The sequence below is a fragment of the Corvus moneduloides genome, chromosome 9 (assembly GCF_009650955.1).
Source record: "Corvus moneduloides isolate bCorMon1 chromosome 9, bCorMon1.pri, whole genome shotgun sequence".
NCBI lineage: Eukaryota > Metazoa > Chordata > Aves > Passeriformes > Corvidae > Corvus > Corvus moneduloides.
Genome location: NC_045484.1, coordinates 18,789,820 through 18,933,998, shown reverse-complemented (window position 1 = coordinate 18,933,998; position 144,179 = coordinate 18,789,820).

Sequence of the window (144,179 nt, the reverse complement as noted above, 5' to 3'; positions counted from 1 at the left end):
ATCTGTGATACTTTTTTGCCTTATTTCCAATTCAGCTACTGAAAATTTCATATATGATATATTTGTTTGTTGAAGCAAAATGCAACTCTGAGAAGGCTTCAATCCACAGAACCATGTAACAGAATAGGAAAAATGTTCATTGCAGTCCTTAGTAGACACCTTCATCTAAAAATCACCAAAAGATTATAGACGACAGTGTGAAGCTTTGCAGTTGTTTTTTCTTGTCTTTTTTTTTGTGTGTGTGACAGAATAAGAGGAATCTTGCAAAATCAGCAAAAAAATTAACTTTTACTGGGCAAGGCCATTTTTTTGTACCATAGAAAGAAATAATTTCATACTATTATGTTTGATTTTTTTTCTTTTAATGATGCAGTAAAAATATTTACTTTTTAATACACAGAGATGAAAAAAAGGATTTTTTTTTTGTAATATATATAAAAGGCTATTAAAAATGGGTAAGTTTATTGTAGCTTAAAGTCTTTGCTGCCACTTAATGGATCTTGCACAATATATTTAATATTTTTGCTGTGCTGGGAAAACAGAATAAATATTAATTTTTTCCACCAATTAATTTGCTCAACAGTCAGCTTCTACTAAATGTGCTTTTGCACAGGTTTATCACACCATGGCTAATGAAACGGCACCCTTGGTAACCTATACAGAGAAAATGTGTGAGTGATGATGTAAGTTTTCTCTGAGGTTTTTTTGGAGTGAAAGTTAAAAATATCTGTGGTATCCCATCTCCAAGGTACAGAGGGACTATAAAGGTTTCTCAGCTGGAAGGACAAAACAGAGCTCAAGCCAAGTTAGAAACTAGCAGAGAGATTAAATCACTGTTCAGATGCAAATGAAAAGAATTTTATTTTTCATATCTCCAAACATGCCACAGCTAAATGCCTGATACATGAAGAATAGTCTGAGTAGAAGACACATGTGCTCCTTTTATAGAGCTGACACATATCCCAAGCAGGAACTTCTTACAAAAGTTTGTAGTACTATCACATAGTGTACTACAAATTGTATTGTCCATATTTATATATGGTGTTTTATGTAACAGCTCAATTTAGCTTCTAGCAATGTTTTCCATGCCTCTAGATTCTGTTCAGACCTTCTGTTTAAAACCATTGTCATCTGCCTTCCCTGCCCTTCCTACTCATACTTCCCAAATCTCCTATACTCAGTCACCATGTTTCATGGGCACCTCTCCTTATCTTTCTCCTAATTTCTTAACACTACTCTTCTATCTCTCTCGTGTGTGTGTGTATATATATACATATATACATATATATAGACACAAATATTTCAAAGGATTTTTCTTAAAGCATCTATAAGTTTGCCTTTTTAACATCAAAAATGTTGGACTGCCTTATAAACATATTTAGTATCACTAATCAATTTTTTTCATTTCCTCTTGAGCTTGTATATACTCTTTTTTCTTGAGGTATTTTTTTTTTTTACTACAAAGTTCTTTGCAAGAGGTTTGCAGAACACCCAGGCATGGTAATAATGCTCACAATGCACAAAAAAAAGCAGACATTCAAAAGCATTTTTATATTTGCGACCATACCTTGAAAGTATCAAGATTGTCAGAAAAATGCATTCCATTGACAGGAGCAATGATCAATCAATTCTAAACCAGGTAATTTTCCCAGCTGGAGAATGAGGGAGTCTGAATATTATTTAGATACAATATGCTTGATCTGGTATAAAAGATCAGCACTTACAAATATTACAAAAAATAGTGTATTGAACATTATCAGTAAGGCTATCTAGATGTTATGATCATGACTTTTACAGAATTTTTGTGACTCTCCATCAGTAAGAAGCCTACCCTCACAACCCACAAGTAGGGAACCTTCTATTTTACAGAAGCATAAAAATATTATAGCATCAAGAAAGCCTATGCTGGAGCTAACAAAAAAAACCCCAGAATTCCTGAGTCCTTGCCTCTTGTCCAATAAAAAGACTGGTATGAATCATTCTGCTGTAGGGCTATCATCAGAGAAGCACTGAAGGCCAGAATCAAATAAAGAGTAGTATAAACCTGAATTCAACATTACCGTATACTGAAATGTTTGCTATCTTTCCTGAGGTACACACATAAAAATCCAAAATCCAGATTTTTAATGAGATTAAAAGCTAAATTTTACATTATACATTTTTTATATACTTCGATGAACTACTGAGCTGGTGTGTTCTACACCTGAGAATTCTAATTGGCATTCTTCCATTATGTTCTTTAGTCTATGCTTTGATTAAAAAAAAAAAAAAAGAGATACAGTATGAAAATTTGGAGTGCTGTTCAGAATGGAAGGACACTAAAAATTCTTCAGTCTTTTAAGTGAACCCCTTCACTAAAATTGACTTCATCTCCACTCCACTTCATCTCCACTTTATCTCTCATTTCTGCAATACAAATACTTCTTTAGAGAAATGTTTTCATGTTTGGCCAAGAGAAGAAAATAAGACCAAATTTTTTCTATTTTGTCAAAGTCAGGAAGTCAATGCCACTGTCCAAACAACCTGAAGGACAAGAACTAATGAATGCACTTCAGAGTACATAGCTGCAGAGAGAATGTACAGACAAAGAGGGGTAATCACACTCTCATATAACTAAGTGCAGATTCCTTTTGAAAAAGTAATTATATATTTTTATATCAAGAGACAGTCATGCTGTGATAACCTTCTGCTATTACTGATCATTGTTTTTACAGGAAAAACAAACTAGGAGGCAAAAATCAGATCTTTGTGAAAGATTTTGTTAGAATCCTTCCTATTTGTTTATTGCACCCCGGTACTTTCACATTTGATTATAAAAACTTGCACATATAGAAACATGACAATTATTTCTTAGAGAATGAGGTAGCAAGATTTTTTTGTAGCTTGGCACAATACCTATCCCATCTTATTAAAGGCATAATAGACTTTTATAAAACCTGAAAAGCAAGCAAACAAATGATAGTTTGGATGGCTAAGGGGTGAGATGAACCTCACTGCCTGTGTCTAAAGTGCATCTACCAAATTCTGTGAGTCAGAAGTCTGACTCATTTCTGGTCAGCAGCTGCACAGTGAGCTGGGTGTGTAACAAGGCATCCTTGTGCCTTGTACACTTGCATTTCCTTTGGAAGAAAACTTGGGCTCACTGGTATGGACAAGCAGAGTGCCAGGGCAGCACTGACTCCTCTAGAGCTCACCTGTTTCAAGATATGGAAACAGTCAAAGAAATCATTCTATGCTTATTTTAGCACAGCCAAATGGATTCTTTTCCTAAACACAAATGCTGTGCATTATGTATATTGCATCAGAGTGATTGCAATATCACAATCCTATTGAAATAGATTATCTCTAGTGGAAAAGCAATGAACTAAATTTAGCCTTTTAATACTGTGGTATACAAATCCTAGCCAGGGAAAAATGACCTACTGAAAAGGTGGTTTTACAGGATGTGTTGTGCCCTCTGTAATTTTTTTAGGAACTTTTGAAATTAATTAAATGAATAATTACTTGCATGTAGTGCAATAGTCCACATACAACATATATGTGAAATAGGAAGTTTTTATCCTCTAGTTTAGATGGTGACTAATTATGCACAGATTCACTAAAAAACCAACTCCTTTCATAGGCAGAACCTGTCACCATACGCACAACCCATTGAAAAGAAGAAACCCTACTATATCCTAGACTTCAGTCCCTGTCCTCCCAACTGCTTTATGTCCTTGGGAGTTGTTGGGGTTTTTTTTCTTGGGGTTTTTTTTTTTTATAATTATTAGAGACCAAATTTTTCATTACATTCTCCAACTTTCTTCTTCCTGAGTACAAACATCGTGTGCACACGCAAACCTGAACCCAGAAGGAAGCCTTTATAAAAATTTGCCTTCTGGTGTTTAAACAGTTAGATACTGAAACTTCACTTTGTCTCTTAATACAAGAAAACACTAAAGGGCATGACTTCAAACATTAAGAACTAGATACTCATGATTTTCTTTTCCTCAATAGTTCCAATTACCTCATTAATATTTTCTTTTCATGCTACAGAGAATATACTTTGGAACATCTGTTTGTTGAGCTGGGTATCACTGAATCACAATTGGCTACTAATAGCTGCAACAAAGAAAATTATGGGAAGATTGTTTCTAAAGCACAAATGTTTTCAGTTGCTGTTTTCCAGCAGTGAATATGCTTTTAGAAAAAAGAAATAAACATTAAGAAGGGAAGCACTGTGGTCTCCCCGCTGTCAGTATCACATATTCCATGAATGGGAGTATCATTTTGCTACTGTGTAGCTAAACAACTGCTTAAGTGATCGATAAAGACCATTATCTTAAATCATAGCATGAATTCCCAATATCATGCATAAAATCAATAAAACATACAAAGAAAAGGACTGAAATTTTCCACTAAAACATAGCCTGCTGCTTTGGAAAATAATATTTAGTAGGTTGGGGTTTTTTTGTTTTACTAATTATGAGCTCAGTGGCAGTTTATTCTGCAGTAAATCTGCTGGTGTGAGATTAAACCTGTTATTGAACAGAGTTTTGAATCTACTGCAAGGCACTCATCACTGCTGGAGAGTGAACATTGCTGTTATCTCATTTAAAAGTTGGCCAGCAAAGCAGCCCATTTGTTTAAAATGCAATTAAGCTGGTGTCTTGAAGAGAAATTAGCAAGGAGTACTTCATTCTGGAGGCATAAGAGGTCTGTCCATAGACACATTAATCCTGTGATTTGGGACATCACTACAATTTGGGACTGTGTTCCGAAAGGATGTGCAGTACACACAAGCACAAAAAAGGAAAGGTGTTCATTTTGATGGGTCAGTTTTTTTCACAAGCTCCTAAAATCTTCTTCACTAATTCATGCATCTTGCATGTGCTTGCTACATGGAAAAAAAATATTATTTTCTATTGCTGCCAAATTGAAATTATTGAGCATTTAGCAGATCACAGATCACTAGATTAGGTTAAAGAGAAAGTTGAAGCCTATTCTTTAGAAACCTACAGTAGGATTATTTCAGTCACGGCCAATATCCCACTGCTATTTGATTTCTAAGATATTGATCTATATTATATGTTAAAAACTAATTAATTATCTCAGGTAGCAAAAAGCTAGAAATAAAAAAATAAACTCAAAAATGTTCTGTTTATCTGCTGCTCTTCAGAAAGCAAACTGGGATATAAAGGCTCAGTATACTCTTTTGAAATAAAAAATATTTTAGAAGTCTGCAAAGTGGAATAGTGAAGGACACATTCTTCTCTGGCATAACTTGAGCAAAGTCAAATGTCAAGTTCAGTCTGTACAGAAGTCAGCTGCGTTATAGCAAGGCAGCTTTTTTTTTTCTACTGACCTGTGTAACATGAGAGGACAGCCCCCCTTTGAAGAACAAGAAAACAAAGGCAGGTGCACTTTCAAATGCTGTGTGTCTAAATGTACACACAATTCTTGCACCGAAACATAGAAGTATCCACCTCTGGGTTCACACTACAGGGTCTGTCTCTATATACTTGGATGTTCCTGTGATTTTATAGGAAATATATAGTAATCTAGAAAAATAATGAAGTACGAAAAATGTTTGGACGTCATTTTTCTCACCTTGTCAATCATGGTAAAGCAAAAAGCATTTTTGGCCAGAATATATTCAAAGGTTACCCTAACTTCTGTTCTTTGTTTTACTGGAAACATCGGGGCCATTCCAAATCCAGGACTGTAGCATAAGATCAGTATTTTAATCACTCTGCTCTTCCCCCAGTTCAAACAGGGTTTGAAGAGAAGGGGTTCTGTATGCTGTGAGATTCATGTCAGCTCCTAATGATACTTGCATCCTCCTCAGACAAAAAAAGGAACTCTGCTGGTCAGGGTCTGCATTTGGTTTTTGTTCTCTGCATTGCTCCATAGGCTTAATGAGCGACAAGGACCTGAGCATGGCTGCATGTTTATTTTTATACTGCTTTGGTTTCACAATCTCCTACAAAAAATTCATATAGTATTTTCAGTAAGGTAACAGCAGTGGGATACTGCTAGCAGAATCCAGTTAACATTTGCTGCTACTGTGGATAGAAATTATTTTTTAAATTGACAGTTCAAAATAAACTCAGTGATCTAGTACTAGTTTCTGATACCCCTCTGCGATCTGGCTTCCGGAAAAGTTGATGAAGACACTGGATCAGCAGTTTTGTTGATCATTGCCATTCTCTCCCTCATGGCCATAGAGCTTAAATATGAGCACAGCAACATCTGAAGCACAGCAGACCCTTATAACATGTGCAAACTGTCCTGAGCAGTGCTTTTCAAATAAGTGCTGATTGGCAAATACCCAACACCAACAAAGCAGCAGTGTGCTACTGGGATTTAAGCAATCTTTCCACAAAATCAGATGTCTGAAAGAAATGAATATCAAAACATAGGCTTTAGCTGTCTCATGATTTTGTCCTGCTGCTTCTGAACTCAATGAGACTGAGGAACAAGCCCTGAGAGAGAAGGAGCACCAACACACTTCGAAAGGACTCCACTGTACTTCTACTCACTTCTGACCATCATTACAAACTAACACTGGACTGTAAGCTGTCTGAATTTTTAAAACTCCAGATTTTCTTGTACTTAGAAGAGCTCCTGTTGGGACACTTCAAAGATTTCAAAAGGTATGAGAGACTGTGGAGAAGGCTATACCCTTTCTGTGTAGCCTGCATGGAAGCCACTCAGCACAAGGCAGATCTGTGGTTTTAAACGCTAGATTTAAATTCGACTTACAAGCAAAAAATTAGCCTGTAGTGGGAGTGAGAAAAGATGTGGAATCAAAGCCTCGCCTCGGAAGACAACTGTTTTGTCTCTGCCAAGGGCGCTTTCAGCCCCAGCTGCATTTAGTTCAAAGACAAAAGAGTCCACAGCTGGGGCTCAAATTGAAAATGATACTTTCAAATGACACTGGAGGCTTTAGGTCCCCAAGGTTTTTATTCATTTAGATGAATAAATAAATAATAACAAAACAGAAAAGAAAAAATATTTTAGTCTTTTTCCTTCTACTTTTTCCTTGGACATACTAATTCAGCTGGTCTGAAATAGCAAGCAAGTTCCAGCAGCATCTATACAGGCTGGAACCTTCATTAGTTAATCAGATCATTCCCATTTTTGTATTCCATAATACAATGCTTTTACTGATTTCTTTAAAACTTTCATTTTGGACACAATTAATGTAATCACACTTCCAGCAATTTGGAGATGATTTCTTGCTAGCAAACTGCTACGTACAGTGATGTACTTCCTATTTCTGGCTTGATTCTCAAACAGCCAACAGAAATGGGAGTTTGAAGTTAATTTCTTTTTAATTATCTTTTCTTTCTTTCTAATTATCCTTTGATCACAGATAAGAGGAACAAATTACAAGAGTTTTTTCATTATCCTCAAAAGCTGATGATGTCTGCACGTCTAGTATAACATATTGGTGATGCTTATTGTTTCTGCAAGATGTCTTAACAACATTTTGGAAGGAAAGTATGTATGCTACACTAGTACAATATAACTCTTAAAAAAGCACACAACTACCAAGATCATGAAGCAAACTACATCCATGAAATGACTGACTGATTTTTTGATTAGATACAAGTCCAAAAAAAAGTATCTTCAGCCCTTGATGCCCCATACAAACAAGCTTAATGTGAAAGACAAAGTTAAATATTCTAAAGTTGCTCTGGAGAAAGCAGAGACATTCTTATCTAAATCCTCTAGCTCCAAGTTTATGACAGAGTAAGTCACCACCTCACCAGAATAGCACATTCCTATGGTATTTTTCTAGATTTTGTCCAGCCTCTTTAACATGCCGAGCAATTTGGCATCTACTTCTGCCTTCGGGAGACCATTTCACAATCTAATAGATCTCATTGTCAGGAAATTTTTCTGCACTGCCAAGTCGTTCCCAAGAGTGCCACTTTTATTTAAGGGAGGGGAACTGATTCTGGCAATGGTGTAGTCTCTCCTCTGATATTTTGAGTTAGTGGGTGCAAGTAGCCAAACACCATCTGGTACCCAGCTGGTACAGTATATTTAGAGGCACCTAAAATCTTTCCAACCCTCCCTGGCTCATCTTTGCTTTTGGAATCAGCTTCTTAATCATTTTTAATCATTATATTGTTTTGCTATCTGGAAAATTCCTTTATATGTATACAATTATTGGAAGGAAGAATTTAATTATAGTTCAGAGACTATTATTATGAACAAAGCAGTGAGGCAGGTTTTTTTCTCTCCACTTCAGTTTAATTATCTTTAACAAGTTTTAATTGTGTATCTTTTTTCAGTTTACAGCATACAAAGTGTCTCATGAGATGAACAAATCTACGAAAGTGGGGCAAGGTTAGTGTCCACATTTGTACATAAACATGAGCAGCAGTAGATCTTTTATGATATTTGCAATAAAACATGAAAAGGGGATTCTATATGGCAGCTTTAGCAGATAAATACTTTTAAATATTCAGAAGGCATGTTTCAAAGACATGCTTTTGAACGTGACTCTACACTGTAAATCATTTTTGTTCTAATTAGACTTAAGAAAAAGGAAGACAAGTTAAAGTGATATCTTTTAAATGTACAAGATGGTTAATGTCTGCCTTATTATAAGTCCAAAGGTAGTCCTTCCCAGAGCACAGCCCTTATTTAATATTTTTCTCAAGACTCACTACAGTGAAAAACGTGTTTAGTCTGTGGCACACTCCTGCAACATAAAAAAATGACCTATTCTTCATGACCTGATTCTAAATCCCAAAGAAGTCAATGGTACTGACATTAGACCCCAATGCATAGCTAAATATTTTACAGTATCATAATAAAAATTGCAGTAGGAGACGGGCTAGAGAGGGAATCTGATGCAAATCTTCAGTAAACTCATTGGAGCGACATATCATGTGAAAGTAAATGAGTGCTCTGTGCATTTGCTGTTTAAGTCACTGTGAGTTTTGCCTCAGAATTAGATAAAGGATGTGGGGCATCCTCAGCTGGCTTCACCAATTCAGGCAGAAAGGCAAAATCTCTCATAGGAAAAATAATTTGTCTGTTTCAGAGAATACAGCAAATATGGTCTCCATCATCTTCAAGATGCGAAATGAATATGCAAAATTAAGATCAGTCACTACTGGGAAGAAAGCTTATTTCCCCATATGAAATCATCTAACATGAAAAAGGGAAGCATACAAGGAAAATAAGACCTCATCTTTTGCAGCACACATATCTTCACTGAAGAAAGTAAGTTCCAATGACTGGGAGTAAGCAAATACAATTCTCCACAAAACTGTCTCTGTAAAGAACATTTAAAGCAAATAGTTCCATCCCATCTGTCAAACTAGCACTCAATTAAAAAAAAAAACCACACAAAACAAAACAAAAAACTGATTAAAAGAGAAATAATAATTTTTATCACTTTTCAACATTCAAATATGAAGTCCTTTTTCTGCCCTAACCAAGTAATAATCCTTAACATGCAAGCTTTTCCCTTTGGAAGAACTTCCAGTGACCATATTTGTACCTGTTGTCTGCTATAATAGAAGAAATCTAAAGGATTTGATAGACTTGTTAGATGAAAACAATACTTCTGAGAGAGTCATGGGAATTATCTACTGATTGTCCTTCAAATATTTCATCTACAGCAGAAGAGACTGATTCTAAATGACAGCACCTATTGCCCTGGCTTTCTACAGCATCGGCTTTTCTAGTGGCTGCTTCCTGACCCATTTCTGTTAAGAACAGAGACTACCTGAGGATTTATTCACTTTCTCCTCTCTGTTCATTTTGCAGCCTCAAATCTGTCATTTAATAGGAATGTTTACTGTGTCATTCACCATGGTCAAAAACAAAAGAAAAGGGAGGCCAACATTTGAAATAATACACAGCCCTTCAATCCATAAGGCTTTCTATTAAATGCTCCATATGAAAGAAACTATTATTTGAAAGCAAGAATTTCTGATACATCAAACATTTCAACCATACCAAATGTCTCAGTCAATCAAATCAATCAATCTAATTAATAAATAAAATTCCTTGTGTCTGTCACAAAAGTGACAGTAGAAAAGAAGTGGGAAAGAAAACAGCATTTGGGGACTGGATTTACATATTTCTAACTGATTTTTTCAGCTGGTACAAATAATTTTGGTTTTGCAAGAATAAAGCCAAATATAATAATTAAAAATGCCTTGATTCTGTTTATTAATTTTCCAAAGAATATAGGCCAAAACTGTTCTGACTGGGAGGAGAGCACAGAACAATAAAACAAATGAACTCCTACGGAAATAAGTTGGGTATTAGTTGAGTAAGACATTTTCTGTCTATTCTTCATAAAGATTATTTGGGTTTGTAGCAGAAAGGGTTGTTCTACAGAAAGAGACCATAATGAATATGATTCATCATTTAATGAATGCCTAATCCTTAGCCTTTAATACTCCATACCATCATCTACATACTAGACAGATGTTATTTATAGTGCCAAGCAGAGAGACTAAATATCTGCTTACAGGAAAGCAGTTCATCAAGCCTTCAAAGAAGCAGTCAAGTGCCATAGCATCATAGCTGTCCTGCTTCTTCTTGAGAAACTATTTCTTTATGTTGACAATATTTAACTTGTGGTTCCAGGTGACACTTCTTAGGCACAGAAGTTGAACTTTCTAATTGGTACTTACCTCATCTTTGGAAGGGTTTGAGAAGCTAATCCTAGAATTTCCTCTGCTATTTAGGCACTAAATATGCACATATTAAATATCTAATTTCACTGACCAACATCTTCTTTTCAGTAATGAAGAAAATTTATCTGTAGACCTTAGCACCATCAAAATAAGGTCTGATTTAGTCAGCTATAAGTCATGTGGTTGAGCATTTCAGTTTCTTTCTGAGAGCCCAGCAGGGAAACTACACATTTACATCACAAACTTTTTTTCAAGTTGGGCTTATCTCTGTTTTTCTCCTTCACTGTCTGTGCATGAGCTTTAGCATGAATAATAATAGAAGGATGTTAACTCCAGTTTCCATTTTTTCAGCATCATGGCAGCAGTCACTTAAAACAGTAGAGTGGTCTGAGTCTGGCAATCAGCACCATCTGCATTGATCCATAGGAAAGATTGCATGCTCAGCATGGCTGGTGTTAACACCTGAAATCCACTTCCATGCGTGAATCTCACAGAATTCTAGGAACACTGGTAATTTCATATTTGCAATTTGTGTTTCATAAAGCAATTTACTCTGATATGAAACTTGCACTTTTTCTAAAGATACTGTGTCTGAATTGTCTCTCTATAATGGCATTCCAGGCACAATCAGCAATCCATGCATAGTGCTACTTTCTGAGCCTGACAGATAGACATTATTCATCCTTGCTTAATCAGGAAGACCCATACATTCAATAAATATTCTGAAAAGAATGTTTTCCAAAGCAACCAACACTACTTTGCTTTAATCTGCAACAGATCTATATTGAAAGACCTACGTGAATGTAATGTGTGTGAAAACCAACAGCTTGCTTACTTACCAAATTCTCAAATATAAAGCTCTTGGAATATACACACATGACAAATCAGTAATAGTCTTACTCTTGTTTTCCTGCACAACATCTACTAATAGCAGTGTATGTTAGAATCTAGTACAAGCCAGATGCATAAACTTAAGAAACTTAATGCACATCACCTGAAATTCTGTCTATACTTGAAAATTAGGAGCTACTCTGCATTAGCAGTTTTTATTGATCCAGTAGATTCTGAGTCAGACGATGTGGAGAATTTTCCATTTACATTCACAATCCCTGGCCCAGAAAAATGGATTCAGGCTGTACTCATTTCATATTCAGCATCTAATTGATGAGTTTCTATTTGATCATTCTTTCACTCTAGCAAATAATTGTACTCTATTTTTTCTTAGAATGTATGCAGGAAGGATTGAGTCCACAAAAACTATTTAAGCATCATAACCTTAAAAATTGTTGGTAACTTGAGAGCTAATTATAAAAACAGACTGAGAATCCAGAAAATATCAGAGACAACCTAGAAAGAGTGTTTCAAACCCCACAAAGACACTGAAATAAGGTGACAACAAATATGGAAAAGTGAGTATGGCTCTTCTCAAGGAATTAAACCATTAACTCCAGATCATCAAGTGACGACTCAACTCATCATTTGCAGCGATAAATATGTGAGTGGCATATAGATAGGTTGCAGCAAGTTTCCTCTCACAAATATGGAAGAGGGAAGGGAATAAAAAAACAAAAGAAAAGAAACAAAACAACCATACTGTCCCTCCTTTGATACTTTGAAACATAGTGTTTCAAACAATTCCTGGGAGATCTAGAATAAAATCCCTTTCACACCACACTTGAAGGAAGTACTTGAATTCAGGACTGCAGCTTCACAATGAGCAAAATAGCTCAATACTAAGGACTTCCAGGTAAGTTGTTGCTAATAAAAGTCCTTGTCCAGCTGGGACAAAGCAGGGTCCTGGAGTCCTGCATGTCACCAATGTAGTGCCTATAGTTTGCAAAGGATACAGGAGAGGCCTCCTCTTGGAATTTTGTGTTCTACAAGCTTTAAATTAATCAAGCCCAGAGGCAGAACAAGCAAAGGAATGCATCCTCTCCCAGCAACACCTGGGAGCAAGGGAAAAGCCAGCTGGCACCCTCAGGACACAGGGAGTTACGGCCACCAGCAGAAACAAGCACAACATTTAGCTGCAGCTTTAGGCTTGAAGTGGCAATGACACAACCAATTTAAGCAAAATTGAGATGTGTGAATATTTTTGAATTCAACCCCTAAAGATAAAGAGAGTAGTAGTATTTTTTTTTTTCATGAAGTGGGGGTTTTTGTGTGTATCGGGTATCTGTGTCCAGGTGCGCACAGCTCAGCGCGGGAGCGCAGCGAGGAGAGGCCAGTCCCACAACGCACCGGAGTGCGCAGGGCTAAGGCAGCACCTCCAGCAAAATGTGTGTGAAAAAGGGCAAAGGACTGCACAGAGAGAGAGGGATGAAGTGTGACAAAGCCCTGTGAGCTCCCAGAGAGGATGGGGAGGGATGAAGCCACAGGCAGCCAAGCATGGACTACCCTGCAGCTCATGAAGGCCATGCAGTGGAGCAGGTTTTCATCTGCAGCCTTGGTCACACCAGCATGATCCATGAGCTTTTCCAATTTATTTTGTCTCCATGCTGTTGAGGAGAGAAAGTGAGAGTGGCTGGCTGGGTGCCTGGCAGCCAACCAAGATTAACCCACCACAGTTTGTAAGAAAGATCTGATTTTTGCTGCACTGGGATTACCTGCATTGGTTATGAGTCTAATACTTTCTATAGCTGTATAATCATATAAAAGTGAAAATTCTGACTGCTGGTGGTGTTTTTCGTCTCTATATCCAGACTATAACCTTTAATTTTACTTTTTCAAACTATCACACATCTCTATATATATTTTTGTCCTTGCATAATATTTATAAGATGACTATTACAACATTCTTTAATGATACTGGCAAGTCTCTATCTCAATGGCAGATTGCAGTCCTTTATTTTTCTTTTTTTTTTTTTTTTTTTTGCTTTAATACAAAACCTAATTAAAATGGCAATATTCCAGTGGCTTCTCTACCAGGAAAATAAAATGACATCTGTACGGGATAAATATATTGGAATATATTGGGGTTGGGATTCTTGATATGTTTTCATTTTTTTTTTTTTTTCTAGATATGTAAAGAAAATATTCTGTTGTACTTGCCCAACCTAGAGTTTTTGAGTTTCAATTCTAGAATCTCTGTCCCTCACAAGAGGCCTGAGGTTACTTTTGTTAAGAGTGAATCTTGCCTTCAAGAGAACATGAGAAGAGAATTTTCCACAAAGCAGTGAAGGCATTTAGCATGAAGGCACTTTCAGAAGATAAAAAACAGAAACATTCATATTTAAGCTAATTCAGCTTTCTTCTCAGGGAATTTTTAAAGGATTGTGAATAATACAGAAGAGAAAAAGAAAACTATTTTCATGCTTTATTTTGTAGTTGACTGACAAATATGTCACATTTGAGAGTTTACTTCTGATTCAAAAGCGTTAAGGGTGGACAAAGCCTGTTGCAGCTTCAAGCAAACATGATGGTTTCATGAAATCTTTGAGCTCCCTCAGACAGCCCATGGACACTGCACTGTTTATCTCAATTCTCTGCTTTTGTACTCCTGTACCTTTGTATAGTGTCTGTGCTTTAAGATCTCACAAAGATTTATTCAATTTTATATCAGAAAAAAATGCTATGTTTTTTGGCAGAAAAATGAGAATAAAGAGTTACTGGGGGAAGGTTCCTAGTTGGCAATACCTCGTTCTAAGAGCTTTTACTCAAAAGGCAGGATCAGAGCTTGTTTCTCTCCAGGTTACAGCTTTCATCTGTCCCCAAGCACAAAATTAACAGTTAGAAAAACTTGAGAATGGTACTCAAAACAGCACTGGGAAAGGAGCCCTTCTACACTGCATGTACTGGTGCCCTGAGCTAGGTAGATGCCAAACTGACATGCAGCTAATGTCCTTTTATTTAGCATAGCTGTATTTCTTTTCTTTTGGGTGATGTAGCCCATCTGGAAGCTGTCCCATGAGAATGAGAAATCTTGTAATTCATTCTTTCAATTGTTGAAAGCTGAGCTAATAATCTTAATATATCAATATACTCAACTATCTTTACCTGATACTTAAAGTTACCTGATGGCTTTGAAAGCCTATTTTAATTAAGAACCAGATGATGCTTTGAAAATTTCAGGTCAAGTCAGTTTCCTGAAAGTAGGTTAAATACCAAGCAGTAGTAATGGAAAGTACAAATGACAGTGTCAGTAAGTCCTCAGCTTTAGCCCCAACCAGACACAAGCAAACAAGACACCTACAAAATGTAACAGGAGGAAAAAAGTCTTAATGATTCTAAATCATAGTGGGCCTGCCTCCAAAGCAAGGGAAATTAGGCAGAAGACAGAGACCTATAAACACATAAGAAACAGAAATGTCTCACTGAAATCAGTGGCAAAACTCCTGGGAATAGCTAACCAGATCTTATACTTAGCAAGCTGAAGAAGTAGAAAAATTTCATCAGGATAGGAGAACCCAACTGGAGATAGAATTGCTACTGTTTCTTTGTTATGGACTTTTTTTAACATCAAATTTTTGCAGGAAATAAAAACATCAAAAATTCAGCAAATTTTACATGAATGATTACTTTTTTATCTGTGAATATGAAAAGTTTCACAATTTCATGGCAGAGTTTGTCATTTCAAGACAAACACAGGTTACTATTTGGTTTAAAGCATTATTATTTCACAGTGTAGTTTCACTCCTTCTTTCCCATCCATCAACAGAGAACCGAAAATCTTATTGATTCATTCTGCATGTATCCATGAATTTAATATTCTTTTGCTCTAGCTTTTAATCAGCGGCAGGAAAGTCTCATCTCTCCCTAGAAAACAAGGCAACATTTTCATCTTCAAAACCCCGGAGAATTTAAATAATTTTTTTTTATAAAATTGAGAAGTAGAGAGAGATTCTCTCTGGACTGATTCTTTCTCCTATTTTTACACCTGCATTATCCTCCTGGATTATCCTGATGTCAGCTGCTTCTGCACAGAAAACACTGGTATAAGCACACCACTGACAGAACTCTTTTGTTTTTCAAGCCATGCTCACCCACTTCACAGTTGACGCTGCACCATCAGCAGTAGTTTAGTACAGATATCAGAAAGTACTTCATTACTAGGCTTTTGCAACAAGGGCACCCTTATACTGTGGCAAAAGAGGTGTAGGATAGGAAAAAAAAAATAAATAGCTGAGTAGTGTAGAGGGAGCAGTGACGACGATTCCTACCACTGTTTGCAGAGAAGTCTGCAGCTGAATGAGTAATGCCAGGGCTCAGAGGCCTCTTGTGGCACCATATTCCTCTTAACATGAGCATGGAACCATTGGAATAGTTAAACTTTGTTTACCTGGTCAAACTAATGGAATATTTCATCTGTTAGGATTGTTAAGGATTACAGTGAAATTGTCCCTTTAACATGCAGTTGAAAGTCTATTTCAGAACACAGGAAAAAGTCTTCTGTAAGCAGTGTATTATTTGAAAATAATGAGAAGACAGCTGGTGTTTGCAGAGGTCAAAGATATTAATGAAAATACCTAAAATTTTAGCCAAAACACTAGGTATTGCAGCAAGGAGAAACTGTAGAAAAAGGAATAACATGCTGAAAAAAGAGTCCTGTGGGGCACAAATAGAAGATCTGACATTTTCTGACAGTTTAGATAAATCCATTGTAATGAGAAAAGAAAGATTCTGTATGAAATCAATTCTTTTTGCAATACTTATCCTTGGATGTTCTGAAGAACCATTTCACATCTCAAAGATGACATCCTTTTCTTTAGGGCCTAATCCAAAAACCGTTTAAGTTAGTGGGCTGAAAAAGACTCGGCTCAACTCGGAATGATAGCATCTGCCATAAGATTTGTTTCACATCTTTACAGCTTCAAATGCATCACAGACATATCTCCAGGAAGGGAAGAGGGAGGAGGCACATGTCCAACTGCCCCCAAATCTTTGTTCAGCTTTTCCACTGTTTGAAATCTTTCCCATATTTTTTTATGGTGGTAAAAAATGATCCATCCTATCACAGGACTCCACAAAAAAGGAAGAACACATATTGTTTTTGCAATGTGCAGTCCGCATTAGTATATTTACATTATAATTCTTTTTAAGTTAATTAAAACATTTGATCTAAAGTGTGTAAATAAAATAGAAGATACAATGGAAACACATATAAACATGTCACATTAAAGGGCTTCCTTGAAAACGAATAGACTGGAGAAAAAGGAATCATGATGCATATGGAAAAAGATAAAAAGAGCAGAAAGTAAAAACTAAAATACCCAAGCCAAGACTCCTACACAAACAAATATACTGTGGTGGAAGAGAATGTGAAGTTCTACATTTAGAGCTTTCTGAACCATTTTACTTTGTATATTTAAACAATGAGGAAACAGGAAGCTTCCTCCACAGAACAGTCTGGATGGCAATTTGCTCCACTGAGAGGTAGAAAGAGGGACAGTTGTGACAGTTTTACATATGGTTCTGTTACCAGACTGAAGTCCAACAAATCAGAAGTGCATTTGTGAAAGAACTCATGAAAAGACCCCAGGAAGATTAACCAGGAATTCAGATACTATTAGGAGCAAATGTAGGAAAATAAATTGCTCCTGGTTTTGAGATTTTAATTTAAGTAAAATTCAAAATACCCTCTCCCTTACTCAATGTCAAAACACAGTGCTGAAGCTGGTGCTGATTAAACTGTGGAATCCTTTGCCAAAGCAGTATGTCAGATGTCCCATAGCTTAAGATAACAGAAACTTGGAAAAAAACTCTTAGGGAACTGCTGTAGGAAATAGGCTGGAGGACAGCCAAAATGACCTACAAATCTTTAGTATTACTGATCCAAGGAAGGAAAAGAAAGATAAAGAAGAATAAACAGTGCTCTCCCTTCCTTCTTTCCCTTGGATGGGCAGCAGTATCTGCAATGCTGCAATCACCACGTCTTTCCTCGTCCCACCCTGTTACTGCACCACGTGTGTGCTCCAGTGACCTCCACGGACAAAAGCAAACTTCTCATTTCCTTCAGCTGAGTGGGAATCAGGCCCAAGGGAAAAAGCTGAAGAACAAATCTCAACCCCTATACCTTACTGATTAGGCATGTCTTTGTACACTTCAAATATAGCAGACTCTTCAGAACAGTTTTGCTTTTAAACAGCTGATGGCATGGGAGAGGAGTACATGGTGTAGATCGGGTCTTTACGTAACCCTGTGTTCCTTGATTAGTTGTCAAAATTCTTTATATTCTCTGTAAGGAGAGAGGTGGCATGAGCACAACTTTCTTTTGAGAAACTACTGTAGGAAGCAAGTCTGCCTACTACTTTGTGTAATAACTTGGTGATTAAAGTTCTTTCTCAGCAAATTGGAAATCGAGATTCAATTCTTTTTTCTGCTTTACCATATTCAGGATCACACCTTCTATTTCTCAAGTGACATACATTATGACACAGGCTGCTAGATAACAGGGCGTAAGAAATATCTTTTGATAAAGCTGCATCATTGTACTAAGAGAAGAAACTGAGATTATTTGGGTTGTAGATTAAGGATAGAAAGAGGAAGATTTTAAATTCAAACCGGTTAAGACAAATGCTTATATTCAAGGGATGAATGAGAATCCTAATTTCCAACCCTTATATTTAGGACTACTTGTTAATTTGATTCAACAACCAGTTAACCACTGAGATAATAAAAGAAAATTTAGAGAGATACTTGTATTATTTTGCACTATTTTTGTCATGTTTGTTTTCTACCTTTACTAAGTCACTTGCCAATTTTCCTGCATCTGTGGTATTCCACTTTTGTTGTAATGATTCTGAAGTGAAGCAGTAGATGATTTTAAAAGGGCAGAATGTTTAATATCTAAGGCTACTCCTGGAATGCATTTTGTTGGTAGGCAGTGAAGACATACATTCAAACAAGAAAAGCTTCAAAAATCAGCCTTCATTCCTGTCTTTACCTCTGCACTGAGTGAAATGCATACACCATATTGAAAATAAATACACATACTCCATTTCCCTTTCTGTTTTCTCTGCTTCTAGTATAAATTATGAATACAACTACCAAAATCACTTTGTTCAGTAACAGTTTGAGGAAAGAATCCATGTTTTGGAATGTTTCTTACATACCCCTCTCTATAACTTGCCTGGTTGACAAAATTCCTCAAGAAAACTCCTTAAGACTATACCAGTGTATGACACTTCAACTTTTTCTTTTCTTCCTTACTTTATGTTCAAGTACAAGTTTGGTTTTTTTTGGCTTAAACTGGTTTACATTTCATGGGCATTCATTTTTCTATAAGTGTATGAATGTTTCTTAATAACTAATAGTTTTAAACTAGCTAAAATGCCCAAACATACACAGAATTTACTCATGAAAATTTGATGTCAATTTTTTCATATTTCCTGCAATCTGTACATATTTTGTCTAATTATATTTGGAAGTACATCTGCTTGGACACCTGCAGAATTACTGCAAGCTGTCATTTTCATTCTTGAAACATTATTTAAATTTTAAATTTGGCATCTGTCAAAAACAAACAAAAAATACTATTGGAAATTATAATACAGCAGCTAAAATTTGCCAAATTTTACTGAATCCCACAGAATGACAGACAATGCCCTCAGACTGGATCTTTATGTCAGCACTATGGAGCAGAATAAAAATCACCGTGAAGTGATACATTTCTAGTAAGATATATTTTATTCTGATTAAGTCCCTACAAAACTGATTGGATGAGATAACTTGAAAGCACTGACAATATGTTTCTTCCCCTTAAAGTAATGTCGAAAACTTTCACGTTGGTCCCAGTAATATGAGTCTCAGTAACAGGCCCTGTTTGACAGACTAGGACACAGAAAGCTGTCAACCTACGAGTAGCCTGAAGATGATTGTTAAGGGGATTTGGTATTTCGTGTATTTTGCCTAATAGGGGAGCCTGTGCTCAGCATTTCCTGAAGCAAAAGAAGACAGATGAAATCTCTGGGCACTTCATTGCTGCTGTCTCTCAAAGATTTCCTGTCAAAATGGGCCTATAAGGGAAGAAAGGTTTTCAATAACATTTTTTTTTTACCTGGCAGGATTTCCAGTCTTGCTATGAAAGAGTTTGAAGGCGCTGTCTTTGTGAAAACATTGCTGCCAAACTACCATATCTAGTTGTGTTTAAAAATAAAAAAGCAGTGTGACTCACATTACCATAGTGTGTACTACAAACCCGGGTTTGATTGACATTCTATCCATATTTTATACAGTGCTTTTTTTCTTCCGTCAAATGGAGCAAGTGACCTTGATGTTACTGTGCTTTGCAACTTAAACAGGGAAAGCATATTTGTTGTCAACTTCTTTAGGGATACAATTTTCAACAGAGTACGTAGGGAAAAGGAACATAACTCCTATTATTAATAATAGGAGTTATTCATGTAACTTCTTGTTCATCTCATTGAGACTTCACACTTTTATGTCAGCCTTCTTAGAAGGTTGCTATGTAAATTTTAGCTGCCCAGAATTAAAAGGAACAAAGAAAATTACCATTCTTTTTGGCATCAATTCTAAATAAAAAATGTCGCACATGTCTGAAAATACTAGAATTCCCCAAGGAATTTAATCTTGGGTGTCACAGCGCCACACCCAAGTGAATGAGCTGCAGTAAAAACAGCTACACATACATAGCCACTGCAACCATAAAAACCAAGTGCTTTCCCCTACCTCATCATTAAAAATGAGCAAACAAATACTCATTTTCAAAACTACCTCAAATTCTAGAGATTGTTTTGAGAAAAAGAAGACAATGTCCAAAATTATCAAATCATACAAAACCTGCAGCTTAAGAATAAAAAATACTGCTGTCTACTGAAGGCAAGTAATGTAGCAGGATTGAGACAGGGAACTTCGCTGTTCCTCTGTTGAACAGCCTCACCTCTTTTGAGTTTGTTTTTGTGGTGCTTTTCTTGCAAGGAAGAGGCTACTTAACCTGATCTCATGTGAGCTTTCCTCTTAGAAGTGGAGCAGGAAATTTGGATTTTGTAGGTCTGAGGTGTTAAATTAACTTGATTTATTACAGACTCGATGGAGGATTTTACTTTGTGGCCCGAGAACCCCCTGCTGTCTGAGAAAACTCAAGTGATGCACATTAACTCTGTCTAAACAGACTGTGGAGGATAATTTAATTTGCTGCAGAATGATTTGCTCCAACAGGGGTCTTGAACAAGGAAAAGGGGATGTGAAGCTTGCTGTCTGTTATTGGTAAAGACAAGTTATGTGATTGGAAAATTGATAAAAAATTACTGTATTTTTTTTTTAAAAGAGGAAACATTTGTCAAATGGTGATGATGGATACTTTTTCCAGGAAATGGGATCAGCAGATATTACAGAAAAAAAAGGATGAAGGGGAGAGGATGCAGCACTTAAAGCAAGAGCTGAAACAAAGAAAATGCAGTGGACCTGGGAAGAACAGCCTTTTGAAGCTGATGGCTCTCAGAAGGCTAAGGAAGATTTTCAGGGTCAGACGGGTGTATTTGCATGGTCAGAGTTACAGAGAGAAATGACTTTGAAAGATTGGGGAGGACTCAAGGTCTGCAGCAACAAATGCATGACCAAACTGATCGGCAAACTGAACATGAAACTTCAGCAGAGGTAGGCACACATTACTTGGCACAGGCCTGGCAGACAGTGGTCCTGCAAAGTACATCATGCTACACACTAATGACTGGAAAAAGCAAAGCTGAGAAGATCTGCATAGTTCTGAGTCCAAAAAGGAGATCAACTTGCCATCACTACATCAGGAGATGGGATATATTAGATGGAGTAAGTCAGATGTACAGTTGAAGGTAATTATCTCCAGGACACAGCAAAGAAAGCAGATGCTTTTCTGCAGCCTCAGCCAAACACTTAGGCAGATCCCTTAGCATAGTTTATCCATAGCTCAGTGGACCTGTTATTGCAATGCTCTGCCTTGGCAGGAAATCTGGGATTCATATTTCTCAAAGTAAGACTGTTTTGGAGGCTACTGCATGAAGTATGTTTAAATGCACTCTCCAAGCATACATGTGAGAATATAACCTTTTTATCTAACTACTATATAATATTCCAATAGCCCATTACATTTTGATTGACAGTAGGGCCAGATCTGAGCTGGACAGGTACCCATAGCTGCAAGAGGCCATTGAGCCATACAGGAAATGCGGAAGTACAGGAGGAGCTGTTAGGTCTCCTTCATTTCCCCCACCAATCCATGTTTTGACAGGTATCTGTATTTCTGGGGCCAAGAACTCAGTTACAAGGGGTTTTCTTGCAGTAACTTTTCATCAAGCGAACCTCCTGCAATTAATCTACACATGATCCCAGTCCCATGGGAAAAAAAAAAAAAAAAAAAAAAAAAAAAAAAAAAAAAAAAAAAAAAGTGGTTCACCAGGCTGGAAAGACAGAGAAAAGGAAAACATCTCTGGCAGTATGGTTCGGTCTTTACCAATCTTTCAGCTTTGAAACTTAAAAAAAAGATGTAAAATCAGGCTTTTTCTTAACAGACTGCCAGAATTCCACACAATGATACTCTTGAAAGAATTGATGCCCTGGACGTAGACAGGCTTCTCTCACTGTGACTTGGCATAGGCATGGAGTTAAAACTCATTTAGGCCAGAAGAGATTAATTCCACTTACGCTAACTTTGTCCAGATCCCAGTGGTGAGATGCTGAACAGTGTTTGATGAGCTACGGAAGTAGCTGCGAGATCATGTCACAAGGCAGGTTTTGTTTGGTTGGGTTTTTTCTCCTTGCATAACATGATTCAAAGTAAAGCAGAATATTCAAGGAGAGAAAAAAAAACCAAAAAAAAAAAGATAGTCCCCCCATCCCTCTTCTCCACAGTCCAATTTAGGACTCTGGATTCCCAGAGGACAAGAGTTACCACTGGACCTTCAGCTGAAGACCAGACCCTTCTACAGTATCGCCGCTTCAGCAGGACCCCTCCATCTGGACTGCTACCACCTCCCTGACTAACAGGTTGTCAGGTTGTATCCTGTGTCAGTGTTCTTGTATCATTGCATTTATTTTAATTTTCCTATTAAATTATAATTCTGACTGGTGATCTCCCACTGGTTTGTTTTCAAACTTGTACAATGCCCCTGTTTAAAAAACAAACAAACAAAGCTAAATGAAAGAAACCATTGCACCTCATAACATTTTTAATACACAATTCTATATGGAAGCACAGGGTCTACTGTGACTCACTGTTGCAGTGGGGATACTGCAACATGCATATATCAAACCAGGAGTCCCGTGGAAAGGAAATATATATGGACAGACAGATTCTTGCTAGATGTTTCAGAGAGATGTTTATTTCTCCAGCCGCATGGCCGGAGCTCTGCCGAGGAACTGTTCCAGTCACGGGACCAAGGGTCCTTCTGCCCGCGCAGGGGAACACAAACCAACCCATGGGAACGAGGCTGAGCAGGGGCAGGGAAGCCCCGTGTCTGTGCCCTCAGGGCCCCTCTCCCAGGGCTACACGGCGGGGGAGGGACCCCAACACCTCACCCGTTTTATTTTAATAAAAGGAGAATGAGAACAACTGGATAAACATAACAAGAACCGTTTCAAGACAAAACAAGCCACCCTCCTGAGTCTTTAAATGTCCAAACAGATTCTCTGGAACATCTTAGGGCTGACAGAAGGGAGACAGAATTCTCTGAGCATGCTTTGTGGGGAAACTGAGGCAGGAGAGGGTTTAACTTCTTCCCTCCCCCTTTTCATCCCCCACTCGGCATTGGAAAGGGATTTTTGGGGAAACAATTGGCAAAAGCATGGTTTTGTGAGGGAAACCATGGATGAAAAAACGGATTGGGAATACACTGGGGGTAATAGGACATAGGGTAAAAGGGAAAGGTGGGATTAGGAAAGGGAAACTGTAGGGGGGGCTTACAATGGAGATACTGTCTAACATGACTACGATTTTTAGCATATATACTGCCTTTTACAGGAACACCATCAGGCCCAGTGACCTGCAATGCTTGTAACCCTTTTCTACCTCGTGTAATTTTGAATTCCACGACTTCTCCATCTCCCAAGCTTGGGATGCATTTTTCAGGGTTATTCTTTTTAATAGCAGTTCTATGCACGAATATGCCTTGCTGGTTGTCACACCTTGTTATAAAACCATAATTTTGCTTAACATTATACCATTTTACTATCCCTAAGGTCTTAGTTACTATGATCTTTTCCTTTTTCCAAGTGGCTGCTGTTTTCTGTCTCGCTGCGTCTTTGCTCTCTCCTTCAGTCGCTCCCGTGTTGGAATTGTCGGGGCTGCTGGTGCCTGCGCGCTCTTCCCGGGGTCGCGTTCGGGGCTGCGCGGGCCGGGCCGGGCCGCGCCGCTCAGTTCTCCGTGCGTCGCCTCCTCTGGTCGCAGCTTCGCTGCCGCTGCCGGGCGCTGCATCCACGTCTCGGCCGGGCCCCCGAGCGATGACCCCCCCACGCCCTGCTCCAGCGCGTGTTTCGGCTGGGCGCGGCTCCGTTCCACCGCCATTGCCGCCCGCCGCCGCCCGCGCGCCTCCCCTCTCGGCCGGGCGTTCCCGGGGCTCGCTCCACCACGCGCTGCACAGGACCGGGCAGGCACCGCCGGGTCCCGCCGCTCCTCGCTCCGCCACCGACGCTGCGGCTCGCTTGGCTCCGCCCGCACGCGGGAACTGCCTCGCTGCTGCTCGCAGAGCGCTCGGCGCACGTGGCCTGGGCCGCACGGTCCCTGCGCCAGGCTTCCCTTCGCCAGGACACAGCTGACATTGCTCAGCAGTCTCGGTAACTAAATAATATTCACGAAAATATTCTTCCATCGGCATATATTTTGACTCCAGTATTAACTGTGTCCAAACGGTTTTCCAAAAGCCCTTGGTAATAATTAAATCCCAAGAAACATAGAAAAAGTTCTTAAACAACCATGCCAGGAAGTGTTTCAGTTCTTTTTGAGCTTGAATCAAGCTAAAATTTACAAATTGTTGTTCAAGAATCATTTTAAGTTTAAGATAAATGTCCATATGCGGCTCTGAGAGCCAAGAGTCTTCCCACGGTTCCTCCATAGTTTAGATACGGAATAGCAAAGCAAAACCAAGAAGAGGAATCCAAAGTTTCCAGGGTTTACTCACACAAATCAGTCGCTTAGGGATCGGGGATCGTTCTGCTCACAAATCTCCACCATTTGTTGCAGTGGGGATACTGCAACACGCATATATCAAACCAGGAGTCCCGTGGAAAGGAAATATATATGGACAGACAGATTCTTGCTAGATGTTTCAGAGATGTTTATTTCTCCAGCCGCATGGCCGGAGCTCTGCCGAGGAACTGTTCCAGTCACGGGACCAAGGGTCCTTCTGCCCGCGCAGGGAACACAAACCAACCCATGGGAACAAGGCTGAGCAGGGGCAGGGAAGCCCCGTGTCTGTGCCCTCAGGGCCCCTCTCCCAGGGCTACACGGCAGGGGAGGGACCCCAACAACTCACTTTTAAAAACAACATTAGATTATTTGCCAAATCCAGGTGATGCAGTATAATTCGTTTCTAAAAACATCTCCAGGAAAGACACACACAAGCCTTTTGAGGATTCCCTGCCCCCATTTATCATGAGTAGAAACCTGTGAATCACAACAATAAATTCCACCATCCCAGAAAATGGCATTATCCTATACTACTATCACAATTTAATACTTTTCTCATTACCAGGATTCTTCTTTCAGCAGCTATTCCTAACTCCCTTTATTTTCAATGCAATATAGTTTCACATATAACTCTCCCTTCTCCACATCATCTTGCAATATAGAGCAGCTGACTAGAACCAATCTTATAATTAAAAATTTCCATGCCAGCACCTGCTGAGATCTGCAACACTTGCTAGTGCAGGGAATGGAGAAACAGAGGAAATACAAGTTGGGCTGTTACAAGCAGCCTATATTTTGTAACATCTGAAGATGTAAGTACATTATTCTTTTCAATTATGTACACTGCTAAAAATTTTCATGTAGAGAGTCATTAAATTTGTATCCATTTAGACACTCCATTAAATTTTCAGACCACTCTTTAGGTTTAAGATTTTACCTTTTATAAATTACAAGCAAAACAATAACTGGATGGAACATGAATTTCTGAATAGTAAGAGTACAAGATCATCCAGGGCCAAACATCACATCAGATACGTGAACACCGGACAGGAGGTGATTTTCACAGTGGTGTAGAAGCATTTTTGTCAGGTTTTGCAACCCTCTGATGGGGCCTCATTTAGAGAATAAGGTGCCAGGTAGGATCAGATAAACAACACTTCTATTCAGCATTTAGGAATTTCATGAAAATCTGACTACACACAGGTTTTCAAAAGGACTCTGATATTTTAAGTTTAGAAAGTCCACAGTTCAAACAACTTACTCTCTAAATGCAAGAGAAGATAAAAGAGTAAGACTGTAAATCACAAGGGAACAGTAATGTTCAAATATGCAGAAATCTGTTCTGCATGCAATGATTGCAAATTTGGTCATTTTCCTAGGGAGCAATATGCCAAACTTTGCAAACATAATACTTTGCCTTCTTTATTTCTGTAGACTCTTAAGCACTTTGATGGTCTTTCTATATTGTTTTTATATAATTTCCAAGTAGCATTCTTGTTCTGGCTTTGTTTTCCTTTCTTCTTTATTTTTGTACTAACATCTCTGAGAATCCATTTGTTGAATTTGTGGTGCTAAAAACACTGAGGCTGCTTTTAGAATAAAGCCAAACTCCAAACAAATAAAGCGGAATGTGGCACTGGCAGCTTTTTAAGCAGAATTTTTAAAAGCTCTAAAAATTTTAAAAAGAAGGAACCAACCAACTACTTCCTCTTAAACAGAAAAAGTGCAATTTCAGAAGATAGGTAGGTCGAAATGCTTAACCCACTCAATTTTCCCCCCATCTTCTCTTTCTACCACATTTATTTTCTCCCACTTGAATCTATGTTTGACTGCTGAGTAAGGCCCAGGTAGTCAAACACAGTTATTAAAGGCCTTTCTAGAAAGAAATAAACAAGCTGTTTTCAGCTTTTACATAAAATATGGTTCTATAAATAGTAAATATCAGGAAGTAGAATAAACAACTAGAAAAATATTTGTTTGTCTTCACTATTAAGTCAAACAGCTATTCTTGCTAAGTTCTACGAGAACCATCTCCTCACACTCACAACTTCAGTGTGGTCAGATAACAAAAAAAAAAAAATTTTGGGGGCTCACTCCCAGGCCTCACTCTTTAGCCTCTAAAGCCACCTACTGAATGTAATATTCTCAAAGCACTGCACTCAGTTGATTAAAGGCATGTTTGCTGTGATGTAAACATCACAGCATCACCAAAGTGTCAACATCGTCAAACGTTAATTTTGGAATTATTTTAACACAGTCTGACTACACTACAGTTCATCAGGATATTTGAACTAAAACATCCTTGCTAATTTGTGCATATATACTACAAATTAATGAAGTAATACACTGCAGGATCTGCTGCCCTTTTTTATACCATAAGCATAAACCACACATTGTTTTCCATGTGAAGGTAAGCCATTACTCAATTACACCCAAATTTCAACATCTATTTTTTGAAAAAGTGAAACATCTAAGTCTGTTACAGAAACTAATAAAATGGTCTCACTAAGTTTCTCAAGACAATAATGAATCATAAGCACCAGATTTCTCAAAGCTTTACTGTGAACAGCATGGGAGACAAACAGGGCCAGACTTATACTTTGACATCAGAGTACAGAACACCAGGGATGACAAGGTGAAGCAACCCTCAGAATGAGCTGGCAGCAATTACAGCCCCATTAGATATCATAAATTTTCCACTCAACTCCAGTACCTTGGTGGAAATTAAAATAAAATCAGAGGGACAATCCCAGTTCCAGCACTGCTGGGAGCTACAAAGCCCTACAAAGAGCTATTGGAGTGTAACAGACTTAGGTCTATAGCACACTTTGGGTTGGAAGGGACACTCAAACGTTATCCAACCCCCTGCCCTAAGCAGGGATATATTCAACAAGTTCAGTTGCCCCCAGAGCCCTGTCCAACCTGACCTTGAATGTTTCCAGAGATGTGGTATCCGCTGCCTTTCCTGGCAGCCAGTTCCAATGTTTTACCACTCTCATTGTAAAAAACTTCATCCTTATATCTAATCTAAATTGACACTCTTTTAGTTTAAACCATTATCCCCTATCCACAACAGGCCCTCCCATCTTTCTCATAGGGCCCCTTCAAGTACTGAAATGCCACAGTAAGGTCTCCCTGGAGCCTTCTCTTCTCCAGGCTGAATAACCCCATCTCTCAGCCTCGTAGGAGAGGTGCTGCATCCCTTTAATCACCTTTGTGGCTCTCCTCAGGACCTGATCCAACAGGTCACTGCCCTTGCTCTCCTGAAGAACCCAGACCTGGAAGCTGTACTGGCTGTCAATGCTGCTTTTGATGTGGACCAGAATACACATGCAGAGTAAAGGAATGCTCCTCCATTTGCATGATTTTCCTGTCCCCAGTAAATTGTCAGATTTTTTCCTATTTTCACATATCGGATGCATATCAATATCTGATGTAACTATATAGATACTAAGGTTCTTTAAATATTGTATGAATAGACTGATGTTAAAAGAAATTGGAAAAAAAACCAACTAGGACATCTGCTCTGGGAAAGACTGAAATATGAGCTCATCTTTCCACAGACACCAGAGATTACGTGGGACAAAAAGGACATTACACATGCCCTAATTTCAGGGAAATCTTCAGTTTGAGTTGTGCCCTGCAAGTCTTCACAGAATCCCATCACTAGACACAGAGCTACAGCACACCAGGTTTCATTAGTTTCATTGCTTGCAAACTACGTTTTTATTTTAATAAAACATGAACAACTGAAAACAGAAGCCTGCCTACCAGGTGGGATTTTTTGTTCGGTTGGTTGGTTGATTTACTTGAAGTGTTTTAGATAAAGCCATAATATTAAGCAGTAATTTTGCCTGTGTTTTAAATCACACTATCAGCAGTGAAATTACAGATGAGAGAGGTAGCTAAAATCACTGCTGATGCAGAATGAGTTGAGCCTGCTATCCCTACCCAAGCCTGGTGAAGGCTGCTGCCACCTTAATCAAATTCTTCAGGTTATTCTGAAGAATTTTCAGGATTCTTACATTCAATACTGCAAAAGTGAGTTTCCTGCTTAATGCTATAAAGCAACACTGAATAAATACAAATAGTTTAATCTTTCTCTGCAGTCATATCCTCCCACAGTGGTAATTAGGAAAATGCTACATTGCATGTCCTGAATAGTGAATGTAGCTGATTGTTAATCATTATATTTACATAGTTTATATGAAAAATATTTAAATTCATGAATGCTCCAACTTTTCTTTGCCATAACATTAATACCTGAACAGCATCTGAATGTATAATAGTGTATTTGTAGGTTATTGATTCTTCCGCAATATCCTTGTAAGAAAACTGTTAGACAACGAACTTCTGGGTGTAGGGAGCATTTGGGATTAAAAAGAGAATATTTTTTGGATAAAAGTCACATATGTGTGGAGGGAGAGAGGGGAAAGATACACATCCCAAGCTGACATGAGAAAGTGCTCACATAAACAAAGGGTAAATTGTAATATATTAAAAGAAAATTTGGGGAAGTGCCTTTTATAAAATCCTTTTTTTTTTGCAGAGGTAATTGTGAATAATCTTTCATCTATGTTTAAGATCCATGAAATAATGATTTCCACTAAACCACAGTGATAAAAAGGTTTATATGAAGCATGCAATTTCATTTTGGCAAGAATAACTGTCTTGTATTTGTTTTACAGAGAATAGACAAAACAAAAACGCATCACATATTTTGAGAACATAAAAAAATAAAAACACTTTTAACAAGTAGCTCTTTAGAAATTTGACTAGGAAGCAGTGTATGCTCACTGGCAATACCTCTGATAAGATTTGTAAAATTATAGAATGAATGCACAGAGTATTATTAAAACATATTTTAAAACCTGACCTGGGAGGAAGAGCAACTGTTATTCCATTAAAAAAGTTTTATAAACCAGAGCATTATTTCTGGAAACCCTCAACTTATTTTCTGGGTGCTCAGTCTAGGCCACCATGGACTGAATTTTCAGAAAGTGAGTATTTACACCTCTTAAAATCTAGTTTCACTTAGAAGTCAAAATCTAGAGCATCTCAACTGAAAATACTAGTCTTTTCCTAAATAAAACAGAAAAAAAAAAAAAAAGTGAGATACAAAAATGACATTCATATGAATTTATTAGTTTTTCTCTCTTCCTTAATTTTTGTTCACTTTCTGTATTGTCCAACCAAGAGGGAACTTTGTTTTTAAAAGCATCAAAGGAAACCATTACTCACATTACCCTATTACACGTCTTCACATTTAGATCATGTAGATACAAACCAATGCCCATTTGATCTGTGCATTCAAATTTGGACATGTTCTAAGCGTTCTTATATATACACTTATCCAGTCAAATACATGCAGAAATGAAAGCAACAGTGTCCACTTGTAATACAGTCTTAAGAAGTGCTTCATTCAGGTACACTGCAACTTCATGAACAATAGCTTGAAATAACCTTAGCCTCCCCGTAGGTATAACTATTTGCAGTTTTCTGTAGCTCTTAATCTGTATTCAGTCCACATCCCAAGAAGGATTATCAATAATCTATGATGTACTTTATACACATTTACTTGCTAAATACATTAAATGCATCAATTCATGACCAAGGTACCCATGAAGAGTTATTTCTTGACAAGAAGTAGAATAGTGGTAATGCTTGGGGAGTGATTAGATTATTAGTAAAGTATTTAAAACTCACAAGTGCAGTGAGTGAACTGACCCCTTGAATGATTTAAAAGCTAATTTTTTGATACTTTCAGTACTTAAACAGTGAGGTCACTAGAACTAAAATAGAAGATTTGAAACTACTTCAACATATAGACATGTTGTGCCATAATATTTCCTAGAAGAGCACATGAAAATTCAGTGTCTCAAGCAAAATCAATTACTTTTTAGTTCAAGATCCTCAGTCACTGAAACAGGATATTATTTTGTGTCCTGAACAATATCTTGTTCCAGTTTCTAAGGAAACCAGCAGCAAAAACTAAGTTTACAGTGCTGAATCCTCCAGAAATTGACTACAATGTTACTCTCTAGGGTATTATTACCAAATGCTATTTGCATTTAAATTTCTATAACCCTTAAGCAACTGGATTGTTTGTTTATATGCGCAGTTAGCATCTACCAGGTATCTAGGTGTTATTCTTCACCTCTCTGTATGGGTCAACAACCTATTGGCATTTAATGACTTAAAAAGCTACATTTCAAATAAGGAACACCATTTGGGAACTTTCATTTTAGAAACTTCTTTTTGCCACCCTCAGTGAGATGTCTGTCTGAGACTCAGTATGTGCTTCATTAATGGATGTCACTCATTTGGCTTCACACACAGGGAGAACCAGGCAAGGTCGTGCTGCTCCATGCAACAAATAGCCAGAGTCTAGAGGAACAGTGTATTTGTTTTGCACAGAAGGTTTTGGGAACTGGCCTACGGGAACTGGATTACATGTTCCTAGGGGAAGTCAAGGAAAACTCCAGATTTTTCTTGACAGACAATTGCTTCTTTTTCAGAAAAGCCCAACAAGTATTCTGATGAGTTACCGATGCTTTTATAGTTGAAAATTCTCCAGACAAACTACTTAGCTGACCAGAGATGACAAGGCCCTGACATCGAGTTTCTGTCTTCAGAATATACAGAATTGTTATAAAATCTGTTCACAGAGGATGCCAGAAAAAAGATTCAGAGGTTGTATTTTCCCACAAAAAATCAACATCAATTTGTCATCTAGTGGAAAATCCCCTTCCTTTCTACTGTGTTTAAAGGCTTTTAATTTTGCAATTATTTTTTCACAAGTAAAAGTCTTCTATAAACTTCTACAAGCTCTATATTTATTCTGCATTTAGTGATAGAACTTAGTGAACAGCATAAAAAAGGGCTTTTCTAAACAAATCTCTTTTATGACTAAGCAATCACACTACATAAAGAAATAGAGATTATGAATATAAGAAGCATTACATTTACAGTCACACTTGAGTCAAATGAGCAATAAATAATAATTATAAAAAAAAATTGAAACCACCAAAAATATTTAAAAGAACATTTTAAATATTTAAATGAACATTTTTTAAAAAAAGGTAATGTCATGTTTCAAGGTGATAAATTCACATTTCTCATTGCTTGGATGCAATACATCTTTAGTTAATTACATAATGTCTACTGTGATGCATTTATTTGATGTTATAGCTTCTTTTTACTGTAAATAATTAGCATAGGATTACTTTCAAGCTGGATTACTATTTGATGACTGTTTAGTTCATTGGGCACTGCTGTTGATTTTGTACACTTACTTAACAGTATAGTAAATCCCTATTATAATCTCAGCCCAAGTAGCACTGAGCACCTCTTAAGACACAATGAGACCTTAAATCAGCCAGTCAGCTAAAGAGAACTTGTGGCTTTGTATCTCCTAAGATCAGTTTTCAGCTAGAAGTGAAAGGCCATGTATTGTACTAAATCATTCTTTGACTTTAATGAGCATCTCTCACACTCAAGCCAAAGGTTGTGTATTGAGGATGATGTTTGACTACTCTGTACTCTGAAAGTAGAGCAAATGCTGATTCATTTGCCTACCAAGTGAGAAGCAAAGGCAGAAGCAAAGGCACACCTTGACAATATTACACTTGTTGGGCCCAGATTCCCAAGGCTGCCTCCAGCACTTAGCCCCAGTAGGGCCAGGCAGCCTCTGCAATGCCACCACTTCAGTCATCCACAGGTAGCAGAAACAGAGAGGGCTTTGTCACCACTAGACATAAGATTGCTTGAAAGGAAACACTACTACAAGGAGAGGATAACTCAAAAAAAAGAAAGGGAAGGTCATGGATAGAGATGGGAACAAGACTACCCAGGATTTAAAAAGTAAGTCTGTCTTAGACATGTAATAAAATCCCTGAGTAATCAGCCTTATTTCTGTGTCACAGCTGAGCCATCTATAGGAAATATTGTATCACTGGTATATATACAAATAGTAAGGAAGGGAAGAACAGGAATCTTCATTGCAGAATGAAGAGGCTTTTTTTTTTTATTATTCCTCAAGTTTTTTTTATATCCTACCCGTTCGGCAGCTGTTATGGGGTAAGCCCTGCTCCTGGGGCAGGGATATCACCAAAATGGAAAACACTCTTCAGCTACCACATTCCTGTAAAATCTCCTTGTGGGGCTCCTTAAAAATGCCTGGATATTTTACGTACTCATGTCAGAGAAAAATTCAAGCTCAGACATAGAAACCAAAATTGTTAAAATGGTTTTTAAGATACTCCCTAAGAAGGAGATAATCATTCATGAGAATTGATGCAATCCTTACAAGGAATAAGCTCTTGCCAAAGACTGAATTAAGAGGGACCGTGTTGAAGCCTGCACCCTGTTAAGAAAATACAAATAGAAAATGTTTCATACATATTTTGCATCCATTTTTCCACAGTCTAATTGGGCTGGAGGAGTGAGATAACTCACAGCCTATTGTTCTGGCAAGCCACAAGTGTAAACAGAGAAGGGAATTGTTAACAAGCTAATATTAGTCCAGTAACATGACTCGTTCATTTCATTTCTATCTGTTGGAGGGATGTCACAAATTCTCACGTAGGAAATTTGCTCTTCCTTTTGCCACAAGGATTAGCCACAACCTCCAATACCACTCCTTTGCTGGAAGGGATAGTAGAGGAACTGCTGTGTTATTATCTGGGATCTATTATGTTTTACATTTTTCAAAAATCTTTAAGCTAGATCTTTGACATTCAACTGCTGGTAAAGATATACGCCACCCGATGGGAAGCTTTGATGTGCATTTTGAGGATTAAATAATCTAGATGGAAGGCGATGTGTTTCCAGCCAAGAAGAAAACTATGGAGGAAATTTTGCCTCCTGCTGTTTAGCACTGCTGGCAGTCAATACCTTTTAGCCTACCCTCTAAATTTGATTTCATACATATTTACAGACTATTCTTCCTCTTACTACTAATTCTTTTGAGACCAAATTAAGAATAAAGATTGCAGAAACAGGCTTCATCAAATAAAAATGTAAATATGCTGCATCTCATTTTTGGATGAAGAGAGTTTATTTAAATATTTTCTCCAATGGAATATCTTTGCAGTATCATTATTGCTTGCAACTGGAAAAGTAATAGCCTTACAAGTCAGAGTAACCCATTGAGGCTTAAGCAAATTTATGCATTAAATAATGGCATTTACTCAAAAAAAAAAAAACAAACAACCAAAACTAGAATTTTCCGCACTTCCAGACAAGGAAAGAATGGTAATGATAAAACAAATAGATACTAAAGAAAATATAATCTTTCTTCCTATATACGACATACATCGTCTCATAACTCAATAGTTTTAACTTTGAAGGAAACACTGAAGTAATCACAAACCCACAATTTTTTCACATTTTTGAAAGCAACTGAAAAATCTGAAGCTAAAACTGAAAACGATGGTGCTTCTAGAAAGAGAGATTAATCCATAACATATTTCCAATTTTCATTTCCTTAAAGTTGCTTTAAAAGCCACAATTTGTTTGGGTTTTTTTTAATTAGCAGCCTACCCTTTCTGTCTGACTTCACAGGTAAACAGGAAAATATGGTAGATGCAGGATACTATCTTGATGAAGCAAATGAAGTTACAGCACTGACTTTGGTGGAGTCATCGTACCAGAGATGTTTGAACTCTTTTATTTCCCAGTTTAAGTTCAATAAGAAAAATTATGATACTTTGTCTGATTGAATGTGCTGATACTTTTTTCCCCTCAGTTATTACCTCTACCCACAGCCCAAGTAAAAGAGTTCTGAAAATAATTATTGCTATAAACAAAAGAAGGCTTTACATTCCATCATCATCCTCATTTTTCAAAAGATGTAAGACATAGGTTTGTCCATAATGACAGACTTCATTCAGGGTCAGTACAAAAACTAAAGTTATATACAAAGCAAGAAAAGAGTAACCAGGCATGTTTTCCACATGTTCATCTGGCATGACACCCATCTTATATAACTTTAACATCTAGATTTTTCTCAATTTTAAGGTTCTTCTACCCCATTTTACCCCCCCAAAAAAACCACAGAAGGCTCCATAGGGGTGTTGCAGGACCAAAGTAGCTGAGGAACTTGTGATTCTAGCTTTGAAACAATCTTAATATCTTACAGCATCAGCTGCTTCCCACATATCCCATCAGGCATTGTGTACATATGCTGTACTTAAAGAGAAATAGTCAGAGCAGGTTTGGTAAGTCTTTAAACATTATTTGTGGGCTGTAAAATGCTGTCCGCAGGCCAATCTCTGATTTGGATCAGACACCTGGGGATGTTCTGGCAAACAGCTTGGCCAGAGAAACGCTCACTTTTTCTGAGGAAGGTGGCGTCCGGAGCGCTGTGAAGATGTGCAGGAGAAATGAAAGGTTGCAGCAAGAGGCCCACTGGATTTTCTGGGTTACATCAAACTTTAGCTTTCTCTGCACTCCCCAGCTTCTAAGGAGAGCATGCAAACCAAACTCACTGCGCAAAGATGTCAGTACCTACATGAGAATACGTGTATTATCCTTGCCTGCAGGTATTTCTGCACAGAAGAATATATTAGGGCCTGCTACCATGTATCACTTTCTTTTGAGAAACTGAATCACAGTTCTGCTTCTTCTAAAGTGTCAGATGTTCACAAGCACAATATTAAACTGATATGTGTTTGTTATATAGCATATAGATATCCTTTGTTGCTGTCTCATGATACTTCTATATAGGGCACGATAAAATCTACTTGAAAGAAGAGCAAATATGTTAACTGTTTTTCTCAAGAAAACTCATGCAGAGAGGAAGGAGAGATTAATGTCTTTGTAAATGCTGGCAACATTTCAGAAATGTATCTACAAAGAATTGTGACAAGTTTAACATTGACAATATGTAGAATAGTGAGGAAACTAAACACAAACCTAAAGAGCCAAACTTCCCCATTAAGTCCCTGTCTGCATCAATCAGTAAACAGTGTGATGTTTAAACACAACGCCCTAAGCAGGTAGGCATGTTCATTATCTGCAGGCCTGTTTCTCTGAGTCTGCAGTAGGAGACCCAAAAATTCTTAGTTGATGTTTGTCCCTTACGATTTCACTTAATTTCTCTGTTCTTCAAGAAAAAAATTGCTACTCAGCCGATGACTGTTGTAGCTGCTGTTTGCCCCTACAGGTTGCAGGGCAATGGGAAATGGGCCCTGGGAATGTGTCCCTGGCTTGGCTTTGTTGGCAACTCTCATACAAACAGCTTGGAATTTCTTTATCTGCTGGACTCCAGATGCACAAAAATATTAACTTCACAAATCTGCAGGAAATTTTCAAATTTTTATGATGTCCTGGAGACTGGGAACACAAATTCTGAAGGTTTTAGTATGATGATAATAATAATAATGAACTAAATCTAGGAAAGGAAAAAATATTATGTTCTGATTGTGAAAAAAAAAGGTGAATAGAAAGATTTAAGATTGAGGTTTAAAAGAAAGTATTTCATGTGAAATACTTTTCTTTAAAGGCCTGATTGTGATTTCTGCAGGTAAAATAGATTCAATGCCAGTAAGAATTTTCTTAGAATGATATTATATAATTTGTGAGAATAAAAAACCCACAAACTTTTTCTCATCCACAAAATTATATTCAAAAGAGATGTTTAGCAAATTCTCCTTTAAGGACTGCGTGCATCAGGATTATACATATGAATGTTTTCACAATCTCAGAGGCTTCACTACTGTAATTAAAGGCAAATTTTTCACTTTTATTTTGTTATTCTTGTCTCCTGGGCCTGATTTTTAACTTTTGTTATACAATTATATTCATTTATTTCTTTGTACCATGTTGTATGTTATTTCAAAAGTAACATCTAGGGTGTCCTTGCTTTAAAATGTAGATTTAGCCTCTCTGGATGAAACTTGGTAGAACATCTGTGTTTGAAAGTATGAAAAATTACACATTTTCTGAGAGAACCAGGCTGAGTGCTCACATTATACTGTCTCTAAGAGAAAATTAAAGTGCTGCTGATAGCTGAGGGACTGGATGGCTCAAGGGAATCGTAGTGTGACACAGTCTTTCATCCGATGAAAACCAGCATGAATTTAAGCCCATGCTGATAATGACCAAAAGTCATTATCATTTGTTCAGTAATTTATTTAAAATGAGTTAGAGGTCTGGCTCTCGTGGCAAAGAGTCCAAATTAGAACTGAGCAAATAATGAAGAAATGTCTCTGCAAAATTATTTCATACCTTTAAATTAGTATGCTTAAAACTTCTTTCTGTTTATCACCTTCTTAATATTCTAACAAACAAATCTAGGAGATGGATGTTTGTGAATTTAAAAGATGTATCTGCAAATTCTCATGGAAAGCAAATTCTGAATTTATGAAGACAAGTATTTGCACTGGAAAAAAATCTGTTTTTCAGAATTCTGCTTATTCAACTAAATATATTAAAATATATATCTTGTTTCTGTGCCTGGTCAAAACTAAAAAGCATCTTCTATATCATGAATCAGATACTAACAAATGAAGCCCTTGGAAGAAAGCTGTAGAATCACAGGTATTTACAAAAAAAATAGCAAAGAAAACCATCCTACAAGTTAAATAGAGTTAAGCAGAAAACACATGATGTCTTATTAACTTAATATTTGGGATAAACTGAGACCTGCTAGAAGTAGGAATAGAGAATTTAAGTCTCTGCAGAACTGAAAAAAGACTGTGTGTGAAGTCTTTCTCACAGTGTGGCCAGAGGTTTAAAATAAAATTAAAATTAATAGAGTGGTGTACAAGAAATAACCAAATCTGGCAGAAGTACTTACTGAGTGCACATTCCCCAAAAAAGGCCGTAGGAATAAATATGGATGTCTTGCAAAAGTACCTCTGGTGAAGGTATCTAGTGTGAAGGTGTATGCGAGTACAAAGTATAAGCATTGGGCAGTCTTTCAGTAAGAGGCCAACCTAAAGAAATCCAAACAAACCAACAAAAACCCAAACAAAACTGCAAAGCTACAAAACTCTCAGCACAATGATTAGGAAGAAGGACTATATCACATTTAACATATGTCTTTGTAATTTCTAAGCATCTCCATCATCTACAGATGTTTTTGTGACTGAATAAGACTGAGGGCTGAAGACTGCACTGCATGTAGGCAATTTATTCTCATGGTGGGATATTCTTTGAAAGCAAGATTTGAATGTATATTGGTATCTGGTAAGCAGGGGTATCGGTAAGAGTCACAGAATCACTGAGGTGGTCAGAGAACTCTGATCACGTGGTCCAACCCTGCTGCTCAGAGCAGGTTGCTCAGGGCTATCCCCATTCAAGTTTTTAACACTTTCAAGGATGGAGACTCCTACTACCTCTCTGGGCAACCTGCTCCAATGTTTGATAAACCTCACAGTAAGAAAGGTTTTTCTTATGTTTGCATGGAGTTTCCTGTATTTCAGTGTATGCCCATTGCTTCTTGGTTTTCACTAGACACCACTGAGACTGAGTAGAAGGGAAGGATCATCTCCCTTGCAATGAAGCCAGGAGGTTGTTACCCTTCTTTGCCACAAGAGCATGGTGATGCCCAATGGTCAGCTTGGTTCCTTTCCTACAAAGCTCCTTGCCAGCAGGTCAGACCCAGCCTGTATTAAGTCCTGTCATGGACTAATTATTAAATCGTTCCCAGTTTCAGGGCTTTACATTTACCTTTTCTTAAATTTTGTGAGGTTTCTGTTTGTGCATTTCTCAGGCTGTCAAGGTCTCTCTAAATGACACAACCTCCTGCTGTATCAGCTTCTCCTCTCACTTTCATATTGTGTGCAGCACAATTTTGGATTCTCTGCAACAGATTTCCTAAAGAATGTAATCAAACTATGGTGAAACTACAGAAAATGGAGACTCAGCCTCTGAAAGCAGAAGAATTTTGCTGCAAACAGGAAACAAGGAGAACTTTGTGATATGACTACAGAGCTGAGCTGACGGCCTTTACGGGTAAACACATGAAACAGACGCAAATTCCACTCCTTTTTTATTAACAAAGATATTATGACTTATGGACTCAGCCTTTAAAGGCAGACAAGAAAAAGTTGAAAAGACAATAAACAACAGTGTTTTGTTTCTCTGTGCTCGACACTCTTGGCTGGGGTTCCTGCTTTCATGGGAACATGATGCCACACCAAATACACTCAAACTGTGGCAAAATCATAGGTAAAGAGAAGCACTTCCAGCAATTATATTTCTATATGACTAGCAATACGGCACAAACCCCACAAAGGTGTCCTCACTGAGAAACACCATAATTAATTGGAATAAATGGTATTACTCCTGATTTACATCAGCAAGTCTGAGAGAAGAAAAACACATGGAAGAGCTCACCATGAGAGGAGCCATAAGCTTATTTCTATTGTTGCTACACAGAATGTCAGCAACAACAATCTGTAGTTTGCACTGTTAACTATGTTCATCCTCTTGCCAATGGGGAAAAATGATGCTTAAGGCAGAACAATTACACCACAACTAGCCTTAAGGTAAAATGACATCATAAATAAACAGTGTAAGAAATCATAATAATGACAGCAACAAAAATAGATCTAAAAACCAAAACCAAAGTAGAACTGTCACAAAATAATATATCTTCAAACTTATAAAACTAGCTAGGACATTTAACAAGCCATTTAGAATAACAAAGAGAAAAATGGCAAATGAAAATCTATTCTAATACTTGAAATTGTCCTTTTAACCTTTATTTAAATTAGCAAAAGTTGCATGTTCATGCCCAATGGCAAAATATAGTTCTTTTCTAGCAAAACATGGACACTTGGTATTAATACAAAGCATATAATATTAAAAAAGTCATCTATTATAAAGTCTAAGTCATGACTATACTGCCAAGTATTGAACTTAGCAAAGAAATATTAACTCTAGCTAAATTGGTCCAAAGCCCAATAAAAATATTCAATGAAAATTTGGGTCAATTGTCCATTTGCAGACCAGTAGCTACAATAAAGGAGACAGTGTCTTCACTTGTTGAAAGTAGTATCCCTGTAAGTTCTGAGCACAAGCATCTTCTAACAACAAATCAAACAAAATATGTCTTCCTTCTCTGAAAATCTGTATAGCAAATACAGCCCAAGGGAACTTTTAACAAAATGTTATAAAACTGAAAACTGACATTAATAGGAAGTACTGATATATCTTTAGTGACAATAAGTTCAATTCTCCTGCCACTGCATAACGGAAACACCAATTGGCTCCAATTTGTTTTGATTGGATTTGCTCCGATCAGTGACAGAAGAATGGGGCCCAGTCCTGCTGAGACATCATTATGACAGACAGATTTAGCAGAAAGTATTGGCGACAGCTGAAATATGTGACTCCTTAACACTACTCAGACTTTGGTTGAAATCCTTGGGGGTGGACAGGATGCAGTACAAGTAGTCAATGCACTCCTTAGGGTCAATGACTATAGTTCGTACAATGAGCTCCATCACTGATGTAAAGCACGAGGCTTTTCTACCTTCCCACTGCATCTTGATTCTTCCTCTGTGCAAATTTATCCTGGCCCTTTATTCTAAAAAACTCCTCTAACATCTCCCCAGTTCTTAACTATCTCTGTGCCTTTCACAGGTCTTTCATTTCTGTCTGCCTAAATACACTTCATTTTCTCTCACATCTTTGCTTCTTCCTTCACCAATCCCTGTCAGATCTCCTTAGCTTTCTTCACAACAGAGGGGCAAGGTGGGAGAGTTGTCCTGGAACATCTGCCCAAAGCAACCCAAAGTTCACACTCTGCCAAAAGAATCTGTCCATTCTACTATTATTTCATCTTTTCTACAGCACGCTTGCATTTTGAAGGGAATAAGGAGGTAGTGCAGACCTTCTTGTGAAAGCTAGCAAGGGGAAATGCAATCTGTCCCCTTACAAAGATGTTCTGGCCAAGAACAGACATATGCACCAAGAGAAGGTACAAGAAGGAATTTATACTGCACTAGAAATGTGTGATGAATTTTATACTGAATCAGACTTAATGTTACAATTGATTCTTTTTCTTCTACTCAGGATCGAAAGCCTATTATAATACTACTTATCAATAGAGAATGTTAATTCACACTTTGAATTGTCTAAAATGGGAATTTAATTTAGATTTACTAAGATGGCGATTGTATGTTAATTAAATAGCAATTGATTATTAAAATATTTTACTGAGGTTTAACAGCTCTACTGCATAAGAAAATTTGCTAAATTAATGTCCAAATTGTATTTTTAGATGCACTGCAGAGAATTCAGTGAGGTTGCACTGATGCAAATAAAAACAAACTAGTTGTTTTCTCTTGAGTTAGTAACTCATTGAGTCTAAACCAAGTGGTTAACTACAGCTATTTAGGATAGCTAAATTGTTAAGGAATATTATGATGCCATATGTTTTGAAACTGTAAGTGTTCAGTACCATTTATTAATTGCCAAAATAATCTTTAGTTCAGAAATATATCATAGACTGTTGATGCTACTGTACAAAAGTCTGGCACCAGACATATAAAGTATAAATCCATGCTATTATAGCTGCAATACACTTTGGGCAACAACAGTGTGGGAGTGTAACCTGGGAAGTTGTATCTAGAGGATTGAACTGGATTCAATCACCCATCAGCAAAGCATGGAGAAGTAAGAACTCCTACTGTTCCATTGTGTCCAGGCACACAAGCACTAAGAAGGTGCTGTGATTAATTTTTTTTCATTTGATGCTGAAAGCTGGGCTCAAGATGTGCATGAACATAGCCTGGGTTTTCCCTCTGTGGCTGAGGCAGTTCAAAGGGGGTGCCATAATTTGCTTGCAGAATATTCATTACCAATTAACACAATCAATGGAGATCTCCTCCATTTAGAAGGGCAAGATAAGCCACTATAGTTGCATTAGTAGTGCCCTGTCAGAATCTAATCCTGTATGGGTAGAAGTTTTCTCTGTATTTTTCCACCACTGTTTGAGAGGTTGGCACCTTCAAGGAGGAAAAAACCCCCTTTTTAAAGTCTTAACTGGCCTCACAGTGAGAGCATCACTGTGTTTTTATCACTTTTATATGGTCTTAGATTCTCACCCAGCTCTTCCCCCTTAAGATAGCTCTTCTCTTCAGCAACATAATGTAATCATTTTTCCAGTGGGCATAGGTAGAATTCCCCTTTCTCATGAAGATTCCTTGGACCTTTTTTATAAAAGCTATTCTATCTACTCACATTCAGCTTTCAATTCCTGATTTCAATGTTTTATTACCCCTCTTCGTCCCCTGTTTTATATGCTGCCTTTCAGCAGTTCCAATTCTTCCTGGTCTAGAAAGCACCAGCACAAATTTCAGCAATACTGCTCATCACCATTTTTGCTTTCCATCCTTCATAAACCAGAAATATAACCCTTGGACCTATCCCAAGTCTTGTGATATCAGATAAATTTAGTGCAAGGACTTCTATTTCTTATTTGTGTGAAAAATGTAGTTATCAGAATAAGGTCTTTGGCAGTTAAATCCACTAATTTTTTTTTCTCTCCTATACACTCAAATAAAGTTCATGGATTGCAGAGGAGGAGTAATTCTCTGTTTGCCCTATTCCCTCCCATTTAGTAGAAACCCCCGTTACTGGGGGGAGAGGGAAAGCTAAATCCCACTGTCACAACCAAGCCAAAGCTATATTTTAAGTCAATACCCTCTCTTTCATCAAATGCTGTATGTGTGAGACAGACATACCTTTATCCTTTCAATTTCATGGCAAAGTGCCCATGTCCAAGGAACTCAAAACCTTCCTGTCAGCATCAGCTTCCGCCTAAATTTTTATTCACAGCTGAGCTGACTAACAAAAGAACCCCATGATGTCCCCCCAGGGCTGGAGAATTCACTCAGGGTCACACCAAACTCTGCCACCAGGCATGCCCAGGCTCTGCTAACTGGGGAGGGGGCAGGTGGGGAGGTTTCTTCAGGGTTTCCTCAGTTACCAGGTCTAGCTCATATTCCTCCTCTTTTTAATGCTATTCCAAGGCAGATCCTCCCTGAAACATAACCCTCTTTCTTCTTTTTTCATCCTCCAACTGAACCTAACAGTGAAGGCGCTCTCCAATGTAAGTTCATGCTCTTAGAATAAATATTACTTTGTAGCCAGTGGCTATATTCCTAAAGAAAAGTAGCAAAATTTAGCCATTATTTTCTTAAAGTGAATTATTCCAGAACGACATTAAACAAAACATATATTTTTCTGCTTCTTCTGAATTTCTTGTGTATTATCACTGAGAAAAGAGGGATTCAATTACTTACTCTCCATACAAGTACTTAATTTACCTTTCTGGAGTGGGGGCAAGGAGACAGCTCAAGTGCAGCTGTACAATACTATGTTGTGATTTTCATTTCTAGTTCTACCTACTGGACACACACTTTTTGGTCTTCCTGGGAAAGGCAAATATTCAAAATACAAACCAAATACAAGCTGATGTCACTTTTATGCCTATTTCCCATTCCTCTGCATTCACTTGCGTGACTGATTTGTGTGTGAAATGGTTTCCAAGTTTTCAAGCAAAAAGCAGTTAAGAAACAAAATATTTATACTCTTCTAACTTGCACTTCCTGTCTAGCTAGATCCAATACAGATGCAAAGTCACTGGTCTGCAAGAGCTTTCCACAGATCTATAATAAAATAATTAAATTAGTGAGTTGTGTTTAGATCAGAGATTCTTGGCTGCCTGCTCCTAAGAACTTGGGGAATTCTGAACCACAGAAGGATCATTTGGAGTCCATTTGGCAGAAATGTCAGAAACTTGCTGCTCCTGGGAACATCCTTTTCCAATAACATTTATAGCTCTAGATGGAAGTGAAAAGCACCATATGTTAAGAGTTTCCTGCAAAGCTTCCTGGTAAGAGAGGAAATAAATTCAACTTGTCACATCTGCTTGTGGACCAGTCAAGTAGGATTTTATCACAGTTTTAAGTGGTTTACAAAACTGTCCTGTTATCGACTGAAGGGAGCTTTACTTCTCAAGGCTTTTTTTCAATATGCGTGTTTATATAATCTCAATCAAATTAATTATTTGCCAGTGGAATTCAGTAACATGTATTATTATTTATCTCCAAACAGCAAAGATTACTCAATTTTTCAGCTAAAAGCAACAGTTCAGTTGGAAGCCAATTTGAATGGTTCAGCTGAATAAAACTAAGCAGTCCCATTCTGCCCTTCATTTTTTCTAACCCCAGCTCTGTATATTGTAACAAATTTTCCATTGTGAAATACATTTAATTAGACAAAAGTCAAGTTTCTAACCTATTCAGAAATCTTAGGTCCTAAGCACTGTAAATGCAATGCAAACAGCTGGCTTCAAATTCCCAGGGAGTCAAGGATCCCAAAGAAAATATTATGAACCACTACATTTTCTCTCTGTGGTTGCTCAAGAAATCATTGCTCCCCTTACAGAAAGCAGCAATTTGTTATGTAAAGTGCAAAGACAGCACAAAACAAGGCAATGATATTCTGTGGCAGGAATTTTTGCAAAATTCACAGCTCTATGAAATTAGGCATAGGCAAGCTCCACAAGTACACACGCTTTTTTTGGCATCTTGTCCTGTTCTCATTGAAGTTGGTGGGAATTTTGCCACTGACTGAACAAAGAGTAGGATTGGGCCCAAAGTATGCAGCTATTTGCCAAAATAATCAAGTTACAGGAAATTACTCCCCAAAAGGTAGATGTGTTTCAAAATTCCAGATGCCTACTTGGAGCTGAACTAATTTACACAGACCGGGCCATATACTCTTCCCTGCCTCTGCACACAGTTCCCTTAGACGTTAATGGGAATCTGATGCTGCTTCAGGGCAATGCAGAACACGTCCCTTGGAGCCCATTCCTTCCCCTCTATCACTAAAGAATAAGCAAAAAAAGAGTGGAAGTAACACATCACATTACATCCAATATTCATGCAATTATTGAAGAGCACTGTATGTATTACATTTGCAAACTGTCCATAATAATTTAATTTTCTCTCCTCAATTTATAATATGTTAATTAGGCATGAAATTAAATGCTTTTTAACATACAACTGATTATGCTATAATGTATCCAACAAAGATTGATTACTGAATAATAAGTCATCATTTGCATAAATATCTATATAATTTATTTTTTTAAATTCCTTAATGCATAAACAGATAAGATGGGAAAACAACAAGTTCTATGATAGAAATTGTACTTTGCTTTTTAGAGAGCTTTTTCCTTCAGACTTGTGAAGACTTCCTCATATATTAGAGAACCAAACAGTACTCTACACCATAAGAAGCATTGCAGTCCTTCTTTACATGTTATCAGAACTTCCTAATAACATAACATCTTAATGTGCACCAAAACCCAGAAAACTTTCCAGAAGAGGAAAAAGATACGCTTTAATTACAATGCAACGTTTATTAGCTTTACCCAATACGGAATTTTCATTAAAAACTGACCTTGCATTTGGGATCTGTCCTTGCACTTGCTCATATCAATGACAAAACCTCTTCTTTCTGGCCTGCTATCTATCATTATCACATCTGACACCCAAAACATTTTACTGTAATTATTTCAGTCTAGGTTTCTCTGTGACAAAATTACAGTTGTACTCATTACTTTACCAGGGAGTTAACAGCTGATAGTTTTTGTTTACAAGAAATCCAGGATAACTTTCAAATAAGAGCAGAAAGCTAAAGAAACTCCATTAACAGAGGTGCTGAGAACCTGTTCAGCAGATTTCCCGGCAATGCTGGTCCCACTAACTCTGCCTGCCTGATAGCAAGAGTCAGTTTTTTTACGGTTTACGTGTCCTTGAGGAACTTTCCACCAGCAATAGCTCAGATACCTTCTCACACCTCCACAAAGGGCCTGCACCAAAGCTGACTAAAGTAAATGGAAAGACTCCCCAAGACCTCACAAGCTTTGGAACATGTTCACGTTTTGCACAATATTCTCATAAATGAAAGATCATTCACAGGCAAGTCCAAGTGCTTGACTCTGTTCTGCCCACGCTGTGTGGGAAGGGAGACTCCAAACTGATTTCAGTGGAAAAGACAAACTTCATGTAATTGGATAAGTGCCTCTACATTGGCTAACTTTGTTTATGCTTCTTATTGGCCTATTTAGAAGTGTCAAAGGTATTAAAAAAACCCACACCATTATTCAAAAAATGCAATCAAAACAATGGAGTTGCATTTTTTTGGACATACTGAGTTGCTGCTTACAAGCCAGGAGCAAGAAAGAGTTTGGAATAAATTGTACTGGCTAAAGCACAGAATCCTCTTGTAAAAAAAACTGGATTTAAATGCCTGATTTAGGATGATCAATTAAAAATAATTTTCAGTTATTAAAAAAGGAAAAAGTTTAATGAGAAAACTATTATGAGAAAAGAAAACTGCAACTGGGTTTTTTTCTGCACCTGCTTAAAAGTCACCAACTAGCCAGCAGGAAATGCCAAGGAGACATATGCCACACAGGGAACAAGACTGAAATAGACCCCAGCTTTGGTTCACTGCTGCAAGCTGCTGTGCACCTCTTGAGAAACACTCAGCTCTATACAGAAATCAGTGGGAGATTTAGTAACTCAGACTGTTACAGCATCAAATTTTTGGATATTAATGTGGATTATGTTTAAAAAGTCTGTTTTCCTGCCCAGAAATCCTGTGATGAATTTGCTCTTCAGTAAGTTTTCAGGAAGCACTCATCATTAGTGGAAGGATGTGGTATAGTATAAGCTTCTTTGAAAAGTTCTGAGATTATACTTCTCCTGGCTGCTGCTACCATACATCTGAGAAAGGAGGTGGGAGTCCCTGCACAGCTGAGTGCTCCTGGGACAGCAGAGCCTGATGGGCTGCCCAAGAGCTCCTCCTGGGCTCCTCCCAGGGACTGCACAGAAAATGCCATAAAACTGAGCCTTCCGAGCAGTTTCTGCAGAGGCACATTTTTTTCTTTCTCTCTTCTACTCCTTTCCACTTCTCTTTCTCATTCTCAATTACTTTCTCCTTTTTGTTTTCAAGGTACCGTGTAAGAGGATTTTGTTTTAAGAAGTGATGCTCTTTTTGTGAGTATTCTATCACAAATGGAGAGCACCAGACCATCCATGTCTGCTAAACCACAGTCCATTTCTTAATATTGTTGTTCTGTGTTTGGCACCAGCTTCAAACTCCATTTTTTATAAATGCACAGAACTCTGCAAGCTGCAATCCGTCAGTACAAACTGCTAATGCTACTCAATGCCCTGAATTCTTAGAGATTTCTTCCATGATCTCAAAATGCTTAGAGATATCAATATTTCTTCTGCACAGAGAAAACCTGGGGCACAAGTACATGAAATTACTTAGAGTGTACACCCAGTCTACAAAGTCACACACTGGTCACATGGCTGACCATCAGCTGGATCTTCTAATATTCCTAAAGCAACCAAATAGGACTTTACTTCCTTACAAAATTTGACTAACCAACTCATTCTTTTTAGTTCTCTCTAAAATTGCTGTATATGTTCCTTTTAAAGATTTTTTTGGAACTCTTGAAAGCTGTTCTCACTGCACTCCCTCTTTCACCCCACCATTTGATCCAGCTGTGCTCCAGCTAGGTGCAAGAAGGACATTGTGCTGCCCTCCGTGCCTCGGCTGCTGTGCTCCACAGTTGTGCTCTTCTGCATCCACTTTTTACTGACATATTTCTTATATGCAGCACACTGTGAAAGGGATACAGGATGTTACATGAGGTGTACTGGAATGCTTTATTATTAAATATTTTAAATTAATCATGTGTGATAGTTAATTATTCATTCAAACAAACCATGAAAAATAGCAACTGCAGCAATTTCCTCTCTCCAGTATCAGATTGCTACTAAATGTATGGCACAATAAAACACTCAAATTAAAACTTCCTGATGTGACACCAAATTACTAAATATCCAAACTGCTGAAAAATTAGAAGTATAACCCTTGCACAACATATTTCTTATATTCATGTCCTACTCAAAAATGCCTGTTATTTGGGAATTGGAAAGGAAGTTTCTTGATTTGCCTGAAACTTTTTAACAGCAACATAAGCAAACCTAAAGGAAGGCACATCATGTGCAAGCAGTTGATGGTGTATGGTGAAATTAAATAATTACATAGCAGAATGTAACTTCTTGAAGTCACAGTCTTTCCCACCTGAACAACTTAATTTTATTATTCCTAATTACTTAGAGTGCCCTTCACCAAGAAGGAGTAAGAACAAAAGTTCACTGCCTCAAAGAACTTGAAAATTAAAATCTTATTCCATCCTACTTGTGACAAGGCCAGTGTTGATGGAATTAGTCTTTGTACTAAATAACATAACGAGATATGAAGAATTTTTAGGAAAGAAACACAGAAGGAAAAAAGGAAAAACAAAACATATAAGAAAGAAATCTCTAAAAGAGATGAAGGTTAAGATAGAAAGAAAAAGTTCAGCCAAATCAAAACACAGTACATGCCCTGTTAACTCTCCAATATTTTTTTTTACCCACTCACATGTCTCAGGGTCAGACTGAGTAGTCTTCTCTTGCCCTTCCCTAACAATCATCAAAGCCATAAAAAAAAGAATCCCAGAAAGATAAAAACAGGATAGAAAAGATGAAAAAACCCATACCCCAATCTTAGCTTTATTTATGATTTTATTGTAATTTTGCAATACATACTCGGCTGTATAAATTTACCTCCTATATAATTCCTAAACCCTGCACAAAATGTAAACTGACTGAACTTAATGATTCTGTTTTGAAATGCCTGGTTTCTGGCAGAGATATCATTACAGGATATATTCCTGAAGACTCAGTGTAACGATCAAAGCACTCTGAAAGTACAGTGATCAATGAAGAGCTGTTTGTCTGTCAATCCTTCAAGAGAAGCAGGAGTGCCCAGCTCAGCAGAACAGCAGGAGAGCACGCTGTCATCTGAGGGAATTGCAGCTTGGTCATGGTCTCTCCAAGGTAATAATATTTTGTCAGTATTATTTCTTTTCTTACTATGAAAAGAGATCCGTCTTCTGTGAACCCATTTGTTAGATTGCAATTTACAGGTTTAACCTTTCATTAGTCTCTATCCACTTTCATTAAAGCCACTAATTTGACAAGTGAATGACTTCTTTTTGAGAGGTTTGTCCTTTCCTTTTCCAAAGAGATTTTTTTTCACCTTGCCTATCAGCCTGGCCCAGGCACTGAGTGTCATTATTTCCTTCTCTGCTGACAGCAAGAGGATGGAGCAGGAGAGAGCCCAGGCAAAGGTTTGCAGAGGTGCAAAGAGATTACATACATGAATGAATTTTAATACTGGTCACCTCACCTTTTACCATACTCATACTCTGTTCTTCCTTTCTCCCTTTCCCCTCCAGTAAAAGCCCACGTCACCCCTCTCTGGGTTGGTGAGATATTCCTAACAGCATCTTTGAATCGTTTTCCCCTTGCATGTCCTTCTTCTCTACTTCCTTCTGCTTTGATTCTCCTTTGCTTTCTTCTGTTTCATCTTTTCTCTAGTCAGGTCTCCTATTATTTGTTTCATCTTTTGTTGCTCTTTTCCCCCTCTACATTTGCTCTTTTTGTGTGCTGCTGACTTAACTTACTTTCTTCTCCCTTTTTTTTCCTCTTCCCCACCCCAAACAGCTTTTCCAATCTACCTCTAAAGCACAGCAGAACAAGCAAATTAGAGAATCTTGTTAATTATGTTAATCTAGCACCTCCTCAGTGTTGTTCTTTTCTTGATCATTCTGCTCCCTCTTGCTTTTCTACAAGGATAAACAACTTCTAATGATGAAGGGCAGAGAGAGAGGCAAAGATCATGCACATGCTCTTCTGAAGCTCTCATGATCCTTGCTGGAGCCATTGGCTAATTTTTATATCTATTATCTATTTGATTGTTGCATAATAAGAGCCTTCTCCTTTAAGCCTCCAAACAAGCCAAATACAGCCTTTCACTCTTCTCTATCATTTTATGGCTCTTACATCTTTTTACAGTAAGAAATTGGAAATACATTCTGCACAGTGTTATTTGTAAACTTCTCTCTCTCCCCATCCCTTTCAGTTTTTTAAGTGCTATTTAACTGTCAAAGTTTGGGACATTGTACTTGAAAAATACTACTCTGCATCCCTACACTGGAAGACCTATGAGAGAAAAGGAAATAAGCCCTCCTGAAAGCGTTTATGTTTCCTGAGTAGCAGCACATGGAATGTCTGAGAGTCATTAGGTTCCTTCAGCTGTTACAATATGGGTGAACATTAGCCAATACATAAGAGCTGTTTGGAAAGAGCCAGCATTAGTGGGGTCAGAGAGGAATGGGTTCCATTCTGTACAGTGAGGTTTGTTCCTATACAGCCTCTGCTTCATAGTGCCAGAATCAATGAGCTGCGACAGGTTGTTTCTTCTCAGGTCAGATTGTGCATGGGGTGAGCAGTGCATGAAGGAAAAATAGTAGGGAGTCCTGAGGTTATTATACAGATGAGGCATAAGCAATTGGAAAAAGGAATGAAATGCAAACTGCCATGACAAAAGGAAAAGGATAGAAAACATAAAATGAGTTCAGGCAATCACCAGGGATGGGGAGAAAAAGAGGGGAGAGGTGGGAAGTAAGATATTGTAGCTCCTATCTACTCAGTAAATTTCCTCAGATTACTCATAATACATGAAATTATACATAACTCTCCCCAAAGCTGTTTATAGTGAAGCTACTTCTACCTCAACAATGTCATTTACTCTTTACAGACAACAAGTAGCAATAATTTTTATTTATGATTCACAAAAACATGGTATGATATATAGGTATTCAACGTTATCCAAAAAAATTAAGCTCTTCCTAAGAACACACACTCAAATCCCTAGACAGAGACAGTGTATTTTTTCCCTCTTGTTACATATGTAGGTTCTTCCAACTGAAAGTGTTAAGTCGTAGACAAAGGAGCACAGAAAATCAAAAGCAAAGCTAGGAACAAGCGTCCTGCTTGCAGAGTCTGGCTCTGAGAACCCTTTACCCTTTTTCATAAAGACATTTTGAAGAGAAAACTAAAATTGTAGTGGACATTAACACAACTGGACATCAGGTGGCTCTTGAAATGTACTTGGAATGAGAAACAAGACAAAGAGATAACCTGTTGACATTTAGTTGATAATTTCTGGATATAATTTTTCTCAATACTAAAGTTATAGGGACTTTGAATCTTAAGTATATATTTCTCCACCTAGGAAATTTAAGTGTCCCAAACAGACAAGCCTAATGCAAGCAATCTCAGGCTGTTGCGATACCAGAACAACAGCCAAGAAACAAAACACCACACAGACTCAGGGGAAGAATACAAGGAAGTTGCTTCACTTAATATCTAACAAGCCCCATAGATTTTGGAAATCAATTTTTTAACAATCTAATCTGGAGCCTTCAGTTATTGAGAGATTAGATTAATTTTCTAGATCTACAAACAACGTAAGAAATGGAGTATGGTGCTCTGTATTTCAGTAAAGCCAAGATTCCAACCTTGGGCATATAATCCTAAATGATTCAAGAACAGTTAGAACAATCTTCAACTAAATTAGTAAAGGAACTTTATGATTTATGCCGTCACTGCTGTCTTTCTAAGGAGAATAAGGTTTTATCTTTTTTTTTTTTTTAAATGATCAATTAAGGAAAAGTTGACTGGTGACAAGAACTCTTCTAATTACTAAGTTTTCACAGTATTAAATACTTAAAGTTAAATCAACCAGCATTTAGCAAACTACTGCTCCCCCCTTCTCCCCCTCCACATACACACTTTTTTCTTTCTAAAAGCCCTCTACTGAATTAGCTGTTAGGTACTAATTGCAAATGATTAAGCACTCACTACTCTTACACTTCTTGCTTTAATATTAATGTGATGTATTAGCACGGAACATGGCTTGTATTAATATTATAAATGGAAGCCTGCATGGATCACTGCCTACTGTTTTGCATTACAAGGAGCATGCAGCTAAAGAAAAAAGTCCAATTTAGACCAGAAAAAGCCTAGCACACAATATATTTCTGTTGGCAACAAAGAAGTAAAAGGACTGAAGAAAATAAAGTTAAATACTATCTATTTATATAAGCAGCATATCATTTTTTCCATAAGTAGCAGCAACAAACATATAAAGAGATAAATTTCTCTCATCAATCTCTGAAATAACAGGAATATATGAAGCTAAAGTTAAACTTAAATTGCTCCATTAAGCAGAGCAATGCCACAGAAAAATATCTTTTCTGCCTTGCTCTACAGAGGTAACAAAGTTGTTTTTTCTGTGTATATCAGGTTCAAGGATTATACTCCATTTAAACATCTTACTTGTGATCTTGTATTCATAGGATGCCAAAGAGTACTTAGTGTGTTTTTAGAGTTTGTATATTTGTAATTATTTATCCTTCCCCCAAGGTAGCTTTCTCATTTCTTCAGCCTCCATAGGCACGTAAAACATAGATCTGTTAGCATGTACAGCTTAACTAGCTTGCCTTTTGTTTGTTACAAAAAATAAGCTGTGTGCTAAAATTGAATCCAAGTTTTTAGACATGAAAAACATTGGTTTCATTCTTCATTGCTTTGTGCAACTATAAATGGACATAATATGTTTAGATGATAGGCAAATGAAAGGTCTCTGCACATGGACTCTGTCACTTCTAAATAAAAGCACCTTTACAAATTTATTTTTCTCAGGAACCTAAAGAGTTCCTCCAAGATGAAATTTTTAATGCTAGTTATTGGAGAAGTATGGAAAATATGACATGCACACTTAAAAATAAATGACAGGTCTCCTCATCTGGAAAATACAATACATCTCTTTTTCAGTTTTTCTCTTGAAGTTGGTTATGAGAAAAAGCTAGTGGAAGGAAGAGAAATTATTTATACAGTATTCTTATAAATAAGTTGGAAGGATCAATACAAATGCAACTTTAGAAAGAGGAAGTCTGAGAGCGGAAAAGTGAAACCAGCAGCAGAATCCTGGGATACCTTTGCCACTACAATAGGAGCACGAATGCATCGTGACAGCCGAGAAAGGAGTGATGTCAAAGCTCTGACCTATAATGTGCCATAGACACACATGACTGCTGTTGACATCAGAGAGGCTTCCACAGACAGCAAAAGGAGAATCTAGTGCAGAGATTGCTCTTAAAGAGAGTGAGCAGCTCAGCCACATCCCAGCATGTAACACCCGACACCACCACTTATCATCCAACTCCTGTGGGCAACCGGTGCCCCCACTCATTGAAAACTGCGCCTGGATCGAGGAACATCAACGCAGAAACAGCAGAAGTAAAAAAATAGTGTTTGCTAATGCAACAAATAGGCTGTAAAGAGCCAAGGACCAATGGATGGGAACGACCCTCCTTGGCAAAAGCTCTTTGCGAGCTCCTGTGCACTCCCTTCAGCTGTCACTGCCGGGACCCTTTAATTCTGTGCAGGTCCCACGGCAGAGCCCTGGGCAGGCCAGCAGAGAGGACTGGCTGAGCACAGGAGCGACAGCTGGCAGCAGCTGTGCAAGACTGTGTGTGTGATCATGTATTAGAGTCAAAGACATATTTAGGAAGCATTGTGATTAGAAAAATATTCCTTTTTCAACAATAAAAAGTTGGGTTTATTATTTTTTAATCTCTACTAGATTTAATGGGGGATTATGAAGATGTGCCTCTAATTGATCTAATGAATTTTTTTGTTTTGTTTTCTATAGCATGTCATTATAAAAAAGCAGAAACATTGGCCCACTGTAGCTTTGCCTTTTAATGATATCTGCTGTCATCATCTTGAAGCACCTTTAGCATAGGGAGACCCTTTTCCCAATTTTTCTTATTCCCTTCCAGCCATCTCAGAAAGAGACAGGAGCTGACTGAATTACCCACAGCCACAGAGTGATGCTGCAGCAGGTTCAAGAGTCAACCCAGTTCTCTTAAATCCTACTGAGTCAATCTTCTGTCACAGAAGTTGGCATAAACTTGTTCATCTAGGAAGATGGAGACATACCTTAGAGCAGACATCCAGATTTTTCTGAGATGGATGTCAGTGAAAATTCTCCACCTCCCTGTGAAAAGACGAGTAAAGGATTGTTCAGCTTTAGCTTCTTCATTAGTCCAAGAATGCGACATTATTAGAGTTAATTTTATGGAGATATATCTATATAGATAAATATATATAGAGAGAGAGACACAAATATTCAAAGGATATTTTTATTTGGAAAAATAGCAATCAGATTATTAAAAACACTATCAGATTACATAGATTCTGATAGAAGACTGGTATCAAGTACAGACAGCTCTCTAGACCTTGAATTCTAGCTCTTAAATTATTGAATTTACAACCTTGATAATGCTTGAGATTTTCAATCTATACCTTTGTTATGACTGCTTATACAAAGAACTGTTATAGAAATTCAGTGTTTTCCTATATTTATCACACACTGTCACAGAAGTTTCTCAGTCTTCTGGCTTTAGAATTGGAAATAAACCTATTGCTAAGGATATAATTTTCAATAGAAACTACTTCCTACCAGAATCCTAACACTAGTAATTCCTTGGAGTAAATACTGCCATTTCTGCCATTGAATCAATGAAACTGAGCAGTTGTTTCAAGTCAGATACATATCTGATTATTATTCATCTCAGCTTTAATTTCTAATGCAGGACAGGAAAACACAACAGCAGGTTCCCATCTCCAGTGAGGGCTGTCCTTCGGGAATTATGTGTTTCTCACTAGCGGTGGCTAAATCCTCTTTGAAGCTGCAAGGCAACCACTTATTCCATAGTGTCTAATACAAAAGAGGTGCTGAGCATCACCCAGACATCATCTTACTGGGTGTCACAGCTCACTCATAAAAGAGCCTGCCACAACTCTTCCATTTCTTTCATTTATGTTATCTGCTGCACCAGAGTGGTTTGGGATAATTGGCGATGGAACTCTGCTAACATGAACTTTGGGACTGAATTTTTTTCGATTAGTGAATTTCCTATTGCACATGGGTGACTGCCTGTGCAAACATTCATTCTTCAGAAATGCTACTGAGGTTCTTTCTCTGAAAAAGAACGTTTGGAAAGAATTCAAAACAAAGGAAAAGAACCCAACAATAAGTAGTAAACACAAGAATTCTTGTGGCAGTAAGAGAACCAGAGGAAGCAGTAGGTTGGTATATGGCTACATGCACTACTCTGTTCAAGGATTGTGCTGTTACTTTGTATTAAATTTCAGTTTCTGCTGAACTTTCCCAGGAGTTTTCCACTTCTTTTCCTTTTGGAAAAAATGGGTAAAATTAGCCACTAGAAGAGCTGGATGGTAGAGGAGTTGTACAGTATATGGCCTTACCAACTTGGATTACATCTACACCTATGAATACATCTCCATAGTGTAAGACACTTGCCTGAGTGTACCTCATAATTTGGCAAAAAATCCTGCTGTTGGTATTCTAATCCATGGGATGCCAGACTCATCAAACGAGCTTCAATTTCACTATTCTTCTTTTTACACAGCACTGACTTGATGAAAAGTTAGGGTATTATTCTTGTTACAACAGTTCACTACCAACAGCTGGAGGGGTTTTTATCGTTTTCTTTGCAATTGTGCAGTAATGCTGAAATTTATCTCCTCCCTCAGTATATTTCACTCCTTTTTCAGTAAGCAATATTGAAAGGTCTAAAATCCCCTTTTCACAGTGTCAGCTACCTCACCCAAGTGAGCAACAGTCACTTTAGCCAATGGACATCACAGAAATCTCAAGATATTTTTATTGAATATTAAAAACAGCCTGACAAATTTCTCATATAAATTACAATTCTTCAATTTTCAATACACAAACCACCTCTCCAGTGCTCACTACTCTACTCTGGATAGCAGGACAGTTGGAAAAGAGATATCAGCCTTCACTACTGATTACACTGCAGTGGAATCGCCCACCCTCTGCTGCCTTAGCCCTACTGACTTCTGCAAACAGTTGGGGAACTGGGAACAGAGTCTCTGCAAAGTTTTCTGTCTACAAATATTTAGTAACTTGATCTTACACTGATCTGAAACACCAAGTCCCAACTCAGGAAAACATTTCAAACCTTCTTTAGCTTTAATTCAATAAATTACCTAACTGAAGTCCACTCACTGAATTACTTTGGTGCCAAAAGTGCAATAAAGCATTTAAGCATGCACAGAGGCAAACTGCTCTGCACTTCTGAAGCTTGTACTCGTAAATGAACACATCTTAACTGAGTGTCACACTTCAGAGCTGAGGAATGAGACTCTCACCAATTTTACTTCCATTTGTCTGTAGTCCTTAACAAGAAGCATCTTATTCAGTCACCTCTTATTGGATCGTATCAGGTCTGCAAGCACTATAGCTTCAAAGAGGTAAAGTGCTAAAAATGAGACAGGCTGATCATATGGGATCAAAAATATACAAGAATTCAGATAAGGAGGTAGAGAAAAAAAAGGCAAGAGGAATGAAAGCATGTGCTTACAATTCCTGGACAAGAACAGTTCTCTCAAAGACAATGTACTGTACATATGTTATTTATATGCCACCATTTTAATGGCCCTTCAATGAAAAACATCTTGTTACCATAGTAACTGCCACATTGCGTGCTGTCTCCGAGACTCCTGCATCATCACACAGGACACGCACAGCATTTCACACCAATAAGTCATGGGCATGGCTGGTATTTTACGAAAGGAACGACGTGCACATATTTTCTCTACTTTAACCCATTATCTTGCACACACACTATTGATGTGAATTTCTCAAAGAAAAAGGAAATGGAAAAGGAAAATTGTGTTCTTGTTATTTCTCCTAATGTTTTGGCGGAGAGCAACATGTGCTCGTAATGACAACTCACAATAGGAGAAAAAATCCCCTTTATTTTCAACTATTAACTTACCTCTCCATGCATCCCCAAGCTATTTACAAATTGCAGAAGAACCTGTTGCATTGTTTCATCTCATTTTAAAAGTGCCTATTTAATTCCTTTTGGCATTTCTGTAACACTGATTTTTAAGGATACTTTGCAGGGAGTTATGCACTTTTGCAACATAAATTCCCTGCAAAGACTGTCACTGTGAGGTGCAGGCAGAAGTCTATCTCCACCGTCCACTCCATCATTTATACATGTAAGATTTTGTACATCTTACCAAAGCCATTGCCAAGAAACTTCTGTTGCCCCAATTGCTACCACATTTCTATCCAATGCTATATTTTTGTCAGTCATAACTACCTTAAAGATTTAAAACTACACAAAAAGTGGACTGAATTTTTCCTTTCGGAATGGGCACAATAAAAAACGTTTTTTCATGAGCCTAAGGAAATGTTGGGTGTGTGCATAGTCTCCAAAGGTAGAACTTCAGAATAAATTATGCAAGAGTACCTTCACGCTGCATACAACAGCTCCGAATCTTAAGAACCAACATCCATTCAGCAGTACAGCTGAAGAAAACACAGGTAAACAGTTTGCTAGTTCTAATTTGATGAGTGTAACATCTCCAGACAGTTTGTTCACTTTAAATGGACAAGTTTATTCATTTTGAACGCATTAACACACAATAACTTTTTTTTAAAGAAAGGATAATTAACCCTAGAGCCTACCTGTGGGAAATAAACTATCAGTATTGGTGGCTATCTTCAAGATACAATTAGCAGAAACATCAGGCTGTTAAATTTATATCGTTACAATACTGTTAAACTTAGTAGCAGATACACAGTGAGCCAGTGCTTGAAGATTTCTTGAGACGGAGGAAGAGTAGGAACCATCATTGCCAGACTTAAGGCTCCTGTTCTACAACATGGAATAGATACAACCATTTCTCACTGCAAAATCCTCTCTTACAAGAAAACAAGGATGCCAAAATTCAAGCCAGCTTCTTGCCATGCCTCAATGTTAAAAGACCCAGAAGGCTCTAATTTGAGGGTAGATGAAAGTCAGGCAAGTTTACTCTGTAGTCCAGGAAATGACTAGAAGAGGGCTGAGGGGAAATCCCACCATCAGGGGACTGCTGCTAGGTCAGCACCAGGTACTTCTTAGGGCTCTGCCTCATAACACAGGCCCAGCAGAAACATCAAGCTTATAACCACACTAGTTTTCCCTAAGTTTTAGAAAACATATCTAATGTACATTAAAAATGTGACTCTTCTGGGGACATATTTTTCTTTGACTATTGCAGGATATCCTGCATTGTCACTGATAGGGACAAAACTTGTTCAACTTAAAACTTTTTAATTGACTAGAAAGTATGGAAGCCCTGAGGCCACAGATACACATTGCACAACAGACTGTTTCTGCTTTCCCACTAAGAATCAGGAGAAGCCTTGCAGTATTTTCCTCTTACTCATGAAATTTGAAACTGAAAAAAACAACGAATTTCTCACACTGTACGGAAATGAGCTCAGTCCCAAGACAGATACCGTGAGCTTTAAATACTCGCACAGAAGTTATTTCAGACCTGACAAAACATACTTGTTTATAAGATTAAGCATAGGTTCTAATGAGAGGAGTCACCATATCTGCACATTCTAGGCCACACTGCTATGCAAAAAATGGAGGTGGTGGGAGGTGGGAGTGGGGTGTTGTTGATATTTTTTTTCTGTCTAGATTGCAAGGAACCTCTTGTTACTTGTATCAGAAAGCCTTTTATTGTCTGTTATTCAGTCAAAAGATAGAGGGCATGAATTTAGAACTTAACAAAGTTAGTGTGCCCATATTTCTATTACTAGGTTTCAGACGCAGAAAAAAGCCATGTAAAATTCTATATGTACCTGCAAATTTTGCCAGTTTTGAAAAGAACAGGATGAAATAGCATCAGAGATTATAAAGCAGTTCAAACCTTCCTGTGGGCACAGAAGTCAAGAAGAATAAAGCCAAAATTTTTAACTTTTAAAAATCTATATGTACTACATTAATAGAATTTTAAGTTTTTAATTTTTATAGCTTAATAACCTCTCTAAGTTTGGCTGACTGTTTCAGGCTTTGGTTTAATTTCATTAGTTGTGATTTTACTTTGTATTCCTCAAATTCTTAAATATCCTCACACTTGAGTCCCTTTTGTAGCTTTCTTCTCAAACCTCCTACTTCCCCTTCTAGTGAATCACTAAGACAACTTTAAATTGTTATTGCACATCTAATAGCACAAGCATCAATTATGTGGTTGTTTGCTACTTAATATCTTTAAATTCTACACTTTAGAGCAAAACAACCCAACAAACCCAAGCCCATTCTGCTTGCTCAGAAATCATAATCTGCACTGTTACTGTTAGTATCAGTAAGAGACCACACTCTGAAACAGCAAAACACAGATTTTGTGGCAGAGTTGGAAGAAAGTGAAACAACTGGTTGTCACTTTGGATTTAGTTTCTTTACATTTTCAAATTGTTCTGCATTGTTCAAGAGCAATATGATTTAAAAATAATAAAAAAAGGCAAGTAAGAGACCACTATTTCCTGTATTTTGGTCAATTTAGTACATAGAGTTCTTTTTACCTATAACTTATCAGTGGTGTAAGGGAGAAATAATGGGAATGTGGGAAAGAGATGGGAAAAAGAAATGTACTTAGGTTATTTTAGAAGGTTCTTAATAGCTGCAAGAAAACTATCAGGAGGAAAAAGCGAAGCCACTCCAAACCTTCATATGTTCTAAAGCCAACGTTTTTTTTTCTACAGCACTGGAGAGAACAAGTCACTCATTCAGACATCCAAGATCCATACTAGTAAGACCTAATTGTGAACTCTGTTGCCCATCCTCAGCTACCTTTGTGTTTGAAGTTTTTTTCCACATCTCTTTGAATCAAGGAGAGAAAAGTGTAGTACTTATTAAAGTATGCACTCGGGATTCATTTGTGTTTGAGATCTTTCATTACTTAAATTTTAATCCCACCATTCCAGGCATCCCTCCTTATCACCTGAAATTCAGGAACCACAAGCAAAAAAGACTGTCTGAACACACGGTTACAAGAGTGATTTTCCTAGCAAAGACAGACATGTGAAAGCTTTCAGAACTTCTTTTCCAGCTCTTGTGAGTTTTTAATGATTTGGATAGCGTGGGTAGTGGAAACAGATGCTATCGTCTCTACACTTTTGGCAGAGGATAAAGCAGCAAAGGCTAACATATTCATGCTGTTTGCAAACTCATGTATACCACAGATCATCTTTCCAAAATACATTTGGGCAGGACAGAAAATTTTCAGCTCTTGATGATATAAAATTGTACTATTAATGTCTAAATATATCATTACTTTTTAAAAGAAAATACCCCCCTGCCACAATGCATAATCTTTGCTGTTCTCAAATGGATAAAGGATACATATCTGGGCAGCCCTCTAGATTCTTTCCCCTCCCATGAAAGAAAAGCACGCTTGCCAAGTGCTTGAGGATCCTCAGATGGAAGACACTTTGTATGAGTAAATTCCTTTGTTTATTACTACCACGCAGCATTCAGTACATCCATAACACTTCCTGCAGGCTGAAGACTATATTAAGACTCAGTGCAAGCAGATGTAACTCCACTGACATCAGCAGAGCTGCACTTACTTACATCAGGCCTCAACATGGTCTGAACACTGCTGCCTATGGTCCATATATTGTCTGTTCTTACTAGAGAAGCTTTTGTAATTTAATAATAATAGTCTAGATCTGATCCAAAACTTAGGATACACAGAAAAGGAAACTGATACAAAGCATCTATCTCTGCTTTATCTAAGCTCTCCACTGTCCTAAAAAAGCTTGGTTAAGAGCATTAAAAGAATTTAACCTTTAAGGATCACAAAACAATAAAGCAGTTAAGGATGCAGGAGCGCTGATAAAGGGTTTGAAGCATTTTATCTTTCGTACCACACTGCACCAGCAGCCTCTGCAACTCATACATATCCCTGTCCTTTGTGTTATCCCCTCTTAATTAGCTGTAGGCTGTAAAGCTAAGATGCACCTTGCAAAATATTTTAAAAATAGCATTTATCAAGCAATAGCCAGAAAGAATTTAAACTGCATTCAAAGTGATGAAAGAGGAAAGTAATTCCAGAATACAAGCAACATGCTATCATCGGAGATCCTAATTCCGCTTTGCACAGGCTGGACACTATGTAAGTGTACATCCTCTTTAGAGTCAATGGGACTATACGGATAAGGATGCCCTGAAAGGGGATCTGGTTTCAGAATGAGGTTTTCTAAGCATTCCCATAGCTCTGAGTCTAAGGAGACTATCAAGTAAAAGGCCACTCAGATATTTTGGGTCGACAATTCGTTAAAATTGGCAATAAAATGTAGGATATTTGGGGGGTTTCACAACAGTTAGAAAAGAAACCTCAGCTCAAGATTCACTGCCTGACCTTTGGTCTGACTTTGATCTGTTACTGGAGAGTACTCTGGGAAGCAAGCTTCCTAAAATCAAGCTGATATCACTGACAGCACCATCAGGGATTACAACGAGTAGATCACACTAATGCTTGAACTCTATCCGAAACATGGAAGGGGAGGGTATCAATACGTTTCCCATTGTGAGAACCAGAAAGACACGAAAAAGGGAATGGTGTTATTTTCTGGCTTCTATTAACCATGTCCAGCTACAATTAAAAACCAGACACTTGCTATCATTTCTCTACAGTGTGGTAAAAATACTGTAGTATGTTTTTTATTTTGGCTTTTAAGAGTGAGAACAATTTGATCTTTCTGATTTCTTTATTTTTAGCAAAGTAATGACATAGGCTTTTATACATCATCTTTTGAAAACACTGTTTCATGCTTCGTGCACTCCAGGCAATTTAAAATCAGACTTGCCTCATACCAGATTGATACTTAAAACAGGTGGTGTAAGAAAAAAAACGGAACGGGTAAAAATCAAGTCTCAGTTATATATGGTTTTTTTAGTTTAAAGCTACCAGAAATCTCCCGTCTCTTTTAAACTGTAGGCTATTTCCATATACACAACAAGAATAAGAATTATTAGGATAATCTATCATGGATCTATGATCCTACTCAGTTACACTAAGCATTCTGATTCAGTTCCAATTAATTATACCAATAATTAAAGAAGCCAAAGAAGATAATGTGTTAAGTATACTTTGAATATAAACATAAACATATTATTGTTTTGGGGTTTTTTTAAATACTTGCAGTGAATTGCCAGAAAGAGACAAATATGTATTATAGTGAGGTGTTCAACCCAAAACACTCACCTTTCAGAATAAGCATTATGGCAATATACAGTATTTACAAGTTTGCTTACCACTTTCCAGCCATGGCTGAACAGTCAAGAATCATGGTGGCCACCTTCCAAGTCCTGACTACAGCACTTCTGTGAAAAGCAGTGACTACAGCCCAATGTGGCTGTGTTTTTCTCTTTTAGAAAAGCTGTTTTGGTAAAAGAATGGCTCAAAGTACAGCTGTGATGGAGAAGATGGGGAATAAAAGACAATCACTTTTTGTGAGGATTACTGTGTACCATATCTAATGCTCCTTATTCTATCTGTATGCTTGAGGCAATAAGCCCTACCAGTAAACCTTTCACCTTTCACATTTTCTATTCAAAGACTGTCAAGACAGATGGCAGTAAATGCCATCTTTATTGAATTATGATCCATAGTACTTTACCAGAAATAAGCAAGTATTAATCAAAGTACAAAGGTTTGAAAAAGATAGAGCTGAGAGAACTTTCAGAAGAAAACAGCTTGCCAGGTATGCTCCCATATCGCTCTCAAAAATTAAAATAAACACCCAAGAATGAGAAAACTTGCTAGATACCAAGCAGAGTTGTATGAAGCATCTTTCAGACTTCCTATAAATTTTCAGAACATTCTGCCCTTTATTCTGTGCCATGTGTTCTGTGCCTGACATGACTGTTTTCCTGGGTAAAAGCATAATTTTTAGATTTTTATTTCTTTTGTTTTAATTTTAGTGGGCTCACCAAACTTGTTAAATTACATATGGTTTTCTTTGGGCCTCTTATTGGTTTGTGAGGTTTTTTTATGTGTTGTTTTGGTTTGGGGGTTTGGATTTTAGCACTTTTTTAAACGTCTTTGCCTCCTCTTGTGGTCTTACTGGTTTTTGACATCATATCTTCATGCTTCTGCAATTTGTCTTGGCCAAAGGACAAAATCAACACTGGTCTCTCTCTGAGCAGTCACATTCTTCACACTTCAGGTTGAAGATGGGACACTGCAGTAAACCTGCACTCATGCTCAGCGTAGGGCCAGAAACAGTCTGTGACATGTTCCCCACTCAGGAGGAGTTGTGAGCTAGCAAATAATCTGGTAAGCCAAAAGCAAGTATTAGAGTTAAAATCATTTAGTACATGACAGCTCTGGAACTGTCAAGCAATTACTTGGAAAAATTATCTTTCTCCTTTTTATCTTTAATGGCAAAAATACTACTATTTTGTAATATAATAGAACCTCTGAGACAAACAGATATATGACGAGGTACACCCACGTGCAACCTAGGTCTAGCCATGACAACCAGGAACATCCCAACAGAGCACTACAGCCCTTATAGCCCTCTCACTGTTCCCCATAAAGCCAAACCCCAAATACAGCCCCAGCCATCCCATACAACATCTTCTGTTAGAACCACAGAAGCAAAATGAAAGACCTGGCTATAGACATGTGCATACATTAGAAGAAGTACCCGTGGATGGATGACCTTTTCTCATATTAACTTTATTTTATGAGTGTGATTTAAATACTAACCAGCAGGTAATTTGTTCATGCACATGCATGCTGAATACCTAGAATCGAAGACATCGGTTAAATCATACCAGGCTTTGAGGAAGAAACTCAGACTTAAAAATTCTGTTTGGTTCAAGCTGGAGCCAAAAAACTGTAAACATCTACTGCAGATGAAAGAGTTTTCTCTGGTGAAATCCCACTAGGTGTTTTTCCAATAGCAATTCTCATTTAACAAGTGCACTCTGCCATGCAGGTGGGACCTGTTACAAGCAACAGCACATTGGAACACAAGCCTTGCATAATTAATATTTATTACTTACGAATATTCGTTTTATTTATGTCTTTATTGCCAGCCTCATGCTCTACTAACCGTAGCAGGAAAGCAGTAAAAGTTTCCACTAGTTATATACACCTTCCACTTTCTAAAAATATCCCTAAACACCTAAAACATACATTTATTATGAGATTATTTTAAATAGAAAAAAATGGACTGATTTATCACTTTTCATAAAAGAAAACAAAACAGTGAGTGACTCCAGATGATGAATACACAAAGATGTCAACATGAGGCAAATTACAGTCTGAAGGAGCAGCTCACAGACCTGATTTGCCTATGTAGCTGATATTACTCCCCAGTAAATTTGATGTGAGCCTGCTTACCTGCTAATGAAAGGAAAGCGAGTTGCCCTGTGAACACAGGTGGGCAAAATTACACACAGCTTATCCACCTCGGTCAGAGCAGCTGGCAGGCTGCTAATTACTCACCAAGTTACCCCAAAGTAACCTGGCAATGTGTTTGCCTTCTGGACTCTGAAGCATGAGCAGCTGAAGGCACCACAAAGCCTCTCCACTTATTAACAGCAAGGAATGGATTGTAACACAGGGTGGTGATTTACAGCTCAGGCTGGTTCTTCTAATAGGGAGCTACTACAAGACCCGAAGACATTGTCATTTTATATGACCTGGAGTTTTGAACCTAATTTAAATATCTAAATAGCCCCTTAACCCTTTTTGTATCCTTACTGTACTACAATAATTGTTATTCTTCTCTTTTCCTATGCAATACACCAAGATATTTTTCATAAATAAAAATAATGAGTATGTGTGTGTGGTTCACTGTTTGTTGTTACTGGTAACTTCCCTTCCCTGATAGCATTTTTGGTGACATTTGTCTGGTTGTTGGCATTTAAAGAAACTATGGTTGGGCTCTGTAAAGCACTTAACTACCTAAATTTGATTCTGCTGTAATCAGTGAAGCATGGTGTTTGTACAAATGCTTTGCTGAACTAAGGCATAATTAATATAATGAATTCTGAGCCCCCAAATTTCTACTTCCACTCCAAAAGCACACTCACTCTCTGAAAGGCCAAAATAAATCTGAGGTATGTCCTACTCCAGTGGATGATAAATATTTTTACTTTTTCTCATCTATAATAAATAAAATAACAAGCAAATAAAATAAAAGCAAATTTAAATAAATAAAAGTATATAAATAAATACTGATATTTAAGAACCAACGTTGTCATAAAACATGCAGTATTTGTTCTCCCACTTGCTCAGCTATTTTTATTTTAATACAGTTTTTGAGGATATAGAAAAAGCTCTAAAAATTAACACTACCAAATTTTATTTATCAATATTTCTTCTATATTTTAATAAGGACTGTAAATACAACTTGGGCTTTAGAGCAATTTTGGATATCAAATCACCCAGAGAATTTCTGTATGCTTCTGTGTCAGATGGCAAGTTCTACCACATTACTACCAGTTTTAAATTGTGAAAAATTTCTATCAGTTGTCCATATTTCTATGATTATTCCTGGTTGACTTTTGCCAGGCCTGTGCTAAGTATAGAGGAAATTAAAATTCGCTTTATATTCAAGCTATGCTTCTGCAGTTTTTAAGAAAAATATTGCTTTCAGAAATTAGATAACACCATTCTATTAGCAAGATTTGGGAAACTGTGATATGATATAGCACTACACATGTAAATCTGTTCCATAAGGTTTTAGAATCTGTCATCATCCTTGGGTTTTTTCCCCAGGACATTTTTATCTGTTGGAGGACAATGGGTCAAGTAGCAAAAACTAAGCAGTTACTCCAATATATCCTTCTCAGTTATTTGCCTTCTGCATTTATTTGCATTCAAGGCTAGGAGCAAGGAAGATTAGAATCTAGTACATGGATAGCTTACGAAATAACTTACTTGGGAAATTTCACATCAGGACTGCAGAAATGAAAATTGTGGGGAAAAAACCCAACAATAAGAACCTGAACAAAATAGTTTGAAATGTATATTTTCCCCCTTTCTCCTCCTATTTCTGTCCCATGTTATTCATTACTAAATATGGAGCACAAGAAACCTGATGCACAGTAATGTAAATTCAACTTTAATGGTACACTGAAAAACGTCTTATTTTTACCACAATTGGCATCTTTCTGGATATAAGAGAATTAACAGAGCACTGAAATAAAGCCTTAAATCCATAATACTTTTCCTACGTAAAGTAAAGGCTGATTGCTAAGGACAACAGAAACAGTATTTTGGTGAACTACAGACCCCACTTGTCATTAGTGGTCAGAAACCAAATTAGATCTCCCAATATATTTTTTCTGTATGTATCCTAAACAATCTTCCTGCTATTTGACCCATGTAATTTGAGAAAATAAGCTGAACACTGGTAAGTTTGACAAAGCTGCAGTAAATCAGACTGCCCTACAGCTTTGTTTCTGATATATTCCTAGATTAAAATAGCTGATAATTTACGTCCAAAGATGCAAAATAAACAACTCGTGAGGCATTCAAGTTGGAAGCACAACTCCTCTGCAAACCTATGAATAACTTATTCACTAGCATCAACAGTAATTTCATCTAGATTGCAGTCTTTACATTGTAGGCACTGAAGGGATATTAAATACAACAATATTAACTTCAGCCTTTGTCATCAAGCAATACCTCTTACTCTTCGAAATTGAAAACAACAGCACAAAAATAAAAGTAAAGAAAGGACAACACGACCAAAATTAATTCTGAAAATCCAGAGGATATGGGTAAATGTTTGTGAGCCTACTGAAATGCTTAAATGAAAACCACTGTAAGCCTTAAAAATACAGCTAGATTGTAGCCCTACTTAAAAAGAAAGAATGACATTTCTGATGCAAAATGTTAAAGCATGCTGAGTGAAATATATTACACTTGTTCCAGGCTGGAAATCCATAAAGACTGTTTATTCTTTACTTAGCTTAGATAGTTTTGAGAACTCTAAAAAAAGGGGGGAAATAGAGAAAGAGACAAACATCACGTATTCAGTATTTTACTATCAGCTCCTTGGTTTCATTTAGTGTTAACGCATATGTGCCTTGGTGCTTACAAGGAGTTCAAGGAACATTGGGTGTTATTAGATTGATAACCAACTCATATCCCCAGCAGGTGGCTCATAAATACTTAAACATATGCAAATTAGTTGGGAGAAGGTAGTCTTTATTTGTGGGTTTTAGGTCATACTAATGAGATTTTCTCTTTCAAACAGAACTAAACAGATGTGTCAGAAGGGGTAAAATTCTTAATGGAAGAGAACACAAATAGTTTCTAACCTGCTGGTAAGGTCAGAAATGTCACGGGTCATTGTCATTACCATGGAACAGAGAGTTCTTCATCATTTCAAATACCTTTTCATATCCACAGGTAGTCAGATAAGTGACCATTACCACGTATAGCAAAAGGACAAACAGATGAGATTGAGTTCATTCGTTTTTGCCTCTTTTGTACAGTTCTATGGTTTTCTAAGTTTGCAGTGGCCTATTGACTACATGGCAAGAGTGGTTCCCTCTTTTCTTCACTGAAAACTATATATATAAACCAGAAAGTATCACGTCTTGGAAGGCTACTTTCTCCAATTTTAAATGTTCTCATACTTTGAGACAGTCTGTGCTTGGCACACTACTGATAAGGGCACAGCTCTGTCAGAGACTGAAGGCAGAATCAAAAGGAAGATTTAAAAAAAAAAAAAATTGATGCTGTTTCTCTACATTATTATTTTTAAGCAAGACAAGAAATAGAATGAAATTAAAATTTAATAAGAAAAACAGTGACATAACCAGCTAATTTATAACACTGGCAGATCATAGCAGAATGTCAAAAATGAGTCATGATATGATCAGGGCGACTGACCTGATGTATCATTCAAAATATTTTTAAGGAAACCTATCACATTCAGTAAATCACAGCTATTAAAAATAATTCCTAGCAAAATAATATTCTATTGGATATGATTTTAGTCAATTCTTGCATTCCATTTATTCAATATGCCTCATATATACATAAATAGATATATATCTTAATTGGTTAAACTTCAATGACCTTTACTGTGTCCAACATAAGACTGCAAACACATCTGCTTACAAAATTATAGAGCAGGGAAGTCAGTGGTGTGCACAGTTCATACCTAGGGTTGTTGCTGCCTAAGGACAGACAAAAACATCTCTAACCAGACAACTGGGTTCCTTTAGGCATTAGCAGCATGTCTTCATTTAGTTTGATTTCAGTAACTGAGCTTTCAACTGTGAGTGCAGTGCAAGGTCGTAATTACGCCTCAGGAGTGAAAAAGCACCAAAGCTCAGGCTCTGCAAAGCTTTAGAGCTGTGCTTCACTTTCTGTGCTGTAAGGAAGCCCATTCATCTCCAGGAAAACACTGCTCCCTGTGCACACAAATACATTTGTAAGCCCTTTCTGGAATGGGGTGCAGGCTGGAATTATATTTCTGTCATTTAACTGTGCACACTTGCCAATTTTGATCAAGTTTTATCAGTTCAGTAAAAATGAAAACTTTTTGTCACTCCTGGCTGAGACTAATGCAACGAACCCCTGACTTTTCTTGGTCTGGCAATAATTCTAGCCCAGAATGACAGTTTTCATACCACTCAAATGACAGGTCAATGGAGTAATATTTACATTGGCACAGATGGCCAGAGAAAGGCCTAGTGCACTGTACTTACTGGGCACTGAGGTTTGATATGATCAGCTGTTACCAAGAGCTCACACTGAAGAATAGGGAGTGATGGGCACAGAATAACCATTCTGTGAGACCTGCACTGACTGACAGAAGGAGCAGGGGAGTGACTGCATAAAGGGACATGCATGCGAAGTCATATAGGATTCATCATTCCTAATCCAATTAGATGAATGACAGTGTTCCACTAACGGTGGTAAAGCAGCTTATCTTTCGAGCAAAACAGCAGATTTTTAGGCTAGGGGGTTACCAGGGAGGTAGACTGGCAACAGTTCTATTTTGTCTGTGCCAGAACCCTGTTGCTGTTGTGACATATGGAGAAGCAGTAACATTCAGGAGCCAGAAGTAATCACATCAGCCCCTTCCTGTATCCATCGGGCAATACTGCAAACCTATCTCTTCAGATTTCCTCCTTTATTCCAAATGGCCTTTCCACCCCAAATTTCTTGTTGTTCCCTTTTCTCTAGAAAAATGGTGCCACAGGAAGTACCTGGGAGGCTCCCATGCATGGAGAATAAAGGGAGAATCTTCTGCATCAAAACATTTACTGAGAGAAGTAAGAAACTACAGTATGTTGCTTATGACTCTGTAGATTATGATACTTGCATAAACTCAAAGAAGTGGTCACATTTCAAATAAAACTAGATCCGCCTGCCAGTCATGTTGATTCTCACTGCTGAGCTTCTCCTTAGTCCTTTCCTTACGCACATGCTGCACGTCTGCACAAGCACCACACACATACTCTAAACTTCCCATGAAGGCAAGTCACTCCATCATTCTGTGAGGATGTGAAATTCTATACCTAGGTTTTAGGAGCTTTCTTTATGTCTGGAGTGCCCAGTGGCCTGGATTCCTCAATACCATTACTATATACTGGGGAGTAAATGGGAAAAAAATATGGAACTTGACATTTTCCCCAGAGCAACAACTGATTTCTACCTTCACACACAGATGTCTCTTAGTATATAATGCCCAGGAGTTACACTGAAAGCTCTGGTTTGTAGGCAAGTCTGACACTGAAAGAAATCAAATATAACATCATAGCCACATTTAAGTAAATACACTACTAACCAAGTATTTCACTGAGCATAGAAGCAGAATGAGAAATACAAGATCTTTTTAACTGATTGTGTAGTTTTTAAAAATATCCTTGTTTTGAAATGGGAATTGCCTAGCAGGGGTGCTTAAGTTGCAGCCAGGCCAACTATCATATACAATGTATTACTGGAATACAGCAGTGTAAATCTAAATTGGAATTATTATTCCAGCTTTCATGGCAGACAAAAATATCACTACAGTCACATATGGAGTTCCCTTTAAAAGTTCTCTTTTCACCCATGATAATTTGCTGGGGAAGATTATATAAGGGGTAGGGGAAGTGTAGAGACAGGGAGGGTGATGAAATTTTGATGCTTTTCCTGTAAGTAAATTACTTAAATTTTTTGGTCTGAAATACCTATCTTACAACTGCTTGATTTATAATTGCCCAAGAAAAAGATAATTGCTCCTACCACACCATCCTCCATTATACACACTACTCTTTTAATTTTCTACTTACAGAGAGAACTAAAGAAAATTTATATAATAAAATAACAAAAATAGAAAGTAAGGTAGCTGCAAAATGCAAGCAATATAGGGGACAGGTATTGCATTATTACACTGTACCAAACTGTGTGATGAGTGCAATGGGAATTTAATATTCACACAAAGAAACCAATGAAAGTAAAAGTTTAATGTAAAAATCTTAGCAGACCCTCATCTGTAGTTACTAGTAGATTGTCTTTACACACACATTCCCCTTTAATATAGCTCTCTCCTTTTTTTTTTCTTCTGAAATGATATCACATCATCCAGGCTATAAGGAATAGAGCTGAAGCTCTGCTAAAACATTCTAATGGCTTGTAAGATGTTGTCCTTTTCTGTTTTACCTATCACCACTTAAAAGTAAAAATTTATTTTATGCTGGTCATGTAGAACACATCTCTATTGCACATTTCCTCCTTTTCTTTTTCTAGCTAATAACTTGGAGTACGGATTTAAGTTAAATGGTTCTACACCTTGACCTCCATCTTGATGTGAACCATAGGTGGCAGAGACTGTATTAGAGTTGTCTCGGGGGTGTTATGCAAAAGACTTCAGTGCTTATATAGTAAAGAAAATTGTGCTTTAGTGTTAGCCTGCTGAGTATGCATTATAATTCTCTAACTATTTTCAGCTAGGTATTTTATGGGATTCAGTGATTTCCAATGCCATATATTGGGTACGAGGTGGCATTAAATTTTTCATGTAGAGTTCATTAGCAAGGCATACATGTTAAATTTCAATTTTTTCTTGTTCTTTGCACACAGAAGTATGCCAAGTGGCTGACCAAAAATCTAAATCTTAGATCCTGAAACTAAATTCTTCTGGGTTTTTTTTAAAGAAATTGTGTAAACAGTGTGATTCATTATAGATGTGCTTGGAAAAATATACCATAGGGAAAATATTGCCTGTTATAAACATACAGACTGTACAAAGCCAGGAAAATCTGCTAAAACCATTTCTGTTTTACTCAAGATCAGTTTTACAATATTGCTCCAGACGGTTATAGAGCAAAGACCTCACTTTAACATAATGGATTATGGGACTGGAGTTACTCTTTATAAAAGAGAAACCCTTTTTGAGACCTTAAACTTGTCGTGAGAGCCAGAACGCCTCATGTCCAACATTACCTCATCAGAACTTCTTTTAGTCACACCCAGGGGAATAAAGGCAGCCCTTTCCTTCTAGTAATTTACCCTCAATCTGTCATTACATTGCATAATGCAGATGCTTTCTAGAGCTGTCTGTGTAGACATACACAATCTCCTGTCCTGTGGTCTGTGTGCATATAGGTATATATATACATGCAAACACACACAGAGATATCCAGCCAAGTACACAAAAGTACTTGGAATTCCATCGAACAGCAATTCAAAATCATGATTGATTATGAACCATTATCGAGAGGACTTCAAATTTGCCAAGACACTTTTCCTGAATATGATTTTGTGTTTCTTTAGGTCTTTTAGCCCTCAGCTGTTAATGTACTGATGAAAGCCCAAAACTTCATGTACACCATCCATTCAGCAGAGCTGTTAGTGCTCTGTCAAGGAGCAAGCATCTCTACTCTGCTTGCTGTGGCATTCATAAATTTTGTGGTTACTTTTGATTATCAAACGTCTTACGGAAAAATGCAGAAAAAGAAAATCAGTTTAAAATCACCTTAAGTTAATCTTGATCTTATCCAGCTATGAGCATGGTAGTATCGGGTCAAAGGCTGGACTTGATCTTGCAGGTCTTTTCTAACCTTAATGATTCCATAATTCTGCTAAGCTAGTTCAAGAGAAGAAATGAAGAATGATCCTATTTCTTTTGGAAGCCAAAATCAGATCATTTTACCATCCAGAAATATTAATGCTTTTTTTTAAATTTTAGATAAAGCATTATTAAAATGAATTGTACATATAATTCCTTTTAATATTCCATTAGGCAACTGGACTAAATGCAATTTTATTTGCATGTACTATTAACAACCTACATGTACCAATGTCCTCCGGGGTTCATTTAACACACATTTAGATAGGAGGGAAGAAACATTACAACTACAACAAGGTGGTGTATTTGGAGAGCATAACCAAACTACCCAGAACAAGTGTTGAAGTCTATCCCAAAGTGGTTTAAGCTAAGAATTTAATAGAAGGAAAAAGACTCAGGGGTGAATAAAAAAAAGTTGTCTTAGACATCGATGCTATATTTGTTCAACTGAAGTATTGTGTTTTCATTTTGCCTTTGGTACAATGACTCCCGTCATACATTACCCTACCAATCTGACATAATGAAGTAGGATTATGAATAATTCTTAGGGAATTCTAGATAGTCATCACCACCGTTGGCCATACATACCACAAAAAGAGCTTGGTTCAGATGTTAATTCTTCTTGTATCCATACAATTCTTCTTTCCAAGGAACATTACACCTACATTCCTAATCTTCTCTCTTCATCAATGTTATTTTCCACCTCTTGGTCATCATTGTTTCCCCAGCCTTTCCCTGCTTTGTCCTGTGTGTCTGGTGTGTTCTTTCAACTATTCTTTTTCAAACATGATTGCTAGTCCAGAACATTTGAGTGTTTTATATCTAGCTCAGACACTTCCCGGCACATGCATTTCAGAATTTCACTGTGTCATTTTTAACCTTTGTTCAGCTTTTACTGCCAGGACATAAGTCTCAATATGTATCAGGTATTTTATGTGCCATTAAAATAGCATACTATCATATTAACTTTCTCTGAGTGTACCAGTGTTTTAAACGACATTCCACAAGAACAGTAGTTTTAACTGTCTTCTTACTAACTCTCACTAACACATAAGAATTTCCTTCACTCTCCCAGAGTGACTGCATCTTGGGTTTGGCTCAAGTGTGCACTTCAATATTATATTATCCCATTACACTGTAATGCAGGTGCCATACCAAGAGGGGGAAAAGTAATTAAACACCTTATGCACAACAGTTAATAGTAAAAAAATACTCTAGATTAATACCCAAAATCATAATGAGGGAGAATCTCTAAATCCGAATTATTAAGCAGTTTAAGGTTATCTTTCAATACCTCCTATTCAAAAGACACCCCGTTTCAGGGAGAGAGAGAGGAGAGGCATTTATGTGGATGCATGCCAGTGACTCAGAACAAAGCAGAGTAACTAAAACTATCAGTTTTAGAAACCTAAAACACCAAACCTGATTGAAATATAAAAAAGTCATTTTTAATGATTTCATTAAAATAATTGCAAATACTACACACAACAATTTACCATAGTTAGCTAAGATCCTGCAAAGTTAAAAATTGAGGTTCATCTGTAGTAAGTGGCTTGGAACAAAACTGGCGTTCCTAACCAAATTTGGGACAGTTGAGCTACACAGATTTAGTTTATTTAATTAACTTAAAACTGCTTCGTACTCATGGTAGATGGTCAAATGATATTATTTGCAACAACACTAAATAAAATAAATAAAAGAAAATGAGGCACATGATATATTACCAGGATAAATCATACCACAAAATGTAGGGAGATGAAAGCCTACAGCAACAACACTTAGCACACTTCATTTGATTCTCATCCATTAGCTTCAGCGCCAATGGCTCAAAAAAGAATGCAAAGGTAAATGAACACCAAAATATGATATACAGCACTTGAAAAAGAATAATACAGAAATGAATCAAAACTCCAGTGTTATTTTAGGCCAAGGCTTATTCAAAATATGGAACTTTCATAATAAGATGCTGCTAGCATAAAAAAATCACAGCACAAATACAGTCCTAAAAAAAATCCAAGTAAATAAAATAAACCTACTTCTAGCTAAGGCTCAGGGGGTAGATTTTTCTTTTTCTTCTTTTTTTTTTTTTTTTTTTTTGTATGGGTGGAGGGTTTTTTTGGGTTTTTTTGTTGGGTTTTTTTTGTTGTTGTTTGTTTGGTTTTGTTTGTTTGTTTTGGGGTTTTTTTTGTATTTTTTGTTTTAGTAGTTAGTTATCTTCATTCTGTCCTTAAGACGATGATGCACAGTCACCTAAAATTTCAACTGTGGCTCATGATGCTGACCGACTTCTTATTTGCCTCAGAGTTCACAAACAAGTGGTCCTCTGTCTCTTGATTTTTTCTTTCAAGAATTGAGATAGGCTTTTGATGGGCTTACAGGTTGTATGCCCATGGGTCATAGCTCAGAGGGATGCAGTTAGGGGGACTTTGCAGCTAGAGAGGCTTCTTGCCATCTCCTGCACAGCACGACGGCTCTCTCCTGTTCAGCAATACCTCATGCCAGACATAGCTTTTTGACAGGCTGGTCAACTGGAGGTTGTGCACAGGGCTATCCCTGTGGGGAAAAAAGTTCAGGCACTCCTTGCTGAGGAGTGGGGGGTGTAATTGGGACCTATGGTAATGCCAACAGAGAAAGAGACCTGCATAAAACACAAGACCTGAAAGATCTCAGCATATGAAAAACAGAATTTTCCAACAGCCTGCTTGTCCTGAAGCAAACAACTGAGCTGCTGGCAAGAGTTGCACATGGCAGCAGAGAAAGCAGCAGGTGTTACCCAGACTCATAGAAACAAGGAGTCATTTGTGCAGAGGCCAATCCATCCTCCACCTTGCAAGTGACACCAGCTCACACTATTGCCCTAGAAAAGTTCTTGCACATTTGCTCTGCCTTTGCTCAAATCCATGAGGGATGTTTTCTCCATCTCTACCGACACTTTTTATGAGCCACTGTTGGGACATAGTAGCCTAATTAAATGAATAAAAGCTTCAGTAAAACCACCAGGTCTGAGAGAAATCTAAGGGGAAGAACAAACAAGACATGTATTGCAAGTTTGTTCGATGTGAAATGAGAAGTGAAAATGAGCCTTTGTACGCCATGCTGTACCAAGGTCAATCCTGCCTAGACAATCCTCAAGCAGTCACACTATTTAGTGGTTTTGGACTATTAATGTTGCACAAGTATATCAGCATTCATTATCATACTAAGTTTCCAATGTTGATTGGTTTTGCTTTCAATAATCAGAGCTCTTTCTCGAGGTTAACTAGTCTATGACTGCAGCTTGAATGTTTGATTTCCTTTTTTCTTAATTGCATGTAGAAGAAACACATTGGAATGATTTTTGGCCACCTACTGCTATATCTCACAAGATTTATATCAAGTTCTTTTATTAACAGGCTGAAAAGTAGCAGCAAAGAAAAGCTTTGATGATAATAATAAAAAAACTCTAAACCTTATTTCATACCTGTATCATTCCCAGAAAGATATTTTCCTAGTGTTTGCTCCACAAATGCTTTTTATATTACTGAAACTTAAATTGTAATACTGTTGCAAGTAGAGATGAAACATTAACAAATTTAGGCTCCTAGAGCTGTATGAAGTTAAGATTATACATTTCAAAGGTTTAAATAGGTGTTTGCCTAAGAGCAGCAATCTCTATGGAAAACAAGTTTGAGAAAGAAAACACCAGTTGGATTTTCATTCTATTATCATTGAAATGGCATGGGGCCTTTTTTGTTAATGACTGAATAAATCAGAATTTCAGCTTTATAGTCACAGCATTTCTCCTAGTTATTCTATGTTTGATGCAAAACTGAACAGCAGCTGAAGAAATAACTCACTTTACAATGGAATGTAGCCTGCAAATTTGAATTGTTCACTTGGACTAGATGATCGTGCTAAGTCCTTTCCAACTAAAATATTCTATTCTTATTAGCTGAATTACCTCCCAGGAAAAAACAGCCCCTAAATAAGTGTGATTTAATTTATCATTACAGCTATAATAATAAGAATCTGAAGATAGTGTTCTTGTAGATATGGTAAAGATGATAAGGATGATCCAGGGAATTATAAACTCATGATCCTCACTTACGTACTTAAGAAAATTGTTGAGAAAGTCATTACAGATGTCATTATAAAGTACCTGAGGCACAAACCAGCATAACTTTCTGTAAGTGTAAATTTTGTTTAATATATTAGAATCCTTTGAAAAAGTTAAGGTGACTAATGAAAGAAATTTAGATATACTGAAACTTAAACAGTTTATGATGGAACAACTCTCAGCTTTATTATGGTGAAATAAGGGTAAAAATTAGGAAATAAAAATAAAGAATTAAAGAATGAATCCTACAGCTTTTGGCATGAAAGCTATTAAGTATCATTTGGGGCCTGAATGCACATTTCCCCTTTTTCCATTCCGCTCCTGCCCTGAAGCACTGCATGGTTGAGCCATTAGGTTTATCTTAGGTCTTTGTAAAACAGACAGCTTCCACAATCTTTCTCTAGCAGAAATGCAAAGTCTTTTCCTGCTCACTATGAATTTGAAGCAAACCTTAATGCAGTGTCTCTCCCACTAGCAATAGTCCTCATAGGTTTTTAAAGAACGGAGCATAAAAAGCACCCTCAGAAAACACACCAGCACCACACAGAGATATAAAAACAAATTTAAAGCTCTTGGCTGGTGAGAGAAACTCTTCTATTGCTCATCACAATCCAGTATTATTTCCTGTCTGAATAAAAATGCTGAAAATAAAACACCTGATGTTTAGGATTTGGTAGTCCTGCAGTCAACCGAACTGGCAATTAAAAATTGCATCCAAGAAAAATGATCTGTAGATACACACAAGAACTAGAAGTAATGATGTAGCTGGTTAAAATGAGAGAATTTGAAGTAAAACCTCCTGAGATGGTTAATGCAATCTGCATTAGGCTTCTTACAAAGGTCTGCAGGCTGAAGCTCTTAAAACCTGAATTGCAGCCCCTCCACGGTTTTTGCAGTTATTCAAAGCTACATGGGGCATGAGTACAGCTCAGATATGGCAGCATGTACATCCACATAGCACAGCTCAATGTTGACAGAAACCAGCTCAAGGCACTGTCTCATCCAGCTCGTCTCTAAATTCAACATGCTACTTTAAGACTAGAAAGCCGTAAAAGTCATCAACTCTACTGCCTTAAAATTCAATGTCTATAAGAAGCTCAGAATATACTTTAGTATCTTTCTAACTGTTTTAATAAAATCTATAATTAACTAAATGAGGATCATAAATGTTATGATGTTTTATATAAAATGTGACCCAATCAATATATGTAAATGGCTTGACCATTTTATTCTTGGTGAAAGCATCTGAGGTCCAGGAAAGTATTAGTAACACAGCAGCCTCAGTATAGTTTCCAACAGAAAATTCTGAAGGAGGAGAGCTATTTTATCGTTATAACCATTAACATGATTTACAAGCCCCAATAAAACAGGCAAACTCCGATCTATTTTAATCTAGTGCATTAATAGTCTGAACCATACTCAGAAGCATGGCACTGGCAATAGGAGAACCAGAAAGACTGTCAGATTCCCAGGAGATATTGTTCTTTGATGCTCTTCCTGCAGCTTCCTCCACAGGGCTGAAGCTACTGGTGCTCCTGCTGACACCAGGACTAGATGAAGCTGGAAGCTGGCCATGAGATTTCATGCTCTCCTAAACCCCTCAGCATCCTAAATTACACCTGTATATGAAAGCAAGCAGTGAGGAGGGGAAGAAGTGGCAAACCAGCAAAGCTCATTGAAACCCCCATGAGTTTCACCATCAGGAGCTGGAGGTGTGGAGCTGAGCACAAGCAGAGAAGCCCTCTGCTCAGAGCCATGCAAATGATCAGAACTTAAATTGATGATACCTTCAAGAATGACAAATCCTAAACAAACCAGAGGCTGAGCCAATAACTCATAAATCTATCTTTGTCAAAATTTTTATGTCTGTCAATTCAGAAATTTTTGCACACAACTCAGTATGATAACCATTTTATTCATCAACACTGTCAGAGTACAGTCTCCAAAACTTTGCTGATAATCGACTGTGTGCCCAGATTTAATAGTCAGAAGTCAAAGTCACATGGCACTTGCCCATCCTTCGCATGGAAGAAATAACATTAGTCTCAAATGCCTATTGAGAACAGAGTAACTTTATGGCTTACGTAAATGTCTTCAATTTTTTTTTTTTTTTTACAGTTATTCTCTGAAACATTCAAGAGGGGAAAAATGACAAAAACAGCAATGAAAAAATCATTAGGAAAGCAAAAACAATATTTGCAGGTTACAAAAATTAAAGGTAGGGGCTGTCCAGCTCCAGCAGAAACAAGAACTAAACCCACAAGTGTTCCTATGAGTGGGAGAGCAGAGTACAACAAAAGGAAAAGAAAGGGAGTGAAAAATTAACAGTAAAGAAAATATTCATTAATTCTACTCACAATTTTGGAAGGGAGGGAGGGAGGGATCTGACCATTTTAAAATAAAGAGATCATAAGAAACTGTTATTGACCCCAAGGGATGGAGAAGAAAGCAGATCAGGAAATGTTTACATAGATAAGAGAGGTATGTAAAATGGCTGGTCTATTGCCCATGAGAGGTTTCAATTACTTCTCCAATCGGCACAACAGTGGGATTATAAAGAAAGTATTCATTTTCCTGGAGTTGGGACAGAGTCAACAGGTTTGAAAAGACATTCTGGAGTTAGTTTAAGGAATTAAACCAAATAAAATGGGCAAATATTTATAGTTTAGCGTTGAGAACAGTTTCAAATATACATGGTTAAGAATGCCTCAAACTGAAAAGCACGTAAGTAGCAAAAGTTTAACAGATAAAAATACTTGTGCAGATTAAGTAATTTAACAGAATTTGTATGTCAAATTTACTTTCAAGATCACTGAAAACATGTGCAACTCAGTTACAAGATAGTTTATAACTTGTACTTTGCTTTCATTTGTTCTCACACCCAACAGTATTTTACTTAAATGAGAAACAACACATTGTATTGAAAATCCTGTGAACCTGATGAAACCCTGTGCGCTCTTCAGCAACATTAAAATTCTGCTACCAACCTTTCAATGCTCAAATAAATGAATGGAAGACACTGTTGCTCTCCAGGTCTCAGTACCTGAGAGACTTTAATGTGTAACATCATGCAGTTCTTATATTTCCAAGAGGCTCCTGCAAGCACCAACCTTTGCAATATTATAAATAACACATGGGTATTGTAGCTGAAGGCCACAGTATGATATAAACTGAATTAGGAACCTCATGCTAAGAGAATTAGGAGCATTCATGCAATGCAGTATTCAAGTTGAGGGTACTACTTTGCAGGGAATGTTCAGCACTTTCTTCCATCACTTTCAGTTAAGATTCGGCACTCCATCTACACTTTGCTGGTATTTCCAAACCCAAGTTCAACAGTTCCAGAAGGTTCAAATTGCATTATTTTTCATTATTATTTCACCAGACTTTCATATATCCAGACTCTTAGTCCACTTTTCACTCAGCCTGCTGCCCTCCTCTCCTATTCTTCTTTGTCCCATTTCCACCCTGGATAAATCAGACTTGTACAGACTTTCTATAACTAGAGTTATACTACATTTGGACACAAATAAAGTACTCAATACTTTTTCTGAAAATGACTGGTAGTCTCAATGGGCATGTCTTCCTGAATTATCAGCCTCAGCTACTTTTCCCCTCTACATGCTACTGCCTCCAGTAGCATGTTGAATGTTCATATTTTAAATGTAACTTCAGACTGAGTAGATACTAACTTCTGTCTCTTAATCCCTGCTTAGATAAACTCTATGCATTTGTCTCTTCTAAACCTTCAACATGAGACAATTCTTTTCTTGTGGTGTTTGGCTGTTTACTACGTGAGCTGGCAAAGACTCAGAAACCCATCAACGGGAAAAGACAGGCAGAAATGACCAAAAACACCCCAAACAAAATAATATTTTCTCTGGCTGATGCGTTGATACTTCATCTCTGGCAAGGTTTTTGCTTCATAAACTGATCAATGGCCATTAGCTGAGGCACTGAGTTCCATTCTAAGTTCAAATGCACATCCGGCTATAGTAGAGGGAGCACTGCAGCATCTTCCAGCCTTTACACCAGATTTATTCACATTTTTTAATACTAAACTGGGAAATCAAGGAATCCAGGTGTAAGAAGTAAAGAATAACATCTACTTGTAAGTAGTAAAAAAGAAAAAAAAGAAGAGCAATCCTGCATTGATATGAAACAATCTAACTGGCTTAAGTGTCATTTTCCTTTCAAAGTTCAAGGCCAATTCCCTACTTGTTTTGGTAATGTGAAGTGATAAATTGTGTTCTCATGGGTTGTGGGGATACATTTGCAATTACTGGAAATCTTGTAATTTACAGCAACCAGTACTCAAACTCCCTTTGCCTGAAATCCTGTAAAGTGTGCTTAAATGGGCCTGTCAGGGCTTTTCACTTGGCAGCTCTGGGGCCACATCCTTGCTGCAAAGGACAGTTGAGCAATGAGTGGACGATCAGAGAAATTATAAAATTAACCCAGCTGAAGCCCAGGCTGGGCTCTCTGCCAGGGCTGCAGAGGCTCTGTGCCTGCACAAGGGCTGAAAGCTACCGGCTACAACTGCAGTGACACTGGTGTGAGGGTAGTGTGGGACATCAGGGACAGGGTGAAGGAGGTGAGCCAGAGGCAGAGAGTGTCCTGCAGTCAGGTACCCCAAAAAAGTACCCCAGACCCTGCAAGCAGCGTGCGGAGAGGAGCTGGCCTGCACAGGGGCCTCCAGCATGGGATGCACCAGTGCTCGAGCACAGGGCTTTGGGAGAAGGATTTTGGGGCTTGGTGTCCTGTTACCCTACTGCCTTGTCCCTGCACAGGTGATAGGGGAAGGGGGGGCAAGATTCCCCTTTAAAAATGGGCAGAATTAGATCCTTGTGGCCTATTTGGCTCTTTAAGAAAAAAAAAACAAACTAACATAAAAATTGGAAATTTAGAATGAGCTCAGTTCTGTTCAGATCAGATTCTAAAACAGCATGAAGATTTTTAAGTCAATTAAAACACATTCATAAGTTCTTTGGAGCCCAGACAATGACAATAAGCAGATTCAGGTCCAGTTCTTAGATGTTCCCAGAAAGCTGCTCATATCAAGAAGGTATAAGATGAGAGGCATATGCAACTTCTAACATTTCTTTTTTTTTTTTTTCAGAACCTAGATCACTTTACCAGATGTAGCTGTACCACAGGCAGGAATGAAAAACTTGCTCCTTCTGTGATGGAGTGCTTTTAGATATACTGACCAAAACTTAAAGGATTTTCTCTGTTCCTGGTGCTCTCTGGAGAGTTATACAGGATCCTCTGTCTATAGCTGTACCCCTTTTTCTTTTCCCTCTTCAGTATTGCAGGAAATTTTCTGCTTTTCAAAATACTTCCTGTGAACATATTACTTTCATATTTCCAAGATGAACCTAGTTTTTATATTTACAGGGCATGGTTTGATTATCTGTAAATGCTATTTTGTTGTTTCTTTGTCTTTCTGGTATGTTTCTTCCTTCCATTTTAGCATCAATTCATTAAGGAAATGTAGATTTATTCCCATGTCTCTTTGATTAATAAAGACATGGAATATGTTTTTGCAAGAATGGATGTCATCATATTACAAAAGTATAATTGTACAAGTATCAGTAAGAAAAACACTTAAGAACAGCTTTTAATGAGTATGAGAAATAGCTTATAGAAAACAATCCATACTTCACAATATCTTGTGCATAGTCACATACGAGCATATATTCTTCCCTTATATCTAAATGGCATTCAGAAAATGAAACCGATTTAGCCCAAATTAGACAGATTATATTTACTCCTTCTCACCAGTTGTTTCTCAACAACATGCTATTTCCCCCACATTTGTATCTAAAATAGTGCTCAGGTGTTCATCACAAGAACTTGTGACAGTGACTTATGCCAGTACACTTCTCACAAGCAACAGTAACTTTGATTTTTATACTATAACTTTGACATTTACATTGGTCAAGGTATATTCTTCATAGAGCACAAAGAGGAAAAGGTTGTCCATGAAAAGATGAAACATCTAATTAGGCTCGAAGTGACAACAAAAAATGCAACAAAATATTCATGAGCTTAAATTAAAAAAACTTTAAAAAAAATAGAATTTTAAAACTAAGTCTGGATCAGTGGATTAGACAGGTCACCCCATGGTGTGGCTATCAGCCCAGTCTCCCATAAAGGGCTTGGCCTTGTCCCGGCTCATCACTGAAAGGGACCCGTGCTGCCTTGCCCTTCCCAGGCAGGGGCAAGCCTGGGTGTGACAGGCACTGTTGAGCAGGTGGCACCAGGGCTCTGCAGCAGAGAGGTGGCTGGGGTGACAGAGGATGTCACTAATCACTCCTGCCTCACAGTGTTTCTCACTCACAACGAGGAAAACAATGTAAACACCACAAGGTACAGTGAAAGCTACCCTATTATAGCTAGTCCTTCCCCACACAGCAAATTTACTGTGCAGGGAGCAAGGACAAGGGAATGCAAATCCTTTTTAATAGTATGAGGTAAAAACAAAATAAAAATGAAGCATGTATTATGCTTGTCTTTTCTACGAAGAGGCCAGGAGTTTGCTTTTGAAGGAGAAAGGGGTTTTTTGTTGTTTAAGTCTGTAACGGTAGTGGTATTACTAAAATGGTTAGACAGTGTTAAAAACCATGGCCAGACAAATATCCAAATCTGCTAAGGAAGTGGAGAGAGAAACTAAGGAATTAGCAGGCACATTCACAAGTTCATTTAGTTCAGAAGAGACCCCTGGGGACTGGAAAGTGGCTAACATAACAAAGTTATTTTAAAAGCGCCTGGAGACATAACAGGAAACCATAGACCAGTTAGCTTGATATAAAGTGGGGAGAAACTCCTAGAATATCAAATGGGAAAACACTTGAAGAAGCACAGCTTGATTAAGGATTGACAGTATAAGAGTGGAGAGAGGAGAGAGCTCAGGGTTCATGGTTCGCTAACTTGCTGGGATTCTTTGAGGAGATTTCTGCCACAGTAGTCAGAGAATGCAGTAGGCACCACCAAATAAACCTTTCTCTCTATTAAAGAAAGCATATTCTCTACTCAGATGAGAATTAACTCCTCCCTTGATGGCATACCACCAACCTGATCATGTCCAGACATTCCAAAATATTCCCTGATGAGTACCATCCTTTGGGGAAAGCTGGTCTTCCATAAATACATTTCTCACATAGAAATTATCTGAACCAAATCTAATGAACAATTTAGTGTTACTTTTCATCAGCTGTGTCTGGCAATATCACTAGCAATGCTGCTTATCAGAAATCCTTATTAATGTTGTAAAAGACTTTGCAAGAAAAAATAAAAAGAGAAAAAAATAAGAATTGGGTTCTGTTTTTAAATCCTCAAAATGGGAACAGCTTGAAGTTTGATTTCTTTATACTTTACATGAAAGAAAGCACATTCTCTTGATATGCCACAGTCTGTAGATAATGAAGCAGGCAGAAAAGACAGCCCTGAAAGTCTGCTTTGATTCATGGGCTAGACAGGACAATAAAGGCAATGAATATGAAGCCATCTACCACTCAGTAAGCATTTCAAATCAGTTTCATGATTATAAATAATTGTTACCATATTTGTAAAGCCGAACACTAAATTCCTGTTTTTGTTAAAGAGATAATTGTCCAATTCATGTAAGCAGAAGTTATCCTCTTTTCTCTCTCCCTTTTAAGTAGCTGTAACTCATGCTAAGTCTTATTTCATGAAATAAGAGACCCAAGATGCTGATCGGCACAGTTAACTGAAATGGAATGCTACCCAAAAATGAAATGTTGCTACAAAGGAAACATTTGGCAAATGCAGAAGTCAGATTGTGGTCATGCAAAAGCATTTTACGATTAGAAATGTCTCATTCTATTCTTCTGCCTGCCCTTGAAAAGCCAAAAGTAGCTTGGATTTTTGGCTATAGGTTGTGAGCTCCCAGAGTGGGATGACTGCCGGTATGTTTCAGAGGATCAAGCTGGTTGACAAGACGTGCCATTTTCAACAGAAATAGCCTGGCTACTACAGCAGTTCCAACACACATGAGTTCGTGTGCCAGAAGTATATCTGCATTACCAGCAGGAAGGCTGTAAATCATGAACTAAAATTGTTATTTGATTATGAATTTGGTGCTATTACTCTCACAATCAAGAACTTCCACATTTAAGAAAAAAAAAAAGTTGCAGAAAGGTGGGATAAGCTTGTCATGGCAGAATTATCCACTGAAATTCCACTGCTTTGCAGAAAACTGATGAGATTTTTGAAGAAAAGGTAGCAACCATAACAGAAATTCAACAAGCAAAGAACTATAAAGAGATACTGGGTTTTAAGACCAGAATAACAGCAAGAGTTGGAAACAGTAGATTTAAAAGATCAGCTGGGAAGAATCCTGTGAGCTATTTCTGTACTGCCCCAAAAAAAAAAAAAAAAAGAGCAATGATAGGCAGTGAATGGGCTGCCAGCGATTACATGCAGATAAACCCAAAAAAACTACCCAAGTGGCACCTAACTGAGGACTAAAGAGGTAAACTGGAATCAGAAGCTTCGTATGAGAGTTTATTTTCCTTACATCATAGCCAACCAACACCACTTACCTTAGAAAAAGACAGTTAAAAAGTGGCAGCACAATCTGTGATTAACTTCTGTGTCTTGAGCATTGTGAACACAGCAAATGGAAAGACAGATTTAAACATAATCTAAAACATAACATTCACAGCTACTGGTGTTCATGACTTTTCTCAGATTTTCCTTATTCTTTCACCAGCCTGAAAAATATCGGGTTTCCACTCAAAAAGCGTCATCACCCTCTCCATACATATCAACAGCAAATTTGCACGTATGATACAGAGTGCCATGGTGTGCTTTGCAACAGCTTTTGCAGCCAAATATTTTCTGCTTCCTATTCTATAGTTGCTCACAGAAGTTCCAACATGGTGTTCTCCCCTTTCCCTTCCTCCCTCTTAAGAGAGGAACAAAGACACCACAGAGTTTCTGTGATTATCAACATAAATCAGTTGTCAAAATAATATCTGCCAGACAAATCCTTTAAGTGATGATTTTCATGATGGACTAAAGTCACCTGCTTATCTTCTTTTCCTTTAATAATAGAATCATTTAGGTTGGACAAGACCTTTAAGATCATTGAGTCCAATCTTAAATCTAAACCTGCAAAGTCCACCACTGGACCATGTCCCTAAGTGCCACATCTACATGCCTTGTTAAAAAAAAACCTAGTGGAGTTTGGCTGTACGTGCTCCCAGACCTCTGGATGTCACTGATTTTAGATGTTGTTCAAAAGAAATGAGAAATCTACCTCAGGCCAATCTCCTTAGAGCATGCAGCCCAGTCATCCCCAAAGACAGCTTGCTTATTTTCCATTCTCCACTGATAATTTTTTTCAGGTTTCAGCTCCATGCAACACTGTGCCCCACCAGAGAAAGGAGGCCTCTGTCTCTTCTTTCGTCTTACATCCAGAGATGTAGCCAAAAACTGGTAACCATAGCATTGCCTGCTTGCAAGAGGTCACAATTCCTATCGCTGTCTGCAGGTTGACACAGTCACAAATTTTCCAGCTACCTCTTGTCACCACCTGCAGAAAAACAGGGCAGCAGACAGCTCCTAATTTCTCCCTGCTCACGCACATGAGTTTTTAGAAGCAGACTCCTAGCTCTGCCCTGTATCTTTCTGGGATGATTCACATAGCTCAGCCTGAAAATCTGTAATTACAATTACTCCTAGCCCTGGCTAAATTGCTAGTTTGAAGGTTTCTCCTCCAATTATATTCCCACCGTTCAATGCCAAATTACACAGTACTATCTGAAATTTGGAGGCTTATCAAAGTTGGCCTAACTGGTTAGTATGAGACCCTTTTAATGAGATGATTAGCTACATAAAACAATGAAAAACCTTGAACCCTTGTATTTGGCTGATAATATAAATATAAAACATACAAGTTTTAGTCCTGGTAAAGTGATAAGTGGATAAAACTGGCTGCTGCTCTAATGAGATAACCACCTAGCTAGGACTTCTAAGGAACATTTAAATATGGCCTATGGAAATACCTTCTTTGTTCCATCACTTCTTTCCCCCTTTTTGCAAGTCTCCGCTTTCTTCCAAGTATGACAGCAGATGGCTTTCCCTGCACAGATATCTTCTGCTTATAATCTTCACATGAAACTCTGAGAATAGCCAGATAGTCATTCTAGATATAGCAAAAGGCACCCATCTTACCCCAGCTATACGAAAAATACTCCCAGGGTTCATGGGTCAGGTTGTTTTTCAACTGCTGTGTAGTAAATAAAGTAGTAAATCAAACAATATTCAAACAACATAGAACACTGCATTTTTTAGACTGGCATGTCTCATAAACACCTTGTCCAATTCATTTCTCTCACCATCCTCTCTTAAAAAAATAAATACAAGTTCTTCTGAGGAATAGGAGAGCACATGAGAAATGTCTTGGCTGCATAGTGAAGTTGAAAATGAAATCAAACTCAGATTTATGGCAAAAAAGGCTAATTACTGGCTTAAACATGGAAACAATTGTCTCATATAATATATGGTGAGGAATCAGCAGAGCAGCCACAGGTCACAGGGGACAGTGTGAGGAATGAAACTGCTGCTTCTGTCAAGGGGTCACACTTCACCAAGAGAAAGATTATTTAGGGGAGACTCAACAATCCCAGAGCAGCTGCTACAAGAAGCTGGCCAGTCTGGAACAGGGACAAGACAGAGCTCCCTCAGCAAGGAACAGGCCCAGAGAGCAGGGAGAAATGTGTTGCATCGCACGGTATTAGCGGGACTAAAGCAACAGCCCCTTGCCCTGCCCAGCATGGCCAAGGCACAGAGCTGCGCCAATGGGCTGGAGAGGCTTCCCAAGACCCCAGCACCAACCCCTGCCCAGCAGACATGTGATGCCTGCTCATCTTGGACAAAGCTACAGACTGATGGGGGATAACCAGTCCTTGATTGGTTGGGGCTAAGCTGGAAATGCATTAATTGCAACTCTTAAATCCAGCAAGACAAAGCGTTTTTGCAGCTCTACTTGATTATCTTCCCATAAGACATGGTCCAGGTAACTCCCAGAGCCCAAAAGGCTGCTGAGGTTGTAAGGCCACCCAGTTGCTTCCCCAGGGACACAGCACATAGAGGTGCTTAACAAGCACACAAGGAAAAGTCCAGTGTGTCCCACCAGTCCACTCTTTTTTCTTTTTCTTTTAAACATGAAAAGAAAAAAACCCTTTCACTTGATGTTACCAGTTTGTTTTCTTTCCAAAATCTTGCTTATGCTACTCTCATCTCCACTGCCAGGGGCATTTTTGGGGGCTTAGTTTCAGAAGACTAGTTGCTTTTTTACTGTTTGTAATTGAACAAAGCTTTGTCATTTGTCAAGGTCTGTCTTTTCCATTGTATTTCACTGATTTTCAGTATTTGTTTTTTTCACAGGTGTGGTACTGAATGGCAAACAAAAGTTCTCCCTACACTAAAACTGGTTATTTTCTTAAGAAAGTCTGCACTATTCCATAAATGATAATTGTTCCTGCCCCCATACCCCTTCTGAAAATTCCTTCCTCTTTATTTCTTTTTTTTAATAATGCATTTTCATCCCTCTTTTATACTGCCTTCTTTTAAAGTCTGCATAGTTTATGAAACTCAGCTCAAACTTTAGACTTCAGGTTTTTCAGCCAAAGGGACACAAAAGTCAACTCCAAAGCTGCAGCAAGGCCTCAGGGAGTTAAGGAGAAGCTGTGTAAGCGGTAAGTTGGGTTTTTTCTGCATTGAATTCTTTAAATCAACCCTGACATTATTCTTCCCCATTCAATTTTATTATACCACTTAGCTTTCTTGTCACATTAGCAGGAAATTCCTATGCCTCATACCAGCACCATCAAGAAGAAAAGCTGCACTCTTCATTTGATCTGTTCCAGAGTGATCTCCCACACACAGACCAGAAACTCTAGGCCTTCTACCTAAACAGACCTTTTAGGATATTTGTGTTATTAGTAGTTGTATGAGACAGAAAAGCTTTAATATTGCAACAATTTTTTGGAAAAATTATAAAGTTCTAAGATATATTTTTAGCCATGTATTTTGTAGGTAGAGGAAAACTTCACCAGCTTTACCCTATCTTTTAGTAGAAAGTCTAATGTTTTGTAAAGAATAGCCCTTCTTGACAGAAAAGTCATTAAAAGTGTGCTTGAAACTCATTTTTCAGGAGAAGACATAAGATTTTGAATGAGAAATAAAATAAAAAAATGTCATGGAGGGGTTCTTCTATGCAGTCAGTGTTCTAATACACTTAAACCTAAGAACTCATTCTGTTTAAGGGTCAGACATCAATGTGCCCCAAAATCCACAGCTCTGAAAGGTGATGCAACCAGAACTGAAAACAGCACTGGCAACATCCCATAATATAGTCATATAACACCTCCCTAGGAAAGCAATCTTTGCATAGAGCTGTATGCCTAAATATTTCTAAAATGGTGGATAATTGTTTTTAAAAGACTAAAGATCTCTTGTCGCAATGCTTGTGGAAATGCATTAGTGGCACGTGTCAACAGACTGCGTGGTTAAAAGGATTTCCAGTCTTCTAGTCTTCTCACCACCTGGGAAGCAAAACATGGGACCCTGCAGAAGCTAGTATCCATATGGATTAACCTTAGGAAACAAATGCCCAGCACCACAAAGGTATCTTACATGACAATTCAGATAACATAAGTGATTTACAAGAATGGACATTCACATAAAAACAAAAAGGGAAAGGGGAAAATAAAAGGGATGCCATCTTAGCCATTTTATTAATAGGTAAGGTTGCTTGCTGGTGTACTTCCTTCCTTCCTCAACCTTAATTCACAGTGACTCAGACTTCTAGAACAAAGACCAGAACAACCAAGGTACCACTGCCTCATGACACAGCTACATATCCATTGATGCATTCCCCTTAGTTTCATAACTATTTCACATACACAGAAAATCCTCACTGACTGAAATCAGTTTCAGCTTCCAAATTTCAGAAGACTGGATCACCAGTAGCTGCATTGACATCAAATTCCAAGATATGGTTTATTGGTGGACCTGACAGTGTTAGGTTTACAGTTGGACTCAATGAGCTTAAAGTTCTTGTCCAACCTAAATGATTCTATAACTCTTTTACTCCCTGCTGGTCACTAGCATAGTTTTTTGCTTTCCCATTGCATCCTATTTACACACAGTGTCTCAGTTTATGCTCATTTCCAACAGCTATCCATATCCAAGTGCCTTCATTTCACTACTCCATGTATTGAAAATAATCTTACACACACATACTATCATATAATTTTCCACCAAATACATTTGAAAGGTAATTTTCTCTTTCATTTAGCTTCAGTTCAATCACGTTTTTCTGCAGTCTAGCCATTCATCCCTTCCTGGCAAGTCAAAGTCCACAGCAGTAATATTGGCTGTGACTGTCCTGCCCCAGGAGATGCTCCAAACTGGAGCAAACTGAGCAGGCACAGCAACTTTACCAACCTCAACGCAGCTTGCTGCATCCAGACTCTCTTTTCCATTCCTAACCACTTCCTTTCTTCGCCACTGGCTTTCACTGCCTTCTATTAATAAGACAGCCTCACTGAATGCACAAAGATCATTGTATCACACTGACTTCTCCTCTGCATTATTGCTGATGCAGACATTACCATGAGCAGAGAGGCAGCTAAACTGCATGCCAGCATGGCTTGTCCCATTGCCATCAGAAAAATGACTATGTGCACTGCTGCCCTTTTTCAAGAGCACACATGTGGCTGAAATGTGCTTTTTCCTTTCTGTCCATGCTAGTCCTTTTTTTACACTTTTTCTGTTTGTACTTCCTTGTCCTCAAGGAGAATTAGACATTACCATAGCAAAAAAAAACCCAAACAAACAAACAAAAAAAAACCCCAAAACAAAAAACCAAACAAAAAACAAAACAAACAAAAAACCCCAAAAACAAACAAACAAACAAAAAAAAACAAACAAAAAAACCCTCCTCCTCTTTTCAATTAAATTTATCTTTTTTCCTCAGACACAAAAAACTTCTTAATTCTTAAAATCATCTAAAATTCTTAGCATCATTAAGAAAACTGTCTGCTCTTGAAGGAAAAACTGCAAAACAAAAAGATGCTTTCAGTTTTATTTATCATTTACCCTTCAGGCAGTAGCCATGTGGTTACCTGTAGCAGGCTAAGAATATGAGCAGCACAAAGTTTCGTAGAGAGAACCAGGGTCATCCCCCTGATGTAGCTCAGGATAAAATAGAAGAAAATCTTCTAAACTTGAAGCTTCAAGCTACTACTAATGTTAGGAACACCTGCTCTGAATTAAACTTACTTGTCTTAATTAAGTGCATGATTGAATGCTGACTAGCACCTGTGCCTGAAACGGGTTTTAAACATGTTTAATACTTTTTTAAAATTTTTCTTCTGTACTTTTTTAAAGAGGTGGAAAGAAATTTAGAGATGGTTAGTTACCATGGAACTAAGAAGATAAAGATTTCTGAGACAGAATCCTTCTATCTTGTTTTAATATCTCATGTATAACATTTTTGGCTTCGATTGTTGAGGCTCATTTGGCCCATGAAATTTAACACATAGACTTCTAAGAAAAATCCCAACTGTTACAGAAATACAGAAGTTTAGCTGGTGACTTCACTTTAGGACTTGATTGAAGAAAATTATGAGCCAGACCTGAGTTTGGTGCAGGATGCTATTGGAAACATCAGCTCTCTGACAGGATGTCTAAAATCTAGCAAAGGATTAGATTTTTCCCCTGTGAATTTCAGTATAAAAACTACCATTGCTCTTGACTGCTGCAGTATTAAGTCTGTTTTGGCATGTACACTAGTATATGAGTAGATGACTGTTCTGCACACCTACATTTTTCCATGCACTTTCAATCAGAAAGGCTGAACTACAAGAAGGAAATAGCTTAGGCATCATCTTTTTAGCAGTTCGTAAACTACCAAGTAAAATAGGAGAAGAGTTAAGAAGGAAATAAAGCCCTCTGAGGAAGGATATGGAGGGGACTGAGAAATTCTCTGAAGACATATTTTTATTGAAGTACACAGTTATTGATACAGTCTTGGAGCATACAGCAAAAAAAATCATATGTTCTGTCTATGAACTAAAGTGATCCTTTGAAGGGATTTCTCTATGATATCCAGCATAGAGGATAAATTGAAACAGATGCAAAAAAAAAAATCCCTTTTTACTCCACCTACACTGTGTAATTATGATATTACTGAAACAGGCTTTTATTTGAAAAGTTTCTGTCATATCTCTAAAAAGTGGATTTTATATAACAGATTTTTCTTTATGGTATTACATTCTTTCTCCTTTCCTTTACACACTTCTTATCTTCCTCTGACTATATTATTTTGTCTGTGTTTTTATTTTGCATCTTCTTTCTTGCTTCATTGCTATTACATTGTGAATACTATGATTTATTGTAACTAAAGCCCCAGCATCTGGAACTGACTGACCACGGGATAAGCTCAGTTTCCACACACCATAAATAAAACTGATTTCCTACAGTTTTGTACCCTTGTCTAATTCCTACCTGCAAAACACTACAATAATCCCAAGTGCTTCTTTAAACCTGAAAATATAACTGGGGAAGAGACAGCAGGGCTGAGGCTAGTTTCAATATGCAAGTACTAACAGGTCAGCTAGCTAATATCCAAAAAAGTTCCTCGTGCTTGAGTACTGCCTGCTCTCTTCTTAAAAAAATCCCAAAACTTTAAAATAGTAGTAGTAGTAGTAGCAGAATTATTAGTATTATTAGTATTTCGTATGTATACTTTCTTAGCTTTTGTGGTTACAGAGAGAGCTTGAAGAAAAGGCAAGTTATAAGAACCATAACCAGAATTCTATGATATCATCATGTGAAGAACTATTTCGGAACAACCAGTATTCATACTATCACTTAATTGCTAGATGGTCCTGCTTGTGTGTATAAGGACAGAGATAGTCCCGTTACTCATTCTTCCCCCTGTATTAGAAATATTCTTCTGCCTCTCATTGTCACTCAGACAGAACCCCCACTTTCTGTCTCACAGGTGAGTGCTGTTACCTGCTCAGCTCAGCCTCCGAGCAAGCAAAAGAAAGCTTTTTTTCTTTAGTAGAGGGAAAGGCAGAAAACTGTTACAGCTCTGCAGGCAAGAGAGGCAGGGTACCCTTCCTACCCACTGACATTGCACAGCAGGGCTACCCTGCATCTCCAGCAGGACCAGGACCACACGGCAGCTCAGTGATTAGGAGAGTCACAAGTTCAGCCAGTCACCTCTAAGTGTCCCTTCTCAACCCTGTCTGGCACCTCATATGTATGTCCATCTATAGATCAAAATCTAAGGACAAGTGTCAGGTGAAGAGCAGCTGTACCTTGGAACAGAGGATATAAATGTAACCATCTGCTTATCAAGTCCCTTTATTTTAGGAAGAATGGTGATAAATATATTCACCCACAAAATAAACTATTGATTACTGTTGCTGCTATGAAGGTTAGTTTCCCTGTATGAAGAATATTTCATAAACTCAGGAGTACACTTTGATTGTCATAAAAACAAAACAAAAGCCTGCATGAAGCTAAGATTCCCTTATGCTTTGGAAAGCACAGTGTAAGACAAGTTTTACTTGTTCCACTGCATAGATTTTCAACAATGAATTAATTACATCTCACATAAATGGTAGTAGAATTTGCAAGGGAAATCAAGTAGTCCTTCATTTTTTTTTACTTTCCCCACCGGTTATAGCATATTCCAATGCCATAGTAATTCTCATAGTGAGCTTGTAGCATTTTCCAAGCCAGAACAGTCCTCAGTCCTATCTCAGTCTAAGCAGAAAAAGTAGGGGTTTGTTTGGGACTGAAAATTACTGTGAAAAGAAAGAAAAAACTCCAGATGATAATTCTGAACAAAAAACATAGGGAAAGCAATAATAGTAGTAATAATCTTCCTTCATTTTTAACACCTTTCACCTTGAAACTTTCTAAAGCACTATGAAAATTATGTATACAGCAGTAGCTTTGCCAGCTGCAGAACAGGAGTGGCACCTGCAAAGGAACACAGCTAGCTGCAAGAGATGGACTTGGTATTTTCTTCCATTTCCACTTGTAACCTTCCATGACATGTATCCCATACAAAACACCTTTTACAAAGCATATTTCAAGGCTGCTATCCCATTCTCTAGATCTCCTTTCAAGTCCTTTCCATATTCTTTGCAAGTATTTGACCATTCAATACAGTTAAGAGAAAAAATGAGTCTCTTTTCCCTTCCCTTGCATATGCCAACATCACAGTGCTGAAATAACTTCCACAGTGCAGCCACACCATTTTTCACCTGGAACCTCCCATTGTTCTTCACAGAGGCCACTGGCAACAGCAGGTATCCCTGATGGTTTGGAGTGCAGTGTCTTCCTTGGAGGCCCACGTATGCTCTGGAGGTTACAGATGTTTTGACTAGTAAGGTCTAGCTTGCCAGCTTTTCAGGGCAGGACTGATTTCCCATTGGGGCATTTGAACCAGCTCATTCCAGCTTGCCATCAGATGTGATGAAAATATAACAAGTAGAATAAAAAAATCAGATTAATGATAAATTAACACATAGCTAAAATTCATTTAGATGGAATATTAAAGTAAATCAAGATATTTATTTATAGAAAAAATGGTCCTGTCATTCCTTTTTCAAAAAGAAAAAGGGTAAATTTATAGAATGAATTATTTTGTAAAAGGTCTACAATAATACTGACATTCCTTTTGTGCAAAACTATTAATATTTTATTTATATTCTTGTACTGCCTTCAAACCTCAGCCAAAAATCAGGTTCCCATTATGCCCTCTCAGCAAATAAAGAGACAATCCCTGCTAGGAATATGTATCAGGTAATTAGATTTTAAGGGACTTTCTCCTTTTTTTTTCAGGGTGCCTTTGTGGAAGCAAAGTCTGCCAAAGACACCAACCTGGATTTTCTCTAAAGCCACCCAACTCTTTCTGAAATTCAATTCACTTCACAACTAGAAATTCATCATTTGTGCTTTTTCAAACCTACATCAAAGGACACTTCTCCTTTCCTAGTACTTTAACCATACACAGCCCACGAAGTCAACAGGCAAGAAGCGCTGCACTACCAGCCAAACGCAGATCTGAAGAAAGAGTAACACACATGATCCTTCATCTCCTATTCTGTCATTCCTGCCACAAAATTTTAGACCTTTATCAAATTTCATCAGCAGACAATACTGCAAGATATAAAATATACAGAATCGTGAGCTAAACTAGTAAGGATCAAAAGATAAACCTTCCATAATTTTTTTAGGGTCATACTTGGATGGAGATTCATTACATAAAGTAATCCAAATCCAGAGAAATCTTTCTGCCTTGCAAAATGCTTTTAATACTCACCTCTCTCACAGCACTGTACAGGATCATTTTTCAGGTTATAAATTTGAAAGGAGAGAACAGAGGGAAATTTCACAGTTCTTTCATTTGCCATAAACTTTTTGGGGTGTTTACAGATCTTGTAGCAGAAACCACAATTCTCTCACTGGAATGTGACCTGTCACTTCTTAAAGTAGAAGGGAGTATGGCAATGAAAATGTCCCTATTTCCCTTTCTTTCCAGCAGTGGCTTTTCACAGCTTTCCTCATAATTGCACATAAATGATGTACTCCTTTCAAAGTAAAGCTGTCCAAAAGACCACATAAATAGCTCATGCATCTTCTTCTCTTTCACCTGCTGTGTTCTTCTTTGGACCAACGTTCACCTCCTAATGTGATGACTACATAACGTGTCTTTCTTGGATTTTTGTTTGATCCAATCTCTGTTCCAAACCATGAGATTTCCTTTTCATTAATTATCCTGAATTAATGGCAAGCAGTCAGAGGGTAGTACCCGGGATCTGTCATCAACAGTAATAGCAGGAATTCTGACTTCACACCCCTGCCTCCTACAAGATACAAGAAACCAGCAATTTAAATACATTCTTTTGAGGTTGTGGATACATGCAATACCTCATGGTTCAAAGACCATAAGGACTGAAGTCTTTCTACAACCAGTTTCAGCAACTACTTTTTAATAGTAAAATTTTACTTAATTTGATCTTGCTTTAAGGATACACTAGAGTCCTGTCAATATGCTCTACTCCTTCTTCTGATTGCTGATTACTTTTTGCATCAGGAATTTGTGGCACAACTGATTTCCACTAAGTTGTCTTCATCATTGGTTTATTAGATGAAGCAGCGGGTAGAAAGCAACCCCACTCATGTTCTCCTACCTAAGAATTTGGAGGTCCTGTCCCCAGCCTATTACCAGGGCTATGCCAGCTGCGCCGCCTCTAGCTTAAAATTTCCCTCAATTCCTCCTCCAGTGAAGATGGACTTCTGCTTCCACACTGTGTACTGCTACTCCACTGAGGGGGGATTTTGCCAGTGCATCATCTACTGCTGAGCCAATATACTCACTATATATTATCGGTATCAGAAAGGGAGGGAACCTGTCCAATCTCATTATCCTGGACTACATAATTTGCAATGATGAGACATATCACAGACAGTGAAAGGAACTTACCTGATTTACATGCATTCATAAACACTAGTTAGATTTCCTCACAAGATACTTATGAATTTAAATCTGTAAGTTTGGAATTAAATATTGCTTTGGAAATAGGAACATAGCCTGAAAAATAACACAGGAGACATTCCAATGCAGAAAAATCAATGATAGTTACCACACAATCATGCTTTCAGGAAACCAGCCCTCTGTCTCCTGCTGCATGTAACAACTGTTAAATATGTAGCAAATCTCTACTTACAACATAGCCAGCCAATATCAATATTAATTAGACTTGAGAACACAGATCACAAAAAGAATTCATTTGATGAGTTCCACACATTTTGCAAATGTCACTGGTCTCTTAAATTTATAATTTTGCATTATTTCAAAGAATACATACTTCTTCACAGCTAACTAATGTTGAAATTGGTACTTAATTCATTTTGGTTTGTCACAGAGATCATCTAAGAAAAAGTTTGTTTTATTTTTGCTTTGTATGTTATAAACAACTCTCACAGAATGCAAGTTTCAAATTAGTCTAGTAAGTGAACAGGAGCTTTCAAGACAAAAAAGAACATTTTTTGAAGGTCTACACACACACATATTTTGAGTAATTGGGGAAAATGCACAGAGAACAGAATGATATGACTAAATAGCTGTGTAACATTTTGGGGAAATTTTGATTGCATTTAATAGTACAAATTTCAATCATATTCTGATGAACAAAAATTAAATGTCAAGGGAAGAAAATAATGGAAAATAAAGATTCTCAATTGTTTTACTGTTTATAAGGTCTTCCACAGTCTCTGAAATCCTGCCAGGGAATCCTAGAGGTCACCAGGAAGGCAGAGATAACTGCTGAGAAGCCCCTTATCTCCAGGCCAGCTCTCGGTCACTCTCATTTGCTATTTGACAACACATTCCCAAGAGATTCACACAACAGATTTTGTAACTGAATTGAACATGGCTGTTAAATCATGCTCAAACCACAGAAGTACTTTGAGACAGGACCTGGAAAAGTGTAGAAGCCTTATGTTGCATACATCTCCTAGCAGACCTCACTCAGCAGAGGATGAGCTCTGGCCTCTCTGCCTTCTCCTCTAAAGGCTGCTCCCTTCCCCGTACTTGGACTTTGGAGTCTGAGGTATGGGGAGATGACTGCACATTCCATAGAAGTATCCATTAAACTTGCAGAGGGGAAAAAAGGAGAGAAAAAGAGACTATAATACATAAGACTTCCACTGATTTCAAAGAAAAAGTCAAATTAACACCAGCCAATTGTGCCAGAGTGCAAACACTTTAGAAATGCAAAGTCCTGAAATCACTGTCCACCCTACTAAATACTTTACTTGTTCCAAGATTTAAACAAAAAAATCAATACTGAAAGTTTTCTGTTTATATTTCAGAATACACAGCAGCATTTTGAGATTTGGAAAAACAGTTTTCAGACAACTTTAATATTGAATAAGAATATCCCACATCACTCAGCAAAGATTTCTCCTGCACTATGGACAAAGTTTTTCATAAAAGACAGCTATTTATAAAAAATAGACTCAAATATACGTACTCTTCTCAACTCCTCACATCCTAAAGCATTCTGCAATTTATTTCCCCACTTTCATCTACTGAGATTCAGAGCAGCCATGGTGTGATCATATGTTTTTTCAAGAATAGCTGATGAATACCTGAAAACTCTCCCACTGTGGGACATTCTGTTTTCTCAGAAATGAAAAAAGCAGTCAGAACGACACATTTTCTATTTCTAAAAATAAACTGAAAGGCCGGAGAAATCAATGGGGAAAAAAAAAATCACAGCACAAAACACAGAATACCAATTACATTTTGGCAATCTGGCTAATGAGATAGCTAATTGCCTGATTCTGATAAACTTTTTAGCAAATAATAATCTTATGGGCAATGTTTACTTCCTTTATAACACTGACATTTTTCATAATGAAAAAGCATACAGAGAACACATGATTAAAGGCCTCTCTACCTGAGTGAGCTTTTGGTTTATGCTGTTAGGAACCTGAAGACTCAACTAGCTAAGCAGATTATTGCTGGATAAAGAAACTGAAACAAGGGGTTGTCTAGGAACAGGTTGATCCTTTCTCTGTATTGCCTTAAATGAGAAGGTAATTTATTTTATGTAACCTTCTCTGCAAGGATTTCCTACATTTCCCTGCTCTACTATCTGGAACTCTCCAGGATGTCCAGAAAGGGAAGGATGTCTCTGTAATCCCTTTTTTTTTTTTCCCCCCCACATGAATTCGCCTACATATCCAGTGGTTACCTCCCAGTTTGATAATCAGCAAATACTACAGGATGAAGGGGTGGTTAATTCAACCAACACATGCTGTTTCAGAGAGCTGAGAATAAGAGTAAGTTTCTAGGGGGGTTTTATGTTGGTTTTTTTTGTTTTTTTTTTTTTTTGCAGGTTCCTGTGCCTGACTCTAATCAATGAACTCAGGAATGCAGAAATAGTTCCACCAGCTGGGAGCTTTTTCAGAGCACTGTGGTTATCCACACTGGATTGATGCCTTCATTTCTACAGGTGTTGCAGCACTGGGGTACAAGCATTATTCTGATCTTAAAAAAAAACCCTGCTATCATGTACCCTCCAAAAGATTAATATTAATTCTTAAGAATAGTTCTTCTCTCATAGGGTTTGATTCATCACTAATCCACAGGGAACTTGTCCTGGGAATGCTGGATATGGGGGAAGCAAGCAGCCAAGACAAAGGGGGATTGAAATCTAAGGGCAAGTAGGTGATCTGAAAACCTCCATTGTAAGAGGTTTCTACATGTTATTAACATTCAATCTAATCAATTTTCAGAAATGACATATAATATTGCTGTGTATCCCTCTGTCTGTATTCCATTGCTGTCTTTTGGAAGTTCTGTCTGCATGTTTGTACAGCCTATAGTACGCTAGTCTAAGGCAGGAACATCTAAGTGGTTTACTAATATACATCAGAACATGGCTTCTTAGATGTCTAAAGGATACTCCAATTCACTTTTATTTCTGTCTGTCTGATATCATACTGAGCTGGCAATAACAGTTAAGAGCAGATATTACAGTTCCATAAACGTTTTTATTGCGACAGAGATTCCAAACAACAACTGTGCATGAAAGGTAAGGAAATTCTGTAGAAATCTTGCCCTGCACAGTAAACAAACAGCTGTTTATCATTGGCCTAATTACCAAGCTAATGAGATCTAATTTCTATATTCATAAAGTATGCATGAGCAAGCATAAGCATATACAAAGCAGAGCATAGTGACAAACACAATAAATAAAATAACAAGGTATTGGTAAATAGACATTAATAATCTTTAATCCTAAGAATCAGGTGATACTTTATGGCAACCTTCCATGGGCAATACATAATTCTAGTAAGCCTTGGTGTTTCTATATTAACAGCATTGAAAAAGTATAAAGCACGTCATTTAGAAAGCAAAAACAGCAAATATACAAACATAAACTGAGGAATTACTGTGCTGGCAGCAACACTGAAGAAAGGTTTGAGAGTAACAACACAGCAATAAAATAAGTCAAATTAATAATATGCAGGTGCTTCAAGAAAAGGAACATTGTCTGGGAGGTCACCCTTAAGCACAAGCAGTAATTCCATTTTCCTCTGACGATGTCACGGCTGAAGTGCCTCATTAGGAAGAAGCTAGAGGAATTAGTGAGAACTTAAAGTTGAGCAACAAAAATGCTGAGAGGTTTGTAAATTGTTAAGCTTTGTAGAAAGGTGGAAAAAAGCTGAATTCTTCCATTTAGAGTGCAAAAATTGAAGAGTAGACTGTAAATTCTTCAATTACATGAAGTATTGCAATGAGAAGTATAAAGACAGATTTTCTCCATGGTTCCTTGAGGAATTATGAATACTCAGTGACAGCAGTGGGGGCTTAATATATTAGGAAGCAGTTGTCAGTGGTCAAGCCCTGGACAATTAAGCACTGGAACAGCCTATGTATGAAAGCTCTGACACCCTTGCAGCTGGCAGGTTTTTAAGAAGTAGTATGACAACCATCTCCCAAGAGATCCTTGCTGTAGAGCAGGAGGATGAGATCAAATAGATGGTGCCTGCATTTCCTTTCCAGCCTTTCACTTCTGTCAAGTAGCCATTCTTTGCTGATTCTGTATATATAAAAAGTGAAGTGAAATAGTTCCCTAACATATATCATCTACAAAGAATGGAATATACTAACCTCATCACCCATAAACCCTTTCGTCCCACCTCTGAGGAAGGTGGGACAGTATTTTTTAGGAATACTGTCTGTGACATACAATTTCCCCCTTGCAAATATACATGCTTGCATGAGCCATATCACTGAGAGAGCAGAGGTATTGATTCAGAAGTTTTCTCTTGCTGAGTGGTGCAGGTGTATCTGTAGGATGATCACTGCACTTCCACAATTGTATTGGAGAGCATGAAAAATGAATACCTTGAAATCAAATGCTCAGGATTATGTCAACTCTGACAATGTTCATCCTGGCAAAAATATGATAAACATCAGGTCTTAAAAATAGTTGCTCCTTCCCGTTTCTATTCTATTCCTCTAAATTTGTTCTAAAAGTAGTATATGACAAACTTGCACTGGGAACAACATTACAAATCCTGGCATGTCAGCATGAGCCTGACAACAGCTGGCCACCATATGCCTAAAACCAGCTTGGAGTTCTAGAAAAGCACTTCTAAACTGTGGCTGGTTTCATCTTTGTAGCTGTCTTTTCTAAGGATGGATGGGCAGCCATGGATCCTGATTGTGTGGAGATGGTAACTCTGTCTCCCCTCACACCCCCAAATTCTTTAACTAAAAATGCAAAAATTGTTTAACTAAAACTGAGATTTCAGTTATGTTGAAGACAATGGTTTTGACCAGATTTTATCTGGGAAATCCAGAGTTCTGCATCATTCTTCTCACCCTTTACCCAGGCTTAGCCTCCTTCTCTATGACAAGGGAAATTCCATCCCCTCTGCTGCTCCCAGGGGATGGCAAAGATAGAGTAAGTCTATGCCTCTTATGTCATGCTGAGGTGTTAATGAAATATCAGTAGAAAAGTTCATCACCTCAATAATCTATTTCTGGTTTTTTGGGGTTTTTTACCATTTTTTGCTTTGGCTGCTAAACTAAAAAATTGCGCCATGCACCCAGATCTGTAAAGTGCAGGTCATGGATTAGCTCCTACTCACAAGTAGCTAGATTTTTCAGAAGTTATCTTATTTATAGTAGTAATAATGGGGCCTAGGTAGTTTCTTCATAACTTCAGATGAAAGTAGCTCTGCATTATAAATCTTTTTTCTCCCTGTCAAATTATCCCCTTAAAAGGGCATTGCATCTTGGAAAAATTCTGGAAATCAGTCAAATTTATTTTTCTAACCATCATCATCATTTCAATCAGAGCACTATTTAAAGTAACGCCTAGATAGGGAGCTTTTTATCTAAAAACTTAAAATTTCTTTTACATACCTATCTTGAGTCAGATAAAAGTATTTAGATGCAAAGTCCTTATAACATCCCACAGCTTACATATATATTTTGTGCATCAGAGAAGCCACACAAATTTCTTAAAATCATGTCAAACTTCTAATCTTTATTTCATTAAGGATTTACTGATGTAAAATTTTAATAGAAAAGTTTCTACACTTTTTAATTTACATCTATTTTTATGCAACATTTAATCAGGAAAGCAACAACTGGATGAACACCAATAAGCTATTCCAAACATTTTCATTCCTTTCAACCTTTAGGAAATTTTTATCTTAAAAAAAAAAAATCACATGGAAACACTTTTTAGATCCTATCATGCTGCTAGACAGAATACTTTATAATTTTTGAAGTACAGTTCTGGTTTCAATGTCATGGAGATTGTTCTATATTTTTGATGCATGGAAATCTTGTTTTCAGCTGTGACACAGCTTTAGTGACAGAAGTTACTAGAAAATATTTACTTGCATTACATGGAAGATACATTGATCTTCACCAGTTGTTTCAGCTCCTTGGGTCTGATGTATTTCTGCATTTTTCTTTTCCTGTTTCAGTTTCTAACTTAAAGCTTCTGTTAAAAAACAGTAAAGACATCTTTTTATATGGCTTATGATTTTTTCTTTCATTCTTTACACTGTCTCCTAGAGACCAGAAATTATCCTTCTTGCCCTAGTCTCTTCAAAACATTAATTTTGTTTAATATAACTGTTCCCCAGCTTAACTGAAGTTCTAGACTTTAACATCACCTATCATAGTATTTCACCTTCTTTTCTCTTTCATTTAGTTGCCTCTCAATCCTAAATAAAATGTTGAAATTATAGGGACAGAGTAATTTTAAACCAAACCCCCTCCCCTCCCCCCCCAAAACTATTTATAACATAACTAGCTTTTAAATAATTCATCTACTTTGTCTTCTGGCTACCAAGATGACATAAAAATTTTAGAGTAGTCACATTTTCCAGTTATTTTTATGTGTCTCACATTTTCCAAAGTTAATTTTCATAGTTTTACTTTTTACCTGGAATTTCATGGGGAGCAGACACTGTCTCCCCACTCAACAGCTGTAGCTCATTTTTATTCAAACTATTTGCTATTCAGTCTCTATGCTTCCTGCCTCAGCTTAGCACTGTGAAGAATCCTGTACAGCCTCACTAAATTCTCCTAGCTATGAGATTGCTTTTTGCTCCTTTTATGAAAGTAAGGCCTATCACCAACCTAGTACCACTTCCATTTCTACTGTTCTCACCCAGCCTTCAGTCAACTGTCAGCATGCTGCCATTATCTATAGCTTAGATGGAGCTGCCATCTTTTCCCTATTAAAAACCCTAATTAATCAACCAGAACCTGAATACAAAGTCTTGTAGCGACTATAAGTCACTGCTTACTATTGTGTATTCATTCTGTATGTATTGGTCTGTAACCCTGGAAGAGTGACGCTGTGACTCCATAAGGCTCCCAGCACTGTGAATTGCTCTGGAAGTACTGGCTGGCAGCAGGACTCAGGTGCAGGTGCCTGATGTAGGTCTAAGCCCTTTGAGCCCTTCCCACAGTAGCTGGCATGAGAGGCAGAATCTGCCCCGTGGCACCTTCCAGGAAGCAGCTGTGATATTCAAGCTCCCTGGGCCAGCTTTCTTGTCTTGCCACTTCCATCCCGCCACTTAAAGCCCATAGATTTTGTTGAGAAGCAGAAAAGAACCTGTGGTGCTAAGCTGACATGCTGACTGAAGCAGAAGAGGAAGGGATGGAAATATGCAGACAGCCCTTCTCTCATCCTGGAGAATCAGGAACCGCTAATGTTAAAGCATGGATCAATATGCAATCTGCCACAAGTGACTGCTGCTTTATGCAGACCTTGGCAAAGAAGAAAGAATTTCCCTCCCTTGCTTTAGGAAAGAGTTGATATAAAAACAATTGTCAAAACTTCATCATCCAAACATCTGATATTGATCCTTCCATGTCAGCCAGTGCTCTGGATGCTGCAAAAGTCAACACCCCCCTTCTACGAATTGATCCTGTGCAGTAGCAAACTACCACACCTACCTGTCTGAAAATATACCTCTTCCAAAATGCACAGGAATAAAAATCCAACTCCCTGTAAGGAAAGATGAGGGGTAAGACACTTTGACCTCCTTATGAAATTTTGTCCAGAGAGTTTGATACTGTTGGTTTCTCCACGAACCAGAGTAGAGCCCAGTGTAGCTACAATGGTTCACAAGGCTGGAGGAGATCCCACAGCTACAGCCTCTGACTGCAATCCTATTCTATGAGGGGATCCCATTGATCAGCTCTTGTAATACACCAAGAGTTTTCTCCTCTTATCCAAAAAAGTATTGCCCCTTGGCCTCCCTAAAACCACATAAAATAAATTCACAGGCAGTTTCCTGATTTTAAGTCTGAGACCTCCATACAAGAGACAAAAAAAAAAAAAAAAAAAAAAAAAAAAAAAAGAGCAGTGCAGCTCAGTCCTCAAAATCCTCTGTCATGGTAACACAAAATAGGAAAATACACAGACTGTGAGAATTCTCATTCTTAACCATCTCCTGACAAAAGTTGAGCTTGATGACCCTGTTGTACACAATCGTATTTACTAGGTATTTGAAGTGAGGTCTAATCCCAAGGGCTCAGGATGGCAATTTTCAAATCAGATATATTTTCTGATTTTTTGGCACACAGGAGGATCCATGTACCTGTTGTCTTTTGACGGCTGTTTAGCTGTTAAATGTCCTCTTCTCTCTCTGCTTGCAGCCTTTTGTCCATCTCTTAAATATAGCAGGAAATTTTTCACAGCCTTCTGCATGGAAAATAAAATTCTCTGTTACTCCCTCCATGTGTGGTAATCTTGTTTCACTAATATTACAATAATTTAAAGTCATACTGCTAAATCTTCTGCTAAATACTTTGACAGCTGAGAACCGACAACACCATGTTACTAAAAAGACTTAAAATCTCTACCAGGTGTGACAATTACCATTAGTTACTGATGATTTAATACTTTTTCTAAAATTGTATACCAAGGTTTACTGCCAACCATTCAAAAGACATTCAAAAACCTGCTTAATTTCCCAAATTCAGTGAGAAGCATCCACAAAATGCAATGAATAGTATCTGCAAATTACAAGTGAACCACAGAGAAGGCAAAATAGTATGCACAGATCAGCTGAGGGCTTTTGTTGGTTAAATGCCTAAAAATTCTGAATTAAGTGAGAGAAGAGTTGGATTATCAGGCAATGTGGTTTAGTTGTGATAGAAAGAAGCAGTCTGAAACTGCTGTAAGCCTTCAGGACTGCAGATTTTCCTTCCTTCAGCAGAGAAAGTTTGGAAGCTCATCGATAGGACCAGTTTCTGCAGAGCAGGAGGAGGCTTTGAGCAAAGAGCTACATGAAAATGTATGCCTGTCCGAAAAATGAAATGGAAAAAAAAAAAAAAAAAGAGAAAAAAACCCCAAAATTTAGGGTTAGAATTTTTGTCCCTTGATTCACTGTTAGAGTTTGTTGGACTCAGCAAGAACCCTTGGAATCACAGGCTGCCACGACTGTGCCACAGGCAGGGATGCCTCCTGGCCATGCCTGTAAGTACTGTTGCCAGAATCTCCAAGGGCCCAATTATCCCAAATGATGAGTACAAACGGCTCCCAGTGAAGACAGTGAGAGCTACAGGTGCTCAATACTGAATTAAAAGTCAGTTCACTTTGAGTCACACATGAATTAAGGAGCTGAGCTTCAGGAAGCTGCATCTGAATATGTGGGGATTGGCTCTTTCATAAGATAAACACCAAGGAATAAATTCTGGCTTGAACAGATTACAATAAAAACTCTTCCCATTTATCTTTTTAAAAATAGGAAGTTGTATAGTTTTAAAATCATCTCTATTTATTATTTTTTCTTTTCCGACAATGCTCCTTGGGGGCTTAATAATCTGCAGAGAAGCCCCGCCTGGCAGCAGCAGGCAAGCAGTGTTCTGGAAGACACAGAGCAGAACTGATGGCAGAGTCATTGTGCAAGGTGGCAATTCAAAGCTCAAGCAGAAGTAACTGGCAAAAGGACACTGTCATGTGCCAAATCCCAGCACACTCCTTAAAAGGCAGGTTGTGTGCAGCTGTGAATTACATAAGCGGAATTTTCTTCCTATCTGCTAAAAACCTTTGTTGCCTTGTAAGCTGCTTGCAGTCAGTGGCCTCCTGGCGACTGGCTCTGCAAAGTTTACCTGAGGTACAATTTATATACTTGCAAACCAGTTGGTTGTTAGTTTGACTTCATGAAAGCTTCCTTATGTTACAGTTGTTCGCTATAAATTAAGTTAACATGAGGAAATCAAGTGCATCAGTAACAATTTGGCAACTGGTCAATAAGGAATCCATGCATAAACCCATTTCTATTATCTGACATAATCCATAGATGCTGGAATGAAGGGAAGTCTATTTTCATCATTCTTTAGGAAAGTAGTAGCCTGCTATGGTAGAAAATTGTGGTGAGTGCTTCCAACCACCCTCTCTATCAAGCAGGGGACTGCTCCCTATCCCTGTGGGCACATCAACAGGGCTGCCTGGGCAAACTCTTTTTTCAAAGACTGTTTATAGCCTGTTGTGAGGAAAACAGCTCTTTTTCCCTGGGGACTGTAAGAAAAGAAAGACAGATCTTAGCAGCCAGAATGTGAAAAATTTTTGGCTTATACATAAAGTTTAGGGAGGAAATGTTTCCTGAAGTTGTCCTTTTTCCCTTTTTTGCCCATCTTGCCCATCATATCTTAGTGAGCAGTCTCATGGATGGAGTTATATTAGAAATCTATAGGTAGTAATTTTATTCTGAATGCTGCATCATAGTACAGCTGGGTATCATTTAGGGAATTTCTTCTGGGTTTATATTATTTCTATCTGTTACCATATTTGTAAGTGAATTTAAAAGACAGTTATAATTACTTATAGAAGATGATGGTTTACTTTTTTATCTTTTGCCTTTAGCTTCCCAGAGATCTTGAGTGAGTTTGTAAAATTGCTTTTAGAGCAAGCTCTGGCAGTGCAGTGTAGAGTATGGGTTACCTGAACACTATCTAAACAATAGTAGCTGTCTGGCAAAAAGCCAACAAAGGTAATGCAGGCTGAGTCCATCTGCAGAGCAGTAATGATCTAATGACAAAAACTGAGAAATGCAGGGAAAATCTGGGGCCCCCAGATACAATTAAGGAGTAAGCAGGCTGAGATGCAGAGGAGGAACCCCAGAGGGAGACAGGCGAAAGAATGATGATTAATATCAGTATGCGTTATGCTTGATAGGACCAGTCACAGCAATTACACCAGTGAGTCTAAAAGGGGGGCAGGGGCATATGGTTGCACATAAGGCTCAGAAGAGCTATTATATTCAGATATCACCTAGATCACTGTGAAATAGTACCTGTAAGGATTGCACCACGAGCTGCCCAGGAATTCACATGCATGGACAGCACTACAAAGTTTGTTATGCCAAAACTGCTGCATTACTATTAAAAATGCAATCTTTACAGCCCAAGTTCCTCTCTGGCTATTACAACAAAAGCATCTGCTCAGTGCTGCTACTCAAGACAAGACTGCCAGCCCTTTAAGTGAATGGGATTTTCGGAATAAACAATCAGGATGATTATGCTTTCCACTGCTGCAGGGATTTTTATTTACTTCTACAGCTTATTAATATAGACAAGAAAAAAAAAACAGATAAACATTTTTTGGTTGTACTAGATGGCAAAAGTATATAATTACATCGCTCAATCTCATCAGCTCCCATCGGTCTAAGCTACTTTATGAACATATTTATAACTGTTGAGTATAGAGCAATTACAGAAAAACATTCTCCATTCTGAATGCATCTGCACATTTAGCATGGTCTGATCTAATTAAATCTCACTTCCACTAAAGTCAACTGAAGTATTTTCATTCCAGGCTAAGGAAAAGGCACAATAGGAACAAGAAGACCCCAGTTCCTACAGTCAAACCTTCAATTCTAACCGAGGATATTTCTAGAAATTATCTAAAATATGACCTGAATAAAACCCTCAGCTGAGACAAAGTTTTTGGCTTTATTTGCTCAGCAGGAGTCAAAAAACATCCTACTTAGTGTGGGGTACAATGTAGGAAACTGTACTCTAAACAAATACCATTTGGGCAAAAAAAAATTAGGGGGAAAAACAAGAAAGAAGATTCTTATTCAAGTATTTACAGACAGATGAAATCAATCTCAATATTTTTCTCAAGTACTTCTTTTTCTCAGAGACACAGTGAAATATTTTAGGGTTTCCTGTGCCCTAAAATCTCTATCAGTGCTAGTATCTGGGAGACAATTGAAAGAATTTAAAGGAAAATAAAACCCTGCATGAGGTTTGATAATGCTATTAAGATAGACTATTGGATTTTAGTGGAGAAAAGACAAAATATCTGAAACACTTAAAAGTGAAAAGTTAACATGACATGCAAGTTTAACAGGCTTAATTCATAATTTCATATTAAATTCATATTGATTTTTTTCTCACCAATATTCCCTTTATCTAAACAACCTTTGACTGTCAAAAGCCTGGGGAAATTGCCAAAGACCACTTCATTAATACATTCAATGGGAATTGTTCAGTCTCACAAATATAACTAGGCTATGTTTATTTCGGGACAAAAGACACAGTTAAATATTCCAGCTTGAGCCAGCTGGGGAACAAACTTTATGTTGGAGGTTTGACAAGTGGCAAAAATTCCTTTGCTCACACGACTGAGAATACTTAGCAGAAGTTTTTAATAGCTGAGCAGAAACTACACACCGTGTCATTGACTTCAAAGGCCTCTCACCTATATGGAAGGAGAAGCTTTTTCTAACACACTGAATTTGTTTTCTTTGAAGGAAAATCCATGGAATGTGTCTATTGACCAAATGTCAAGTTAAGTACAGATGGAGATTTTTTTTCTCTCTATTTTAAGCCAGATTCTTCAATGATAAGCTTAATTCTAAGTGTAATTAGAGTACAGAAGTGTCAAATCATGTCCTTGGTTTTAAAAAACTAGATTGGTGAGTAACTTTCAAAGAAGCTGATTTGATCTTTAGTTTTTAAAATTAAGAAGGCAGAAAACATATACATACTGTGTCACAAGCACAGTGCTGAGTACAGATTTTTAAAAAGAGAAACAACTTTGAACCATATTAAGGAATTAAAAATTTTAAAGACTTTTGTGACAATTTAACATTACTTTTCAGGACACATCACTATCTTCCATTTTCTTTCTCTGTACATTACTAACAAAACATCCATAAATTTAAGTACACAAACAGAATTTGAATGATGTAATTAACTGCCTGGCACACCAGAAGAGGCTGTTTCTCTGATTGCTCCAGAAAGAAAGGAAGTGCACAACCAATTATATAAATAGAAATTCATGACCATGAGAAAGCCACTTTAGCCTTGAAATCACCAACATGGAGTGAACGAAAACTATCGCAGTAGTGACACAGACTGAACCTAAGAGCAACCATACATTTCACAGGGAACAAGCACGAAAAGAGTTGGCACATGAGAACTAAGCCCCAAAATGGATAGAACTCAGTATAGGACTTTTAACAACAAGCAAAAAAATTCCTCTTTCTCTTCTTTTTTTTCCCATTTATTTCACATTTGAAGGGATTTCTGATTTTGGGGTATTTCGCCTTTTCTTCTTTGTAGTAAGTGTTAGGTAAATTTAGGTCTTATCAACAAGAGTTATGTACACAAATATGTAAATAAGACAGTGAGGAATATGATTTGCATTCTTACACAATCACATTACACAAGCCAGATTTACATTTAAGCCCTTCAAATAAATAAATCTAAAGAAATATGGAAAAACATACAAATAAAACTGGAAAGCTGCATCCCTGGTCTATGCAGACATATACACATACTTCTACACACCTACAGTTTCTTGATAACTGAGTCATTATTTCTCAGTAATTAAGCTAGCAAAATTATTTTAGTAACATACTACCATGAACCTTTCCACAATTTCTGAGTCCCACTGAGTTGCTGTGAATTCCCACCAGAAGAGGATGTAACTCACAAGTCTTTACAGCAGGGAAATATCCTACTCTGACATAGTCAAAAATTACATAAGACAATTTTCTCCAAAAGGAAGGATATCCCATGCTTAAGACTGGATTGATAAAAGAAATCAGGTTATGTTCCTTACTATTTCACAGTCTTTCATTATAGCCTGAGGCAAGTGGTTTAACCTCTGTGTATCTACTTGCTATGACTAAAATGAGTATAACAACATTTTTTTCCCTTTATTTTTTTGTCTGCCTTGCCTTTGGGTATTCTCCATCAAGGTATGTTTTTTCACTTTGACTTCAGTCCTGCTAAAGTTCCCACACTTCAACAGAATTATCCATGTACTTACTGCTGCACACACTGAAGGCAACCTGCTGCCCTGGGAAAAGCACCTACCCCAACAAGTCTTCAAAAACACTGTGAAATATAGAAATAAAAAATATCTGCTTATCAAAGCCATTCATGTTTATTACATATTTTTATGAATAACTTTATTAAATATTTATGCCAGTGATATCTGTATATTATAAAAAGGAGTCTAGAATAACAATGGAGAGTTGTGATAATTTAAAGGTACTCAAGCTTAGTTTCAGTGGTTTTACATATAATAGCAAAGTCACATGAGCTCTAAATATGCAAGAACAAGGTGAAAGTACTAAATAACTTAGGGAGTGACCAAAATCATTAATTCAGCAGGTCTAAAATGCTTTGCACAAACAACTATACTTTGAAAAGCAAAATCTAAAATTTGGTGTACTGTCAACATTGTCTGAAATTACCATTTTATACAGAAAACACACTAATCCTATAATGTAAAATTTAGGTACTTACTGTTACTGAAATACTGTTACCTCACTTTATTGACATGACTCAATTAATGTGTGGAAACAATGCACGGTAGAAATCATTCCGCTCCCATAGCAGAAAAAAAAGTGTTTACATGAAGGACACTTTTTTCCAGACTAACAAAAAATTAATGTATGGCATGTCTCAAGCCTCCGGGAAATTCCTGACCCAGAATGTGCATTATGTTATTTTTTTCTCTTCTTTTCTTATAATCAGCTTAGCTTGTAAACAAACTGCAATATCATTATCAACAATATTTGTTAAATAACATCTATTCACAATGCTGATTTCCTAGTTGACAGGGACTCTATCACTGGCCATCACTGCTGCTATTACAATATATTCCTTTAGTTCTTTTCTGCTGGTTTAAGCACGCTGCCCACACAAGCATTTTTTCCTCACTCTCCCCCTCTTGTGCTACCTCAGATCAAACATCTTTTGTCTCTCCGTTTTCAGTGCTCCATAAAACAAATCTGTAGTCAATCTGAGGACACCTGGCATGAACTTAGCAGTGGATTCTTTGACCTTTTTAACACATGGGGGTCAAACATCACCATCAGCAGTTGGAGAGAAAAATGTGAAAGATCAAAGTCTTCCACTCCCACTACTGTTCTTGTTTTCCTTTGTTGATATGTGCACTGCTGACAGAAACCAGAAATTTTTAGCTCAAAAGTGCAAATATTTGATAGGAAACTGAGGCCAGATGTATAAACCTAAACCAAACAGCAAATATTTCTGTGATTCCTTTAACAGCAGTGGAAAAGGTCCTTTTTAACAAACAAAATCTTTCTCCTGGAGGGAGATGTTTGTAAATCAAACACTGTAGGTTTTATTAGTTGATAGACTGTTGATACTAAATAACAGCTGACTTTAAGCCCAAGAGCAACTGCATAGACTCCTTTCATTGTTGAGCTGAGCTATGCAAAAAATAAACACCATAAATCATGAAAACTTTGCTTTGTACAAATATTTCATGCTAGTAATATACAACACTTTGGTAGAGAAGGCAATGTTTTTTAAAAACCACTTTTTTTAATCAGTCCCTCTCTAAATCTATATCTCACAGAAAATTATTCATTTTCATTCACTTTGCTTGAAACAAAATTTTCTTTTTTGTTTTTCAACTACTACTTTTCTCTGCTGACCTTTATGTGGCCCAAATTTTAGAGGAATGTAATGAAAAAGCCTTCAAGCATCTTAACAGTTACAAATTGTTCATATTTCAAACTGACTCTATCTCAAATCAAATGTCAATATACATTTGGTCTCTTAAAAAGGCACAACATTGTTTTTGAAGTATGTTCAGAGAAGTATTGAAGGAAGAAAAAAATAAGAGCACAGAATCAGAAGGACATGGATTTGGTCTACAGTTGTACCTAATTTGTCTTGTAAAGTCAGACATCAAGTTCTCTCAGCTATTCCCATTTTTTTGCAACTCAACACAAAACTGAATGAGTATAAGGTGTGAAGTTGCCACTGAGGAAGTAGCAGATAAAATTTTAGGGCACCCATCACAGTATCACCAAAGTCTGATACAATTCTGACACAAAGTCTCTTATTTCCTTAAACTTTTTTCTTTTGCACCACTTGAATTGTCACATTGAATGTCACATTGAATGTCACAGTCTCACAATGTGCTAATAATCTGGGAATCTTATTTAACAAGGATTCTACACATGTAAGTACAGTTAAGCTGACTACATGAAAATAATATAATTTAGCATCGAGGTTTGTCGAGGACTTATTGTTTGGTGGCAAAGATCTTTGGAAAAGCCAAACCCTTTGTCCATGTCCCTCACTCTCTTGGTACAGAAACTAGAAAGGCGCTGCATGCCATCTCCTACGTGACTTAAGAAAGGACTACTGCTAAAGATCAAGGCCTCTCTCTCAAGTAGACCCAACACCCACACAGGGGTCAGAATAACAGTCTAATTACTGAAAAGGGTAAAATCTAAGAAATCACCCAGTTGCTGAGTTCCCTTTACACACTGCATACATAATACCTACAAAACCAGGCCATGTACATTACAAAGAGCTAACTTGTAAAATTTGTGGGTTTAAGTCAAGTATCAAAACAGAGCACATGTTGAAAATCACTGGATGATTTATCAACTAACCAAAATATTTGAACAAGTCCTTGGAGGATTATAAGGCAGAAGCAATTTCCACACCAACTTAATCAATCCCCGTTACAATTTCCATGATTTGATGTTTTTAGAGAATTTTGATCCAGTCTTAATTCCCATAGCTTCGCCATCTGCACAGCATTTTTATGAAAGGTAATTTTATCCCCTCTACCAACCTGTTAAATATTGTCATGGGAGGATTTATTAGTTTCCATGACTCCAGACAGTATTTTATTCTTCCTCTGTTGTCAGCTGGCAGACCCAAGTTCCTAATTTTATCAATTGAAAGCACTGAAACCATTCATCAATAAAATACTCTAATTTACCTGTTCTATGACTCAAGAGCAACACTTGCCTTTCAGCCCAGAGCTGACAACCTCTTTCCCAGAAAGAGAGGGAGAAGAAGGAAGTTTTTCTGTGTGATGTAAATCTCTGCAAGTTTAGGACTCTAGGTAGAGCTCCCCCACTTTCTAATGAGAAAATCCTTCAGAAGTATGATCATAACAGAAGTCTAATTGGTACAATTTGTCAGAGAAATGTAATATTCCATTAAGGTCTAAGCTTTTTAAGGACACTAAACTCACTTTACTCTTAAAATTCTACACACACTACTGATGATCTTTAATTACGATAGTGCAGTGATTAATAAAAGTAGCAATGAGATCAGCAGTCTAAGCACACACAAACAGTTTCTGCTTTAGGGAAGCCTGAAATGCATGATAGTGGATTTCTTCCAAATGTATTTATGAGAAAGCTGTTTATCTTCTGTAGTAGAGCTTGATTCATAGTCATTGCATTTGTGTCAATGAATGCAGCACAAGGCCTTTAATACTCCCTGGTTGGGAGCTAATGCCTTTAGCTTTCCATTAGGTAATTTGAAAGACCTATTCATTTTTTTCACAGTCAGCTAACTAATTCTTTAACACTTCATTTCAATACCACTAATACTTACTAAGGGATTGACTTCACTAAGTGAACAATCTCAGCTGTCTCAACATTTCATCGTTACCTGACATATATAGCTGTGTCTAAATCAATGAATCACACTGAGGTAGGTCTATCCCCCTAAGCATTTTTTTTTTTACATCTAGTCCCAGTGCTCCTCTTTATTGTTCAACATGAAACTTCCAAGATCTATGGGGAGTTTGATATAGACTTGCATCTTACCCCCCTTTCTATACTGTCCTTCTATCCAAATTAAAGACCATCAGCTCTACATCTCAGGAACTAGGATTGCATTTCAAAATGCTTCCTCTCTGATGCAACTCATGGCAAAGGTGGCAAAGAAAAGACTGTTTCTTCTTTTGCAGCAAAGACAATCACATATCATGATGACAGGCAGAGTGGAGGAAAGGTGAATTGGGTTCTCCTTTTACCCCAAACTTGTCAGAATTCATTCTCTTCCAACACAATTCTATCAGATACACCAAGGAAGATTATCAGGCATTAACTCATGAAAAGTTTTCAAGATGAATCAGTGAACACACTGTGAGTTTAAATTTCTGTTGGCATCAGCTTAGACTAAAAAAATGCAAATGTAGTCATTTATTTATTCCAGGTGGGCTTTAGATAAGAAAAAAATTATAGAATTGTATCTCCTAGCATGTCTGCCTCATGCACAGCAGTGTATGAAAATTCCTAGTAAAAGATACAAATGTACATTAGAAGTAAAACATCACTGTATTTAAGCTAACCTTCTTTCAGTGCCTTCACTTAAAGTAAAAAAGGCCCTACCAAAGTGCAGAACATGTGACTTCTGTTGCGAGCTTGCTTGAGCATGGTGTCTTTGCAGCTTCTGCTGCTCTGAAGAAGTTATTACCCCTCAACTGCAAACTTGTCAGTGTCTCAAATACATCACCACTGGGTGTTGCAAGAAGTTACTTGATTTGAATCTTTTAGAATCTCTTTTGTAGTTGAATAATGCCAGAATTTTAATTTTTTATTCTAAATAGCTTATTAGTGGCACACACAGGTTGTATGTCACCTTATTTTTGGCATAACCAGGTTTGCATTACACTGTTTAAAACAAACAAAAACAAACAAACAAACAAAAAAAAAACAACAAAAAAACACAAGAGAAAAAATAACACCAACTGTGTCCTGGGAGGAAAAAATTCAGATGAGAAAATACTGTTTCTGGAAGCTTCTTAGTATTAGTTTAGTGATCCAAAACATCAAATGATCTTTGTCTTTCCAGAGGAATGTCAGCTGAGGAAGAAATGCTGGTGTTTGCCTGTAGGATGCCTGTCACTGTGGTTCCTCCAGGGCAGCTCTAAACCCCTTTGTGAATTTCATTTCTATGAAAAGCAGAAGGGAACATGTCTCAAATAATCAGCTGGTTTTGTGTGCCGAGGATCAACAGTCACCTTTCTACCCAAGTCTGAGTGAATTCCTTTGCCAACAGAAAGCAGGTGTCAACTTAAATCCTACATTAACAAATGTTATAGCAGATATAGTATACTTTGATGTTTTACTGCCATAAGAAATTATACATTTATGTAATTTAAAGCTGGCTTCTCCACATTAAGACTTACAACACACTATCATGATAACTAAATAATTTTCAAACTTTTGTATTATAACTAAAACCTAATTTAGGTACCTAAAGGCATCCCAGTTTTCAAAGATAACTGCAACTAAACATGACCAGAAGCAAGTAAGAAAAATGCAGAAAAAGTAAATAAATGCAAATAAATTACATAAACTTTTTCTGAGTACAGAGTAAAGTACTACTGTACTGAAGAGTGGGTATATGGATGTATTATCTTGGAATTTCCTCATTATGACAGATTTTTATGGTGAAAAGCAATGAAATCTCATATAAATCAGAACCAATTCACTTCTTTCATGACTGCAAAGCCTCTTGTTACTTTTACTGTCAGAAAAGAGAATCACTTCATCGGAAATGGTAGAACCAGCTACACATGTTCAGCATTGGAACACAGAAATCACATTATAAGATTACTATTGAGTTCTTTTAACTCAGACAAAGCCCTCTTGTTAGCAAATGATACTTTTTATTTGGCCACAATTTGTAAAGGCAGATAATATTTTCCATTTGTATCATAAATTTCATCACTGGATATGAAAGTCAGCTAGTGGTTATTGGCTGCTTGTGCACCATATGATTCTTGAGAGATTGTCTGGTTTTTTGGGTACAGAGATGGAAGCACCAAATGAACTATTTTATCCTCAAGGCCTGTGGAAGTACAGGATAGGAAACCCAGTCTTCCTGGATCTCAGCTCCTGTGTCCTCACTACCAGAACACCTTTCTTAACTTTAAGCACCCTTGTTACCATGAAAAGGACAGGCAGGAAAAAGAAAAAACGGAGTTAAAAAGAGAGATCATACATTAGTCAAATTATTAAATAAGCCAGTTTTGAATGAGTGTTGATTTAATTCTGTCTCTCCTAATTTTCCAGAGTATATTTGAAGAAATAAAAGGAAAATCATCACTGCGATTGTCTGTAGGATGAAGAATTGGAAGTCACCTACATTATTTTGCAGAAGTCCTACATAAATAAAATGGGTTTGGAAGAGAATATGAAACATCAAACATCCATCCTCCAGTCTCAAATAACTCTGTTCCAGTAATTTTTAAGACTTTCATAAATTCTGGAAAACAAAGCTGAATCTCAATTAAGGACTGCTGAAGGGAGAATAGTGTCCTATAACACTGACATCTGGACTACTGCTAGCACATGTAATGTATATCTGTCACTGACAGCTTATCAGGTTATATATCATTCTGAGTCATTAGTCCTGTCCTTCTCAGCAAGTACAGGAATCTGCAAAACCAACACAGACATAGAAGAAGTCCTCTGAGAAGACAAACTCACTTACATGTAACAATCTTAGAAGGTAATCATAAGCCATTAATATAATGCAGACCATAAATGTCAATACAAATAGTCAAGTGTATGTCAACAAGCAGGGTATGGACATGACTGACCTAAACAATCAACTTATGGCAAATGATAGCTTTGTAAATATCCCCAGCTATGGATGCACATTTAATCTCCATGTGCTAAAGATCCAATAGGAAAAAATTCAAAGTAATTTCATGGCTGGGGGGGGGCGGAATCTGTTCCTATTTCCATAGCCCTGTAAAAGAGCTCCTGAAAAACGTCCAAGAGGAATGTAGTGTGCCCCAACACAAACTTATTCAAGATGTAACTAGCAGATAAAACATTACACATGACACCAACTGGTTAAACAGAGGCAGGCTCCACATGCCTTGTCATTTGATCATGATAGAGATTGATCATTCGTGTTACTGGACTAGACTGTAATGAAAAGCTTCATGAATGTGTTAAGGCCATTTTAAGAGCTCACTAGAGACTCAAGTGTGGAAAGAGCATGCCTAAGCCAAGTTCTATATGCAGTCCATACACCATCATGAATAATGAAGTGTTTCAGGCAAAAAAAGAAGATATTACAATGAGAATTTTTTTCCATTGCAGGGATTTTGGAGGAATTCTACTGACTTGATAGAGTGTGTCTGGACTGGGGAATACATTTAACCATTTGTTTGAATCCATAAACTGAAGAGTAACTTAGTGGAAGAGGCAGGGGTTTATATAATATTAGGACCAAAAAAAATGTGAAAGAACCTTATAAAAGACTGCTGTGGAGGGCTGCTGTTTGCAAAGACTTAACTAGCACAGCTATTAATTCCTTCTAAAACATGGCAGGTTTGTTTGCCTGTAAAAACACAGCAAAATTGTTGTCAGGAAATGTACAGCACACAGGCTTTCCCTGAGTGTTGGAAGCATGACAGATATCCATAAGTTTAGGATAATATTAGAAGACACATATAAAAACCAGTAACTCATTTATTTTCATAAGAAACTTTAGTCCTTTTTAACTTTTATTTAGTTACTAATTAAATGCTTTCATTTAATTATTAACATTTCCTCTTAGCATCTGAACACACAAATTTTAGAAATTACATACAACTTTAGGGGGCTGTGGCTCTGCTTAAAAATTTCACTTCTGAAGTATATGCATTAAAAAATAGAGGAAAATAGTTTATCAGAAGAATTAGACCTCCCAGACTCTATTCTCTCAGTGTCATTATCAGGCCATGCCCATGTTCCTCAGTTCTGGCAGTAGTGACAGTCTCATTATCATAGTAGAATAATGACAAAAAATTGGATAATGTAGGGACCACTGAAAATTCTGAAAAATAAAAAATTGTTTCAGTGTGAATAGTGTTTTAAGTGTTCAGAATGTGATAGTTAATCCTTTATTAAACAAAATTAAATATTGAAAAAGAATTTTAAATGTAAGTAAAAATATTTTAAATAAAAATACTTTTTAATAAATTTTAAATGGGCCATTGCATGAAAATAAATATGATTTTATTAAATATTTAGTTGTAGCCAAAACTATTTCTTATTGAAAATGCTAGAGTTGTAAAATGGTGTCCCACTCTATTGCTATATAGGGGGAAAAGTGGTAAATGTACAGATAATACAAATCTTGTGGTGCATGAACAAATGTGGTCTGTTCCCCAGAATCAACCAGATTCATAGTATCACATTTTTATAATACAATGTGTTGTAATTGGTGGCTTTAAAGAGCTGACAAGTTTTGATTAATGATCCTTATCACACTGTTGCACATTTGATTTGACGCAGTGTGCTTTATTTGCTGATAGTATTCAGAACTGAGATTATGATTTAATTATGATCAGAGATCTTTCCATTTTGCCTAGAACATTAACTACAGTGACAGAAATCTTAAAAGAAAAAATAGCATATGGCTAATTGGCTGGCTGAATAAACAACTGCCCTTTTTTTTAAAGGGCCTTCTACCAAATATTCAACTGATTCCTACTAGCAGCAGGAATTCACCGGGTCTCTGCTCACAGCATCAAAGAGAATGCAGGAAACAGATGTTAACACTTGCCTTGATGCAGAGGAAGTGCCATTCTCTTAAATGCATCCCATAATATCATGTGGATTAAAAGCCAATTCAATACATTTTCATATCCAATGAATCAAGTCTAAACCAGAAACAGAGATGTGGGAATTGAGCCAGCCCCTTTTGGTGAGGAATGCCTTAGAAATGGCCAGCTTGAGTGTGGGTTCTCCCCAGCCTGCAGGAGTCATTCATTAGGGGCCTTCAAGAGATAAGGAGAGCACTGACATGGCTGGGGATAGCAGCTAAAATTATACACTCACTCTGCACTCCTCAGACATTTGTCACCATGAGATATAAACATTTATGTCAGTGATAACAAACCACTTACCTTATTTGACTATTTTGAACACCAGTGGAATATAAGGAATATCATAGCAGTGTGATATGTTTCTGCTAGAGAAAAATTACATCACAACTACAGTGGGTTTAGATGCTATAAATCAAATTGCACAATCTCTCGTGACAAAAGTGCAAGACTCATAACTGCTACACAAGTATTCTTGATCACTACAGTGTAATAAGGTGACTATAATACAGTAATTAACTTTCTGTACAGTGTGCATGTGACAGAAAATTCAAGATTTTCACCTTAAAGCCAGCAGGAGCTGGTGATCAGCACTTTATTTGTGTCTCCTCAATGTTAACTTTTGAATAATTCCTAATACTAATTCAAATTTTCACACTTGCCTGCAAAACAATAACCAAGTAAGAAATTTAGCACACTGAAGCTTAAGCCAGAAACGTTGTCTAAAACTGAGTAAAGCAAAAGCATATTTGAGTGATGAGGTTTAAAATTAGAATCGTAGCACTTGACTTCTCACATTTCTGAAAGGATTTCACCTATGAACACCAAACAGGATTTTTAGCCTTGCAGGATACATAACAAACATTTGTTGAGGAAGTTCATCTTTCAAATTCTTACCTATAAAGCAAGTTTGTTAGCACTGTGAGGACTTGTATTTACAAGAAAAAAATATAGTTCACTTTCAAAAAATCCTTTCAATTCAAAAATAAATAATGTGAACACAAAGTGTCTGTATGGTCTGGCGATGCTCTATGCCTTTAGTATTTGGGTGACATTTCCTGTGTATTTGCTTACTCTAAAGTATATTTGAATGTTGGAGCTTCTACAGCGTTCTCTTAAAATGCCACTACTCTGAAAAGTGACTTCAAAATATAGGATTGTTTGATGTTTGTTGTTTCTTAGTGATTTTGGTGCCAAACATGTTTCAGTTCAAAGTCAAAAAAATTGCTTTCTTTCTGATTGTTAGATCTGCAATTTGATCCAAGTTCCAAAGAGTCAAGAGGCCTCCATTGCTAAAATTCCCATTGGATTTCCATAGTCTGTATTTTGTTGCAATTATAGTTATTGAGATGCCAGTGTTGTTCAAGGAATCTGAAGTCTATCAATATTATTTCTTGATGATGCAACATAAAAATAGCCTTTTCTCTCTGCTTTAAAAATATTTTTTAAAAATAGAGTTTATCTATTCTTCAGCAGGCAGATGAAATTTTTTTGCATTGTGATCTGTGAAGTGAAAAAACCCACCAAACTTTGAAATAACTAAGTGATGCAGCTACTAATTTTAGGGATCTTTTTGGAACCAGTTTTAGATAAGTACAGCACAATATTAAGACAAAGTTTCTTGCACTGTTGGTTTGTGGATTAGACAGAGGGATCTTGAACACACAAGCCAATTAACAGGTATGGGGGGATCCCACAGTGACTCAGAATATTTTTTCTTCGCCTTTGCTTTGAGGCTGCCCCATGCTTTTCCAAACATGGCTGATTTCTCAGGGTTAAAGTGGAATACACTTCACTACAAAACATTTTTCCTGTACTTGTAGAGAAGCTTTTTAAACACAGTAAAATTCTGCCTGTACAAAGGAAACAAAGTTTGACTCATATTGTTCACCTTGAAACTTTGATTATTGAAAACTGAAAGAAAATTTATCAAGACTGTGTGTTGGGCAGCGCATTACTAGGGTAGTGCATTACCTCATTTGGTGTAGTAACAAGGAAAATAGTGCCAACTGAATTTACACTGTAAATGACTCTTATCTGTCCTTGATAACTACACCTTATCTATCATTAATGATCTGTTTACTATTCGAACAAAGCTAAACTCCTCCATTTACATATATAGTAAACATCTCTTCCCTTAGCAAACAGATTTGACTCAGTCTGTCCTAGCCTGCACTAGACTCCTTAGTACACACGAGGCTCAATTTCCTCTTCAAAAGAAGGTTATTCTCTAAAGTCAATCTTTTTGGTACAAGAAACATCCCACTGTTCTTTTAAGAACTTAAGTATCTCAATCTCTTACATAGCCTCATTGTCATGTTCAATATTTATTATTTGGACTCTTACAAAAGAAAAAGCAACCCAATTTCTGTTCAAAACTCATATTAATAACACACTGCTTAGCAGAGTTCTGTGTCAGAACTCACAAACAGACATTCAAACTAAAATGCTGTTTAGTGATTAATTTTTCTCTTGCATCACCTGTAGAGTCCTGTTAACTTTGCTCAAATCTCTGCGGCAAGGGTGAAAGTAATTTTTGACCCTTGCCTATAAACAGTTAACCCAGTAATCATTTCCCCTCCTTGTTGGCTGTTTTTTTAATTTTGGTGTCTAGAAGCTATTAGACTTCTCAGCTACACCACTTCCAGGTTGACTGGATGATTTTTAGATGTTTTCTACCTAATTAGGCAGGGATTTACACTTTCTCCTGAATGCCAGATATCCAAGTACACCAAGAATTCTATACAAGAGAGAAGTCAGTACAAGGCAGGTATAGTCAGATACAAGTATACCTTCCCCTAGAAAGTATAAAAAATTGCTGAGATAAGGCAGTTTATCTGTAATTTAAAGATAGAAGTGCTTATAAACAGTTGAATCTAGAGAAAACAAAGTCTTGCAGGCCAAAAAATGCATAGTTTAACTTAACCTGTATCAGTATTCCTATCATCTGAGCATTGTTTATCATTGTCATGTACTTGAAATTAAAATGCTAAAGACAAATCTTAGAATGCAAAGCATTTTCCAGAAGATAAATCCAAAAGGAGTGAGAAGAATTAAATCAACAGGTGAGTTACATTCATTATTGCTGGCGCAGTTACAGGCTGCACAGCAGTCCTCGAGAGGATGAGAGTGGATAGAAAGAATATGTAGTTTCTCAGTGAGACAGCATTTCCTGTAGGGTTGCTTTTATCCTACCCCTTAAAACTCATGCCCATGAAATTCTGATTATGGTGAACTAGAATTATATTAAATCCTTTCTTACTTTATGAAACGGGTTCAGTTTCTTTGTTAGTGTACACTGTAATATTGCTACTGACTTCAGTGGTACTAAACCAGCTCACTTTAGCTTAGGCTGGCTAAGTAGGTATTAAAATTCTGTTGCTTTTAATTCATTCTTAGTCTAGAGGTTTCCCCATATTCCCTTTTCATCTGTTAATTGAGATAATTTTTATTAGCTATTTTTCTCTCGAAAAAATGACTCAGCATCTTTTTAATTCCCTACCAATTAACATTTTATTGTTGTGAATGTTGACACAGACCATATTTCTAATTGTTCAATAAATACCACGCCATACAGAAATAAACAGAACAGTAATTTCTGGGAAAGTAAAAGACTATGAATCCTTTGTGGAATCTCATTTAAAATGGATCACAGCATCCTATTGTATCCTGTTACAATATCAAAGGCATTATGCTTAAATTAAAGAAACAGAAATAAGGGAAACCATCCAGACAAATGAAAATACTTGCTCAGGGGAATAGCTTTATTCTAATCCTGAAATTGTATATATATATATAGAAAATCTTCATTATCAAAAAAAAAAAAATCCTAGATGTTGTGACAAGGCTTACTCTAGTAATGCACAACTGAAATTATTTCTGGTAGTCCTCTGGGTTAAAAAAAGCCCCTTGGCCAATTTATGTCATAGGAGTATGATCCAGAAAGAAAAAAAGACTTTGAGGATTTGAGGATTTACACTACTTTAGTATCTGTACTTTTAGCTTTGCTTTCCATGTCATCAGCTTCAAGAGACTAAGATTCATTACCCTCTGTTCCTTTATTAACTGTGCTATCAAAGGCTTATGATCCCTGCATGACTTCAAGATCTCACTTCAACATCAACTTGGTTCAAGATCGATTCCACTTTTTGTCAATATTATTCAAAGACTCTGGATGTGCATCTCATCTTTTATTTAAGGCATCTATGTATTTAGTCATGCCATGATAAGTACAGGTCTGATAAAAGCAGGTACAATTCTACTAACTTCAGCTGAACTGAATCTACTGAAACTAGAACTGAACATGATCAGTTGGCATTTGAATAAAAGTCCACCCATATGGGTAAAATCCATGTTTATTCTATTGTCAGCTTCAAATAATATGTCATCAAGCATATTTTGAATAGAAAGTTCTGTGCTATGAATAATTATAAGATGTGATCCTAAAATACCTTAAGAATTTAAGTTAATGATCTTTAATCATTGTTGAATCCAATTAATTCATGGTCTTCTATATTTACTGGCTGATCACAAAAAAATCAAAATATCTGCCAACCTGTATTAATCAGCAGTTTCAAATCCTTATTGGAGTTGACTGTATGCATATGAAATTTGTTTCATATACAAAATAAAAATCTGTCAAGAGGATCTTGAATAAATATAAAACTCACACTGGATTTTAGTTGTCTGATTACAGAGCCTCAGAGTGAAATTCCATGTGCCCATATTCCCAACTGCAACATCATCCTCAGTGTTCTCTTCAAACAGGCCACTTCCATTGCTCTTCCTGTTAGAGATCACTGTTGCACTGTCTTTCAGCAAAAGGTAAATTATGCCCCAAAATAAAAGCAGCATGTCAAAACAGCAATAAAAAAGTAGAATGAAATCACCTTAAAAATTCAAGTAGCACTGTCTTGCAGCATTTGCTCTGTTCTAGCTACTGACTCTGAGGATCACACCCGAGAACAATGTGCTCTGAAACTTTAACAAACAGAGGGATTAAATAACACAGCTACTTAGATAGAAATGAGCCCCTCGAATCTTCCTAGCAGGCTGTTGTTAATTTAATAGGTTTATTTCTCCATCAGCCTGATCCTGGTCTATCTCATCTCAATGCTGGGATAACAGACGGTGTGAAGTAGAGAGGTGAACATCCACACTAGAGACCTTTTGTAGCCATCCCCTCCCTGCTCACTCCCACATGAGCCTCTTAACTTCACTGCACAGATGAAGCACATCCAGGACTGTACACACAGTCTTGGACCCTCATCTCTCCCTTTGTGCTGAGAAATAAACCACCAACTTAACGAAATCATTGATGGCATTTCAAAGGTTAAAACAGCAGTGCGAGTATTCTCTCTTACTTTCTCTCATCTCTCTAGAGAAGACACCACTAGTTCTTTGAAACAGTAAATAAACCTTAAACCTTTACGTGTTCAAAGGAAACACTGGCTTGCCTCAGAGACCATTCCTTTTGACACAGCCTCCAAAAGCCTGCTCACTGGCAAGTTCATCCTGTTCCTCAGGCAAGACCTGGGTATTCCCTGCTGTGACAGAGCAAGCCCTTCTTCCCCTTCTCCCTCAGTGGAAAGTACATCTTCTTTCTAGCCAGGCTAACCTTTGACTTTGTCTAGAGCATAACAATATTCTCTCTTTTGAAAGCTTCCGGGAGGACTTCTTGCTTTAAAGCACAGAATTGCCCTAATTGGACCTCCAAGAATGACTGTCATCTTTTTTACACATTACTTCCAAACTCACTATGCTCCCCATCTCTCCACTCTGTAGTGTTAGATTTTGTTAGGTTTCAGATTAAAATAAATTAAAGCCAACTGCATGAGGTTAAAGGCACTTTAGAGTTTAAACCACTGTTATTGCAGTATCTCTCTCTCTACTGTGGCACTAGCATGCATCCATCACATTGTCAGTTCTCTTTTCAGTGTACAATTGACAGAGAACAAGATGGAAACAGTCCATCAATCTGGTGTCACAGCTGTAATAAAAGCCTGCAGAAAACCTCTAAAACTGCTTACACTCAGCTAGAGCACCAGTGTGCTGGCTGGTGTAAAGTATTCAACAGAGCTGCAAAGAGGTAGCATGTCAGATGGAAAAACTGCCGTTGGAGGCATTTTGCAAGTACTAAGTGCTTGCAGATACCTCCCTGTCACAACAGGAGAGAATGAGAACTGCACAAACAAACAAACACTTCTGCAGTTCCCACACTGAAGCACAGATAATTCAGCTATGCTTTCTTCTGTGCTCCTGCATCTATTATACTCATTACTATGCAAAGGGACAGTCACCCAAGCCACAAAACACTTCTATAAGTAAACAACTAATTCATAGAGATTAAACATACAACTCTTCTCCATGAACAGATAATTTTCTATGTGTTTTTCATGTACACGATATATCTGCCACACTTGGAAAATTATAGACAACACACCTGAGGTGGATTTCTTGTACAAAAATACTGAAAGCCACAGTAAAGACAGGATTGCAAGCTGTCAGAATAAACATATAACATGTAAATCTCTACTTACAGTTCACAATGTACAAACATTCCATGGAAAACATGTCTTAGATACTCTGCTCATAAAATGAAAGATCTCATGTACGAGAAATAAAAGATACAAACCCTGCTATCTACTATTATTCACATTCTTGGGAACAAATAGGTAAGTGAAGAGATAAAAATCATCAAGAGGGTGTATATTTAGGAGGCAAATAGAGAAGCATAAGAAAACAAATACACTGACAATATAAGGAGGAGACTGTCTCTTAGGAAAGACACATGGAATAAATTCTTCTTCAGAATACAGTCGATTTCTAGAAATACATATGCATGTTATACTGATTTTTTTTTTAATTAAACCTGATAGGAATTAGAGAACCACTTTTATTTTAAAGAGGATCAGGAAATACCTCCATCACCCTATTTACTCACAAGAAGAAAGCAGTCGGTATATTAAATTGCTGCTTTGCATAGTGAACACTAATCACAGGGTATCTTTACGGACATTCTAACAGATTACTTTTACTAATAAAATGGAGACTCACTCTTTAAATTGTTTCTTATTTAAATGATTGGCTCTTCTTCAGTACCATAATCAACAACAAAAAAAGGTGGTTACAAAGCAGCTAAATTCCACAGTGTTGTGCAGCTTTCTTTGTAGCCTCTGTCAAAAATTCACTGGAGGAATTGTTTTGTTTATCAAATCATAATCAGATGTTTGCAGGGTGACCCATAATGTGAGCAGTGGCAGATGTGTCTCAGATTTTTTGTCACAAGATAATGATTTAACAAAAATTGTTTTGGTGAGGACATGGATCTTTCTATCATCACATAAGAGTTCAGCAATCTGGGTAATGAGGAGCAGCAAGAAAAGCAAATGAGAGAACAGAATGAAAAATAAGATTTTTACTCTTTTTGATTCATTGAGACTAAGCCTTTAACTGCTCTAAGAAATAAGATTTTTCTTCTCAATTTTAAATAGCAGTTCCACTTCATCCTTTATGTGGACACAGAAAAGCCAAAACCAGAGAACAGCTAAAAGCTGGAATTTAGAATAATTCTTACCACATTGGAAATTGATCACTTTCTGATAAATGCGAAGGCTTTTCTCACGCAGGATAACCAAGAAAGACAAGGGGGAAGGTGAGGAGCCTTTTATCATCCCAGCAAACACAGTGGTTACGTGTTAAAAGACCCTCAAAGCAAAGAAACCCTCCGCAACACAAAGTTCACACTTACATTATGGAGCTGACTTCTACACATAACCCTCTCCCTCCAGAGCCAACTGGAGACTGTGTCCATGGTTGGTTTGCACTGTTCACCACTCTTTGAGTATTTTGCCCCTGTCCACAGGGGAGGGGAGATGGAAATGGAAGTTTCTCCTCCTCCCTCCTCCCCTCCCCATTATCAAAAGTCCTCAAGTGCTGCAAAGTCAGCTTTATGTCATACCTCCAGCAATCTAAATAAGCATGAATTTTATGGAGCAATGGGATTTGAAAGGAATTTCAATGATTTCATCTCCCAGGATGTTAGACCATATGAATACACATCCTGTGCAGGACCCTACTTTGAATAAGGGCTGAATTCACCCTCCCTGATAAAAAAGATGCAGTGAAAGAGAGAGTAGTAAGGTTAGAACACCACCTTGTTAACAAAGACGACAAAAAGAGTCCACTAGGTTATTGCTTCCAGAGGTGAAATAATACCTACATGGCTCCAAAATTATGGTTTTGCAAAAGTAATGCATGTTTTCTCTGATGCTGCTGCTTAATGAGACCATGAAAGCAGGGCCTTCCCAGGTGGAGGAGGAATTATCATGCCTCAGCTTGCAGAGCCTCTGCCCAGGTAAACCCACTGCAGGTGTCTAAGTTTGGGACCTGGCACTACAGTGCTGTGCTCTTTGAAGTCCTCTTGCCTCAGCACTGTGACTGGCCTAATTCTCTTCAGCACAAGAGATCCCTTTCTATTTTGAGTTCCGAGGATCAGTCCTGATCTCCAAGATGTTGTATGATATTAAGAAAACATTTTCTGAGAAAATCAGTACCAAGAATTTCTGCTTTTCTACTCATCTCAGAAGAGCTGCACCACATCCAGATGTACATGTGCCTTTCACAGGTTCTTCATTCCAATACTTCTTCTCATATAGCAAAAATATTTGGTCTACCTTAACTCTGAACATGTGGCATCACCAACTGCTAAAAAGAAACATTAGCCCTGAAAGTGGTGACTGTCCTTACAGGAAGTGATTTTTCATTAAATCAAATGTAGAGGAGAATTAACAGCAATTAGTGGACATTGCCAATTGTGTACACACATTTTGTATTATTTGTTGATTTTAATTATTAAGTCTCACCCAATCAGGATTTTGCAATTAGTCTTTTATCTATTTGATGCATTCTCAGCACAGTGTTAGGAAGGACAGCTTTGGGCAAAGAATGTTCAGATGTTTGTCTTGGATTAAGTAGGAGGGTGTTAATTGGCAAAATAGTTCATGATTTTCATATTAAATATGAGTACATGTGGCATATTTTCAAGTAAGGAAGTGGCAACTAAGTTTTGCATGCTGTGTTTTCTTTGCTGGTCTTGAAACAAATGATATATGTTCTTGCTAGTATACAGATGGTCATTCATTTCCATGCCAAAGTAATGGTAATTTTTTTGCCTAGGTTTTAACATCTGCCCTAAATTTATCTATTGTTGTGTTACACTTGGCTTTCTTTAATTAGAGTGAGTATAATTTGAAGGCTCTTTTGGGATATATTTTTGAAACTACCCCATAGAGTCTGACTCTTGAGAAGTTCCTGACTCTTCCTGACTCTTGAAAAATTCCAAAATCCTGATGTTATTTTGGCAGCTCCCATTTTCTGAGTTTCCTTCTTTTTTTCAGCAGACAATGCCTTTCTCCAGATCTCCCATACAGACAGTAGGCAGAACGCTAACATCCGGTATGGCTGCTAAATTCTAGTTCATTCAGTTCATGGATACTCTTGTTTCCACTTGTTTTCAATGGTTTCTGTGACAGTCCTTACCTCAGGGCCAACTCATGAAATAGAATTGTCAGCGATCTCCTCTGTCCATTATTTTGAAGATTTAAATCCTATGCTTGTTTGATTATACGGATATGGCTTTTGCTATTTCTAGATTTTCTACTTCAGTTGTTATTTTTTTAAATGGAGTTTATTAATTCTCCCTATACTCCCCTTTAGAGCATTATCTGGTACCTGCCTGAAAGCTTATGTTGAATTACAGCTCCAAGCTGCTGTAAAAAGCATCCTGTGAGGACACACTGTTTGGTTATTCATGGAGATGTGTTCTGCAGATTGTTCAGTCCTGATCTTTCAGAAACAGTTTCATAAACCAGAACTGTATTAGAAAGCTCACTCTCCACTACAGCAGATTATTTAATGCAAATTATCAAGATATTCTGCAACATTTCTAAAAAATATTTAGAGAAAATAAAAGTAACACCTTTCCATCCCGCTTATAAAACATTGCAAGGTCTACTCAGAAGTGCAACAGACTTCTTGTAAAGCCTTGACACCAACGAATTTTGATCATTCATTCCAGTTCACATGTCACAATCTTAAATGAAGGGATTTTGATTTTTACACAGCCAGTGCACTCTGAGTTACCTTAGAAGTACTGAAAACATCCATTACATGCGTCCATTTGCTATTGCTCTTTATTATTTTATTTAGGTTTATTTAAAGTGCTCATCCATAGCTCTGTTACTTATTTGCTATTCATTTGCCTTAATCAGAACATTCAGTAAACAGTGTTGCTATAGCAATACTGCAACTTTTCATATGACCAAATTCTTGTCTACTGCAGTCCGCATAAAATAATTTTAAAATATTATTCTTAGCTAAAGAGATCAAGAGGTGCACCTAAAAGGTCACCTCTCACTCCAAGAGCTGGCTTGTATGCTGGTATCAATTAAGAGTACACACAGGATATACTTTATTATTCACATAAATATATGATGAATTAAATAGAAGGCTAAGCATGAAAGGGGTTTCTCTACCTTCATGCACCACAGAGGAGGTTTCTTATTCTCAGGTCTTCAAGGACCAACATAGCCCAGTGTTAAAGGCTAGAAATAGGTCAGAGATTTGCCATTAAATATGTAATGACCCAAATTTCTGTGCAGGTGGTACAGTGTAACAGTCCCTGCTAGTCCAGTCTAGCGAGTAATGCAGAAATGCCGCTCTTTGGACCTAGGTTCACAGGGCAGAAATTGTTTCCCCATTTTCTTTGTGCTTGACCCACATAAAGTCCTCTCAGTAAAGATTTAGTACTTGAATTAAATTCACTGATCCACAGTTGTATTTCTCCAGTGTGACTTATGCTGACATAAAATGAAGTGATGAGCATGGCCCTGAGGGCTTTAGGAATGATGGGGCCTTTTGCAGGCCTTTTGGCGTGGGATGAGTTTTTGCCCACAGTGAATACATAAAATAACTAGCTAACTCTCCTACTTTGAATATCAGTTACAAGACAGAGGAGTCTTCATTACTCTGCAGGCTGGGAATTGAAAGTTCCAAAATTAGAAATCTACTCAGGAAAAAAAAACATTCTGGGCATGCTATAATTGAACTGGTTATGAAAAGAGCTGTGAAGAGACTGTACAAGTGAGGCAGCAAATGTACTGCTCAACAGAACAGCAGCAGCAAGAGGAATAGACACTGCTAGCCATTTCTAGGCCAACAAGGCACAGAGGGGGATAGCAGCCAAAATAATGAGAACAAAGGAGAATTAAAAGTGCTTTACCAAAAGATTAATTTCAAATGTCTATAATATAGTTACACAAATACTTCAGTTAATTTATTCTTAAAATAATGCAAATTAATCATACTTTTATTTGAGATTGAATGCTCTCTTATGAAGTTTGTCAGTGTCTTTTCAATAGATTTATCTTATTGAGATAAGACGAGACTTATATTAGGGCTTTTTACCTGTGCCCTGTCCTTCTAGTCAAAAAAAGTTGTACTTCCTATTGCTGCCAGGTAACTCACTGATTCTCTGTGATTAATCAGGAAAGGGAAGGAACTGAAATGACGCAAACCTTTTTGCTCATACTTTGTTTGTTGAAAATATAATTTTTAAAGATTTGTCTAATTAAGGAAAATGTACAGCAATGTACACATCAGAGTCAGATGATGTCATACCAGTCACACACATTTCATGTCCTGTTCATAATTCAAGTGGTACAGGCCTCTTCCCCAGCTGGTTTTACTGACAGCATTTCTGAAGGTTGTTCCAACAGCTTGGGAACTGGTATTATTTTCTATTCAAGGAAAACAAAAAAAATTTTAGGTGTATCTGTGCTCCCTTAACCTTGTTATCATTAATTATTGCATCATTGGAATTCAAAATATTGTCTCTTTTCTTGAATTAATTTCATAGAGATATCAAAAGCTGGGTGGTGTGCATGTACTTCTGCCAAGCTACTTGTCTTAGCCCAGAGTAACTCAGCTGCAGAGCAGGAGGCTTTCTCACTCAACCCTCCTACTCCTTCCCAGCTGAGAATTTTCTTCTGTGCAATAGTTTGCTTTTTTCCTTTGCATCATCTATTTGCTATTCTCTGGGGTTGGCTTAAAAGGCAAGAACACATTAATCAAGTCAGGATTTTCTATAATAAGAATCCCAAAACTTGTTCTTTTCTAGGTTTTAATTCAATTACTTGTGGGTCTACATACAACGTCTACTGCATACACTCTTCTTAGCAACAAGGACACATGCAGGAGCCTAAGACACCGATTTCAGAGGCAGTTTTATGTCTTTACCTGCCAAAGTATGTGAGGGAATGTGTCCGTGACATACATGTGTCATACATGACAGCCCTTGTATGATGATTTTTCTGTTTTTCTTTTACCTATCTGTATCATTAGAAGCAGTGATGAAAACTTTATTGGTGGTATACAGGATATAGAGCAACACACACACTAGTGCAATCTGGGACCTAGATTCTGTTTCTCTTTGGGTTTTTCATATGTCAACTCAAATTTCATTAGTACTGAATCCCCTAACACAGACTCCACTTACTTGCTTCTCCTATGCACTGTACGTATTTACAGTGCACAAACAGAGCAGCATCTAAGCACCACACAACTGGCATAAGGAATGAATCTTTTGTAAAATGCGAGGCCAGCAATCAGCACAGAAGAACAAACTCATTCTGAAGCATAAGTGTTAAGCCAATCCTATGGAGATGCACTAAGAGATGTTACATCTATCGGTATGCAGACAAATATACAAATATGCCATTATAGTGGATCTAAATTCATATTAAATAGCTCTCTTTCTTCTTATCAATTAAATCAATACCTCTTTCCTTTATCTGAAACAAAGTATTACATATCCCTGTACCTGGTACTCCAGCCGAATTTTATGAAAGTCTTAACTTAATTTTCACTATGTACTACATTCAACCAAGACTTTGGGCTATATTTAGAATGGCAACCCTCCCCCATCCCCATTGATACACTAATCTGTTTTCCATAAATCTCACTGTATAAAAAATGGAAGTTCATTATACATATAACAAATAATGAATCCAGCTCAAAAAGTATGAATAAACTATGGTCTGGAGTTCTTCCAGTTTCCAAAGAATAAGAATTTTGTCTGAGAAATAGCTGAAGAACCAACCATTTAGATGTGACAAAGAAATTTAATATTGTAATAGGAAATTTCTAAAATCAATATAATAGACAGCCTCTGCTGGATGCACATAAAACCCCTGAGTTAAACGACTGTGTCACTGAAGCATTCAGAGACAGGGGATGGCTGGAAGCCCAGCATGTGCTTGCTGTAGTACTCTGCTGAAATGAAGCTTTTATTAAGCCACATATCTTACAGAAAGTTTCCTTACAGCAGTTACTTTTTCTTTGTCCTAGCTCTGTTTTCCAGAAGAACATATCCTCAAATTTCAGAGGCTGATACAGACTATCAAGTAGGGAAACAGGGAAAGCCCTGCAAGTCCCTTGAGCAATATCAAATGAAGCTTTGCAGTAGGGAATTTTTTTCAAAATTTAAAGTTGGGATTTGTCTATTTATGTTTAAAGCATCTAATTTTGTGGGTGCCTATGTTATCTTGCAATGAATAAAAAAAAAGCAGATGATTTTGAGAGTTGCATTAGCAAGTAACAAGCACGAAGTTTGCAAGTCTAGCTCAAAAGTTTTTCCTTTCCCTTCATTCAGAATGTAATAATTACAGAACTTGCATACAGTTTATTCTGAACTACTAAAGTTAATAAGAGATTCTACATAGTGTTAGTATTCATGGACATCAAACAAAAAACTGGCTGAGGATCGCATATTTCCCTTCTAACAGGAAAATTGTTGTGTGAAACCGTACATAGTTCAAACAACTTCAAAAATAATGTTTAATATTTAAAGAAAAGTACTAGTCAAGGGTTCCATAACTTCAGTAGATTTTATCATGTATTATTTACCTATTGGAGACTCTGAAACCTGTTCTAAAACAAAAATGTAAAGATGGGTGCTGAAGTAGCCCTTCTAATTTTGTGAGAACACCTAAAGGAGGGGTTTGAGTTTATGATACCCTGACAGAAAGTAAGTGGTGGATTATGTTAGCAAAGAAAATATTTTATGGCATTATTATGTTTTTTATTCAGCTAGATTTAATTATTTTCAGTCACACCAGTTTGAGTTAGGTACTTCAGAACTGAAGCCTAAAGAGCAGAGAAAAGAAAAAATTACCCTTCCTCAGTGCCCAGGTACAGTCCTGCTCTCAGCCCTGCCCAGCCACTACCCTGGCAGACTGAAACAGAAGTCAAATTATACTGCATCAGGTGGACAACTCTAGGCATTAAAAAATCAAAATAAGTGGAATTAAAATTGATCTTAAACTCGCATGCAAAATTCTCCAATGAATAGTACAATATTTTAGAGGGAACAATACAACAGAATTTCCAAACCTTCTGGCCAGAGCTGCCATAAAGGAAAATCAAATGGGACAGAGGCACATGTTCTCAAGCATGCAGCAAAAGACAAGTTCAAACTCTTCTGCATGGCATTACAAAGGCATGGCCTGCACACATTTTCTGTGAAGGAGTCTCAAGGTATAAGGGCCAAAAGACACCTCTGAAATAAACAGTCATCTTTCTCTGCTATTTCCCCATTGTTTTTCTCCCACAGTCTGGGTGTCCCTGGCAGGTCCCAGGAGCTGCCCCAGCAGATGTGTTACACACACAGCCCCGAGCAAACAGCCCCGGCCAGCCCTGGCAGCACAGGCGACGCCAGGGCAGAAGGCAGGGGTATTCCCTGACACTCAGACTGTTTTTTCTGCTGGTGAAGCACTCCTGGCCAGCTGGTTTAGCTGCCATAGGAGCATGAGGGATACTGTAAACAGCAGATCTATCACAACATTAAAGTAAAATAATCCCACCTGACTTGAAATGTTATGCTTTGTCTGAAGGGGAATCAATAACACACATTTCACTGGTAACTAATCTTCAGTACCAAAATAAAGAATAGGAAGCATTAAGAAATGAATGGATTTGCTATTCTTAAAATTATTCAGAAAATATCAAATAAAGACTAACTTTAAATACTTTGCTATTTGTTCATGGTCATCCTTTAAGCAGAAAGATTTATTTAGCATTTATTCATTGAGTAAACTGCTGTGATTATTTTTTCAGTCATCAATCTCTTTTGCTCAAAGAGACATTCAAAGAGCATGTACAGCGAACATTTTATGAGTCGCTTTTTATATGGCTGGGAAGTTAGACAAGAGGAAGATGACCTTGCCTGACACAATTTCTTTATGAGACCATCTTCTCATTGATCTATGGCTCCACCAAGTAGAGTTATGGTTTCAATGCTGCCCTCGGAACACAGGTCAAGTCATGTCATGAACATACATTCTTCCCTGTCAAACATTTAACTGATCCCATGGTTTGCAGAGCCAGTGCTATTACTTCCAAATTTGATTTGCATGTTTTCAGCAAAGAGGTGCCTATGCCTGTACATGATAAGTAGCTGCACCTGCCTTCAATTTGCTCTACTACATCTAATTTCCTAAGTGAGTAGTTCAAATACTATAAGATGGCAATCAAAAACTAGCAAGATTTCAGAAGCAAAGGTAAGCTTTCAACCTGTGTTTCCCTGGCCTTGTCCAATTTCTTGACTAAAACTGGAAAATAAAGACTCAGCTCCACTAAATATAGTTGTCATCTGTTCACTGGGAAGCTGCAAGGTAGACAAATGTTTTTTCAAGATATGATGCTTTATTCTAGTAACTCTGAGCTTTATGACCATTGTTTTAAAACTGACAGAGAATTTATTCTAACTTATAAATACAGCAGTGTACAGTTAATTTGTATTTTTGGGAATCCCAGAAAATATGTCTGCTGTTTTAGTTTTAACCATTTTTTTGTGTTTGTGGTTATAAACTTAAGAGAAATAAAGCTTTGATATCTTTTGTGCAGTTCATGCTTAATACTTGATTCAATCATTACTGTCTGTTTGGCAGGACATGCTTGAGTCCCAGATGAAAGCAATATCCATCATCAGGATGAACATACCTGAAAGGATCAAGACACTACAACATACTCCATGCTGGTACATTAAGCTTGGTCTTCTGAGGGCAAAAATTTGCTTATGTCCATTGTCTTCAATTGGAGTATTAAATCAGACATGTATGTGATTTCACAAAATATGAAAAAACTTCCCTAAATTGTACTTGGAATTTGATATAAAATTATTCCAATGGAAACTGAAAGTTCAATAGAGCTTTCCAATATCAATATATAGAAATCATTATTCTCTCAGTGTTTTGATGTTGCATCTATGAATTGCTATATAAATCATATGCTCTTCATTGTAAAAGAAAATTTACTCTGGAGTTGTCTAAAAGATAATGTATACAGAACAAAAGCCATAATATAACTAGCTAGCAACATGCAGAGACCATAAATAGAGGGCCAAACATAATTTCCTATTATTTTATATTAATATATTTATCCTCTTTTTTTCCATTACAGCATTACCTTGTACTGCACTTTCCCAATTTTCATAATGTATTTATACAGGCCTGAGCCTATTTTTCTATCTATTTTTCAAATCCTCTATTCTGCCACTCCATAAAAAAAAAAAAAAGAAAAGGATAGCAATATATTTTGATGCTACTGAAAAGGAAGGTAAAGGTTGTTAAATCAGACAGGAAAAGATAAAATTTAGAAAAAAGAAATTAGATAACTTATCTAATATTATTAGATATAACACCTGGAAAAAATGCACCTGGTAAAAATCTTTGAAAAATGTCGGAGCACAAAGAGAGAGAACATGTAATACAATTTTGTCAACAAAATATTGGAAGTCTTATTAGTTGTAAGTAATTATTTGATTCACTTTGCTTCATTTGATTTAGATTTGCTTGAGCTTAGTATTCACCATGTAGAGAAGTGACAGACAGTATGTCTGAATAGATGGAGATATTGTCTGCATGAGTGCATCAGCTTTTCAAGACCATGCTACCGTTTCCAAGCTCATGCTAGCCATTTGTTCCCCTCAAGCTGGATTGCAATATGCAATGCTTCTCCCTTAGAATATCTCATGTCTCATATAATATCACTTCCAAACTTGGAGCTGAAGTCATTTTCAGAGTATGGTCCCTAATGCAACCTTAGTGCTGATAAATGGACTATCCTAGCAAATAGTTCTTTAAAGACATATAATGCATGCTTGGACAGCATTATCTTTAAGGGGCCTCATGAGTCGTCCAAGTTAAAAGAGCATAGAAAGAAAACCCGCTTGTTAAATAAAGTCAGAGTAGCACAATAAATTTACAATCTACTAAACTAATAGTTTTATTAGTAATATGATTCATTTATTTATTTCTATTATCAGAACTGCGCAATGGTTGAATATGTTGCTGACAATGCTTTTGATTTGACAAACTTACAAGTTCCATCATCAGATACTCTCCATGATAGTTCAGTACCTAAGATTTCCTTGTATGTTTAAAAGAAAAAATATTCTTTAGTACCAGGGTAAGCTGAAATAAGAGTGGAGAGCCCAACTGAGCCAAACTGGTCCTAATATGAATACTTACAGAAGTAATCCCACCTGGTAATTGTTTGCTAAGCCCACAAAAAGTTATTTGCTAGTTTCAATAGAATAATCATCACCAAAAACTGGCAGTATCTTTTTTAGCTCAGGAGAGAAAGTGAACCAGATAGAAAGAAAGAAAGAGCAAACTCTAACCAGAGCAAACCTGCAATGGGCTGTGTGGTGAATGCAGGCTCCACTTCACTTTGGCAGCACGATACATGCTCCAATAGAAAAAAATGAGTAAGATGCATTTCAGGAACTGGCCCAAACCCTGGTGGTTCAGGCTTTTGTTTCTAATTAAAACTTCATAAAAATATATTGATATTGCTTTATTAGCAATTTCTTTTGGCCCACTATTTTTCAAATGTCAGTTGCTTGAAAGGGGCAAACTTTACACATTATCAGCTCTTTCAACAAATTAGAAAAACAAATACGAACATAGTATACCATATTCCTATATAATGAAAAATTGATTATAAGCAAAGAATTGCATACTGTGCTAGTGTCGTAAATTACTTCCTCTGTGGCTTTTACAACACTGCCTATGAACATAATTGAATGTCACTAGTTTATGTTTGCAAATACAATCCCAATGACATTGCACCTGGGAGCGTGTACGCACAGTCATCTGTTAGAGAAGGATCTAAACATATGGCCTGTTGATTAGGGTCTGGCCCCAAAGCTATCACAAAATCCTCCAGCCAGTTTTCTGCCAGACTAACCTATCACAATAATTCAGCTCTATCAAATAGGAGCTTCTCAACAACAATGGAGAAGTATATCATTTGAAACAGCTACTTCAGGTCTAAACACTAAACATTTGACCATGCAAAGGTCAGAGACACTCCTCCTACTGAGACAAAAATATATTGGGTCCTATCCTACATTTTTATTCATCTTACTTGGCTGGCCTGTTAAGGTATAGGCTTTACTTTCTGCTTCAATTTTCCAGTAACACCCTTCTAGAGCAAAATTGTAACAATGAGATTATGTTGTTGAGTATATGGGTAGCACTTGTATGCTCAAAGTTAAGCTGATCCTTTAAATATAATTGGACCTCATGTGCATGGTTCCCATCAGCTGTTTTGAGCAAGTCTTCTGTGGCTCACAGATGCAATGCACATGCAATCACTGCACAGGCAAAATATGTCTCTTCTCCTCATTTCTGCACGTGTTTTCTGAATAGGATAGTAATTAAAATACCACAGAAATTAAACTGCTTGTGAAAATGAGCATGCATTCCTGGGAATTCAAACAGGATAAGATATTTAAACTTTAAGTCAATAGCTTTGGAAAAAATATTTTCCACTGCTAAATACAGGAGCTTGATGTGTCTGAAACAAGATACAGCTTTTGACAATCACTAAGGCTTACTGCAGGGTTCCACACTTTCAAATGTACTTGTACATTTTTTGGAAGAAACAGCAATCAGAATAAGAACTAAGCACCTGTTGGCAATGCCAGAATCCATAAATTAGGGCAGTGTCTGTTGGTGTCTGTTATTACATTTGAATTTGAAACATCTACCCAAAGTAAATTGCAGCATTTGGGCTGTTACCTCTGTCATACCTTCCAGAAAAAGCTGGTTTAGTTTGATCCTGAAATGCTTTTAAATTGATAACTGTAAGTGATGGCCATGCTCATGCAATTTAACTTGGTATAAAATAAAATAGTCAAACTTGGTACTGTGATAGCCTGCTGTTAGAACATATTGAAAGGAGAAAGAACTTCTTTCTAATGAACCCTTAAAGTGAAATGTTCTGGAGGACAAAAATATTCAAGTTACTAGCTGACCTTTAGAGTCATATAGGAGAGGATGTGCATAATGCATTATTCTGTCGGATATGCATTACTTATTATAAAATAATGGAGGCTTCAGTACTTTACATGTGACCGTTAGAAAGATCAGAACATAACCCAGCCTTCATAATATAATTGAGTGCTGCAAAAATATCTCTAATGATTAATATACCAGACATTATGCAATGCTCCTACAAGATAATTTTGTCCTGACACAGAATAATGATTGTTACAGAACTTCTGCAGTTTAAGACACATTAGGCCTTTGGGCTACACAGCCAGTTGTAAAGCTGTACGTGGGTGGAGAAATTTCTCGTTAACACCTGAGTATCTCCAACATGTGTTTACATTAAGCCAACAAAAATTTTAAAAACTTGTCAACACAGAACTGCACAGTTGTCCCTTCAGTGTGCAAGAGGAAGAGCCTCCAAAGCCAAGAACAAACACCTTTCACACAGTGCCACCCACACACAGCCAAGGCCCTGGCTTGACACAAGTGGGGTAAGAGGCACAAGATTTGTTTCCACCTTATTATATCACTAGGAAAGGACTGGAAGAATCCAATAGTTTATAACATCTGCTTCAGCCTAGGCAGGGCCAAGTTACTGGCAGAGATGAGTGATGAGGGACTGCACATCACCCTGGTAGCGCTGCCTTGTCCTCAGCTTAGGCAGAAGTAGAGCTGGGGCACAATTCCTCACCTCCCCTCTCCCTCCACAGCACCACTCTCAGCTCTTCAGCTCCTGCCACCCTCCATACTCTGTCCACAGTGAAAGGACAAGTATGAAAAGAGAAAGCAAAGGGCTGATGTGAAACAGCTGCAGATGGAGAAATGCAGAAATGTCTTCTTTATGTTAAACAATTTGAGAAGCAACAATACAACCTGATATCCAAATCTGTCACCCAGCTGAATTGTTTTGCTGTTTGTTTTGACATAGAATGAATTCTTGCGGTTCATATGAGGACAGCTCTTCATGAACAGCAGCTTGATACTTTTTCCATGGTTTGACTATCTTTTTCTGGGGTGCCACATTGGGCTATCACTTGTTTGCAATTGCTTGGTAAGCATTTGCAGGGCACACATGGCAATCGGCTGTGAGTGGCTGGAAGGGATGGCAATGTTTATGGAGGCAGCCCTCTGAAACAATTCAGAACAACCAAAACCACTATTATAGCAATAAAAGTTGAGCTGATATTACTTCAAAACAATATTAGAGACCATTTCCTGTGACAAAATTAGAAGTTTTTATTTATAAGCACCCAAAACTTAGGAATTTTTTTGTACTCATACACTCTGAGTATTATAATTAACGTTTCATTTCCTTCTAGCTAGTAAGGAAAAGATTGCTATTACTTCAGAAATTACGTATGTACCATCTACTCATTCATTTTCAGATATAAAATCAGAAAGAAAAAGCCATTATTTGTGCAAACACAGGAGCTTCAATAAGCTAAAGCAAATTTTCTTACTAAAGCATGCAGCATAGAAAAATAACACTATGAGAAAGGAGTTGAGAACAGATACCCTCAGACAGTCCTCAGAACTGAATCCTGAAATCAGGAGACAAGTAATAACTAAGATATTCTTTCCAATGGTAACTAGGAGATGTAAATATGTTACAAATTTAAATTATATTGCCCAATTTACCCCTTCATTCCTAAAGTCATATATTTTTTCAGCAGTAGACACGTTTCTTTTCACACCTTGATTCACAATGAAGACAGAAAAGGTGGTGTAATCTAAGCTAGCTTCTTCTAGAAACCACTGTTGGAGGGAATTGTTTAGAAACAGCTCAACTTTTTAAAAATTCTCCACTCCCATACTTCGGTTTTATCTAGCAGGGACGAACATCAGATAATAAAAATGAAAGAACAATGTGTTTCATAATAACAGACAGAAATCAGAAATGTAACAACATGTTGTTAAAATAGAAGAATATTATCAAAACCAAAATACTTTATTTTTGAAAAACTTTACAAGATCCTTTGACCAGTAAGGGGTTTTAATTACTATTTTGAAAATCAATGGAGTGGATGAAATCCTTCAAAAGGAATGAGAAAACTTTTTTTTTCTTTAAATAGAAAAGCTCTGTTCTTAGGCACCAGGGCTGTACAGTATTCCCAATCATCAGACCCAGTAATCAGACGCAGGAAAAGAGGGCAGCCCCCCATAACCCAGTACTTCATAGCTGGATCAGCAGCACTTTGTACCAGCTATTCCAGTAGTTGGATTAAATCTGTAGATCTAGAAATATTGCCTTTTGGGCATGCTCAGGGAATAGCATTTACAGATTGTGAAATGAGAAAAAATTTATACCTAAAAGCAAATAAAATAGAAAAAAAAAATATTATTTCATTTCTCTATTTCTGGAATAAATTAAGAACATACTGAAATATTGTAGTTTGGGGACAAAACAGTCAAATAGCTGAGAGGCACTGCAACACATTGCAGTTTTAGTGTCTGTGATGGCATTGTTCTATGAAACTAATTCACACCTAAATTTCTAGCCTTTGACTAGCTTTTTAACCATGTCTAATGGAGATCCTTTATACTGAAATTGTAAGTGCCAACCCAAGAAAAATGAAAAGATACTGAATGGACTCCACTCAAATTCTTCCTGGCTGATGGGAAAGCATGCTTAAATTTTAGCATACTTCAGCACAGGAAAGTCCATTTAGGGAACTTTCAGATGTGACTTCTCTTTCTTGTTTTTCATCTGAAGATTTTATCCATTTTTTCCTTTTCCTTGGCATTATGATGTAGATGGAGTCTTTCAACTCCATCTTTTCATGGGCTTAAATCACCCAAAGAAGCATCAACAGTTATGGACAGAAGTGCAAAGGAAAATGGGAAAGTGATTCAAGAACAGAAAAATTAAGATAAATATAAAAATCTGTTCTTATAGAAGCCACCTATGGCAAGCATAAATAGCTTGGGGATGTGCTGCATAGCTCTGCTTTTATGTGCTTCTAGTATGGACACTGACTTATTATAATCACATCTGACCTTTACTTCATTCTCTACAATTCACAATGCTACGGTTGCTGATTTTTTTTGAGATTTATAAATAAAACAAAGATTAGAAACCTGAAAAATTTAGCACATCAGTAAAATAAATGTTAAATGTGCATTTTAAAATACTGTTTGCTTGCATAACTAATGCAGAAGATGCTATTACCATTTGCTTTTCAAGTCTGCAGTTGTTACCACATAAATAGTGGCTATAGTGTACTCCCTTCTTTCATTAGCTTATTTATAGCTTCCTGTGAAAAAGCTGATGCATCTCTGCTTCTTCAAGTAAATATTTTATAGTATCAGAGTCCTAAATTCAACTCCAGTATTGATCACAAGGTGTATTACATTTTAGTTCTGTAGGCATAGAATAAAACCAAAAATCTCAAAGTATCAGAGTAAGTTTTAAACCAAGAGATTAAGTTCTATCATGGTGACAGGGATTCAGGCACTAGAATGCACTGGGAATAGACACCAGTTTTACAACAGTTTTACTGTGCAATATTTACAGATTAATCCATTTGGGTATGTACACTTGTTGTCTCCAGCTTACACCTTACCAAAACCAGATCACAATGGAAATGTATGGAGAAAATAGGATGATATATTTACATACATATTTTCACCTAAAGCAAAAGAATTTTGAAAATAAACCAGATTAGTAAATTTATTTGCAAAGAAATCACATTAGTAAAACTTGGACTACAGTTGTCATTGCTTTGCAGTGCTTAAACCACCATAGTGCCTTTACAGAAGAGAGCTTCACCGTGATATAATTTTCAGTCAGAGCAACTGACAGGGCTGACTTTTATGCTATCAATGTGTCCTTTCCTGGACAGAAATGCTAAATAATATATGGAGAATGGAGAAAGGAACCACAAGACTAGGTAATGTTTACCAGGTCTTGTAAAGCTGGAGTGCTGGAGAGGAGCTTTGGGGTGAAGCAAAATAATCAACAGAATGCAATGATGCTTTAGCTAATGCACAGCACAGGGAATCTGACATGCACAGCCAGATGAATACAGAAGCTCCAAAAATCTCTGAGTCATGTATCACCTTCTAAGAAAACCAGTATTTGTGTTACCACATCTTTGTTTCTCACTTAGCACTATACACTGTAGAACTTGTACAGCTTCAATGAAGTGTTCCTAGACTTCATAGTCAAATAAGTGCCGGGGAGATTTACTATAACTAGAGCTTGCCAAGCCCCAAGATCTCTACTTCTACTACTTCTATTACTTCTGTTACTTCTGGTAAAACAAAACAAACAAACAAACAAACAAATTAAAACCTAACCACCTAACCAACCAACCAACCAACTCAAAAAAAAAAAAAAAAAAAGGCTTTGTAACACTTGGGAGAAAACAAAACAGACCACAAAAACCAGAAAACAGAGGCAGAGAAAGATAACAGAAGACAGCCAAATATCTTATTAAGTTGGGTCACTCAACATTTTGCAGGATCCAATTGTGCAGCTAATCCCTACTCTGCAGTTTTATTTTTATTATTTCTGGACCACAGAAAATCTCCCTGTGAAAATTTCAGATAAACAAGGATATGCTAAAATTATAAGTTATGGTTTTGATCAATATAATAATAATTAATAATAATAATGCCTTTTGTGCCATTAAAAATATTAAATATATCAGAAAGGTACTCAGGTGTTAAGCGGAAATATTTTCAGTAGATTGCCTTATTGTCTAGGCTAAACTTGATATTCCTGCTAACTCATCTAGGTAATTGCTGAATATGAGCTAGACTTTACTGTATTTAGGCATCTACAAATTTAAAGCAGAGAAATAAAAATATTAATTATTTTAGTATTTTTGAAACATACATACGCCAGTTCTATGCCCTGGAAACAATGTGGATATAGATAATGATGAGGAGGATCTCCAGACTGAAACAACTGCAGCAGAATAAAAACATTGGTCATAAGAGCTTAAAATTCAGCCTAAGCAGCATATGTGCATACTGTACCACCTAACACCATATTCTAAATTTACAGAAGAAATCACTGAAAAAAAGAGAAAGCTAACATTTTAAGTGAAATTTAATAGAAAAAAATGTCACAGGGCAAAATCATTATTCAAAGTAACTCCGAAGTGAAAAAGAGCAATTCAGCTAATTTGAAGACTGGGCTAGCTCAAAAAGCACTGCTATTCAGTAGTGTTTTACTATTGCTTAGCAGATGGCTGAGACTGTATTAGAGCTCCGGAACATTAGACTGAATGCCAAGTACCCCAAACAACACACCAAATGCATTTATTTACTATTTTCTAGTCTCTGCCACAATATTGCCACAGTGCAGATATTAAGCCATCTTTGATGGAGTCACAAGCAGATGAGACTTTAGAAATTGACTGCCACATGCATTTAGCTACCACAGCAGCTCAGCTCTTTGGTGAGTACAACACCAACAGTACAACTAAACTTTACCAAGCAGGTGTTTGAGATTAACAGGTAATAACAGTAGTAACCTTCTCCTCAGAGAGCAAAGAATTAAAGAATGCAAATTCCACTGAAAGTCTGCTTCTCTTGCTTTAATTCTTCAGGCTTTACATGGAGTGGCAAACTCTACCAACAGTATCCCACCCCACCTGAACAAGTGTTATCACATCAGAGCAAACATTGCAATATGACGAAGTCAGCTGTAACACTGCTTGGCACATTAGGAAAATATGCTTTTACCTATATGTGTGAAGATAAATAATGATATTACTTCTCAAGACTGCAGTTGTTGTTTTGGGTTACTCTGAGTTACTATATGTTCATCTCTTTTTACCTGCAGGCTGTTCAAATGTCCTAGCTTTCCAGTGCACCCCTTCACCTCCTTACATGCACTGCTTTTCTTACAAAAAGAACCAAAATCATCTTGATTTTATTCAATGTCACTGCACCACAGTGGTCCCTCAGACATTCTGATCACTTAAGACAGCTTGCAGTATGTACATCTCATGGATCTGCCAAATCATCAAATTAGGTGATAAAACTACTTTGCCCTACTGCGTTTAATGAAGACGTAACATGTTACAAGAATTAGTGAAAAGCAGGAATAGAGTGATTTTCAAGTCTTGTAACAGTGCCTCTGTTTTCAGAGAGTATCTCCAGGTTTTGGAGAGGAGAGAGAAAAGTTCTTTTAAAAGGAAGCACATTTCAAATTTTCAACATTCAGAAATGGGGAAAAGTGAAGTCAAGATTTTTAAGAACAATCATAACTGTCAGGGCACTGGAAAACTCATTTGTTCAGCCCCTTCAGAGCATCACCAATAACATTTTAGAAAAGACTGTGAGTGAAATACAGACTTTGTGAAGCTCCCTGTGTACATGAATTTTGCTTCACTGATGTTCTCATCGTAGAGTTCAGTCACATTTACTGGTTATGAAACTAGTCTGATGAATTCAATTACCGAAGGAAGTCTGGTTTTAATTCTTAGAACTACTACTTCTTTCAATTTAAATTGATTAATAATAAAAGTTACAGCATTTCAGAGAAACAGCATATAAATTAATTATAAGTTGAAGCCCTAGCCCATGGCAATAAGATACAAAGCTCTCCTTCATGTCAGCTCAGATGCAGCTTTCAAGTATAATCTAAAGGTACTTCTTCTGGATAAATATTTTACGTTATAGATATAAATTACAGTTTATTGCCAGCTGTTTAAAATATCTATGATTTGGTAAGATGAGTCTTGCTAACCCCCAGCTGTCTCCCATTTAGCTGAATTGGAAAAACACTGGGTAAATTGCTGCCCATGGAGCACAAACATAAGCAACTGAAGTACCCATAATTTGTTGGAGTTTTAGATCATCCTAATTTAGATATTTTTCAAAAGACATAATGTAAAGTAGACTCTACTTAATCGCCACCCTGATAAATAGCTCTACTGGGAAGATAATACAGTTAGTAAAAGGGTAAATTAAAAGCAAACTGTAAGAGCCACGCTGCATCCATGACATACCCGATGTGTTTGGAATTAAGCCATTTGATGCACTGATCATAGCAGTGTACAGCGAACTGCCACCATACATGGCACA